The 144,179-nt window shown below is 38.8% G+C and overlaps 1 pseudogene; it reads right to left on the bottom strand.

Moving 5' to 3' along the window:
• Positions 1-25,973: 25,973 nt before the first annotated feature.
• Positions 25,974-123,249, bottom strand: LOC114905912 (annotated as a pseudogene).
• Positions 123,250-144,179: the final 20,930 nt, after the last annotated feature.

Raw genomic sequence — 144,179 nt, 5'->3', positions numbered from 1 at the left:
CTAACCACTGGACCACCAGGGAATTTCCCCCCGTCCTTTTTCTTATTAAGCTTCTTCACTTACCTTCCAGGGAGTTTTTCTCTGGGTTTTTCTCCTATCGGACTGGTTGCACCTTCAAGGCTTCCTTGGCCAGTTGCTTTCCTTGCACTTTTCACACTGTTGGGCTCCAGGGCTCAGTCCTTAGAGTGGGTCTCTTTTCTATCTACACTCTCCTCTTGGTTTTCAATACCATCTACATACTGATAACTCCCAAATTCATATCACCAGTCCATACTTCTTTCCTTAACTCCATACTAGTACATTTTACTTCCTATTCAACATCTCCATCAGTTGTCTAATTGACATCCCAAAATGAGCGTGTTCACAACATAATTTTTGAGGTTCTATCAAAACTTACTCCAGCCTCATTCTTCCCCACACCGTAGGCAGAAGTGCCATCCTTCTCGTGGCTCGGGTCCAAAAGTTTGGCGTTATCCTTGATTTCTCCATATGTCCCTCTTCCTCTCTCCCTCTCTCATAGTTCATATCTAATCCTTCAGCACCTCGCACTGCCTTGTGGAACCACTATAATCTCTTGTCTGGTTCCCTGCAAAAGCTTCCTAACTGTTCTCCCTGTTTCTCTCCTTTCCCCCTGTAGCCTGTTCTCAAAACAGCAGGCAGAAAGACCCTGTTATTACACAAATTAGATCATGTTATCCCTCTGGCTGAAAAAGAATCCTCAATCGCTTTCCAACTCAGGGCTCAGAGCCAAAGTCAAATTCCTACCCAGCCATACTTGGTATAGTCCAGTTAACTCTATGACCTCATTTCCCAAAATTTTCAATTTCCCAATTAATCACTCTGCTTTTTTGCTTCAAAATTGCTATTCACATTCCTGCCCTGGGCCTTTGCACTTACTGTTCCTTCCTCCTGGAGATCTCTTCTCTGATTCTGTCATCTCCATCAAGTCTTCCCAAAGTCCTCTTTTTCAGTGAGGCCTACCATGCACATATACTCCTCTACCACTAACGACCCTTCACTGGCACTACTCCCATCCTGATTTTTTTCCAATGTCCTTATTTATTTTTACTGCTTATTCACTATATCCTACAATTATAATGAAAGATCTATGAGGGCAAGGATTTTGGGGGGAGTTGCTTTCATTCATGCTGTTTGCCAAGCATTTAAAATAGTACTTGACATACAGTAGCTACTAAATAAATATCCATTGACTAAATATATCAATCAATCAAACTCAGCATATCCAAAGCAAAACTTAGGAAGTTCCTCTCCCTGACCCATATCTCAGCAAATGGTACCACCATTAATCTCATTGCTCAAACTTAAGACCTAGGAACCTGCCTTGATTCATCTTTTTCCTCCACCAGCAAATACAAGCGGTTTATCTTCAAAATACATCCAGAACTGGCCACTTCTCACCGCCTCCATCACTGCTATCAGAGCCCAGTCCACCATCATCTCTTACCCAGGTGACTGGTCTCCTTGCTTTCACTCTAGCTCCACAGTCTATTGACACTTCTGTCAGACTGATACTTCTATCTCTTAAATCAAAACATGTCATCTCCACATTCTTAACTATTCTAAGTGGATGCCCACTACACTTGGAGTAAAATCCAAACTCACCATGAGACATTCAACCCAACAGATCAAAGCATAACAGGGACTTAGGACTAAATATCTAGAGATCCTTCTTTTGTTTTAATGCTAAATGAAGTCAGCTCTACCCAAAGGCAAATTATAGCCTGCCCTGTGAATCGTAAGGTCATCACTAAAAATCTCTCAGACACAAAAATGCAAAGCATTTGATCACTGCATTTGGGTAAGTAATGTTAGTGACAAGAAAAAAAATTTGAAAAGAATAGCAATCAAAAGAAATGTAATTGGATTAGATTTACCCATTGAAAGATAGGGACTATCACAACAGATTAAAATAACACAACATAGGAAAACAGTATGGAGGTTTCTCAAAAAACTAGAAATAGAATTACTATTTGACCCAGCAATTCCACTCCTGGGTATATATCCCCCCCAAAAAAACCCCCAAAAACACTAATTCAAAAAGATACACACATCCCAATGTTCATAGCAGCATTATTGACAATTGCCAAGATATGGAAGCAACCTAAGTGTCCATCAACAGACGAATGGATAAAGAAGATGTGGCATATATATATGTGTGTGTACACACACACACACACACACACACACACACACACACACACAGTGGAATACTACTCAGCCAGAAAAAAGAAAGAAAATTTGCCATTTGCAAAAACATGCATGGACCTGGAGGGCATTATGCTAAGTAAAATAAGTCAGACAGACAAAGACCAATACTGTATGTTACCACTTACATGTGGAATCTAAAAAATACAACACACTAGTGAATATAACAAAAAGGAAATAGATTCACAGATATAGAGAACAAACTAGTGGTTACCAAAGGGGAGAGGGAAGTGTGTGTGGGGGCAATATAGGGGTAGGAGAGTAAGAGGTACCAACTATTATGCATAAAATAAGCTACAAGGATATATTGTACAGCACAGGGAATATAGCCAATATTGTATAATAACTATAAATGAAGTATAACCTTGAAAAATTGTGAATCACTATATTGTACACCTGTAACTTACATAAAATTGTACATCAACTATACTTCAATAAAAGATAATTTTAAAAAATAACACAATGGGAGAGGAACCAAGATGGCAGAGTAGAAGGACGTGCTCTCACTCCTTCTTGCAAGAACACCAGAATCACAGCTAACTGCTGGACAATCATTGACAGGAAGACACTGGAACTCACCAAAAAAGATACCCCACATCCAAAGACAAAGGAGAAGCCACAATGAGATGGTAGGAAGGGTGCAATCACAGCAAAATCAAATCCCATAACTGGTGGGTGGGTGACTCACAGACTGGAGAACACTTATACCACAGAAGTCCACCCATTGGAGTGAATGTTCTGAGCCCCACATCAGGCTTCCCAACCTGGGGGTCCAGCAACAGGAGGAGGAATTCCTAGAGAATCAGACTTTGAAGACTAGTGGGAATTGACTGTAGGACTTTGGCAGGACTGGGGGAAACAGAGACTCCACTCTTGGAGGGCACACACAAAGTAGTGTGTGCATCTGGACCCAGGGGAAGGAGCAGTGACGCCAGGGGAGACTGAACCAGACCGACCTGCTAGTGTTGGAGGGTCTCCTGCAGAGGCAGGGGGTGGCTGTGGCTCACCGTAGGGACAAGGAAACTGGCAGCAGAAGTTCTGGGAAGTACTCCTTGGTGTGAGCTCTCCCAGAGTCTGCCATTAGCCCCAGCAAAGAGACCAGGTAGGCTCCAGTGTTGGGTTGCTTCAGGCCAAACAACCAACAACCAGCCCAACCCATCAGCAGTCAAGTGGATTAAAGTTTTACTGAGCTCTGCCCACCAGAGCAACAGTCAGCTCTACCCACCACCAGTCCCTCCCATCAAGCCTCTTACGTAGCCTCATCCACCAGAGGGCAGACAGCAGAAGCAAGAAGAACTACAATCCTGCAGCCTGTGGAACAAAAACCACATTCACAGAAAGATAGACAAGATGAAGAGGCAGAGGGCTACGTACCAGATGAAGGAACAAGATAAAACCCCAGAAAAACAACTAAATGAAGTGGAGATAGGCAACCTTCCAGAAAAAGAATTCAGAATAATGATAGTGAAGACGATCCAGGACCTTGGAAAAAGAATGGAGGTAAAGATCGAGAAGATGCAAGAAATGTTTAACAAAGACCTAGAAGAATTAAAGAACAAACAGAGATGAACAATACAATAACTGAAATGAAAAATACACTAGAAGGAATCAATAGCAGAATAACTGAGGCAGAAGAACGGATAAGTGATCTGGAAGACAGAATGGCAGAATTCACTGCTGAGGAACAGAATAAAGAAAAAAGAATGAAAAGAAATGAAGACAGCCTAAGAGACCTCTGGGACAACATTAAATGCAACAACATTCACATTATAGGGGCCCCAGAAGGAGAAGAGAGAGGGAAAGGACCAGAGAAAATATTTGAAGAGATTTTAGTCGAAAACTTCCCTAACATGGGAAAGGAAATAGCCACCGAAGTCCAGGAAGTGCAGTGAGTCCCATACAGGATAAACCCAAGGAGAAACACGCCGAGACACATAGTGATCAAATTGGCAAAAATTAAAGACAAAGAAAAATTATTGAAAGCAGTAAGGGGAAAATGAAAAATAACATACAAGGGAACTCCCATAAGGTTAACAGCTGATTTCTCAGCAGAAACTCTACAAGCCAGAAGGGAGTGGCATGATAAACTTAAAGTGATGAAAGGGGAGAACCTGCAACCAAGATTACTCTACCCAGCAAGGATCTCATTCAGATTCAATGGAGAAATCAAATGCTTTACAGACAAGCAAAAGCTAAGAGAATTCGGCATCACCAAACCAGCTCCACAACAAATGCTAAAGGAACTTCTCTAAGTGGGAAACACAAGAGAAGAAAAAGACCTACAAAAACAAACACAAAACAATTAAGAAAATGGTCACAGGAATATACATATTGATAATTACCTTAAACATGAATGGATTAAAAGCTCCAACCAAAAGGCACAGGCCTGCTGAATGGATACAAAAACAAGACCCATATATATACTGTCTACAAGAGACCCACTTCAGACCTAGGGACACATACAGACTGAAAGTGAGGGGATGGAAAAAGATATTCCATGCAAATGGAAATCAAAAGAAAGCTGGAATAGCTATACTCATATCAGATAAAATAGACTGTAAAATAAAGACAGTTACAAGAGACGAGGAAGGACACTACATAATGACCAAGGGATCAATCCAAGAAGAAGATATAACAATTATAAATATATATGCACCCAACATAGGAGCACCTCAATACATAAGGCAACTGCTAACAGCTCTAAAAGAGGAAATCGACAGTAACACAAGAATAGTGGGGGACTTTAACACCTCACTTACACCAGTGGACAGATCATCCAAAGGGAAAATAAATAAGGAAACAGAAGCTTTAAATGACACAATAGACCACATAGATTTAATTGATATTTATAGGACATTCCATCCAAAAACCGCAGATTACACTTTCTTCTCAAGTGCGCACGGAACATTCTCCAGGATAGATCACATCATGGGTCACAAATCAAGCCTTGGCAAATTTAAGAAAATTGAAATCATATCAAGCATCTTTTCTGACCACAACGCTATGAGATTAGAAATGAATTACAGGGAAAAAAATGTAAAAAACACAAACACATGGAGGCTAAACAATACGTTACTGAGTAACCAAGAGATCACTGAAGAAATCAAAGAGGAAATCAAAAAATAACTAGAGACAAATGACAATGAAAACACGATCATCCAAAACCTATGGGATGCAGCAAAAGCAGGTCTAAGAGGGAAGTTTATAGCTATACAAGCCTACCTCAAGAAACAAGAAAAATCTCAAGTAAACAATCTAACCTTACACCTAAAGGAACTAGAGAAAGAAGAACAAACAAAACCCAAAGTTAGCAGAAGGAAAGAAATCATAAAAATCAGAGCAGAAATATATGAAATAGAAACAAAGAAAACAATAGCAAGCAATAAAACTAAAAGCTGATTCTTTGAGAAGATAAACAAAATTGATAAACCATTAGCCAGACTCATCAAGAGGTTGTTTGATTTTTGTATTTGGTTTGTATTAGAAATCTATGACTATTCCCACTGCCACCCTTAAATAAAATAAAATAAATCTCATAAGTAAAAAAAAAAAAGTAAAAAAGAAAAAAATCAGGTGAAGACTGGGAGTGAGTGAAAGTATAGATGGGACAAGAATGGTAGAATGTCAATAATTGTTGAAGCTAGGAGATGGGTATACCAGGGCTCATTATATTATTCTGTTTGCTTTGTATGTATTTGAAAATCCCAAACTTAGAAGCTGAAAAACTAAAATCAAACTGTTTCATGTAATAAGCTTCCAATTCCTTTGTGTAAAAGTTTATTGCTTCTTTTGTTTTACAGTGCTAATTATAACAGCATTTGTGTCATGTGAAGGCGGCATTGTAAATTGGACACTAAGTCATCTTAACAACCCTGATTATAACTGGGAACACAAAAATCTGGTTGTGGGAGGTGGGCAGTGAGAAAAATATTCCAGGAGCACATTTTAACCTGTCATTATGTAAAAATTGGTGAGAGCCATCCAGTTCTTAAGGAAAGTAGGACAGCAAGTATGACACAAAGATGGCTCAAAGACGTTTCCTCTCAAGCCAGTTGATTTTTCTCTTCTTCTACCAGATGGAAGCCCAGCAGAGACCATGGTGATCTGGATACTTAGACAGCACCTCCTACTTTTTGTAATAGCTCTTGTTTCTTCCCTCAAAGGCTTTAAAGGTAGGAATTTGGGGGTGGGAATATGAGGTGGAAATTAAGTAAAAGAGTAAAGGAATTTGGAAAGTGGACACAGAGGTTATTTTCCACAATCCTATCACTCAAGGATCCAATTTATCATGTGGAAGTACGTATGTCTTCTCACAGACGCCAGTGAACTTCCTGCCAGAACAGAAGCAAGAACCCTCTAGTAAGAATGTGTGGAATAACATGGAGATATCGAAAAGCATAAGCTATATTCTGGGACTATTAATAGTCCAGATGGCCCAGATGCATGAAGCATGAGTAGGGAAATAACCTTATTAAGTCTAAACAGCATAGGGAGACTTGTACTTACTATTAGGCACCCATTATCTCATTAGGAGAAAAATCATCCCAAAAGTTTAAGAATGAGGTTTTGGTTAATATATTTTGATGTAAAAAGACATACTTTTCTTCTCTCTTGCAAAATGAATTACATGAACCCAGCTCACTCATATAATATTGGGATTTATCTTTTTCATAGAATAATAACAATAATACCAAATATAAAAGTAGAAGCAACTTGCATTTGCATGGCACTTTAGATGTGTCAAATAGTAATGATAACATTTACGGACTGCATATTATATGCTAGGGACTGTGCTAGGTATGTCAGAAGACTGAACTCATTTGATCCTCATAGCAACGATAGCCCCATTTCATGGATGAAGAATTGAGACACAGAGAGGTTAAGTAAACAGGGTCATGCAGCCAGTGAGTGGCAGAGCTAGGATTTGAACCCAGGCAGTCTAGCTCCGAGCCTGTGCTGCATTATAATGTCTTTCAAAGCTGACATGGTCTATCAGTTCTGTGGCTGCTGAAAAAATTATCACAAACTTAGTGACTTAAAACAACACAGATTCGGCTTCCCTGGTGGCGCAGTGGTTGGGAGTCCGCCTGCCGATGCAGGGGATGCGGGTTCGTGCCCCGGTCCGGGAGGGTCCCGCATGCCGCGGGGTGGCTGGGCCCGTGGGCCATGGCCGCTGAGCCTGCGCGTCCGGCGCCTGTGCTCCGCAACGGGAGGGGCCGCAGCAGTGGGAGGCCCGCGTACCGCAAAACAACAACAACAACAACAACACAGATTTATTACCTTACGGTTCCGAAGGTCAGAAGTCCTAAAATCAAGGCGTCAGCAGGGCTACATTCCTTTCTGGAGGCTCTAGGGAAGAACACGTTTCCTTGCCTTTTCCAGCTTCTAGAGGCTGCCCACGTTCCTTGGCTTGTGGCACCCTTCATCCATCTTCAAAACCAGCATCTCTCTGACCCTTCTTCTGTTGTTACATCTCTTTCTTTGATCACAGCCAGGCAAGGTTTTCCACTTTTGAGGACGCTTGTGAGGAGATTGGATCCACCTGGATAATCCAGGATACTCTCCTGACCTCAAGGCTCTTAAGCTTCATCACGTCTGCAAGCCTCCTTTGCCAGGTATGGTTGTCACAAGCTCCCAAGATTGGGACATGGACATCTTCTGGGGACCATTATTATGCCTACAACACATGGTTTCTTCAAAGGCTTTTCACTTACATTGACCGATTTGATATCAACTATATGTGAAAGTGAAGTATGTATATTAACCCCATTTTCCATACAGAAAGACAATGTTTTGCCCCAAGGTCATAGAGCTAGCATTAGGGCCCTCTACAAATGGATCTCAAACTACCTCTCTAGTCTCATTTCATACAACTTCCCTCTACCTAATCTCTAGTCACAGTGAACTTTTTTTTCCCCTCAAAAATGTCACACCCTTTGCAATTCAGTATTTGGATGTGTTGTCATACCCTCTGGGAGGGAGTCCCCACCATCTTGACTTGGCAAACTTTTACTCATCTTGTAATGTCCCACTTAATGTTCTCTGCCAGGTGTTCCCACATCACCCGAGCAGCTAGTGGCAGGGTTCTCACCGCCTCTGTCGTACTCTTGCTATACACTAGCCACACATCATAACATATGTGAACACATGGTGTTAGGATGCAAATGATTCTAACTGCCTGGTTTTGATGGAGATGCTACTATGATTGACATCAGGAGACTAAAGTGAGGATAACACACACACCCTTCCATAGAGAACCTGAGAACCTGCTGCATAACTCCTAGACTCCTCAGCCAGACCAGAGTTATAAAATGGGGCCAGAGAAGAGAAAGCTTCTGTGAGGAGAGTAGTGAACAGTTTCTTTAGAGGGAGTGGTAGCCGGGCTGTGAGTCCCCAACCTGGGGACAAAACTTCAAGTGCACCTTTGGACAGTGTTTCCTTTAGTTGAGAGAGAGAGAGAGAGATGGCCCGTGCCTGACTGATGCCTGAGAAAGTTAAAGCCAACATTCATCCTGGGGGCTGACTCCTGCCTGGGACTCCAGGGCGCAAGAAAGTGCCTGACTCCTCTTTGATGGTAAAGCCAGAGATTGCACTGAGATTGGCTAGCACTTTCAGAGGTTGTCAAAGCAAGGGATTTTCCCCATGGAGCACATGAAGTTCACCTGGTGAAACCTTATCATGACGTTGTCTTGAATCCTATCCAATATGGTTACCTGAGAGGTGAGAACACCACAGTGGAAAGAGGCTAGATGCCCAGGAGCTGAGAAGTAACAGTGGTAGTTTGTTAGAATAATGGCCCCCAATGCATCACATCTGTCACCTTTCTCCTTTACAATGTGACTCTACTACTCTTTCCATGATGAGGTGGAGTACATTTCCCCACCCCTTGAATCTAAGTAGGCTTTTAATTTTTTGGACCAATAATTGCAGCAGAAATGATATCATGAGACTTCTGAGGCTAGGCCTTGAGAGAACTTGCATCTCCTACTTTATCTTTCTTGGAACGCCTGTGTCATCAAGTAAAGAAGCCTACTGGAGGATGACAGATGGGTCATGTAAGCCCAGCCAAGAGTCAGCATCAAAGTGCCAGTCATAGAAATAAGGCCATCAAAACTAGCCCCCCAGCTGACCTGTCAACTGACTGCAAACATGGGTGAGTGAGCCCAGCTGACATCACTTAAAATCGAATTGCCCAGCTGAGCCCAACCCAAACAGCCAGCCACAAACTGAGAAAATAAATGGTTTTTGCTGTAAGCCACTAAGTTTTGGGGTGGTCTGTGTTAACAGATGACTGATGCAAGCAACCATTTGAACTAGAGGTGCATCTGCTGGTGTAAGAAGAACTGTAAAAGAGGGGCTCAGCAGGAAACCTCCAAACAGCCCACAAAAGCACCCCCCAAGCTAATACCAATTTTAACCTTCTATACCAGACTCATCCAATAACACCAGCTTTTGCCATCTGCCATGCCTGGACAGCCAAGAGTATCATTACAGATTTATCTTCTTCCTGCCTCTATCTCCCTTCCCACTTCTACAGCAGTGTCTTAGTCTGTTCCGACTGCTATAACAAAAATTCCAGAGACTGGGTGACTTATAAGCAACAGAAATTTATTTCTCACAGTTCTGGAGGCTAGAAGTCCAAGATCAGGGTGCTAGCAAGGTCAGATTCTGTGAGGGCCCTCTTCTGGGTTGCAGATGGCCATTTTCTCAAGTGTCCTCACATGGTGGAGAGGACAAGCGAGCTCTCTGGGGTTTCTTTTATAAAGCACTGATCCCATTCATGAGGGCTCCACCTCATGACCTAATCACCTCCCAAAGGTCCCCATCTCCTAACACCATCACATTGGGGGGGGTTAGGATTTCAACATATGAATTTTGGGAGCAAACAGTCAACCAGCATCAGCAAAATTTTAGTTTATTAAGAGTCTCAATTCAGCATTTAGAATAGACAAACCTGGGTTAAAAAACAAAAGCCAAAAAAACCCAAAACCAAAACCAAAAAAAACCCAATTCCCAACCCTCAACTTGGACCTGCTTTAGCTGGAAGCCTGCAGTGGGAAAGAGGAACACGGTTCTCTGCTCTTTCACAGTTCACCTATTCTCCTACCTGTTTCTAAAAATAAGAAGAAATGTTCACTGCTTGCTGGAGTTTTTATATAAGGTTATGGGAAGTTTAAAGGGCCAGTAGAAGATAAAAATAAAGTCACTTAAAAAAAGAACAACAACAATGTACAGGCTACTTAAAGAGACATGTTATAAGTAAAACAACACAAAGTCTGAAGATAAAGCAAAAATATGAAAAGAAAATACCAAAAAAGCTGCAAAAATGTAAATACCAAATGCAAATAATTTATAGAAACAAAGACACAACATAATGATAAAAGGAACAATTCACTAAGAATTAATAGATTCATGCATTTTTATGTCCCTGACAGAATAGCCTAGTTTCCTAAAGATGGCCTGGTCTCTGTTTTCTGATAGCATCATGTATTCTCTGTGACTCTCCAGACCTAGAGATCACACAGCTCCTGCCAATCTCAACTATTTCGCCTTCCCATTTGGTTTCCTGTCATTAATATCACCTGTTAACTAATTCTCTGTATTAAATTTGCTCTTTGTGAAAGACTTCAAGTGATTTCTTTTTTCCTAGTTATACCATGACTGATACAAGTATATTATTTTTCGAGCAAAAATAGAACACATACAAATTATGTCATGTCATGTCTCACAAAATGTTCTGGTTCTGTTCCATGTCCTCCCCCTCACCATTCATTCTCTGCTTTTTTCTCCTTTGTTCCATGTCCTAAGTGGTTAACCCCTATAAATTGCATTATCTGGACTCCTTACACTCTGCCTTCCAGTTAGGTACGGCTAATGGGAGGGTCTACAGGAGACTGGAGAGCACAAAGAGAGGTCAAGGTAGTTTCCTCCTGCTCCCTCCCTGGCTGGATGGGTGCCATGGTTCTGGCATTAGCAGGGCCCTTCTATAGCTTCAGCTTCTGCATCTGCATCTTCATACAGAGCATCCCTGTTTCCATTGCTCTACGTCTCACTGGGTTCCCATAATACTGTTTCCTCCCTTTGTTCCTTAAAGCTTGGAGATCATAATAGTCCTTTCTCACTGTTGACAGTCCCCAGCTGTTGTGACCTCCCCCAACATATTTGTAAATAAATTTTCATCACAATTCCAACTGAGTGTGCCTTCTCTTTCCTAGACCTTGAGTGCTGCTGAAGCTGATACACAAACTGAAACTGATACCTAAAGGAAGCTTTCACAATTTTCAAAAAATTAATATCAGACAGATGAAAATATCTCATAAAACAATTAGATTAGAAATCAACAATAAAAGTTAAGTGTATATATATGCATAAACATACTCCTAAATAACTACTGAGATAAAGGAGAAAGCATAATGCAACTTATGACTAAATGGTAATAAAATTATTATGTATCAAATATTTTATAGTAATATTTGATGGTATTTTATACAGATACCTTTTAGTTAGTTTTACCTATTTGTCTAATTATTTCTTCACCATTCTTTCCTGCATCTCAGACCTTTCTTCAGGAGTCTATCTTTCTTCTTCCTGAATAATTTATTTAGAAGTTTCTTCAATGAAGGCCATTTGTAAGTATGTACTCTCAGTTTTGTTTATCTTAAATGTCTTAATTTTTCCCACACTCAAGACAGTTTGGCTAGGTATACACAATTCTATGTTGATGATTATTTTCTTTTAACTCTCTGAGAAATATTCCATATCATTTTCTTGGTAGTTGATTTTGAGTTCGTTGTCTTTGGTTCTGTAGGTTCACAACAATGCGAATATTTCTTTTTATATCTCCTGCTGTATATACCTGGTATCTCCTATATTCAAGGATTCTAGACTTTCATCAGTTCTGAAAAATATTCAGGCCTTATAATCCTCAAAATATTACTCCTCTCTTCTCTTTATCCTATACTTCTTGGTCTTTGATTTGATAACATTAAAATATTTCTCTCATATAACAAAATGACAGCAGGTTAAATCTGCATGATAGGTAGATGGGCATTTCAGTATATTTGAACTATTTGATAATAAAAAAGAGTAACTGCCCATGGCTAAGGATTGTCAAGTGCTTAAATGTTTCTGAACTGATGAACATAACACAAGAGCAGAAAATGTAAACAAACTTATTAAAAAGATAAAACCTAAATAGTACACCTTTCTTCCAAATCATTACAAGCATTTGAACTACTTCTGAAGACAAATTCAGCTCTATTAAAAAGCTATACACTAGGAAACAAATGTTTGCTTTAGATGCTAAGGAAAGATTCCCATGTTTCCCTGGAAAATTCTGGAATATATTTTGACTTTTAGTATTGGAGTCATGGAACACCTAGCAGTAAAGCATTACATCCTAGCTGACAATTTTATCCCCTTGTGGCTTGACTCTCATACAGGAGGTTTTCATTTAGGTGTTATTGTTTGGCCACCAGGGGTTGAAACTGTGCCTCATTCAACTCAACTCTATATCTCCAGTGTCCAACACGGAAGCTGACAGCAAAGAGGCACCTGAAAAATGTTTAATGCAGTGCTTCTTAAGCTTTAGTGAGCATTAAGAATTCCCTTGGAGAGACGGTTAAAACAGTTTCTTGGATCCCATCACAAGAAATTTGGATTCAGTGGTTCAGGTTGGGGAGTGTGAATTTGTATTTCTAATATGCTCCCAAGTGAAGCCTATGCTGCTGGTCTGAGGACCACGCTATGAGTAATACTGGTTTAATGAACGAAAAATGTATGTGAAGATATGTTGATTGGGGAAAACATTGAAATTTACTCATGGCATTATCTGATTCTTTTTTTGAGTGATTTATATAACGAGTATTCTGCTTTTCCTTCTTATGGAGAGGCCCTTAAGGTGATGAAGCCCCCACAATCCTGCTCATAACTGTCTTTTCAAGCCACACCAACCTACTCTACTTTCACCTAACTCACATGCACCTCCACACCCAAGTGCCATCATGTATGCTTTTTACCCTCTGTCTTGAAAGTCCTACTTTCAATCCAACCTTCATCCTTCAAGGCTTAGCTCAAACATTTCAAGTCTTTCATAATCCTCCCTCCTCCATCCCAAATTTGAATCACAATTTTTCACCTCTGCTATACCCCCAGAGAACTCATATCTTTGCTACCATCCAAATTATAGTAGGAGTGCTCACTGATGTCCCTGTCCATCCAGTTTTGTGCTTATCCCCCAGTACTGAACCCATCCTCCAATACTGTATACAACATACATCACAGAACCTAGCACATGGTAGATGGTTAATAAATGCTCGTTGAACTAGAACAAAGAGAAATGGCAATTTCTAGTACATGTTAATTTAGCATTAAAATTCTGATATAGCAGACAGTATTTTCATGGTGATGTCCACGAGACAGTGTGATCCTATGTTCAGGTTCATGCCTGCTACTCCAGCATCATTATTAAGACATACCGCTTTCACTCTCAAAAGGATCTAGGAGGGTAAATTATATGGTTACTTTATCATTAGCCCAGGTATACTTCCTAAGGCTCATTTATAGCAGGATCTGGAAAAATGTTGCCTCTGGTTTTCATTTTACCCCACTGGTCTCATCGTATAGCCAGTCAGATGTCATTTGATACACATCAGATTCACATGGACAAATTACGAAGTTCATTTTCCTATTTTAAAAACCATTTCTCACTTACCTTCTGAATATGAAAAAGATGGAGCTTATGAGGAAGAGGTTTCGCAAGACCAATCCAAGCAACTATGTGCCACATAGCCTTGAACAACTTAGCAGACTTGCAAAATTAAAAGTGCTATTCATGAGAGGGAAAAAAATGGTACCTGACATCCAGAAAGGGATTAAGCCAACCATTCATTTTTAATACAGATTTCTAAAAGCAGACATGAGAATTACTATTTATTTTATCAGCTAAAAAGAGCACCATATGGGAAAAAATATTAACAAGATATGTGACAAGGGATGGTGTTTGACAACTTTGAAATAATCTATAGCTATGTAATTTTAAATGATAAGCATATTAGCTTGGCTACTAATTGAGATTTTTTTTGTACAACAAAATAATGAATAAAGCGGCATAATATAATGTGGCATAATAAAAATAATACATCCTTAGAGTCAAGCAGATTTAGGTTTAAATTTCAGTTTTGCCACTTAGTAGCTGTGTGGCCTCTGAGCCCCACTTTCCTCATCTATAAATATAGAATAAGACTACCTAACAAACAGGGTGGCTGAAAAGAATAAATGAGTTTATATTTACTTAGAATATAGCACGTAGGAAGTATTCAGTGAATACCTATTATTTTATTGATTTTCAAAAACACAGAGTATTGTACAGATGCACAGAATTAAAACAAAGCTTTAAAATTCATACCAATTTTTTTTAATATAGTAACTTGTGGTGTTTTCAATAGTCTCCTAGGTGTTCTTGGTGGGAGACAATGATAATGGAATAATTAAGCTTATTATAATTTCTAGTTTTATTTCACAACAGCCACAACCACCCAGTAAAAATGCAACTTGAAATGTTGATGAATTGTGTTGACCTGAAACAAACAGACTGCCAGACATTTCTCTAACAAAGATAAGTTTATTCGGGGTCAGCAGAGAATGACAATTTGGGGTCTGCAATCATGATAAGCCACATGTAAGACCCCACATAGCAAGGGAAGGAGAATACGTTTTTTATTATTATTGAAGTGCAGCTGATTTTCAATGTTGTGTTAATTTCTGCTGTACAGCAAAGTGATTCAGTTGTAAATATATATACATTCTTTTTCATATTCTTTTCTGTCATGGTTTATCACAGGATATTGAATATAGTTCCCTGTACTATACAGTAGAACCTTGTTGTTTATCCATTCTATATATAAGTTTGTATCTGCTAACCCCCAAACTCCCAATCCATCCCTCCCCCCTCTCCCCTTTGGCAACCACAAGTCTACTCTCTACGTCAGTGAGTCTGTTTCTGTTTCATAGATATGTTCATTTGTGCCATATTTTAGATTCCACATGTAAGTGATATCATATGGTATTTGTCTTTCTCTTTCTGACTTACTTCACCTAGTATGATAATCTCTAGGTCCATCCATGTTTCTGCAAATGGCATTGTTTCATTCTTTTCTTTGCTGAGTGACAATACTTTGGTAGAGAGGACAAGGAAGTTAGCAAGGATATAGTAAACAAGGAATCTATGGCTTTTCCTTGGCTGGGTCATTGCCAGGAAAGAAGAGGAGTCTTTCTTCTTCTTGTTGGGCTTTGCTGTCATTGCAGGGCAAGAGACCTCCCTCTTCTGGTCTCCCAATTCTATTTAACTGAGGTTTCTGTTTATTAAATTTTTACATTTCCCCCTCTTGATCAAGATCTTTCTTTGAAACCATCACTGATCTAGTTAGGTTTTCTAGTTGCAGTGGCTTTTTATCCCTCAATGTCAGAGGTCTTTCCTTTCCTGGGTGCAGAATCTCACGTCGTAGGGAAAGTGCACATATTGGAAACCTATCAAGGTCACATTTGAGTAACAAGTAGGGGTAGGATGGAGAATTTTTAGGCACTTTTTATCTAAAGTCCATATGTTGTCAAGATCATAGACATTGGAAATCACGTGAAGCGTTATGTCATCATCAAAGGTTTGGCAACAAACTTCCACAGGTCTGGTCCAAATATCTTGGGAAAGCTGTCTCAACAAATGACATCAGCTTCAATTCTAGGAAATCTTTACTTTCAAGTCACCAGGTGATGTGCAGGTCCAGTCAGAGTTTACCACTTTCTTTAGGTGTGTCACATGAATCCAAGATCTATTTCTTGGAGTTTGACAGCTCAAAGGTTGATTAGCAGTACTTGTTGGGGGCCTTTCCAGCTGAGGTGAAGAGAGTTCTTCTGGAGGTGTCTTTTCCAATAGATGAAATCACCAGGTTGTAAGGTGTGATGCTTAAGGTCTTTGTCTCCCAAGGGCACACTGTGAAGACTGCTCTACCAAAACATGATTATTTTTAATGGAAGCAATTAGGCCTTTGCAATATTGTAGTATATCTCCTTTTATCAGTTGTGGGTCAGAAGAAGCAGAACCCAAGTGCATCGGGCATCCTGTCACTACCTCAAAGGGTGAGAGTCTGTAAGTTCCGAAAGGGGTGGATCTGAGATTTAGAAAGACCAATGGCAATGCTTTTTGCCAAGGTATTTGGAGAGCCTCTACAAATTTTGCCAGTTGAGTCTTAATACTGCTGATAGTACATTCGACTAAACAGAGGATTGAGGATGGTAAGCATGGTGAAAGTGTTGTAAAACCAGTCAAACAGCACAGACTCGTCGAAGAACCTAACCAGTAAAATGGGTTGCTCAATAACTATGAAGTTCAAGAGGAGTTCCCCAGGTAGGGATAATCTTTTCCAAAAGAACTTTAACCAGCATTGGTAGTATACTGGTAAGCATAGCTGCCTTCCAAAAGAACTTTAGCCACAGAAGAGGCAGTAGCCTGTCTGTAAGGGAGGGCTTCAGTCCAGTGTGAAAACATAAAGACCATGACTAAAAAATATTTTTATCAGTTAGACAGAGGAAGTTGTATGGAATGCATTTGCCAGACCTCAAATGGTCCATTAGCCAGTTTAAAATGTCCAGGAGCAGTACGAACAGGCTTCCCTGGATTGTACTTTGGACAAGTGGGACAAGTGAGATTGGCACTTTTTGCAGTCTTATTAACGTTTCCCCACCAATATTGATCCAGGAAGGCTATCATTTTGTCAGGAGCCCAATGTTTTGATGCATATACAGTGGTGAGGAGTGGGAATTTTGGAGTCTCTGGTAGGACAGAGTTGTTATTTGGTACAAACCAGAGCTTTCTCTTTTTATAAAACCAACAATTGTTGGATTTCCAATCTTGCGTTTCCTTTTCTAAGGCCAATTGTTGGGCGTCTCTAGACAGTTTTTCTATATTATCATTTGGAAAAATATTCCTTTGGACCATAACAGAGGTTTGGCTACTGTTGGTCCCTTTAAGGGCAGCATTCCTTGCAGTAATATCAGTTAGGTGATTTCCCCTAGCTTCCAGAGAATCAAGTTTAGAATGCCCCAGAATCTTAATAATAGCTAAAGTGGCCGATAAAAGTATTGTATTCAATAATTCCTGTACATAGGAGCCAATTTTAATTTCATTTCCACTGGAAGTATGGAAGCCACGTGGCTTTCACAATATTCCAAAATCATGAGCTACTCCAAAAGCATATCTACTATCAGTACAAATATTGGCACTTTTGTCTTTAGCTAAACCACAAGCCCATGTAAGAGCATATAATTCAGCCTGTTGGGCCAAAGTACCCATAGGTAAAGATGCTGCCTCAACATCAAAAGGAGTTGTAATAGCATACCCAGGACAATATTTGCCATTGTTACCTTTTAAGCGTGAACCTCGAGAAGTCAACGTTACCCAATGGAATATCCTGTAGATCATTATGAGGAGACAGGAGGTGGTCCATCAGTCTTAAGCAGTCACGAGGGACTTTGTCAGCAATGGAGCAGAGAAAAGTAGCTGGGTTAAGGTTATTACAACATAAAGAGTTATGTGAGAGGCAGCTGGCCAAAGGACTTCATAGGAGGTGAGGCAGATGGTTGAGAAATGTTGAGTGTGATGAGAATTCAGGAGAGCTTCTACTGCATGAGGTACCAAAGTGGTTGAAGGAGATCCCACAAAAACTTTCCCAGTGGTTCTAATGGAAGGGCAGTGACCATGATGGCTCTAAGGCAAGGCGCATTTCCCCACACTACAGGGTCAAGTTGCTGGCTATAATACCTTATGTGTTGATATTGGTCCCTGTGTTTTTGGGTGAGTACCCCAAGAACATGCCCTTCCTTTTCATATACAAAAGGAGAAAAGGGAATCTGATAACTGGGATGTCCAAGGGCAGGTAGGTTCATCAAACTTTCCCTAAGTTCTTGAAAGCTAGGTTGTCCAGATCTTCCCATAAAACTGGGTCCAAGTTGTTATTGTTTAGTAAAACATACAGAGGTTTGGCCGTAAGAGACAAATTTGGAATTCTATTTCAGCAATAACCAATTAGCCTGAGAAAACCTCACAGTTAGCACTTAGTTTTGGGTTTTGGGAAACTTAGGACACCATGAAGTATATCTGGATCTATGTTCTGATATCAGATGCCCTAAATATCGAACCTGAATTTGGGCAAACTGCAAATTTTCTTTGGTGACCTTTTGTCCCTTTAAGGCTAAAAGCTTTAGCAAGTGGATGCTGTCTTCCTGTGAGGAGGCTTGAGGAGAGCAAAGAAGCAAATCATCCACATAGTGCAACAAAGTCATACCTCTAGGGAACTTTATGTCATCCAGATCAGCCTTCAGGGTTTGAGAGAAATAAGAAGGACTCTTAGAAAACCCTGAGGTATTGCTGTCCAGGTGAATCGTTTTTCTTCCCAAGTGAAGGCAAAAAAGTATTGGCTAGCTTCATCAATTGGAATGCACTACATATGTCAATTACAGTAAAGAATTTGCTTCCAGTAGAAATGGTTGTTAGTAAAGTATGAGGATTAGGAACAAGCGATGTTGAGGGATAACAATGTTGTCTATTGCTTGGGGGCCCTGGACAAACCTCCACCCTTGGCCCTTAGCTTTTTCACCAGTAAAGGGGGAGTGTTACAGGGGCTACTACAAGGGATAATGAGGCCTTGAGTCTTGTAATCTACTATGGGCTTTATGTCTTGAAGGGCTTCTTTACTTTCAGGGTATTGATTAATTCTGGGAAGAGGTTTCGAGGGAGCTACTGGGTTGGCCAAAAAGTTCATTTGGGTTTTCCTGTAACCGCTGGAAAAACCCAAAGGAACTTTTTTGCCAACCCAATATTTGAATCCTGATTGGAGGTGCACTGTGAATTTTGCCAGTATCAGTTGAAGATCTTGGCCATAAGGAAAGTGGTGGCTGATTCAATAGGAACAAATGACCAGTGTTTCCGGAATTAGCTCTAGTACCGTCAGAGATGGAACAAATAAGAGATGTCAAAGGGTTACTTAATTTACCTGCTTGGTTACTTTGATGACTACTGTCAAATTCTAGGATTATTTCCCCCTTTTGGGAGAAAAAAATTCTGGCATGATATTTCTCTGAGAAGTCTCAGCCTACGAGATGGATAGGGTCAGAGGATTAAGAAGAAAAGAGTGTGTATCCCTCAAAAGGTCTAAAAAAAAGGAAACAGGTTCAGAGACATGAACCTCTTGAGACACATTGGAGAAGCCCACTATTTCAACTGTTTTAGTACTGTGAGGTGGCTGCTGCTTCACAGTAGTAAGGTTGAGTACCAAAGGTATGGTTCTGGTGTGAATTAGGACTGGGAGAGATTCAGCCCCAATTTGGGGAAATGTTTCACCAAGCCAACTAAGAGGGAGGATTGGGAAAGAGCCCTTGTATTTCCTCAGAACCTTGTCATTGAGAATTGAGAGGACATCAGAGAGGCAATTAGAAGGCTGAAGATGCCTAAAATGCTTAAATTTGTAACAATCTATTTCCCAATGTCTTAGCTCTTTGCAATAATAGCAGAAACTAGGAGGGGTTTGGTTTCATTTAGGAGCCTTCAATTGCTGGAGTTGAATGTTAAGAATTTTGATGGTCTTCCATGGAAGAGACTCATCTAAAGTGTAAGACAACCTAAATGTAAGACTGGATACTATAAAACTCTTAGAGGAAAACATAGGAAGAACACTCTTTGACATAAATCACAGCAAGATCTTTTTTGACCCACCTCCTAGAGTAATAAAAATAAAAACAAAAAAAAACCAAATGGGACCTAATTAAACTTAAAAGCTTTTGCACAGCAAAGTATACTATAGACAAGATGAAAAGACAACCCTCAGAATGGGAGAAAATATTTGCAAACGAAGCAACGGACAAAGGATTAATCTCCAAAATATACAAACAGCTCATGCAGCTCAGTATCAAAAAAACAAACAACCCAATCCAAAAATGGGCAGAAGACCTAAATAGACATTTCTCCAAAGAAGACATACAGATGGCCAACAAACACATGAAAAGATGTTCAACATCACTAATTATTAGAGAAATGCAAATCAAAACTACAATGAGGTATCACCTCACACTGGTCAGAATAGCCATCATCACAAAATCTACAAACAATAAATGCTGGAGAGGGTGTGGAGAAAAGGGAACCCTCCTGCACTGTTGGTGGGAATGTAAACTGATACAGCCACTATGGAGAACAGTATGGAGGTTCCATAAAAAACTAAAAATACTATGTGACTGGGCATATACCACTACTAGGCAATTTACCAAGAGAAAACCATACTGGGCATATACCAAGCAATCCCACTACTGGGCATATACCAAGAGAAAACCATAATTCAAAAAGACACATGCACCCCAATGTTCATTGCAGCACTATTTACAATAGCCAGGACATGGAAACAACCTAAATGCCCATCAACAGAGGAATGGATAAAGAAGATGTGGTACATATATACAATGGAATATTACTCAGCCACAAAAGGGAATGAAATTGGGTCATTTGTAGAGATGTGGGTAGACCTAGAGACTGTCATACAGAGTGAAGTAAGTCAGAAAGAGAAAAACATATCATATATTAACGCATATATGTGGAATCTGAAAAAACTGGTATAGATGATCTTATTTACAAAGCAGATATAGAGACACAGATGTAGAGAACAAACATATGGATACCAAGGGGGGAAGGGAAGGGTGGGATGAATTGGGAGATTGGGATTGACATATATACACTACTATATATAAAATAGATATCTAATGAGAACCTACTGTATAGCACAGGGAACTCTACTCAGTGCTCTGCAGTGACCTAAATGGGAAGGAAATCCAAAAGAGAGGGGATATATGTATACGTATAGCTGATTCACTTTGCTGTACAGTAAAAACTAACACAACATTGTAAAGCAACTATGCTCAATAAAAAATCTTTAAAAAAAAGTGTAAGAGAGCTGGTTTGCCAGATCAATTAAATCTGGAGTGGACATAGTTTCCCATTCCATCCTGGGCCTTTTTACTAGAAGGGAGAGGTCCTGGCTCATCCCATTAATAAACACTGTTAAAAGCTACCTGGGTGAAATCAACATCTGAAGGAAGACCAGAACTTTCCTTTCCTTAAAAACAACCTGAAGTCAACCGCAATAGTCATGAACAGGTTCACCAGATTTTTTTTTTTTTTTTTTGAGCAGAGAAAGGTTTATTGCAAGGGCCAAGAAAGCATGGAGAATGGGTGGCTCATGCTCAAAAGACCCAAACTCTGGTTCATCAGATTTTCTCTTCGTGTGCAAAGATAAATTTTCTTCAAATCAACAGGCTTTGGAAAAGTCCTAAGAATTGCTCAATGAAGTCACCCAGCAACGGCCTAAGCCAGTTGATATAGTAAGTTAGCGGGCTGGTCTTTCAGCTGTAATTCTAAAAACCCTTTAGGATTTTACCAGTTAGTGGTTTTCATCTAATGCTGGGCCTGGCCTTCACCAACAAGTGTATGAATTAGCTGATATAAGTCAGAGAAACCAGGTTGATAAGTTTGAATGACTATATTAAATCCCTCAGTAAATCTGTGAGGCTCTTTAGTTACTTGGGGAAAATCTTCAACTATGGTTCACAGTTCAGCTTTAGTCCAGGGAATGTAAGAAATTAAGGGTTTAGCCTCTGGATCCTCAGAAGGCTTAATTTTAAAGGGTCAGGTTCTGACAATTTCAGAGGAAAAGGCAGTGGGTAAATTTCAGACAGAAGAGGAAGTTCAGTGAGAGAATTAGTATGGGGAGATTGAGAGTATAGAGGAGGTACAGGCAGTGGAGAAGGGAAAGAGGAAGATGGCGCTGGGGGTGGAGTCTGACCACGTGGAGCTGAGGGAGAGACAAGATGGCACTGGAGGCAGAGCCCAAGACAAAGAAGGAAGCAGAGCCTGAGACTTCAGGAGCTATTTGATCTTTGTTTGCCTCAGTTAATCTTAAATTCTTATATTGAAGAGAGGCAACTACAGGGTCCTGACAGTGTTTGGAAGCCTCAAAATACCAATCTACGAATCAAAAGAGGCATTCCACTAGTTTTGGAAACTTTTGAGCTATTATAACCCAATTTTGTTTTAAGGAAATTAAGTTAATGGCCATTGATACTCTAAATTTCCTTTGGTAAGGTCAGTCCATTCAGTTAGAAATGGGAGTGAGGAAGAACCATGGGTTTTAAACATAAAATCGGCCAGAGTCCCTGTGTGGGAGGAGCACCCTCAAAATATTTAGGTAACTGGGATCCCGCTTCTCAGATATTTTTCTCTAGAGTAAAGGAACAATTTTCAAACAGCTCAAAGCAAACAGCTTGCAAACTGATATCAGCCAATTCTATGGAAACAGCTTGGTCCCAGAGGAACTAGGCCAAAGACTTGTTCAGCCAGTTTTCAGAGAATGGCCCCTATTCCAAAGGAATGGGCCTATGGCTTCTCAGTCAGCTTTGGTTGAAATGGTCTGATCTCAAAATCAGATAAAAGAGCCAAATGAGTACTCACATACAGAACAAGACCTTAACCAGAAAGAACAAGACCTTAAAATAGGTCCTGAATAAAGCCTGGAGAGTTTTCAATGCAGAGACTGTGAGCTTGGATTCAGGAGCAAGACATAACTTCAAACTCCAGGATTGGTGAGAAAAGCCGTGAGCACAGTGGGCTCAATTTGTGGGTAACACACCTCTTTGCTCACCAGCCCTGAAGCCACGGGGAGTCTTCTCTGTTCTCCATACGGGCCAGCAAAATGTTGACCTGAAATAAGTAGACTGCCAGATATTTCTCCAGCAAAGATGGGTTTATTAGGGGTCAGCAGAGAATTGCAATTCAGGTCTGCAACCGTGGCGAGCAACATGGAAGTCCCTGCAGGGCAAGGGAAGAACGCGTTTACAGAGGAAAAGGATGCTGGGAGGGCTACAGTAAACAGAGAGTCTATAGCTTTTCACTGGCTCAGTACTTGCCAGGAAAGAAAAGGATTCTCTCTTCTTCTTGTTGAGCTCTGCTATGGTCACAGGGCATGAGAGCGCCCCCTTCTGGTCTCCCAACTCTATTTAATTGAGGCTTCTCTTTATTAATTCTTTACAATTGACCTAAAGGTTAACCTTTAGGATACTAAGGACCTAGGTATGCTTCCTCTTTGAATCTCCATTGAATCACTGAATCAATTAGTTTTTTGGGAAAGTTGTACCACAGCCTATATTTATTATGTGAAATATCCAGATTTGGCAATATTTCCAAATTCCAATGAATTGTCACAAATGTACTGATTTTTTGGCTAAAGTGAATAGATTTCCTGAAATTGTGTTAATTCCATCAGCATCAAAGTATGCTTGAACTAAGGTACTGTATTGATTATAGGCTTATATTCATAACATACCTATCATGAAATTTACCCAAAGAATAAAAGAGGATTAGAATATACATGTTGATGATTTGAGCATGAATATTAGTGACACTTTTGGGTACCAAAATGTTCTGTATTAATTCAAACACTGGAATACCTGTTACATACAAGACATGATGTTCAGAACTACGAAGCAGTCTCTTTTCTTGACTGCAAACACAGTTATCTTACTCACTTCTGAATCCTCAACATCTAACTCAGTGCCTGGTACTTCATCCTCACAAGTAAGAATGGATTAACTACATAAGTATGTAAGAGAAGTGAAAACAAAATGCTGTGAGTTCAGAGCGGGGACTATTCCCTTGAATACTCAAGAGTGTCTGTGTAGGCCCCCAGAGAATGTTGTAATGGTTAGTGTGATGTGCCCAGTTACCTAATCTAACACTAATCTAAGTGTTGCTATGGAGGTATTTTGTAGCTGTGGTTAACATCTACAATGAGTAGACTTAAATAAAGGAGTCTATGCTCAATAATATAGGTGGGCCTCACCTAATAAGTTGAAAGGTTTTAAGAGTAAAACTGAGGCTTCCATTTGGGAGAAGAAATTCTGCCTCAAGATTCCAGGCTGAGTTTCAGATTTCAGGTTTGCCAGCCCCCACAATTGCATAAGCTAATTCCTTGAAATATACTAAAGTGAATCAGCCATATGCATAATTAACTATGTCCCCATATCCCCTCCCTCTTGAGCCTCCCTCCCACCCTCCCTATCCCATCCCTCTAGGTGGTCACAAAGCACCGAGCTCCCTGTGTTATGCAGCTGCTTCCCACTAGTTATTTTACATTTGGTAGTGTATATATGTCTGTGCCACTCTCTCACTTCATCCCAGCTTACCCTTCCCCCTCCCGTGTCCTCATCCTCAAGTCCATTCTCTATGTCTGCATCTTTATTCCTGTCCTGCCCCTAGGTTCTTCAGAACCTTTTTTTTTTTTTTTTAGATTCCATATATATGTGTTAGCATACGGTATTTGTTTTTCTCTTTCTGACTTACTTTACTCTGTATGACAGACTCTAGGTCCATCCACCTCACTACAAATAACTCAATTTCGTTTCTTTTTATGGCTGAGTAATATTCCATTGTATATATGTGCCACATATGATGTCTTCTTTCATGGTATGTCCCCTCTTCTCAAAGGCACTTCACTTTTCAGAAGGCCTCCTTGGTACCTCCTGATGGAATTTGTTCTCAACTTATAGGAAGTGACAAGGGCTCAATACTCTTTATTAACTAGGAGCTCAGTGAACACAATGTTTATAATGTAAAACCAACAATGATATTGACACAGTTGTCCTCCTTCTCTGGCTTTCCTGAAGCCAGTGTTAAGGCAACTTTCCATCTCAGAAGTCGGTCCATCAAGTGTATGGGGAAGAGACTAAGTGGGGAGGTCAGGCAGCCCCAAAACGCAAGCAGGCCATTGTGAGTCACAATGACAATAATCCACGTCACGCTGAATCCCATGTAATTCTACAGAGTTGGCCTGAATGCTGAAAACAACAATTCTTCTCCCTTAGGTCTCGACCTACCCTTAAGAACGACAGTAAAACTATGGTACCATAACTGTGATACACAAAGAAATATTTCTTTTCTAAAACTCACAAATACTATAAGATTCAGTGATAAGTTGTGATTCCAACCAGTTTCATGGAAATTGTGTTGAGTTTATGAAGGGTGAGAAACAGATCTCACCAGCGGGTTATGAAGCCCTTTTGAAGAAATACACAGAAAATGTGACTACAAGTAGTAAACTCTATTGTAGTACACAGATGAGTAGGGCACAGTGTTTATACAAGTTTACAGTCACAATATTTGCTCATAAGTGGTCATTGTTATTAAAGTGGTGAGACTGTGATATGGTAATACAACCTCTTCCTTACTACCAAAGTTAACTGTTTAAATATTTTATAAGTGCTAACTCCCAAACTAGTCACCAGACACAAACTGCAGGTGTGAAAATATGTGATGAAGTTCATAACCCACAAGATGTAGAAGCATTAACATTAAAATGTTGAATAAACTTACAAATATTGATCATTAAGTTTTGAATCTGTCCTTTTTCAAACATACACACTGATGCTGCAAACTAAGCATGAAATATTGAAACTGTATAAATGACTGTGGAGACCAGGAAAGTTTCTCCAAAGAATGACCGTTAGCCCACTTCCCTGATACTAACCCGAGGCTCGGCTGAGCTGGAGAAGCCCCAGCGGCCAGATCCCACTGCGGAGTGAAGCCCGCTTACGCTCACACTCAGCTCTGGTTACATTTGAGGCAGTTTAACAGTTCCTGGCACCTTCCAGGAACCTTCCTTTTATCTTCTTGACTGAAATGGAGTCATATGCCCGCATATGCCACTGAAGGTGCAGAATTCTGCGGTGCTTCTGGCCGCTACCCGATCTTTATTGACTTCCCCTTCTACTCCATCATTTTCTGCTTCTTTTACAATCTGGTCAGTATCATCTTTACTGAAACAGCCTTCGTCATTAGTAATGTGCATTTTGTTCTTCCTGCCAGCATTTTTGTCTGCAGCAGGTACCCTGAGGATGGTATTGGTGACCCTGTCAAAGGTCACCTGGATGTCAGGAACACCACAGTAAGCTAGAGGATCCCAGAAAGTACGAACTTGCCGAGCAGTTTCTTTTCGTTAAAGCCCTTTCTCCCTCATACACTTTTGCTAAGACAGTGGTCTTGTTGTCAAAGTAAGCTGGGAACATCTGGGTCTGCTTTGGAGGTACTGAGGTGTTTCTCTTGATAAGGGATGTCACATCCTCCCTGCTGTCTCAGTGCCTGTTGGGAAATGGGTAACATCAACGAGCTTCTCTGCACATACCCTGATTTGTTGCCTGTGAGAAGAGCTGCCTGTGCAGCTGCGCCACACACCGTGGCCTCATCATGGTGGGTGGTCTTGTTGAGCTCCTCTCCATTCAAGACATCTTTCAGCAATTTCTGGAACTTTGGGATACAAGTGGAATCACCCACTAGCACAATTCCATTAACCTGGCTCTTGTCAAGTTGGACATCCTTCAGAGATTTCTGTACGTGCTTCAAGGTACCACGGAGGAGATAAGCACTGAGCTGCTCAAAGTGGGCTCAGGAAATGGAAGGGTAGAAATCCACACCCTTATAGAACCAGTCAATTTCAAACCCGGGGTGAGCAAAGAAGTTCAAAATACATGTTGCCTTCTTACACGCAGCCTCGGTGTGGCACATTGCCTGCTTGTTGGAGGCTGTATGCTTCTTGCGCTTGCATTTGAAGTCATCAACCAGGTGATCCACCATACAGTTATCAAAAATTTCCCCAGCCAGACGTGTGTCACCAGCTGTGGATTTTCCTTCAAAGATGCCATCCTGGATGTTTAGGATAGATACATCAAAGGTGCCATTACCTAAGTCAAAGATCAGCACGTTTCTCTTTTTTAAAGCTTCAGGTGTTTGGGGATTTTTTTTTTTTTTTAAATCCAAGCCTTGGAGTATGGTGCTGCAATAAATAAGTTCATTAATGATTCCCAGGATATTAAGATCAGTGATGATCCCTGCATCCTTGGTGGCCTGACACTGTGAATCATTTAAGTAGGTCGGAACAGTAATTACTGCATTTCTACTTTTTTTCCCCTAAATAGGCTTCAGCAAATTCTTTCATCTTGCTTAGAACCATGAAAGAGATCTCCTCTAGGGGAAAAAATATTATTTCCTTTATATTGTACAATTACTTTGGGCTTTCCCTTTCCACAAATCACTTGGAAAGGCCAGTGCTTCCTTCTGACTGAACTGCGGCATCATCAAACTTGCATCCAATCAGCTTCTTGGCATCAAAGATGGTACAGGTGAGGTTCATTGCCTCTTGATTCTTAGCAACCTCATCTATGAGGTGTTCACTTTGTGAGAGCGACTTGGACTGGTACATTTGCCATGGTGATTGGCAATGATCTCTACTTTTCCATGCTGGAAGACCCCTACTCGTGAATAAGCGGTACCCAGTTCAATACCAAAGGGAGACGTCTTGAGTAAAGAAAGAGAAGGGGGTAAGTGAGGCTGAAATAGTTTAAAAGAAATCAGTGTCAACTATAGCCTCTTGCAATGAACCTCTACATGAGACCTATATCCTCTATTTTCTCCAGCACCTCCTGTTTGCTGTATTGTGGTCCTTATGTGGGTCAAACTCAAATATAAATGCATTCAGTTTTATAATTCATTCAGATGGTAATGTGTTCCACTTGTCTTCTATTGTTCGCAGCCTTCCCCTGCATTTGTCAATAGATGCCCGATTACAAGATGACCACCAGAATTCTGAGGATGATATCAAGCCATCAATGGCAACCAACAAGGCTTCAAAAGCCCTTGGAGCCATTTTGGTGTCTCTTGTGCCCAAATTTAATTTGTTTCTAGGTCCAGTCAATTTTTCCTCTTTGCATGTGTCCTGTCCCACTGCCACCACTCTGGTTCACATTTTTATTACTTCATATTTAGATTATCACAGTAGCATTACCACTAGTATTTCTCCTTTCTCTGATTTCATGACTTATGCATCACCATCATTCATCCATCCATCTCTCCATTCAATAAACATCAATTATGTAACTGCCATTTGCTAAACACTGTGTTAGATACCGAAAGTAAAGGGAGAAATTAAATACGGCTGCTATCCTCTAGGAACACCATCACGCTGACCTTTTAAAATTATGCCTTTAATCACACTAACCCTTGCTTAAAAACTTGTTCCCTATCACCTACCAAATACAATAAATAAAATAAAACACATCCAACTAACCTTTCCAGCTAGTATGGCTTATGGAATCAGACAGACACAGATTCAAGTCCTGACTGTGCCATCTGCAGCTTTGTTAGTTTATTAATGATTAGGCATGCTTTTTAACCACTCTCCTCCTCACTTTCCTTACCTTTAAAGTATACCTCCCATCTTGGCATAGAGTAGGTGCTCATTAAAAGTTCTTCTGGCGTTTCTTGTCTTTAAATAACCGGCAACCCTAAAACACAGATTCATAAAGAATCAGAATATAATGGATTCTAGATATAATCAAGTAAAGGTCTCTAATTAGACATCTGGGGAAACTGAGGTGCAAGCTGGGAAGCGACTGGCCCTTGGTGACACAGGGATTTGGTGGCAGATGGAGATCTGGTAGCTGGTCCTCATGACTCCCCATCAAAGCACTAAATGGAAGCAGCCAGGAAACTTGAGGGCAGGAAGGCAAGGGCCACTCCCAACCAGAAGAATATTTCACTTGATGATCCAGATCGCAAATATGTAGCAACATTCTCAGTTTACAGGGAAAAGCTATTTTTATTTTTCTCCAAACGGCAATGTAGAAGTTGGTGATAAATCTGAAAAATGGCAAGCACAGCAAATACTTAACTCTAGGACATTAAGGTAAGTCATAGAGCAGTGTCCTCAGTGGAGGGAAAGATGGATCTGAGATTGTAGGCAGGATGAGAGCAGAGGGACATGGAACTAGAGAAGGTTAATCCTGGGCTGGTCTTCAGAAACCACTGGGTCTAAGCCATCGGGATGACGGGTAAGAAAACTGAGACCCAGAGAGGTCAAGGGATGGCCCTAGATTGCACAGATACTTATAGACGGAACTGGGATACCTGACTTTTTAAAATCTTGCGATTGCTTCATTTGATTACACTGGCTACTCAGGCAGAAATATCTGCATCACTTAGCATTTGCTGACTACCTCCTATGTGCAGATCACTGATCAGTTGATGAGAAAAGTTGCTAAGTTATACCGGGGCTGAACACAGGTAGAGAGTAGAGGGAAGGAAAGCCGTTGAGTTGTCCATGTAGGCAGCCCCTCTAGCTGCACCGGCAGAATACATGAATGTCTGCAGTCACAGCCAGCCTAGGCAGGATGACTCCCAAAGAGGTTATTACAGCATCATTTAAAATTAAAATTTAATAAGTTATATTCAACACGAGTTGAAAACTTTCATAAATTTAATGAATCATCTAATTAAATATTGTATATGCAACAGTATGGAGCAGACTGAAAGAAAACCTTAAGAGTTATTTTTATGCTTAAATGCAATTAGTGAGTAATGTTTTAAAAACAAAACCCTTTTGAATTGGATAAAGCTTTTTTTCTAAAGCAGAAAATGTTTATTTCATAAACCATCCCTTGTTTTCAGGAATTACATGTTTATTTTTTACTTTCAAGGCTAAGTAGTCAGCTAAACTACAGTTTATACCAGCCACCATGTTGTCAGTCCAGACTCAGCGGAGCCCGATATCCTGCAGAATGATTACATGGCAATGTTGTCAAGAATTGTGTTGGGTTATGACGCCAAAGTAATCCCATGTTACTGGGCCGGGGGTGGGTGGGGGGAGGGACTACATTTTCTTAATCAGAACATGACAACTAGTTTCATTTATAATCTTTCCTTAATTTGCTTTCCTTATGCTATATTGGGTGGTAAATATATTAGTCTATATTTATTAGTTTATATTTATATTATAAAAATATAAGTGTGGTAAATATTTAGTCTCTTTGGGCAGCTGTTAGTGAAATATCTCCTAAGTTAATATGTCAGCTAGCTTTCAGCCCAATATTCAACCTAAAGTGGAAAAGCTCAATTTGAAATCTGACAAGTAAGTTGCTACACAAGTTTGGAAGTCTCTAAGCCACAGCAGCCTGGGTTGGGAATACTGCTCTCCAGTCCTCTTTCTTGAGAGCCTTCTACTTCCTCTGGAACTTGGGAGATCCCTAGAGGATTAAACCCCACCTTCCCAAGCGGCATGCTAACTGTGGAACAAATCATCTCCTTCATAGCCCCCACTGCCTGAGAGCGTTTAGTTCAAATGAAAGATTTTCAGACTTCCAAAGGGCAGAAATGGTGAGTGAAAGCCATGAACTATAAGGAATGTTTTATTTCTTCAGCTGGCTGACATGCACACAGGTAGTCACTGTATTATTCCTTTCGCCAGTTGGGTATTTCTTAACTAACAGATCCATCTCTTTGAGGTTCATGGATATAGCCGGTTCTCTAAAAAATCATAATTACCATAAGTATTGCATTGGGTAATGTAAGAAATCCATGCAACAAAAACAGATTATTTGTATGCCTTCATCCGGGACCTGTCATTACTCCCTATACTGCCAAGAGTGAATTCTCTCGTGAGACCCACAGGAATTTGCTAATAAATAAGGTTGGATCACCCCCCTCCCGGGGCTAGTCTGGGGCTACAACCCTATAGCATTCATTTCCTGACATTACTTAGTATATACCAGCTGGTCAAGGGTTAACTTTGCTTTTCTTCCAATTTCACTATTCCTCAGTCCTTTATGCAATCCCCCAGCAGCTGTGTTATCCCTAATATAAAAATGATGATTTAGCCTTAGGGATAAAAATCAGGTTAAAGATAATAAATTGCTTCGGAAGATGAGAATAACGGCCTGAAATATATTACAGAAAATTACTGCACCCATTCGGAGTCCGAGGAAGAAAATCAGTTGACTCTTCTCTCCCCTTCCCAGAGCAAAATGTGGCTCTGGAAAAGCTAAGGAATGAAACAGAGGGAGATAATTCATCCAGCTTGATCTAACCAGAAATAGGAAAGGAACCATAGGAGAAAGTCTGATTTGTGAGAACTGTCAGTAAAGAATGTCGCGAGGTTCCAAGAAACCTGCAGGTGTTGCTCCTAAGTCAAATATATGTCAGCTTTTTATGTCTATAATACTGTCATGAATTAAAATGTATTTATGCATATAGATGGTGCATTTGGTTACAACTCAAAAGTGGAATAATACCCCATTGCTTCACATTAATGACTACTCAGGACTGAGAATTCTGAAGCATTATTCTCTAGCATTTGCACAAGGGTTAGGATATGGGAATATCTAAAGCGGTTATGTTGCACTACCCAGCCTCACACATGTATATCTATCCGACTTGCAGAGAGACTTTGCAGGTTCCAAAGACTAAGGCACACATGTCAATTAATAAAAGTAAAATGCGATGAAATATTTCAAAGTACTTTGGAAATGTAAATTGCTATGGAAATGCAATATATTATTGTTGCTCTTAATTATAATTTCAGAAGCATCAAGCATACATTTATATACATATATGCACTTATATACATATATGCACATACATACATATATATGAATATACATATACGTGTGATTAGTCTTAGACACAAACTAAACTGTTAATATATAAAAGAGTGGTCATTGAAAAACTATACTAGAAGTGCAGTATAGCCTGTAAGAGCAGAGAAGAAAATGGGATCAGGCAGGGCACATCAAAGGCTTTAACTGTAGTGTTTTATTTCTTCAGCTGGGTGGTATGTACACAGGTCAGCACTGTATTATTCCTTTCCCTTAAGTTTGGTATTCGTAAGTAATAGATAATATTATTTCAAAGACAAAGAATGCTCTATTCTAAACCTGCATGGGTATTTGCAAGAGAGAAAAAAATTAAAAGGAAAATATCTGTAACTGCTGTTCAGCTACAGAAGAGGATACAAACACACACTTTCACACAAGCACACCTACACGTGTGTGCGCGCACGCACACACACACACACACACAGAGCCACACACACACACCCTGCCACGTGGTGTAATGGGATCAGAAAAATTGAAATTCTGGCTTTGGCTCCACCACATCTGAGAGGCCTGAGCTTATACAAGTCACTTAACTTTGCTGAGGTCCAGCTGACTCGCCCGAAGATGGGATTTTTAATCTGTAGACAGGGCCACTGTGAAAATTATTAATATCATAATGAATATAATCATTAATATACAGACAAGAGCACTCTGCCAAGTGAAACACCATTATATCAGAGCACGTGCTGAAGTGGGGATGCAGGCCCTTTGTGCCCATCCAGTCACTGCACCGAATACTCACCTGGAGCCCCAAATCAAAGGAGAAGCTGCCTATGTACACACAGAAGTGAAAGGAAAGTCATATTTGATGTGGTCTTGAGGCAGGAGATAGATGGGGCCCAGACTGAGCAGCTGGAGTCTGTCCCCTGTGGACAGATATTCCAAGGCGAAGATAATAGTGGGGGCAGAGAGGGAAGCCTGACGTGGGGCTCAGAACCTTTACTCCAGTGCGTGGACTTCTGTGGTATAAGTGTTCTCCAGTCTGTGAGTCACCCACCCAGCGGTTATGGGATTTGATTTTACTGTGATTGCACCCCTCCTACCGTCTCATTGTGGCTTCTCCTTTGTCTTTGGATGTGGGGTATGTTTTTTGGTGAGTTCCAGTGTCTTCCTGTAGGTGACCGTTCAGCAGTTAGTTGTGATTCTGGTGTTCTCGCAAGAGGGAGTGAGAGCACGTCCTTCTACTCCGCTATCTTGAACCAATTTCCTCTACTGGATTTAAATGAACACTGAAGAACACTCGTACTGGAAAGATTGGAAGGAAATATAACAAAATGTTAACCATGGTTAACTCTGAATTATAATATATATTATACGGAAGAAAAACTAATTTTCCTTCTACCATTCTAGGTTCTTGGCTGAGACAACCCCTGTAATAAAGACAGATTAACAAGAGAAAAAGAAACAGAAGTTTAATAACATGTATCTCTCCTTACACATGGGAGAAACCCAGGAAAAGTTCAAGCCTTCTCCATTGATAAGACTTTCTAGAATTTCAGAGTCACCCTCTTCTTCCTAGTAGAGAGGGACACACCCTTACAAATGGAGATTTCCCTTATAAATGGAAGATTCCCTTACCAAAGGGTAACCGCTACTACTGATTTTCAGGCCTTTTCCTAAATCTGCTGGTTCTTAAAAAATAATCTGCTCAAAATAATCCTTATGCCAAAGAGGCATATTTTGGATTGGGGGTGACATATTCTGCTCCCCTTCAAGGTAATTTTTTGATTTTGCTTCCTTCATGTTTCTGTCTTCCAAATTTTCTACTGTGAAAATATATTACTATCAAAATCATAAAAATTAAGTATCATTTAAAATACCAATGAAAAATGCTACCAATTACAAAAGCCTTTAAAATTACAAATTACATATCATTAATATGAAAAAACATCTTAAAATTTGTCACATAAAACTTACAAAATAAGAAAGAAACACTTTTGGTATGCCAACATTGGCTTTTATCCTGAACCAACCGCTGTTTGTGTGTGTGTGTGTGTGTGTGTGTGTGTGTGTGTGTGTGTGTTTAACTAAAAGAAGAGCCTAAAAAATATTAACTAAAAAGTTAATTTTAAAAACTTTGAAAACTGAGAAAATTGAGGATGTTAACATCATAGATTTCCAAGGTAAGTCCAACAAGCAGTATCAGAAAGGGCATCTTAAAATCTGTCTTCTTAAAACTTAAAAAAATAAAGAAACACTGACTTTTGATATATCAACTTTAGCTTTTATCCTGAACTAATCACTTCCTGAACCAATCAGTGTTGTCAAAATCCTAAAGTTAGATGAAGAATTGCTGAAATAGACCAGTATGGATTTTGTAGGTTGTGATACACTTAAAAATTGTTAAAACTCTGGAAGCTGGGAGAAATGTGGGCACATTAATAACTTCATAGTTTGCAAGGTTAGCCCAATTTGCAATTTCATGACCAAGTTTTCTCACAACTAGACATGAACTCACTAAAGGAACACATTAGAGAACTCTCTAATTACTTACTGATCACTAATAAACAAACTTTTAGGTCAACAAGCAAATGTCTTCTTCCAAAGGCATTACAAAGTACTCTTCTCTATTACCTATATTCTCTCTCATGCTCTTAATGTTGATATCTTTAAGAATCTCCAAAAGATCTTAACATTTATGAGGAAGCTAAGGTTTTCAGGATAATAAGAAATTCTTATCATTTCACATAAATGTCAAGTTGGATAAGGACCCAACTTGTTGGTTTACCCCGTTTATCATAATAAATTTAATATCACTTCCACCAGTGAGGCACAGTACTGCATCCACAATACGATAGGTAACTTGAATTCCTCTGCTCCTTAAATTAGTAAGCAAGTTACAGTGCATATCAATCACGCATAATGAGTCTGAAGCATGGCTTGATTATATTTCATTTGCATAAGAATTTTCTGTAATTTTTAAAAACTGATCATTTTTAATTCAGAATAGATTTAAATGCCACACAACTGCTGCTCTCCTCCTGAAATGCTAAGCCATCTTCTTACATAATACAAAAATGCTAATCAATTTTTTAAATGCAGATCCTAGCTTGTTAATGAGTTTTCACCTTTCTACATGCTGTCAAATCTCATTACACTGTCACCTTTCTAGGGTTCACAATTGGAGTACACATTTATATGGTTCATTTCTAATTGCTACATTATTTCATTGCATTTACAAGGGAAACATCTTTTAAATAATCCTTGGATTGTCCAATTTTAAGGATAATTTGCTCTCTTTGCATTCTGTAGTTTGTAAAACTCCTACCATTAATTTATGGAAATACTGATTCAAACATTCTCTGATAAGCCAAAAAAGTCTGAAGACTAAAAATGAAACAAACAGGAACCAACAGATAAATGTAGATCCAGAAGTTAATTACAATGAGATAAAATGTACAAATAAAAATAGCTTATTAAATATAATAATTTAGAAACATGGAATTCATTTGGGAATTATTATTTTAAAATAACTATTCATAAGATATTCAGAGGCTAAGCATTTTCTTGAATTTCATATATATTTCTTACAGTAGTCAAAGATCTTGAAAGATTTTGCTGGGGAGGAGGAAGAAATTTCCCTCTACTCTTCTAGGTTCTTCTGGCTGGTCTAAGAATTAAATTGACATGAGACAGATTAATAAGAAAATCAAAGTTTAACAACATGTATACTTGGGAGAGACCCAGGAGAGCTGAGTAGCTCGCCAAAATGGCCCAAGCCACCGCCTTAAATACCACCTCCAGCTAAAGACAAAAGAAGAAGTTGGGGGTGAGGGAGCCAGTTATGAGAGGTGACCAGGAAAAGCACAGTAAACAAGGGTAAGGTTGTTGTGCAGATTTAAGTCCATGCCTTCTCCACTGATAAATTTCCAGAGATTTAGTCATTTTCTTCTTGGTATAGAGAGGAAAACACCCTTACGAACAGAGATTTCCCTTGTAAATAAACGTAAATGTTTCTTTCAAAAGGGTGACTCCTACTTGGTTTTCAAAGTTTTTCCCTTGTCTGCTGTTTCTTAGAACTTAACCAGGTTAAAATAATTAATATCCCAAAGAGACATATTTTGGGGTGCCAAATTCTGCTCCCCTACAATCTCCATGTGAATTGCATTGAAATCTTTTAATAGAACACTTTCAAGAGTGCATCTTAGAAACCAAGACAAGGGGTGAGACAAGTGACTCGTTTTTAAAACACACTATATACTGGCAATAACTTTTTAAAAATGTTTAATAGGAAAGGAAAAAAGAATAGGTTATATGGGAGAAGCAAGTACTTGGTAGGAAAAAAATGAATTTAACTTGCTAAGTCAACTCTTAGATGCAAGTCCCTAAGCAATGCCAAGCATCAACCCACTGGCTAGAGGTAACGGTTCCTGATAGATTTCATTACTACACATTGAATGTTCTATTCTTTGCAAGGAATATATATATATATATATATATATATATTCTCCACCAAGGTAAATTTCTTTCCCTCTAAAGAAACTGTGAAATTTCCATGGAGAAAAATCTGCATGGTAAAAGGATTTACAGAATCATCCTGAGGCATTTTTCCCATCCGTAAATTCCAAGTTTAGTTGGCACCAAGAATACACATTTGTTTAGGGAAAAAAAAAATTCTCTTGTTCACTTCAAGTGCACAACTAATTCCTAAAACCTATTGATTCACTTTTATTCATTCATCATATACAGCTTCTAAAAACAGAATATGTAATATTCTTTGAAAAGGAGCTTATATAAAATTTTAATAAGCTGTTCCACATTTCAAAAATCACAAGATTACTGTCATTTCCTAGACAAGACATTTATCCTTAGTTCAAGATCCAAAATCACTTGTTTAATTTAGCACATGCAGCAAAGACAAACCAGCTCTGTTGCCTTCCCTAAAGAGCAATGTTGCTTGCCATTAAAATAGAATTTAAATAAATGACCATTGAGGCATTCGTTTGATAGTGGGGTTATAGGTGATTTTCAACAATAAGCCTGCTGAAAATCTGGAAAACAAACTAAACAGGAAATTTTTAAAAGCAATGACAAATAAAGACTTCACCCAACAGTAAACTAGTGCAAAGCATGGGGAAGGCAACAGACCAGACAACGAAAATGGAGTTTCTGGAGCCCTTAGGCGCTCAAGGGAAGGGCCCTCCCCTAGTGACAGTAGACCTGTGGCATCCAAAGTAACTCTATGTCGGAAGAGTGCTTCCCATTTCAGGACAGCAAGTGATGAGGCCATACGGACCATTACAAAGTAAAAGCCTCTTCTCCTCCAGATTAGCCAAAATAGCACAAAATCCAACCTCGAGGTAAAGGTAAAGAAAAGACAAGGGGCTCTGAAAGCCCAAATCGCGAGATCTAGAGGTTAGCCGAATAAATTATAAATTCAATTTCAGAGTAGAGGAAACAAATGGTTAAACACTCCCCTGTATCGCAAAGGTAAAATCACTAAACTCCAGGGCAGTGGTCAATTTCACCCCCTCTGCCTTGCCTCTCCCATTCCATTCTGAATGTTCTAGAGCCTGTGCAGCGTCCTGCCCCACTGCCTCTCTGACCTGACTCCGGGAAGTTTGACATCTGGCCCCGCTCTCGGCTCCAGGCTCTGGGGGTCCTGGCTCCGGGGTCCCAGCTCTCGGCCTTGGACCCCTACTCATGTCACCACGTGGCAGGTGCGCACCAGCCGCTCGTAGATTCCTGTGTTCTGCCAGTGTCAGTATCTGTGCCTGCGCTGTTTCCCAAATCTGCCTCAGTCCCGCCTTCCATTCTCCCACGTGGCTCATATGCTCACAACTCAGCCAACTCTAAAAAATGTTATGATTTGTGTATTTTCTCATTCTCGTTTTTCATGTTTCATTTCGTCGAACTTCTCATTCTTTTATGTTTGTCCCATTTTTCTTCCATTGTAGTTTCTCATTCTTGCACCTGTTCTTTTATTATCTGGCACTATTTTCTCACTGCCAGGCTTCTTACTTTACTTCATCTTCTACTCATTTCCTCATTTTTACCCCCATAAATGTCCTTGTCCTTTATTTCACTTTCCTCTCATGTTTAATCTCATATTTTCAGCATATTCTCTACATTTGTATTATTCTCTCACATTTTTTTATTCTCAAATTTCATTTCAGTGTCTCATCTTTTCCATATTAAACTTCTTCTCCTATTCCTTCATTTTCACATATTATCTTTTGCCCTTTCTCATGTTTATAAATTTCTATTTTCTCAAAGTCTTGATTTTTCACTCCCTCTTACTTTCCAGTATCACAGATTATACTTTATTCCTTTATTTATTTTCTATTTTCTCCTTCCTTGCTTTATGTTCCTTTACTAACTTTCATTCTCTCCCTATTTTTACTCACATTCTCTCCCATATTCTTTTCCATCACTTTTCCCTCACATACATTTTCACAGTTTTCTCTGCCACACTTCTCCCTCTCATTTTTAAAAATCATTATTAAGTCTAACAGAGTTAAGTAAGAAAAGGTTTCCTCTAGTGCTCAGATACCTGCTGGTAGGTGAACTTACCAGTTAGTGATCCATGCAGGTGAATGGTGAAACCAAGGCTGTGCAAGTCCAGATGAAATGAGGGTGAAGACTAGCCCATCTAGGGACAATAACTATGTTTTATACTAGAGTGTGGCCTAGCAAGAGCCTCTCATTAGTTGTCCACAATCACACCACTCAGTTACAGAAATTTCTGGAAACACCGAGGGGCCAAGGAAGTCTCACTTCAAAGTTCTTAACCAATCCTTCTTTAGGCACATTGTTTCCTCACAGGACAGACTAATCTCACTGAGGCTTGTCATTATCCGATTATAGGACAGTTATTAGCCCCAACTCTTTCCCTGTACATCCAGTTGAAAAATCCAGACAGATGGGAAAATAGAAATATACTGCTTGGGGATGGGAAATAATTGCAAGCATCTTTTAAGCCACGGGAGTAACTAAGGTAGAAAGAAAAGTTTAAAACAGAGCCCTTAGATACATATAATTCAAATTACAAGAACCAGGTGAGGGGAAAAGAATGAGCAAACAGATCCTGAAAAAATAAGCTAAAGGATCTCATGAGAAGAATGTTTCAGAAGTATCACCGTTTTAGATATAATAAAGAGAACATAGGGTTTAGACTCAATTCTATGTTTGACCACAAGGAAGACAAAATATTCAAAGCAGGGTTTGAGTGAGGTCAAAGAATAGAGGCCACAAAAAGCGAAATTCAAATAGAGGAATAGACCCGACACAGCTTCATCTTTATGCTTAATTGTATGAATCAGCTAAATGTAACTGGGAAGATGAGTCTGCCTGCCCAGTGTCAAACAGGAACAAGCCTGGACTTAGCGAAGGAGAAACTTTATTCAAAAAGACTGTTACAATAAGGAGAAGACTCCAACCTCAGGATCTGCAAGTGCCTCAAAATCAAACAGAGAAAGGCTTTTCTTACATGTGAAGGGGGAAGCAGGGCTAGCAGGAACTCTGTGGGAGAGAGGGGCACGTGGTGGGAGTGAGCAGCTTGGTAAAATCAGAGCTCTTCAACAGGAAGTGTTTCTCTGTGTGGTCAACCGGTTCTCCATTCTTGGAATGAACTGTTAAGGGGGATATTATGCACCTTGGAGCTTGCTTAAGCTTCAGGTGACCCAAATGTCAGGGGCCTGTGAGGAGGACAGAAGCTTGACTAAAGTTTTGTCAAGCCAAGTCAGAGGGTAAATAATGGACAGTGGGGGGGGACTTGGTCACCAGTAAGTTAACAGTCCTACCTGGAAGTCTCTACTGGCAAACCAGTTGTGAGCAGAGTACTTAGGCGAACCACTCCATTTTCAACATTTATTTCTATTTCAGTCAACAAATATTTTTGGAACCTATTCTCTAGCAAAGCTGTGTCTTATTTGTTTTTCTGTTCCAGTCACCTATGGAAATTGAGATTAAGGTACCCAATAAAATACACAAATGGAAACAGCATTAATGATTAGAAAGGCCAAATCTGTTACACTGCAGATGACAAAAAGGAGGCCTAGAACTGAACTGTAGGTAATCGTAATCCTCAAACACACACACACAAGCACACACACACACATACACTCACGCTCACATACACATTTGATTATACCTCTGAAAAACTATCTTGGTCACTGAGAATGGATCTCCATTTGATGAAGAAAAGCATTTTGGCCTGGCTGTATAGTTATATTTAATTTAACTTTGCTTACACATTTTATTTGAATTATTTCCGAAAATGTAAAGTCAATCTTTCTATCTTGGGACATATATACCCACAAGAAAAAATATATTACTCTTTTTTCCCAGTACAGAAAATTACATTAGAGAAAGTCCAGGAAAATAGCAGAACAGTAAATCATGCTGAGATCAGAGTTGTTTTGGGTTTTAATTAGTCATAATATAACACAATCAAAGAATAATTTGCTGTTACTATCATTTTAACAAGATAGTTTTTCATAATGAATAGTGCTCAATAATAACCTAAGGTGAATATGCTCAGATGAATTTGTTTTGCTATTAATATTTATCCAAGGATACTGCAGAATTCACATTTTCCACATCTGCAACCTGAAGTGAACAGAAAGGAGTAGCAGGCAAGATAAGATGATGAATTAGGTAGAAAACAATCAAATCTAAAAGGAGACATTAGCTGTGATTAAACGTATTATTTGCCATGCCTATTTCAGTGAAAAACAAGAATTCCGGAAACTGTAACATCTATTTATAACATGAAATATGGGAAAAGGTATGATAAAAGTAATATGTCATTGAAACCTGCCACTAGTATGGTCTCTCGCCTGTTTATCTTTTATTTGCTTTACATTTTCATACCCTTAGAAACCATTTATTTCTAGAGCTTCTAGTGATATTATACTACATTATACATATGGTGATCTAGATGTCAGGATTGAATGAATATAAAATAGCTATTCCAAAGGTGTATGATTATGGCAAAAAGCAAACTCATCTCCTTATAGCAAAGAGCAATTGCCTAGAGATAAGATAACATTGCTAACTACGGACAATAAATAATAAGATAGAAATCACAATGGAATAATAAAATGCACCATTTTAACCATCAAACATGTATTACCCTTAATGGGTGCCATATGTTGTGGATTTACAACTATACTTTTCATAACTACATTTTAAAAATAAGGAATGTGTTTCAGACTTGTAAGGGAGATGTCATGTTGTATTTTCACTCTAATGCCCCCTCCTACCACCACTACTATAACTTAACAAGGTTAAACCAGAAAAGTATACACTTTCCCTTTGATTAAAGACCTTTTGGCAAATAGATAAATACATACATATATTTGTACACACACACACGCACACATATATATACATACACACACATAGATTTAGTTTAAAAAGGCAAACAGCAATTTTATGTACACAAATCAATTTAATATTTTTAAGTGATTTAACCATTTAAAAAATTCAGAATAAGGTTAAAAATCATTTTTTTTTAAAATATAGCTACCACCGTGTGTATATTAAAGGTGAAGGAAGAAGTGAGCACCAGACAGTAAGAATATATGCCTTTTAGAGCCAGAAGATTTGAGTTTGAGTCCTGGCTTCTAAATGACTCTCCGCAAAGAAGTGAATCTCTCTGAGCCTCACTTCATCCAACTGGAAAATGGAACTTATACCTGCCAGTATAATAAGAATCCAATGAGATAACATGTGAAAAAATGCTTCTGAAACTAAAGATCAATATAAATGGGAAAACATTTAGCTTCCCTAGCTACCTTCTCCACATGCCCCTCAGTGGACTGATTGGATGGTCAGGCCTACAAGGAAGAATGTGGGGTTTTAGGTGTGAAACTGTGATTCTATATATTTTTTTTACAGCTCCAAATGTTCTCAGTTTCCTTAGGTCTCAATGATGTAGATGAAAGTGCCTAGTTTTTGGATCCAGACCCCTGGGTTGGAATCCCAGCTACACCTCTTTTCATGTGAATGTGATCATGTGTCACTTCAGCTTTCTGAGCTGCAAGTTACTTATTAATATGGTGATACAAATGGTACCTACTTCCCAGACTTGTTTGACGATTGCATGAGATAAGGCTGCTTAATTCCTAGCACCATATTTGGCATATAGTGGGCACTCAACAAAAAGTAGTGATGTTATCAATATTGATATTTATTGCCCTCATTTGACAATTATGCTTCCTGCTCTAAATGGCAAGATTCAAGCCCCAGGCATTTTTGCCTGAGATGTTTTTACAATGAATACTACTCAATACAAGCTAAGGTGCATGTGCTCAGGAGAATCTGTTTTGATATTAACATTTATCAGAGGATACTGCAGGATTCACACTTTGTACATCTGGTGGGGATTTCTCTGCTTCAGATCCTTTTTTCTTCGACTGCCACTTATAATAAGGAATTTTTTCATATCTCAGTGACCAGTATTACAGATAGGTGTCACACCAGTGAACTTATATATAAACAAAACAGTACATTTAAGGGTGAGGTTTCCAAGCAACCCCTAAATGAAACCGATATTTGAATAACAACATAGTAGCATCCTCAACTAATGTTAACTTGATGACCCAGCATTCTAACCCTAGTGATGAAAGTCCTCACCAGGGATTAGTGATTACCTATGACCTTGAATCAGCCAACTTGCAGTAGTGGAAATTTGCATTTTCAGACTCCCTGTTCTCTAACTAACTGCTTGCTTCCCTAAAATGGACTAGAGAAGAAAGAAGAACTTGTCACATTCATTTTTGGGGGAGCAGTGATTTGGAAGCCACTTGATTTGAGGACTGTATTTATTCACTCCTCTGTCTCCACTTAACTGCTAGCGAAGGCTTTATCCCACAAATCATCTCAGATAATTTCTAGGGCTTTTAGTATCTATTTCACAAACTTAATAATTATGGGGGAACAACATAAATTTTGAATAGATGTTGATGAGTAAAAATGCCATGAAAACAAAATTAAAAGAAGAAAGTGAGATAGCAGATGCTGAGATGGGACTAGTTGAAATTGGGTGCTCAGGGAAGGCCACGCTAATACAGCAACACATGATCAGAAACCTGAAAGAGGTGAGGATGTGGTCCATGCAGTTATCTGCAGGAAGGGCATTCCAGGAAGAGGAGCCAGCAAGGGCCAACGTCCTGGGGTAGGGGTGTGCTTGAGGAGCAGCAAGGAGAGCGGTATAGTGATGACAGTGTAGACAAGGGGACGAGGGAAGTGACTAATAGGTCTCGTAGACAGCTTTTTACATGAACAATGTACGTGCAAGACTTTCATGGAAAAAAATGGTAAAGCACACTTAAACACACACAGAAAAGAACAAAGTAAATGAAAGAGGTACTATGTTTTCTACCTCAAGAAACTATCAGAAAGATATAACACATTTTCCCAAAATGATATATAGTTTCAATGTAATGTCAGTCAAACTTCTACAGGCTTTTCTAGGAACTTGGCAAATTAATCTTAAAATTTTTTAGAGAAACAGTGATACAAGGATAATTAAGTTGCCAACATACTCCTCTAGGAAAATAGGTAGATTTGATCTACAAAACACCAAGACTTTTCATAAAACTTTAGTAATTAAACAGTGTGGTATAATAATTGTTCTTGCCTACTGTAATCTTTCTGACTTTGTCTCCCCTGTGTTCATTCCACACCTGGCTACACTGGCCTCCTTGCATGATTGTCCCCTTTGGACTTTTGTACTTGCTGTTCCATCTGCCTGGTATGTGCTACCTTCAGATATCTGTGTGACTCACCCCGTGATGTCCATCAGGCCTCTGCTAAGATCAGTGAGGCCTTCCCTGTCTATCTTATTTAAACGGCAATCCTCAACCCATCTAGTATGTGCCCTATCCTCCATCTCTGCTTTATTTTTCTTCATAGAACTTCTCAACATTTGATATTTTACATATTTTAATTATTTATAACTTTATTGCTGCTTCCTCCCACTAGACTATAAGCTCTAGAAGGGCAGGTGTTTTTCTCTTTTGTTCATTGATGGATTCTAATAAGCTAGAAAAGTGCTTGGCACATAGCAGATGCTCAATGTTGGTTGAAGGGATGATAAGTGAATGAATGATATCGGTACAATGATAATATTTAACTGAAACATAAAAGACAAGTCCAGACATAGACCCAAAGATATATAAAAATTTGGTAGGTGACAAAGGTGACATTGCAGTTCAATGGGAAAAGAACAAAAATAAATATAATAAAAATCCATGTAAGATATATGAAATGCCTAAATATGAAATGCAAAACTGTAAATATCTTTGAATTAAATCCAATTAATTTTATAACATGGGTAGGGAAATTTTTCTAAAACCAGACCCCCCCCCAAAAAACCCCCACAATATTCATAAAGAAAGTTTGCTAAATTAAATTACATTAAAATTAAGAATCTATGTTTTCCAAATAAAACCATAAAATAACTGAAAGGATAAATCACAAATTGGAAATAATATATTTGCTACACATATAACAGGCAAAAAGTTAGTTTCCAGAATATTTTTTTATATCTTAAAAATAAAAATAGCAACCAAGTTAAAAATGAGCAAAAATATGAAGACACTTTATATAAGACAACATTCAAATTGCTTGTGACATATTCATCTATACTAAACATAATTAAGAATTATGGACATGCAAATATAAATTCACAACAAGACACCATTTTGTATTCACTAGATTGAGAAAAAGTTAAGAAATCTGACAGTTCCAAGTTCTAGGGAGGATTGTGAATGTACTCTCCTACACTGCTGGTGCAAGAAATTGGTATAAGCACGTTGAAAAGCAACCTGGCGTTATCTTTAAAATTATATTGGCTAATACCTAACAATCCAGTAATTTTGCTCATAGGATATAGCCTAGAGAAAGGCTTGCATATGTAAAACGGAAGATAAAGTTGTCCCTTGGTATTCAAACATATTACTCAAAGCCATTATACAAAATGGCATGGTATTTGCATATAACGAGTGCACATCCTCCCATACACTTTAAATCATCTCTAGATTACTTATAATACCTAATACAATGTAAATACCATGTAAATAATTATAATTACAATGTAAATGCTATGTAAATAGTGGCTGGCAAGGCAAATTCAAGTTTTGCTTCTGGGGACTTTCCGGAATTTTTTCCCGAATACTTTCTATTTGCAGTTGGTTGAATTTGAAGATGTGGAACACACAGATATGCAGCAAAGACTGTATGTTCATAGGAGCATCATACATTATTCCTTACCTTCCTCCCACAATAACAATAAAAACTACAAGTAACCAAATACCCATTGACGGGAGAATACAGAAATAAATTGTGGTAAATTTTCAGAATGAAATACCACAAAACAGGGACTTCCCTGGTGGCACAGTGGTTAAGAATCCGTCGGCCAATGCAGGGGACATGGGTTTGATCCCTGGTCTGGGAAGATCCCACATGCCACGGAGCAACTAAGCCCATGTGCCACAACTACTGAGCCTGTGCTCTAGAGCCCGCAAGCCACAACTACTGAGCCTGCGTGCTACAACTACTGAAGGCTTCACACCTAGAGCCCGTGCTCTGCAACAAGAGAAGCCACCGCAATGAGAAACTTGCGCACCGCAACGAAGAGTAGCCCCCACTCACCACAACTAGAGAAAGCCCACGCGCAGCAATGAAGACCCAATGCAACCAAAAAAAAAAAAAAATACCACACAACAGTGAAAATGAATGAGCTGCAGCTTCACACACTGACACGGATGAATCTTAGAAACATGAGGTCAAATGAAAAAACAAAGTCAGAAGAATATATACAGACTGATACCATTTCATTAAGTTTTAAAACAGGAAAAAATTAACAATACATTGTTTAGGGATGCATACAAAAACTGGTTAAAATTGAGCGTGCAAGAGAATACAAAAAAAATTTTAAATGATGGTTACCTCTGGTAGGTATGGGGCAGAGGTAACTATGGGGCAGAATTGGTGTGGAAGACAAAGATATATTAAACACTATTGGTAATTTCTTGTTCTTAAATTGTGTGGTGGATTCACGTGTGGTACATTTTTTGTTGTTTCATGGTTTGCATAAGTATAACAAATTATTCTGTGTGTTTCGAATAGTTCCTAGTGATGCATTTTTGTTTGACAAAAATGGCTTAAAACAAAGATTTCTGTTCAGCAAAAGATACACAAAGTTAACAAATAGGTGACAGATTGGAAGATGAAATGTTCAATGTTAAAATCTGATAAGGGATTAATATCTAGACTCCACAAGTTAGATTACCAGCAACAGAAAATCAGAGATATTGATAGGAAAAATGGACAAAAATATGAACAGTCAAGTCACGGAAATGGAAAACCAAATATATAACACTAGTAATCAAAGAAATGCAAATTAAACTGTGAACTAACACTTGTCCTCCATACTATTGTCAAAAATGTGAAAATCTGATAGCAAATGTTGGTGAGAACCATGTATTCTCATGTACATCAAAGTGTAATCTAGTACAGCCATTTTGGAGAGCAGTCTGGCAGGACTTAGTGAAATTAATTAAGTATATAGATACTGTATGATCCAGCAAACCCTACTCCTGCAATATTATTCTGAAGAAACTCATTTCAGGACTGTAATAGGGTATGGACAAAAATATTCACCACAGAGTTGTTTGTGGTAGCTGAAGTTGGATGCAACCAAGGTGTTCATCACCAAAAGAGTGGATAAAGAAAATGTGGATACATATTATGGAATAGTCTGCAGCAGTAGAAGCAATAAACTAGATTTCCTTATAGTTATCTGGGTAGATCTTAGCACTGGGTGAAAACATCAGAAACCATGATACCTATAGCACAATACAATTTACATAAATTTTTAAAAATACAAAAATACTACATTCTTGACAAAGACACAGGGTCTTGAAAAGTAAAACAATGAAATCTTGCCTCTTCTTTCTCTTTCTCAATAAAGTTACTGTTATGAGTTTTGGTTTCAGAATCACGTTTGTTTCTGCTTTAAGCCCAAGGATATTCTACCTATGAAATCCACCTCTTTGCAGGAAATGGACTGATCTCTGACATTGGCTTAGTCAAAGGACAATGTGTAAATCACTCTACGGTTGGCAGTTGGCCAAGGGAGACGGCAGAAAAGAGGTTGATGTAAGTTTGTGTTCGAAGGTCATGTTCTCAGAAGAGTGAAGAAATACTTAGTTTCTGACCTTTTCCATAAATAGATTTTTGTACCAATTCGGTTAAAAGAAAAAAAGAGTACAACAACTTCTTTGAAGTTGCAAAGAAACAGTTCATAAAATACCATTGATGTGGCTGCTGCTGGATTTAGTAAAAGCTTAAAAAAATAAGATGCTGCTTACGAAAGTGATCTGTGAGCTTTACTAATTGGCCAATATATTAATAATAACAATCATATTGTAAATTCAAAGCTCTATTGCACTTTATCTAACAGTTTTACAAGTACTTTCACCTGCATGGATTGTGAGGCCCCCTAAAAAAATCACTCTAAGTTAGGCAGCTATTATCAGTCCCAACTTACAGAATTAAAAACTGTATCCCAGAGAAGTTGTCATTTCATTAGTAAATTACAGAAGAGGTACTGAAAACGTCTATCTTCTGACTGGATCATGGAATAATTCAAGAAAGTACTGAATCAGAGAACACGTTTTTGTGTCTTTGCATAATGTATTTTCAAGACAAAAGAAGTAGCAGAAACTGAACATAAGTGTAACACGAAGCGCAGAATTCCCCTAATGTTAAATTCTAAATTTACTGCTATATATTCGGGAATTAAAGTGACTGAATTAAGTACTTGAAAACTCAGTAAAGTTACCAACTAGTAAAGGTAATTAGCAAAAATGATCTGCTATTTTAATATTACCATCACATATCCTGAGTAGGTTCTGAAATATTAAATTAAGAATGATGATATTCTTCAAGAAGATATTGAAAACAGAAAAAAAGTTCTACTTTGTGTGGTAAAATTTCCACTTAGTTCATGTTTTATTAATGAAAAGTAGCTAACTATGGCACTCAAATACTTCTAAAAATATCATTCTAGAAAGACTTGACAAAGCAATGCCGCACATACTCAGTAAGTGACTATTTACCATAGATGAAAAGATAGCACTTACATTTCCTTTAGTAATTTTAGGATAATTAGCTATTGAAAAGGGTTATATATTTTTTCAGAACCATTCCAACATGTAATTCAGATGCTCTCGTTTTAAAATTCTTCCTCACAAATAAACCCAGATGGCTTTTTAAAATATTTATTTAAAGTTCTAAATTTACATGTAAATTCATTTTTAACAATTTTTGTCAAGTTTGGTTACATGCAAGTTTTGGCAGGTACCTATTTCCTCAAAGGCTGCCACAACAAAAGATGTTTCTTTTAAGCTGGAACACAATTCCAAGTTGCGTTATCATCAGTACATTATTCAACAAGAATCAGTATGCAATAGATAGTTGTTTTTATTTTTATTTTTTCATTTTAGTTGGCAGAAAGTGGCCTGCCTTATCACTTCACAATATTGCCCTGATAGTCCACTACACGTAGGCTGCTTAATTTCTGTGTAAGACTGACTTGCTTCTTGAAATATATCCTAGATTCATTTGAATTTTATCAACCTGCAATCCCAAGTGTTTTGTCATACCATTTATTTGGTTATAGTATGAATTAGAAGGAAGACCACATGGTGTTCACAGCTAGGGAATTGCATTCAATGATATTTCCAACTCTAGCTGATAATGGTGTCTTTAAATATGGATAAATCAAGATATTAGAAAAGAAGTGATTGCATCATGTTCACTTGATTTCCTTGTGCAGAGGGTGAGCACTCTAAATAGGCCTTAAAATATCACCCTGAACTGCCTTCTCAATCTGCCTTCATGATAAAGCTCTGAAGAATAAGGGGCTAGATAGCCTAATTGTCATTTATTGACCCTAAACCTTGGAAGGTTTGCATTTCATTCAAGTCATGAATGTGACTATGTCGGGCTGCATGTTTATTGCATAATTTTTTTTTTTTTTTTTGGCTGTACGCGGGCCTCTCACTGCTGTGGCCTCTCCCGTTGCGGAGCACAGGCTCCGGACGCGCAGGCTCAGCGGCCATGGCTCACGGGCCTAGCTGCTCCACAGAATGTGGGATCTTCCCAGACCGGGGCACGAACCCGCGTCCCCTGCATTGGCAGGTGGACTCTCAACCACTGCGCCACCAAGGAAGCCCTACTGCATAATTTTAAATACACTTCTCCCAAGATATTCCTTTTTGGTGGAGATGCTTGAATTTTACATAAAATATTCATGATTATAGTTCCTATCCAAAACAAGCTAAAGTCTGGTGGCAACAAGGGAGTAGAGCAAAATCCAATTACCTAAGGCGAATAGACTACCTCCAGGACTGCATAATTCAAAGGGGTGTCATTCCCATAGTTTATGATGTGAATGATGCTCCCTGTGTTTGTGCAAGTAAATGAAAATATATCTGCAGAAATATAAATAGACTGATTGATAATAAAATAGTAGCTTATAGCTGTAACTCAATTTTCTCCAGACCTCAACAGATTGTCAAGACCAGCTGAGTTGCATTAATAACACCAACCCATATTTCTTGTTTTCTCACCCTACCCACATACTTCAGAAGACCCTCAGCCTCTGGTCCAGATCCCCATACTTACAAGTATTTCTGGGAATTCCTAAAAAGGTGCTCACATTTTCTCACGAACAAGTCCCGGCAGCTATGGACCCCACCAGCATTTGCTCTTAGCTGTTGCCATATTCACTGCATTGCTGCCTCATAAAGGCCCTGCCGCTCTACCCTGCTGGACTTGCTCATGAGAAAATGCGAGATCTCACTAAGACTAAGAGCACTTGTGCCAGGCACTAGTCTCTCACAAACACTCTCTCCATCTTCTGCTGGGCTCTGCCACAGGTGCACTAAGCCCTTAAATGATCAAAATTGTCTGTGGTGAATGGGAGAGAACGTTTGACTTCTCTTTGTATTACACTCTGTTAGAGAGGACATGCATCCGAAGAGTGAAACAGCCCTTTGCATTTATATCTACTGTCCTCTCTCTACCTAGGACTCTGATATCAACCCCAAAGGAACTGGACCAGGGAAATGGTGACTAACAGCTTCCAAACTGTCCTTAAAACAATTCCTCTCCTCTGGACAGACAGCAGAAGCAAGAAGAACTACAATTCTGCAGCCTGTGGAAGGACAATCACATTCACAGAAAGATAGACAAAATGAAAAGGCAGAGGACTGTTTACCAGATGAAGGAACAAGATAAAAGCCCAGAAAAACAACTAACTGAAGCAGAGATAGGCAACCTCCCAGAAAAAGAATTCAGAATAATGATAGTGAAGATGATCCAGTACCTCGGAAAAAGAATGGAGGCAAAGGTCGAGAAGATGCAAGAAATGTTTAAGAAAGACATAGAAGAATTAAAGAACAAACACCTAGAAGACTTAAAGAACAAACAAACAGAGACGAACAATACAATAACTGAAATGAAAAATACACTAGAAAGAATCAATAGCAGAATAACTGAGGCAGAAGAACAGATAAGTGACCTGGAAGACAGAATGGTGGAATTCACTGCTGCAGAACACAATAAAGAAAAAAGAATGAAAAGAAATGAAGACAGACTAAGAGACCTCTGGGACAACATTAACCACAACATTCGTGTTATAGGGGTCCCAGAAGGAGAAAAGAGAGAGAAAGGACCCGAGAAAATATTTGAAGAGATTATAGTCGAAAACTTCCCTAACATGGGAAAGGAAATAGCCACCCAAGTCCAGGAGTGCAGAGAGTCCCAGGCAGGATAAACCCAAGGAGAAACATGCCGAGACACACAGTAATCAAACTGACAAAAATTAAAGACAGAAAAATTATTGAAAGCAACAAGGGAAAAACAACAAATAACATACAAGGGAACTCCCATAAGGTTAACAGCTGATTTCTCAGCAGAAACTCTGCAAGTCAGAAGGAAATGGCATGATATATTTAAAGTGATGAAAGGGAAGAACCTACAACCAAGATTAATCTACCCGGCAAGGATCTCATTCAGATTCAACAGAGAAATCAAAAGATTTACACACAAACAAAAGCTGAGAGAATTCAGCATCACCAAACCAGCTCTCCAACAAATGCTAAAGGAACTTCTCTAGGCAAGAAACACAAGAGAAGAAAAGGACCTACAGAAACAAACACAAAACAATTAAGAAAATGGTAATAGGAACATACATATCGATAATTACCTTAAACGTGAATGGATTAAATGCTCCAACCAAAAGACACAGGCTCGCTGAATGGATACAAAAACAAAACCCATATATAGGCTGTCTACAAGAGACCCACTTCAGACCTAGGGACACATACAGACTGAAAGTGAGGGGATGGAGAAAGATATTCCATGCAAACGGAAATCAAAAGAAAGCTGGAGTAGCAATACTCACATCAGATCAAATAGACTTTAAAATAAAGAAAGTTACAAGAGACAAAGAAGGACACTACATAATGATCAAGGGATCAATCCAAGAAGAAGATATAACAATTAGAAATATATATGCACCCAGCATAGGAGCACCTCAATACATAAGGCAACTGCTAACAGCTCTAAAGGAGGAAACTGACAGTACCTCAATAATAGTGGGGGACTTTAACACCTCACTTACACCAATGGAAAGATCATCCAAACAGAAAATTAATAAGGAAACACAAGCTTTAAATGACACAATAGACCAGATAGATTTAATTGATATTTATAGGACATTCCATCCAAGAACAGCAGATTACACTTTCCTCTCGAGTGCACATGGAATATTCTCCAGGGTAGATCACATCTTGGTTCACAAATCAAGCTTCAGTAAATTTAAGAAAATTGAAATTATATCAAGCATCTTTTCTGACCACAACGCTATGAGATTAGAAATGAATTACAGGGAACAAAATGTAAAAAACACAGACACATGGAGGCTAAACAATACATTACTACGTAGCCAAGAGATCACTGAAGAAACCAAAGAGGAAATCAAAAAATTTCTATAGACAAATGATAATGAAAACATGATGACCCAAAACCTACGGGATGCAGCAAAAGCAGTTCTAAGAGGGAAGTTTATAGCAATAGAAGCCTACCTCAAGAAACAAGAAAAATCTCAAATAAACAATCTAAGCTTACACCTAAAGGAACACAAGAAAGAAGAACAAACAAACCCCAAAGTTGGTAGAAGGAAAGAAATCAAAAAAAGTAGAACAGAAATAAATGAAATAGAAACAAAGAAAAGAGTAGCAAAGATCTATAAAACTAAAAGCTGGTTCTTTGAGAAGATAAACAAAATTGATAAAGCATTAGCCAGACTGATCAACAAAAAGAGGGAGAGGACTCTAATCAATAAACTAGAAATGAAAAAGGAGAAGTTACAACAGACACCACAGAAATACAAAGCATCCTAAGAGACTACTACAAGCAACTCTATGCCAATAAAATGGACAACCTGGAAGAAATGGACAAATTCTTAGAAACGTATAACATTCCAAGACTGAAACGGGAAGGAATCGAAAATATGAACAGACCAAGCACAAGTAATGAAATTGAAACTGTGATTAAAAATCTTCCAGCAAACAAAAGTCCAGGACAAGGTGGCTTCACAGGTGAATTCTATCAAATATTTAGGGAAGAGTTAACACCCATCCTTCTCAAACTCTTCCAAAAAACTGCAGAGGAAGGAACACTCCCAAACTCATTCTATGAAGCCACCATCACCCTGATACCAAAACCAGACAAATATACTACAAAAAAAGAAAATTACAGACCAATATCATTGATGAATATAGATGCAAAAATCCTGAACAAAATACTATCAAACAGAATCCAACAGCACATTAAAAGGATCATACACCATGATTAAGTGGGATTATCCCAGGGATGCAACGATCCTTCAATATATGCAAATCAATCAATGTGATACACCATATTAACAAATTGAAGGATAAAAACCATATGATCATCTCAATAGATGCAGAAAAAGCTTTTGACAAAATTCAACACCTATTTAAATTAAAAACTCTCCAGAAAGAGGGCATAGAGGGAACCTACCTCAACATAATAAAGCTCATATACAACAAACCCACAGCAAATATCATTCTCAATGGTGAAAAACTGAAAGCACTTCCTCTAAGATCAGGAACAAGACAAGGATGTCCACTCTCACCACTCCTATTCAACATAGTTTTGGAAGTCTTAGCCACAGCAATCAGCGAAGAAAAAGAAATAAAAGGAATACAAATTGGAAAAGAAGAAGTAAAACTGTCACTGTTTTCAGATGACATGATTCCATACATAGAGAATCCTAAAGACGCCACCAGAAAACTACTAGAGCTAATCAATGAATTTGGTAAAGTTGCAGGGTACAAAATTAATGCACAGAAATCTCTTTCTTATACACTAATGATGAAAAATCTGAAAGAGAAATTAAGGAAACACTCCCATTTACCATTGCAAAAAAACAATAAAATACTTAGGAATAAACCTACCTAGGCATCAAAAGACCTGTATGCAGAAAACTATAAGACAGTTATGAAAGAAATTAAAGATGATACAAAGAGATGGAGTGATATACCATGTTCTTGGATTGGAAGAATCAATATTGTGAAAATGACTATACTACCCAAAGCAATCTACAGATTCAATGCAATCCCTATCAAATTTCCAATGGCATTTTTTACAAAACTAGAACAAAAAGTCTTAAAATTTGTATGGAGACACAAAAGACCCCCAATAGCCAAAGCAGACTTGAGGGAAAAAACGGAGCTGGGGGAATCAGACTCCCTGGCTTCAGACTACACTACAAAGCCACAGTAATCAAGACTCTATGGTACTGGCGTAAAAACAGAAATACAGATCAGTGGAACAGGATAGAAAGCCCAGAGAAAAACCCATGCACCTATGGTCAACTAATCTATGACAAAGGAGTCAAGGATATACAATGGAGAAAAGACAGTCTCTTCCATAAGTGGTGCTGGGAAAACTGGACAGGTACATGTAAAAGAATGAAATTAGAACACTCCCTACACCATACACTAAAATAAACTCAAAATGGATTAGAGACTTAAATGTAAGACTGGACACTATAAAACTCTTAGAGGAAAACACAGGAAGAACACCCTTTGACATAAATCACAGCAAGCTCTTTTTTGATCCACCTCCTAGAATAATGGAAATAAAAACAAAAATAAACAAATGGGACCTAATGTAACTTAAAAGCTTTTGCAAAGCAAAGGAAACTACAAACAAGACGAAAAGTAAACCCTCAGAATGGGAGAAAATATTTGCAAATGAATCAACAGACAAAGGATTAATCTCCAAAATATATAAACAGCTCATGCAGCTCAATATTTAAAAAACAAACAACTGAATCCCAAAATGGGCAGAAGACCTAAATAGACATTTCTCCAAAGAGGACATACACATGGCCAAGAAGCACATGAAAAGGTGCCCAACATCACTAATTATTAGAGAAAGGCAAATCAAAACTACAATGAGGTGTCACTTCACACCAGTTAGAATGGGCATCATCAGAAAATCTACAAACAACAAATGCTGGAGAGGGTGTGGAGAAAAGGGAACCCTCTTGCACTCTTGGTGGAAATGTAAATTGATGCAGCCACTATGGAGAATAGTATGGAGGTTCCTTAAAAAACTAAAAATAGAATTACCATATGACCCAGCAATCCCACTACTGGGCATATACCCAGACAAAACCATAATTCAAAATGACACATGCACCCCAATGTTCATTGCAGCACTATTTACAATAGCCAGGTCATGGAAGCAACCTAAATGCCCATGGACAGACGAATGGATAAGGAAGATGTGATACATATATACAATGGAATATTACTCAGCCAGAAAAAGGAACGAAACTGGGTCATTTGTAGAGATGTGGATGGATCTAGAGACTGTCATACAGAGTGAAGTAAGTCATAAGGAGAAAAACAAATATCGTATATTAATGCCTATAAGTGGAACCTAGAAAAATGGTACAGATGAACCAGTTTGCAGGGCAGAAATTGAGGCACAGATGTAGAGAACAAATGTATGGACACCAAGGGGGGAAAGCGGTGGGGGGTGGTGGTGGTGGTGTGAAGAATTGGGCGATTGGGATTGACATGTATACACTGCTGTGTATAAAATGGATGACTATTAAGAAGCTGCCGTATAAAAAAATAAATTAAATAAAATAAACCAAAACAATTCCTTTCCTCTAACAACTAAGGCTAAGCCACTGGGTCAGGCTTGTTTATACCTGTGTCTTTCTTCCATTTCCATGTGCTTTTGCTCAGGAATTTCTTCAGTTTAACCATGCAAAGAGTCATTACGACAGTGCATCATACAAGTGTAGCTAACTACTCAAACCATGGGTGGGCACTGCTTTAGGCTACATGGGCCGGGAGTCCAAGCACAAGTATATGCCATACCTTAGAGGTTACAGTATGTTTTCACACACATTCTGTCATTCAATCTTCACAGCAACCCCGTGAATTAGACTACATTTCCCTGTGAAGGACATCAAAATTCAGAGAGGAAATGTTATTTGCTCAAGGTCACTTAAAACAGCTTGATAACATTATTTTCTTGATTCTGCCTAGTCAGAGTGCTTATTTCATTTCATTTAGAAAACTTCCTGCTTAATTAGGGCACCAAAGTAAGAGACACTAAAAGAACGCAATGTGTAGACCCTATCAACTGACTCACTGTATCATCTACATGCCCAAGTCATAAGAGCAGTAATGATCACATAGCCTGATGCAATAGACCATACTTAACGCAGGTAAAGAGACTAACCTCACAGAGAGTGGTTTCAGTAGATTGGTGGGGAAAGAAACCAGTTTGCAAAGATTTGAGGAGAAAAGAGGGACAAAAGCTGAGAAAACAGGACTAGATTGTTTTGATAAACTTGAGCTATTTATTTCAAGTAGCTTAGACTATTTGAAGAATAAAGGACATACACGAGGATGCATGTAGGGCGAGAAATCTTTCCTGCTTGGGAAAGGAAATGTCTGACCATACGTGATGGCAGAGAAGAAGTAGTTAATGGAGAAAAATTGAAAGTACAATAGAGAAAGAAGACATTCTTAGTGGAATGAGGGCGCAAAGAAGGTAGAAGGGAATGGATCAAATATATATTGTCCTGGGGTTAGCCTAGGAATAAAGATATCATAGAACAGAAGGAAAGGAGAAATGAAAAGGCAAAAGGAAATTTCAACTTTAATAGTTGATGAAGTTTTCAATAGTCTGCTAAACCTGTTTTCACTTTAATTAATTAATGAATATTCATAAGGAAAAATGTGAAGTGGGCTTTTCTCCCCCCATCTTGGGCGTCATTTATGGAAAAATAGAAACCGCCACAAGAGTGGGTTTAAAGTTCAAGTCCAAATTTTGATGCATGTTTTTTTTATTTATTTTTATTTTTTAAAATTTTGCGGTACGCGGGCCTCTCACTGTTGTGGCCTCTCCCGCTGCAGAGCACAGGCTCCGGACGCGCAGGCTCAGCGGCCATGGCTCACGGGCCAAGCCGCTCCACGGCATGTGGGATCTTCCCGGACCGGGGCACGAATCCGTGTCCCCTGCATCGGCAGGCGGACTCTCAGCCACTGCGCCACCAGGGGAGCCCCTTGATGCATGTTTTAACCGCAACAACATGATGCTATCTTGAGGTCCAAATGAGATAAGGGACATGTATATGCTTTGTAAATTACAGTGGCAAATATTAGTTATTTTTATTAACCACACTTTTTTTCCTGAAGCTTTTTAAAACTGCATAAATGCCTTTAAGCAGGAAGAAGTCTTATAAAGATAAGGAAAGAAGGAATAAAAGACAGAAACTGAGATAGGATGAGACAGAGAGAGAGAGAGGGGCTGAGAGAGACTGAGAGAAACAGCCGAGAGAACCAACATCAATGCCAAGCATACAGGATTCTAACTGCCACAAATTATCAGAGGAATGGACACTTCTCCGAACTGACATGCAAAATACTAGACAGGATTTCTCCCAAAATGCAGTAATGCCGCAATTTGATTAAACACTCAATACACAAGATATATGCAAGTTTCTTCCATTAGTTAAGAATATGATGCCAAAATCACCAAAGTGTGATTCTTGAACGAGATATTTCATATCTGTTTCTGGTAGAATGTTCGGTTGTTCATCATTAAATCTATCCCAGGGACTAGCACAGAATAGGCACTCACAGAATATTTGTTTAGAGAAAGAATTTGTTGCCTACAGCAAGCAGCCTTACCACCACTCGCAGCAAAGCAGCGTTTGGAGAAGATCACAGGAACAGCAAAAGAAAGAAGAGCCATAAATATTTATAAGCAGAGTCTATTTTGCATTACGTTCATCACCCGGTGTATCTGTCAGTGTCGCTGGACTAAGACAAAGATCCAGACTACGGCTGTTTCCTGTTACTTACTTGCTCCGCACCCCACCCCACCCCGGACTCCAGTCCCTAGCACTGTACTGAGGCCGTAGTAGGTGTACCATAAGAGCACATCATGTTGAATTAAGGGGAACTTCCCTTTTATTGGGCTCAAATATTCTATTTGCTGTTTTGATTACTGTTTAAAACACATAATAAATTTAACAAAGCAGGCCAGTCTACTGCTGGCACATTTCTGGGTCTTATAGAATCATCTCTGCTAACAACAGCAGCAACAGAAATGTCACCCCCCATTCCTTGATGGCCAAACACTGTATAAGCATTATCCCCGATCCTCGTAATTCAACAAAATAGGTATCATTAGCCCTATATTACAGATGAAAAAATGAGATGCAGAAAGGTTAAGTGCCTTTCCCCTGACCACACCTGTATAAATGGCAGAGCTGTGCTCTAACCTAGGTGTGTGTATACGGTTCTGAAGTCCATTCTCTTTCCACTCTGCCATGCTTTCTACCCAAAATAGTTGAAGCTTAAAAGAACTGATGGCAGCTTCATATTTACATTTTTATTAAAATTAGTCGACAAGCTGTGTCTGCACTGAGGCATTGATTTGAGTGCCCCCCCAAATGGCATGGTAGCAGAGGCAACTAGGGCAACACGATTGAAAGAGATCATACTGGCAAGACTCAGGTCCCAAATTCCTCAGAGACTCCCCACATCCCTGTTAGTGGAATCTCAAATGAAAAGAGTAGCATTAATCGTATTTTTCAATTCATGAAACATTGTAATTATTAGTCTTTGTAAATCCTTTCTCGATTTTACATATATTCATTCGTTCTTACCCCCAGTTTGCCCTCCTGTTCTCCTCCCACCATAGATAACCATTGTAATGGGGTTAACATATATCCCTTTATTCCTGTAAACTGTGTATCTTTCTGTGTACGTCATGTATTTTTAAATTTATGTAAGTGGTATTGGGTTAATAGATCTCATCCTCTTTCTTACATTTTTCACTCGACATTTTGCTCTATGTAGACTTAGTCCATTCTGTCTCTCTGGCACACCCACCACAATGAACAAGATTGCAGCCAAATCCCTCCCTCAGCAAAAAAATAAAATGAAAATTGCAACAAATAACTTTGTATACATCCATGCATGGACCTGTGTGTATCTCTATTGTACTTTGACTAAATGCCAACAGTTTGCCTTCCAGAATGACTGCACCGGTCTAGACACCCACCAGAAGGACATGGGGGTTCCCATCTCCCCACATTCCCACAAACACTTGGTATGATCACGCTCTATACCTTTCATCAGTCTAATAGAAGAAAAATATGTCATTGTTTTTAGTTTTCATTTCTCTGATTCATAGTCTTGGTAGCCTTTGTGTTTCCACTTCTGTAGAAAGGCAGTTCATATCCTTTGCCAATCTTTCAATCAAGGTTACTGTTTTATATTCTTGTTGGTTTGGAATAGTTCTTTGAATAATCTATATATTCATCTTTGTTTTCGATATTGCAAGTATTGACTCATTCTGTCACATTTTTGTTAATATTGTCCATGGTGTCTTTTGTTAAACAGAAATCCTTCATTTTAATATAACTATATTCATCAGGTTTTTGCCTTGTACTCGGTGCTTTTGGAGTTTTGTTTAAAAACTCCGTCTTAGTCAGTTTGGGCTGCTATAACAAAATACCATAGGCCTCGTGGTTTATAAACAACAGAAATGTATTTCTTACAGTTCTGGAGGCTGGAAGTCTGAGATCAGGTTCTGCTTAGGGCCCTCTTCCACAGTCAGACTGCTGACTTCCTTTTGTAGCCTCACACAGCAGAAACAGAGCTAGAGCTCTCTGGGTTTTCTTTTATAAGGGCAATAATTCCATTCATGAGGGTTTCATTCTCATGACCTAATCACCTCCCAAAGAACCCACATCTAAACATCTTCACTTTGGGGATTAGATTTCAACACAGGGAATTTTGAAGGGACACAGACATTCAGCCCATAGCAAATTCCTCCTCCAACCCTAGATAATAAGAATAATCTATAAATTCTTCTATTAACTTTGTAGTATTACCTTTCACGTTTAGATCATTAATTCATCCAGAGTCCCACATTATATATGGCAGTGGACAAGAAATCAGCTCTATTTTTCTCCATATAAAAAGCTTATTTTCCTAATATTTACTAAACCATCCTCCTTTACCCATGATTAATGGTTTCCCCTTTATAACATACTGAGCTCACATTTAGATTCCATTTCATTCCATTTAGAAGCATGATAACAGTTTTATTGTTAAGTATTTACAATACTTACAATATATTAAGAATTAAACGTTTTACAACTGTGTAAACTCATAAAGATAAATTTAAAATATCAACTTATAATACATGAGAGGGTATATCATAATTCAAAATTCAGTTAGCAGACATTTGGTCCTGTCCAAAACGTCCATGAGGTTTTGGATAGGACCAGATATCAAGGACCTTTCGGTGTGTACCAAATGTCTCCATGGACATTTTGTACAGGACCAAATATGACCAAATATCAAAGACCTTTTGGCTTGGACCAAATGTCTTACGGACCAAATGTCTTGTGGACCAAATGTAACATGGTCATTTTAGATAGGACCAAAAGTCTTGCAAGGAAAAATTGTGTCAGTGGGTTTGAGAAAAAAAAGTTCATATTGATCATGGTTGAAACACCTGTTTCCCCTCCCTTCCATGGATTCTCTGAGGTACATTTTGTAGGAGTGAGCCAGAAGCCTTTGCTAGTATCTCATCTTGTCAAGTTTCCTGGTTTTTATAACTGCATTTTCATCCTCCTGACTACTAAGTTCCTAGAGAACCGAGCAGTAGGTGGTTAATAATATGCCCAAGGAGGCCTCACCAACAAACTAACCAAATGCTGGGGTGTTAAAAGAAAAAAAATAGAAAGAGCCTCACTTCACATGCTCTGCACCCTCAGTGCCTGGAAGAAAGATGTTGGCTGTGTGCATCTATTGTGTTCTAATTCACACGTCAAGTATATTCACAGGGGAACCACCCAAAGGCACTTTACTGCCTTTGTTTACATCTCTCTATCATGGTTTCAACGATGCAAAGCCTTTTAAAAGTGTCCATGAAGGAGAATTTCATGTGATGATATTAATGATTTCATGTATCTTTAGGCTACATCTATACAAGCCACCATTAATCACTTCCTTCATCTACTGTGGCTTCAACTGTCAGGATACTCCTGTTGCTCACTGCTCTTCCTACACTTTCAGGCCATAAAATTGCACGCTGTCTGATATGAGAAGCATTTATGTATAGCTCCTCGCTAGCATAAACCAAGACTCAGGGGTTTTCCATAAACCAAGACTCAGGGGTTGAACTTCCCTATTAGGGAGTGTTGCTTACTCCATAAGGATGTAACTCCTTAAGAGTCATGTACACTATTATATACCAGTCCTTCAAATTCTGAGTAAGTAGTATTAAATGAATTATTTTTCATTCAGCCTAACTAATGGAAAATCCTCCATAAACAATAGGCACCCTTCCAAAGGCATGGGGGTTTTGCACAATGAAGTCTTAAGCAAGACAAATTCAGGCTAGAAGATAGCAGATTCTGGAATGATAGTCTGATCTGATTCCAGCCCCTTCACCCATATCTCAGTGCTCCCCAGTAGAACAAATAGAAATGGAATAAGATTACAGTTCCAAAAATCTGGTGTTTTTGACTCAAATGTCTTTATATGTTTCCCAAAGCCTAACTAAAAAACTTCCATTCTGCTTTATCTTACTCCTTTCTCCCCTTTGCAATACCTATATTTTGTTCTAAAACTCAAATAATCCTAATTATTAGGAGAAATAATTATATGTGAAAGAAGAAATGAAAAAAATTTACTGAAGAAGACATGAAAAGTGATTTAAAAGAGCAAGGGGAAAAAAGCCTAGAGAAATCTTGTCCATTTAAATCATTGTACATAGTACTTGGCCCAATACCACATGATGACACTTCTTATTTTTAACAGAAGAGAAGACTGCATCGGGTAGATGAGTATAAACAAATACACACACACACACACACACACACACACACACATATTTACATCCACATACTTTTTTTTATCAAATAAAGCCACATGCCACACCCAAGTATATCTAAGGAGAAGAAGAATGGGTTGTGGGACTTCCCTGGTGGTCTAGTGGGTAAGACTCTGCGCTCCCAATGCAGGGGGCCTGGGTTCGACCCCTGGTCAGGCAACTAGATCCCACATGCATGCTGCAACTAAGGGTCCACATGCTACAACTAAAAAGTCTGCATGCCACAACTAAGAAACCCTCGTGCTGCAACTAAGAAGTCCTCATGCTGAAACTAAAAGATCCCGTATGCCGCAGCTAAGACCCAGTGCAGCCAAAATAAATAAATATTAAAAGAAAGAATGTGTTGTAATAACAGTATTACCTTTGTGATCTCAGTTTCCCCATCTGTGAAATTAAAGCATTTTGTAATTTCCAAGGATACTTACAATTTCTGGTTCTCAGTCTTTTTGCTGACATTCATGCTGTATATAAAAATATGAATTTCTGGTTATGCTTAAAGTTCCAAAAAAGCAAACTACAATCTGTATCTGATTCAAATAAAAAAGTACCCGAAGATTAAACATTAGCTGCTATGACATTTCCCAGCATTATCAGAGTTAGGGTATAAGCTGTGTAAGAAAAGTCACGGGCTGCTGCCGATTAATAAGCTGGAGTGGAAAGCTCTGTGGGAGCTTGTACTGTGTGAAATATTATTAGATTCTAAAGGCACTGGGGAAATTCACCTGAGAATTTAGACCGATGCCCTTGACTTCATGTGCTTCATATTAATTCTCATTCCTAAGTAGCTAGATACTGTGCTGTAGAGCAGAGGTTGTTGAAAAGGTCCACCATCATATGCCACAGTCTTTAGAGATTAAAAGTTTACCTAATACCACTGAATGCACGTGAATCCCTAAAACAAAAAGTAGGGATGGATAATAAATTCCTTATAAGGAATCAATCTTCTAAGCAAAATACATGTCTCACAGACGACTATACCAAAAGTAGAAATTATTTTACTTACTTAGAGTCAGTCCCCTTCCTCCGCAGGAATTACAAAGTTCTCACAAACATAACCGTCCCTTAGCTCCCATTATCTGCTGAAACACACTCTGGCTTTCACAGATGAAGCAGTCTACCGATCTGAACCGTTTGGGTATCTCAGTTAATACGGCAACCAGAGACCCATGATGAGACGTAGCTCATCAAGAGATACTCATGAGTAAAAGTATACATTGAATACACTGATCTTGACAAACCGTGCAGAGGTGTTATCAGGCCTGATGTGTGACTTAGTCACCTGGTTTTGAAGGTCCAGGGGTGAGGCAGACCAAAGAGTGTAAGCCTTAGTATGTCTATGCTATAAACCAAGAAAGGCCCGGGTTAGTGTAAGGTGAGGGAGGCACTCCCCTTAAATGCAAAATTAAGGGAGGATGCCTCAAAACTCAGTAAGCAAGATAAACAATATTTTAATGTAATATTTTAAAAAATCAAAATTAATCATAAACATGATTGTTTAAAAATGCTAAGCTTTTAAATATAGGTACAACTCCTGCGCCATTTTAAATTCTGCATCTTAGGTAAATGCCTCCCTTGCCTCACCCAGCTTCCAGCCCCCAAATCACGCCTGAAGTGAGTGTCTAATGCAAACTGAAGTCTGAGACTCAAGTCCTTCCCCTCATCTGACACTAATCTATATAGATATGGCACTTGCATAAAATATTCATCAAAAATGCCTCTTGGGCTTCCCTGGTGGCGCAGTGGTTGAGAGTCCGCCTGCCGATGCAGGGGACATGGGTTCGTGCCCCGGTCCAGGAAGATCCCACATGCCGCGGAGCGGCTGGGCCCGTGAGCCATGGCCACTGAGCCTGCGTGTCCGGAGCCTGTGCTCCGCAACGGGAAAGGGCACAACAGTGAGAGGCCCGCGTACCGCAAAACGTACCGCAAAAAAAAAAAAAAGCCTCTTGATAAAATGAGTCTACATACTCTATGGGAATTAATTTAATCCTAATTTCATTGAAATTGTTACAGAGTCAGTATGCGACATTCAGGAGCATCGATGAGGAAAGAAGGATGATCAATTGCAGCATTGCTTGATCCTGGGTGTGATAGCTTCGACATGACCAATCAGAAGAAAGAGATGTGGAATAACCATCAAACCATCAAACGGCCAGGGCTTAATGTGCCTGCATATTGGCATCACTCATGGATTTGCTGACACGTTCACAAAAGACATCAATTATGGTATCTTTGCATGTCTGGAAAGAGCCCATGCTTTCAGATTCCATACTGTTGTTCTTTATTGTCAGAATTTGACTTGAAGTAAAAAAAAAAAAAGGAGTAACACGCATGAACCGAACTCTACAATTTAATTAACACTTACATTTTAGGAGTAATGGAATGAACAAAATGCTATAGCGGCACCAGGGTGGGTGAAAATTTTTCTATGGTGGGAAAAAGACGTTGGAGACATAATAAATGAAATAGGCTTTAAAAGGTGTACAGGGCTTCTCCAGATGAAAGAGAAGGATTCCAGGCAGAGGCAACCACATAAAAAATAGAGTTTACGATGACAAGATCCCCTTTCCTCTCTGTCAATAAGCTTAGATGAGGGATCACGACACACAACACAAGGTAGAAAATTCAAGGAATATAAGACAGGCATAGACAAAATAGCATGAAGAGGGTGGAGGAAGGAGAGAAGACATCCAGCTTGAATTTTACCCGGTGGATCAAGAAAAGCATCACGGGCGAGCAAACACCCGAGCTGGGCCCTGAGAGATGATAGAAGGTGAATGTGCACACATGACAAGGACATTCCTGACAACCGCGGTCAGAAGCACACAGGATGTTAAAACAGCAAAGAGTTGTTTAGTTTGGATGAAACATGTATGAAAAGGAATAATAGAGATAATGTGAGAACCTTAGCTGGGAATCAGACAGGTGAGGACAGGAAAATCCAGATTTGTATTTTTAGGCGGTGGTTAAATGGTGATGTGAGTCAATGGTGGTTTTGTAACAAGGGCATGATCACAGTTGTGCTTTGATAGATAAATCAGATCACAGAGTGTAAATGGAATTAAGGGAAGAAAGACCAAAGGCAAGGGGATAAGGAAAGAGACTTTAAAAAGCCCTACTAGGGAACTTCACCTTAATTCAGGACATGATCCTTTAAGACAAATAGAATCTGTCTTCAGGAAATTCTGAATTGCAAGAAATGCTGGCACAAAAACCTTAACCAGAAGAAATCCCGGCCCTTAAATCTACCCTCAACTCCCTGCCTTAAGTCAGAGCCATTGCTCTAGCCCTTAGTTTATACAATTGCTTGACGTGTACTTTTATTATTTCCCTTATCAATTATACTGATGCTTTAGTAAGCTTTGTAAGATGCCTAGCACTATCTACACGTGGAATTCAAAATGGTTTCCTACTCCGTGGGTATCCCTCCAGCTATTGGTCCATCTGACTCAAATGTCAGCATTACTTTCGAAGGTTCTCCGTTGGCTTGCAGGTTGAAATCCAAGCTTCTTGGCTAGAAACACAAAAGGCTCTGTGACCCGGCCGTTGGTGGGCTCTCCAGCTTCAATTTTCACCAGTCTCTGTCCCACAGTTTATGTTCCAGCAACAGGAAAATAGGTGTAGTTCTCTCCTCACAAGCTGCTTCTCACCTGGCCCATCAGTCTTATCATTGTCTTTGCCTGATGGCTCACACTGTGCAACACCCAATTCTCCCTTCCCCTGACAGAAGTGACAGTCTGCTTGGAGTATTTCCTCGGGGAAGTCTTCCCCTACAGGTGACTTCAGATTCATGTGCCGATATGTGCCTTGGATGCAATGTCATCGACGGTCCAATAGAAGAAGACTGGTCATAATGCCAATGAAGAAAACAGACTGTGAGCTTGCTTCCTCCTGAGGTTAGTAGAAAAGAGAAATTGGCTATATCCTCTGAATTTCCTTCTGCCTGCCTGCTCCTTTGAGACACTGAGTCAATCCTGCCAATGATCTGTAGTGCTGTCATGAGCAAAGGTTGCTTCATCTCACCTGCTACCCTAGGGGACAGTCTTAGCCTTCTTATTAAGGCTTCAGCAAAGAATCACAGCAAGTTTTTTTTAGGAAGCTGGGTTGATTAAACCATTCCAGCCTCTGCACCTCACACTCCATCACTGTGACATGAAGAGGAAAAAACATTTTTCACCCAGTGCTAACCTTTTTTTTCTCTCATTTATCTTCCCTCCCCTGGATCCCAATTCAGTGTCTATAGTTCTAGTATTTAAATGTGGACCAGGAGTCTATTTGAATTTAACATAAACATTTTAATCGTAGAAAATTTGGCAAACACAACACTATGCAATGAATGTCTATGTCTTCTGAGTGTCTGAGTGTTGCATAAGTGTGCAAATACTTACATGGAGTTACAGTCACATAAATCCATTCTCAGAGCAATACACTCTGTACTTTAAATTTGTAATTTGAATTTTTATGAACACTTATCTCAGTCTTATAAATACTTGAAACTTACTAGTCCATATATACTAGTTCTCAATTTTCACTTCTACAGTGTTGTCAAAACACAGACTTAAGGAAATTTAGAATGGCAAGAGACCCTTAGAAATCTAGTCCAAACTTCGCATTTTATATATATGGAAATTGATGCACAGATCAAAGACGCGACTAGCCCAGAGTCACACAGTTAGTTGTTTAGCAACGACAAAACACATTATCTCCTGCTATGTAGCCTCCTCATTGTGTCCAAACCACTACTGCCACCAATTAAGCACTGTGCTACCCAAATGGGACTGAAACCACAAATCATGTCCCTCAAAGGGCTGGTTCTCATATCCCATAAAATTGGTTTGCAAATCCGTTACTTTTACGTACTAATTTTCCAAGACATAGCTCCAATATCACCTCTCCTCTAGGATGACTTTCTCAGACCTCACAGGGCCAGTTAGTCACCTTTAGCAACATATTATAATTTTCTCTGTTTATACCTTACCCTACCCTCCTAGCCTATGAAATCTTTATAGCCAGGGGCCATGTTTCATGCATGTCACTAAGACCATGTATTCAATTCCTCTGGATGTTGTAACAAATTATCACAAACTAGTAGCTTAAAACAACAGAATTTTATTCTCTCACAGTTCTGGAGGTCGGAAGTCTGAACTCAGTCTCACTGGACCAAAATCAAAGTGTTGGCCAGGCCCTACTCCTTCCAGAGGTTCTTCCGTTCCTTGCTGCTGCCAGCATCACTTGGCTTGTGTTCATGTCACTCCAGTCTCTGCCCCTGTGGTCACATTGTCGTCTCCTCTTCTGTTTGTGTCTAATCTCCGCTCAATTCCCACTTACAAGGATATGTATGATTGCAACTAGGACTCCATCTCAATATACTTGACTTAATCTCATCTACACAGTAGGGTTTTTTGTTTTGGTCACATAAAGTGATACAGTTTCCAGAGATTAGGACATGGAAAATATCTTTGGGGAGGGGTCATTATTCAGCTTACTGAAACCCCCACTTCAAGACCAGTTTGGCTACTTAGCATATTTTTTTAATGTAAATTTATTGATTTATTTTTGGCTGTGTTGGATCTTCGTTGCTGTGCGCGGGCTTTCTCTAGTTGTGGCGAGCAGGGGCTACTCTTCGTTGTGGTGCACGGGCTTCTCATTGCGGTGGCTTCCCTTGTTGCAGAAAATGGTCTCTAGGTGCACGGGCTTCAGTAGTTGTGGCTCGCGGGCTCTAGAGCGCAGGCTCAGTAGTTGTGGCTCACGGGCTTAGTTGCTCCGCGGCATGTGGGATCTTCCTGGACCAGGGCTCAAACCCATGTCCCCTGCACTGGCAGGCGGATTCTTAACCACTGCGCCACCAGGGAAGCCCCTACTTAGCATATTTTTAAACCACATTTTACAGAATCAAGCTTCTCCATTTGGCCTTACCAGTCTAAGGAAACCATTTGTACTCAAGATGAAATGCAGTCAGAGATTCAGATCTCAACTACCTAGGTAATGAACTGATTTCACAGCTCAAACATAATTAAGTTTGGTTATGATAACTGTTTGGAATAAAGAATGCTTATTTTCTACTGATTATAAAACCACTGCTTGCATATTGTAGAACATAAAGGGGAAAAAGAAAAATATTTATAAACTAAAAAAAAAATCACCTGTAATTCCTTTACCTATAGATAATCACTGTTAACATCATGTTTATTTCCAATACATTATATATATTTATACACATATATGCATGCTTAAACAAATACATTTGACATTTGGTATATGTGTCCCTAATATGGTAAATTATACTATTTTATATATAGTAACAGACATATCTATATTTTCTTAGATGGTTTTATACCATATTATGTGGGATATTTCTGTAGCCTATTTTTTTCTGTAGCCTATTTTCACTAGGCATTATATCATTAGCACTTTCCCATGTCATTAAAAACTCTTTGTAAACATCATTTTAATAGCTGCACAATGGTCCATCATGTGGGTATACCATAATTTACTTTACCATCCCCTTGATGTTATGCAACTGGGCTGTTTGTAAATGACTTTTTATAGCACTGAATTATAATACAATGAGAGACATCTATCAGGGTCAATTCAGTATTGGTGGAAGTTGATGAATCTATTTTCACAGACTGGGAGATGTGTGCTTCCATATCGCCACACTTAACAGAGAGTATTGATGTTTAGACTGTGTGCCAAGATGGCTTTGCCCCCCTATCTAATAGCTCAGTACCTATGGCCCAGTGTAGCACATGTTTATCAAGAGGCAGAGAGCATGGGATGGGCAAGTAGGGAAGGGTTTAGAGAGGGACAACCCAAAATACTTACCTGGAGGATAAAGCCCAATCCAGGTCCTGATGTGAGCCAGAAAAGGCATGGGACATCCAGGAAGCAAGTGAAGTTAGATGAGGAGGTTGCCACTGAGTGGCTTAGTTGCCTCCAGCAGGCCTGGGAAGATGCAGGAATATTGAGAGCTGGAGGGAGAGTAGAATGACTGGGGTTCTGATTTTTATACCTGGAGAGCCAGAGTATAGTAGTTCCCCCCTTACCCGTGATTTCGCTTTCTTTCTATGGTTTCAGTTTCAACTGTGGCCTGAAAATATTAAATGGAAAACTCCAGAAATAACCATTCATAAGTTTTAAATTGCACGCCATTCTGAGTAGCTTCATGAAATCTCATGCCAACTGGCTCCATCCACCTGGGACATGAATTTTCCCTTTGTCCAGCGGTTCCTGCCCGTTAATCACTTAGTAGCTGGCTCAGGTATCAGACTGACTGGAGCAGAATCAGCAGTGCTTGTGTCCAAGTAACCCTTATTTTACTTACTTGTCCCAAAGCACAAAGGTAGTGATGCGTGCAATTCAGATATTCTCTTACCGTGCCTAATTTATAAATTAAACTTTGTCATAGGTATGTATTTATAGGAAAAATTATAGTCTATGAGTACGGGGTTTGGTACTCTCCATGGTTTCAGGCATCCACTGAGGGCGGGGTCTTGGAAGGTGTCCCCCACCGACAAGGGGAGACCACTGTAGTTCTGCCAGGCAGGGAGATATGGTTTGTGCTTTCTTTTATGCACAAGACCTCCTATCCCGTCCCGTTTCCCAAGTCTTAAAGGGACTGACCTGACTTCTCATAATTCAAATATTTAAGAGCTTACTATGTGCGAGGCTCCATGCAAATGCTTCTTTATACATCGTGTCTTAGCATCCTCCATCAGCCCTATGGCAGCATTATTATCCTCATGTTACAGATAAAGATAACTGATGCTCAGCAAGGTTAAGCACATACTCAAGATTGCTCACTCAAGATGTGCATATCCGGGACTTCCCTGGTGGTCCAGTGGTTAGGACTCGGCATTTTCACTGCCGAGGGCCTGGGTTGGATCCCTGGTGTGTGAGGGAACTAAGATCCCACAAGCTGCACCGCACGGCCCAAAAAAAAAGATGTGCAGATCCCCAAAACCGTGCTCTTGTCTTAGGTCCTCTACCTTCATTCCTAGCCTAGGTCTCCGGGTTCATTTCAAGACTTTCTGGTTCTGTGATTCCAGCTGGTACCTAAACAAAGCACTTCATAAATGTGTGTCTTTAGGTACACAGAAAGAGCTAGGGCTGGAAAAACAACACAAAGCCTATGCCTCCCCCCAGTGAATTAATTTTCTCACAGGCACTCAGCAGGTCATTTTCTTTCAATCTCCTCAGTATTTACTTAGGATCTTTAAAATACACAGAACAGTCACTGTGAGTGTTATTGCTAACAGAACTCTGTAATTATTTGAAAGGAAAATGAAATTTAAGAGATATAAAATTAGAGATGAAGGTGTCTTTAAATAATATAACTCAACACTGACGTATTGGGAAAGAACTCAATTTCAGAGCATTAGCAAACACACTTGCTCATATTAAGCCAGGAAAGATATTTTGTTTTCAAGTTTAAATGATTTCTATTGTTGAGGCCCAGGACAGGCTGCCCCAAAATATGCCTCAATGGCATATTGATTATTTTAAATTAATGTTACTTAAGAAAAGACCTACGCAAGAGGGACATTCTGACCCTCCTCTCTGTCTCCCTGAAAGCAGGAGATAAACCTTCCATGTGAAAGGTGCACTCCCTGTATCTGGAAGCAGAAGGACACCCTTAGCACCAGAGACATCTTTCTACAAGCCTCTGTAGAAACAAACTTTGTTACTTCTTTAATTGACTACCCTAAGCCCAAACTCTGTTTAGAGTCTTCACTAATTTAGCACCCCAAATCTACATTTCTTTGTCCTGTCAATTCCTCTCAAATTTATTGTTTCTTTGTCTAAAAAATATAAAAACTGCCTGCTTTGGCCACTTCGGTAGGACCAATTTCTATTAGACCTCTGTGTACCCAAATTAAAAATTGTTTCTTTTTCTCCTATTAATCTGTCTTGTGTCAATTTTCTTGTTAGTCCAGCCACAAGAACTCAAGAGGGGGGGGAGGGGGAAAGTTCCTCTCCCCACGCTATCTTTTTCACAACCATTGGCCACCCACACATAACATTATATTTAATACCTACTACAATGACATTGATTATTCATTTTACTAAAATTATATAAATTGGGATTGACATATATACACTACTATGTATAAAATACATAACTAATGAGAACCTAAAAAAATAAACAAAACAAAACAAAACTGAGTAGGAGGAATCTGAATTAATTTCCTTTGGTCCTGAACCAGTTTTGCCTAGACATCCCAAAACTTAGCTAAGTTTTTATATTTTCTTCATACTTAAACTTGCTTTCCCATAATTCTTACTTTGTAGGCATGTGATTTCAATTCTGTTCTATACGATGCCCCATCACAGTTTAACAAAGACCTTCTATTTTTGCCTGGTCGAAATTGTAGAGTCATTAAAAACTAGGGTCAAGTTGACACCGATTTTTCTGCCTTTCTGATGCATTCATGTTCTCTGATTACAGTGTTGGGATTGTAAAATATCACATTTTAAAAAGTGCTTCAATGTTCATTCAATGCATTTAGTCTTTTACTACCAGGAATACCTTCTAACAGTGCCACAAAAGTGTTCACAAACATTCTCTTGAACACTTCCATTGACAGGAAACTCATTAAATCTTGATATGGTCTATTCCATCTTTGGGCACTTAGAATGTTTGGAAAAGCCCTTCTTTTCCTTATTTTGATAAAAATTCATCTCCTCAAAGTTTCCTTTATTTAGTTGTAGTCTTATCAATGAGGCCACAGAGAAAAGCCTAATTCTTCTTCCACAAGTTTTAAAACACTATGATTGTAATATTACAACACTCTGATACTGATACCAAGTAATTAATAATGATAACTAATCATTAGATAGTGCTTATTGTATGCCAGGAACTGTTCTAAGTTTTTTACATGTATTAACACATTATAATACTCACAACAACCTTACCTAATAGATTCTATTATTATCCTCATTTTACAGAGAGGAAATTGACACAAAGAGAGAATAGGTAACTTGCCAAAGGTCATGTGATTAGTGAGTGGCAGAGCCAAGATTCAAACACAGGCTCTATGTCTGAGGCCACTAGACTATACATATATGGAAACTGATTTATATTATGTTAGGTTAGATCAGATTAGATTATGTTATGATATGTATGATACGTTATATTATCATACAGTCTAAATGGATTAAAGAGTTATACATAAAGCATCAAGTCATTAAGGAACATAAGAAAACATAGATAAATATATATTTCTGATCTCCCTCCACCAGCACAGTTCTCAGATTCTAGGCTAGATCCCAAGGGAGAAGATTAGAATATCCATTTCTGGATAAATGACTTACAGGTCCTGACATGTGGGCATCTACCACACTGAAGTCTACCAGTGAACAGCACAATGTATTTGCTCAGAATTTCCAAATATATTTTTATCGCCTGACTCTCAAATATGCAGACGGCCAAAGGACAACAGACATTTGAGAAAATTCTCCAAAGGCAAGATAGATACCTTAATAAGTTAACATAAGAAAAAACAAAGAAGAAAGAGAAATAATTTAAGGAGCAAAACTCATCATTAACAATCTCAGATAAATAAGATAAAATATTAAATCTATAAAATTAGGCAAGATAATATTAAAAAAGAAATATTGCCCCCAAAAGAAAATGGTCTTAGAAAACAAAAATATGATTCCAAATTTTTTAAAACCTTGGTAGAAACTGGGCAATAAGGATCAGTATATTGGGACTTCCCTGGTGGTCCAGTGGTAAAGAACCCACCTTCCAATGCAGGGCATGAGGGTTCGATCCCTGGTCGGGGAACTAAGATCCCACATGCTGCGGGGCAACTAAGCCCGCATGCCACAACTACTGAGTCCGCATGCCTCAACGACAGAGCCCGCGTCCCACAAACTACAGAGCCCACGTGCCCTGGAGCCTGCGTGCCACAGCCAGAGAGAGAAAACCCACACACCACAACTAGAGAAGCCTGTGTGCAGCAATGAAAGATCCTGCGTGCTGCAACTAAGACCTGATGCAGCCAAAAATATAAAGAAAATAAAGAAATAAAAATAAATTAAAAAAAAAAGGATCAGTATATCATGCAGAAAATGGAGCTTAAAACAAAGATCGGGAACATAGTAGACAAAAAAAAAAAAAAAGATAAGTAAATTAGAGAAACAATTTAAGATATCCAAATTATAATGAGTTAGAGAGAGAGAGAAGGAGGGAAGGACAGAGGGAGAAAAGAAAGGGAGGGAGGAAGAAAAAAAGAGGCAGGCCAGACATATTTTAAAAATACAATAACAATTCCTAGAACTGAAAGACAAGAGATTATAATTTGTAGAGTTCTGCCATTTCTCCAGCACATTGAATGATAAAGGCACCATACCAAGGCAGAGCATGAAATTTCAGAATTCCAGGGATAAAGAGAAAAGTCTGAACGTTTACAGAGGGGTTGGAACAGTAAGTTACATACAAAGAATCTGGAATTATAGTGCCATCAAACTTCTCGACAGCATTATTGGAAGCTAATTGATAATGGAGCAATGCCTTTGAAATGACAGAAAATGATATTAACTTAGAATTCTACATCAAGAAAAAATATCAATCAACAGTGTGAGGAAAGTAAATATATTTTTAGATAAGCAGTGCCTTTAAATTTAACTTCCTTTCACTTTAAAAAGTAAAGCTATGGAAAATTTGCTACACCAAAATAAGGGAGGAGACCAAAAAAGAAAAAGATGGGATCCAGCAAACAGGAAATCCAACTCCGGAAAGTTCCAGCATGATGGCACCTTATATGTCACTCAATTCTATCTCCTTAAGTATAAATCAGGTCACTTTTCTCCCCTGATTAACACACTATAATGTCTTCCTATCACTTTTACAATGAGATAAAAACTTTTTTTGGCCTATTTCTCCACCATCCTCTGTCTCTCAGTGCTGCAGCCACCTTGACCTCACTAGGGTTTGCAATCCATTTCCCTGGAATGCTTTTCACTCTGATCTTCACAGAGCTGCATCCTTCTTTTCATCCAGCTCCAATACCAAATACCATGTCCTCAGACTCCCCGTCTGTTTATTTATAATTGTATCAACACCACTCTTTATTGCCCTTACATTGTACATTTTTCTTCACACTGCTTACTATTACTTGCCATTATTTTATTTATTCATTTATTTTATTTAATAATTGTTTTTCTCCCCTTCTAAAATGTAAGCTCCAGGAGAGCAGGGGTTCTGTTTGTTTTATTCCTTGATCTACCTCCATTGCCCAATGAGTTCCTGGCACACGGCAGGTGTTCCATTAAATATTTGTGGCATGAATCAAATTTACCAAGATGTTAATAATATTCTTTTGGAGCACAAAGTTATGGATGATCTCTTTATACCTTTTAGCATTTTAGAAAAAATGTAGCGGAAATTGTCCTCAGAAATAGGATCGATTGGGTTGTGGCAGTTTCTGTCCACGTAAATCTTACAGAAATTAAACTTCCCTCTAAAATGAAACTTCCATGAGGATTTGTGATGATAATCTAATCCCTTCCACTTCCTATTGGATTTCCAGTAAAAATGTTCTAAGGGATGTAAAAGCAGGGTAGGGGAATCTAGATCCATCACTACAATTGTCTCTGAGAGGATGAACAGCCTCTTTTATGCCCAGCCACCACCACTGCAACCACAGTCACCACTATTTCCAATTCTGTCTAGGTTGGCATGGGAGGTAGAGGTGGGAATTTGAGATATAACTGCATGTCAGACAACTACAAAGCAAAAGAACATGCCCAACTTGAGAAAAAAATTGGAATATCTCTCACCTCTACCTCCATGCTCCCTGGAGACAAGATTTTTCTATGGGCTCCAGAAAGGTATATCAACAGGTCTAGTGATGCTGTGGTGTTTGTTCCAAAGGGAATACTATTGTGACTTTAGTATTCAAAGATATTATGATTATACTTTTTAACTTAAACTGAACCATAAATTAATGATGGAAGATGACTTTCTGAGAATTTTATAAAAACCTATTTTGGGTGAAAACATTATTCATAATCATTATCCTAATGAATGAACAGAAAACACATATGAGTAATTGTACACCACATGGTCTTTGTTCACAAATACCTCAACAGTTTGGGTGAGTTAGTGTTATTCATTTGGAAAAAGTAGTCAAGCTAAAAGCAAAGTTTTGAGAATAGTATTATGAGTAAATTTGCATTGCATAGAGAACAGTGGAGAAACAATGATAAATTAAACATAAGGTGAGCTCAGATTTTGATACCAACCTACTCTGCAGTGAGAAATATTTTTGTGTGTGAAATTACAGTATGGTTTCTGAAAATATACCAACCACCAGACATTCCCACCAGTACCATTTTCCCAGAAGTACTTTCCCTAGGAAACTGTAATGTTTGGCATTTCTAAGTATGGACTAGAGCTTTGCTACTTCTTTTGGCCAAATGCACAAGTCTATAAAATCGAAGAGCAAAGGATTAATATCCTAAATATATATATAGAGAGTATCAAAACCATTAAAGACCCAAGTAGGTAAGTGATAGAGGGGCGCAAAACCCCTCTAGGTTCTTTGGCTGGTCTAATAATTAAATTGACATAAGACAAATTAACAGGAGAAAAACAAATTTAACTTCATATGTATGGGATTCCCAAAGACATGAGACCTGAAGACACGCAGTTGAGGCTTAGATGCTATTCTGAGCTAAGGAGAAGGGGGTAGGTATCTGGAGCTTCGAAGGGGAGGAAGATGTTTCTCTCTACAATTACCCCCATTTCTATCAAAGATAGCCACAATAAGACTAATTTTGCTTGCAAATTAAGTCTAGTTTTAATAAAGTTGTCCTGATTATTTACATAAGTACAGCAATAATAGTGTTTAACCTTATAGACTCTTTCACATCTGCTTTGCTAGAGCTTTTCATAAGGAATCTCATATTGAACTCTTAAAATCATCTCAGGCTAGGAAGCCAAACCAAGCACTCACCATCACACTTAAGGCCTGAAATACCTATAAGTTTGGGTTAACTCCTCTCTTCACAAGGTCCCCCGAATATCCTGAGGTTCCTGGGCTTGCAGGAAGTGACCTTACTTACTAACCTGGTAAGGCTGCTGGGAACCCTGTAGCAAGTTCCCAGGCCTGATTTTTCCAAAAGGCTTTATTGGCTCCATAAAGTCAATCTTAGTTCCTTAAAGCTGTCAGGTCATATGTGAGTCTACGCATATCCCTCTCAAATACGATATTCCAGTCAAATCCTTGGTAATATAACCAATGTTTCCAATTGTATCCTGTCATAAGGAGAACAGATTCTTATTGAACTTATGCAAATAACTGTATTGCCATGAAAATAAGAAGACTCATTATGAGTTTCCAAATTCTGGAGGGATCAGGTAGGGAGAAAAGGATAAACATTTTACCTTTGTTCACAAAGATACATTTCACTAAATTGCTGTAAGTTATAGATAGCTTAAGAGGAAATATTTCCTTTATCTGGAAAACCAAAACAAAACATTAAAAAACCAACGATGTTTTAAATAAAAAGTCATAAAAATTATAATCAGTTCATTCAGTTCCATATAATTAACTCGTATTGATCTTGATCTTTTGTTAGCAGTTTTATGAAGTCATCATTTTTTTTCATTAGAGTTCTGTAATTTCTTACCAAATTCAGTGGTATGATCAGAAAGTCATCAGAATACTGTATTTCAGAGTACTTGTCAGAGTCCTTTCCATGAATTTGTCTGAAAATGAAACTCTTTTGCAGGAATACCTTTGCAAAAGCACCAGTGTAAAATAATAACTGTCTGTAAATGACATAAGATTTTTAAATGGCAATGGTTAAAGATCAGATGAGAGCTCATTATAATGCAATTGACAAGGAAATTTGGTTATTTCTATGATACAAAACCTTTTAAGATAATAACTAGAATTACAAGTGATAACATACCAGGACATATCAGATTTTTAGGAATTTCATACAATTTTGAGAACAGTTGTATTAACAACATTCACTCATACAATATAACTTAAGAAGATTTATCATCACTTGTTTGACAATGATTCCCATGTAATTTAATACACCAAATAAGCCTAATTAGCATAATGTCTCTATTTTTTAATAAAGAGAGAGAACAAATCTTTTGAGATGTTCTAGGGGCCCTCTGCAAAATCCCAAAGTCACTTCGAGGTAAAAAAGACTTCATTTAGAATTTGAGTTTTGGGAAGTTTGTCAAAAATATCAAAAAGTTCTTAAAACACTTGATTAGACAGGATCATAGTTACTGTGAAACAATATGTAGTTATCCAGTTAACCAAAGTGAAAATTAAAGATTTTGCAGGCAAATACAGAACGTTACAGTCATATATATATATATATATATATATATATATATATATATATATATATATAACAACTTTAGCTCTTAATAGGGAAGGCTCAGTTTTCTTAGGTAATCAAAGATCTGAAAAGGGCAACATGAAACACAGAAAATTATTTTGATAAAACACAGAATCTCTGTTTTCTAGGTAGATTACTTAAAAGGTAAAAACAATCTTTTATAATCTCTTATCAAAAGCAGACCAATAGTAAAAAAAAATACCCTTGTCCTTTTAGTAGATGAAGGAAAATTACATAAGCACACTATTGATATTAAAGCTTATTTAAAAAACCCTTATAATAGCAATTCAGTTTTAGCCAACTTGACTACACAGGTAAAATTCTCTCTTTTTCTCTCTCTTCCCAACTTTCTATACAATTTTGTCCTTTATTATCCTCTTTCCCCCTGTGAAATTACCAGTTTTACATCAGGACAAATTAACTTCATTTTCCCTTAACAAAAATACATCGCCATACCTCACACCTTCTTAGTCAAAAATACATCCTACCGGGCTTCCCTGGTGGTGCAGTGGTTGAGAGTCCGCCTGCCGATGCAGGGGACACGGGTTCGTGCCCCGGTCCGGGAAGATCCCACATGGCGCGGAGAGGCTGGGCCCGTGAGCCATGGCCGCTGAGCCTGCGCGTCCGGAGCCTGTGCTCCGCAACGGGACAGGCCACAACAGTGAGAGGCCCGCGTACCGCAAAAAAAACAAAAAAAAATCCTACCTTCCTCATATACAAACTTGTTTCCATTATTATTTCTAGTCGTTTTAATTATACACATTAATTAAATTTTGAATTAGAATTTTTTAACCTTAGAAACCTTAATTTCTGGTGAAAAGTAAGAAGTAAGCAATTGTGAACTGCCTGTTATACCGGCATTCTTTATATTGGCAAGTTCTGTGACTAAGTTTCATAATTTCTAGAAGCATACACTTCCTCATAGTACAAATTTTCAATGTGGCATAATACATGTTTACTATGAGACCCAAATATATTTAGTTTCTCTGTGATAATGTAATAAGAAACCAAAAGTAGATCAACCTATGTTCAGTAATTAATGTTTCTTCATTTTATCTTATTAGGAAGTGATCTAAATTCAATGAATTTCCATCATTTAGCTTAACTGAGAAAAACTCTAAGGGTGTAAGTTACCAAAGAGATTTGAGAAACTAAGAAAACGTATCAGAAAACATAATTATTGTCAAAAAGTTCACCTAAAAACTCTCATCCCACTTACATCTATTAAAATCACTTCCTCCCTACATTTATGTTTAGACTACCCATGAAAACTTTATTAGACACTAGTCAAAGTCAGCAATCATCCCAAGCTACTGTTCTTGCAGACAAATTTTATAATACAGATAACATAAACTTATTTCACTGGTAAACCCAGGTAGAATAGAAGTTGTCTATCTGCATATTTAATGCTGATAACTCTGAAGGCATACCTATGTTAATTAAACCAAACTTAAACTAGCTTTTATTTACCAAAGATTATACTGCATGAAGTTGAAAAATATTTGGGTTAGTTTCTATATTTCTGAGTTTTAGGAATACTTAATTCATAAGTGCTTATTGTTAAGCCAATTAAGTAGCAATCTCTTACCAATTAATTTTGAGAATACCTTCCACAGGTAGTAAAATATCACATATATGTAACATACATCCGTAGACATGTAAACACACAGAGAGACACAGAGACCCTATAGCTTCCATTCCAAAATTTTAGCCATGAATCAGGTACAATAATACAAAACTCACTAGTTTATAAACCACAATTAGATCCAAATTATGTTTCTGGCAGTTGGAATAGGTTAAGTTTACCAGCTCAAATTTCTAAAGCGTTTTACAATTTGTAGAGAAGACTTTTAGGATTTGTATTTGCCTTTGACAAGTAATCTTATGGAGTCTGTGGACTAGGTTTGGGCAAGGGAGCCTTTATAGCAGTTTGTATTTTAAAAAGCTTCTCTTTCGTTTTTTTTTCAGTCTCAGGTTAAGTGTGGGCAGTGTTTTAGATATCGCCTGGGGTGTTTGTATTTCGAAGACATGGTAAGATTTACACCTTCAAGGGATAAAGAAAGAATACACGTTTTCTCCTAGGCGTTTTTGGGGTATATTGGTCCACTATCAGAAGTCTAGGGTAATTACTGTTTAAATTTTTCTTTCTTTTTCTTACACGCACAACAATTGCACTTCCAATGTCCTGATTTTTTACATCTGCAAATGTCTGGAGGCAAATAGGAAAGGATCTGAGGGGTCTTTGAGTTCCTCTCAGAGTTATGCTTTTGTTCCTCTAAAGATTCAAATTGCAAACCAAGAATCGTTGATTTTAACTCCATTTTTCCTCCTTCACTTCTGCAAGCTACCTTCAAAGAATTGGGCAGCTGCTTCCATTATAATACTTAGAGGTTGACTAGCCCACCCAACTATACTATTTTGAATTTGCCTTTTTATTTCAGGGAGAAAATTTCCTACTAAGGCAGAAATGGAAAGATTTCTATGTTCTGGAACTTTGGGGGTTAATGCAGTATGCGTTGAAAAGTCTATATAAGCATTCAACAAAGGCCTTTGGATGCTGTCTTTCTTTCTGCGTGTACAATTTAACCTTAGACCAATCCACCTTAGATGAGGGGAAGTATTTACTATTGCTCCCATAAGCCCATGAATATTGGTTTCCAGCTGATTCCTTTCCTGATCATTTGTAGGAGGGCCTGGGAGAATTTCTGGTCATCGGTTTCCTCTGTGAGAGATGTTTTCCCCCAGGAAGCCATCTGGCTTGTCTGTTAACTATAGTGTAATTATGGTTGGGAAAAATATCCTTCAGCAGCAATTAAGGTCCTTATGAGTGGGGTTGTGAATGGCCACTAATATTTCTAATTCCTCTCTAAATTTGGTAGGATCGTCTAAAAGTGGAGGTAAAAGGGCTGTGCAATTTAAAAGATCTATTGCTGTCCAGAGGATGTGAATTCTTTGTCGTAGGGAATCCAGGATACATCCACGAAGAACATTGCACAGGAAGGCCTGAAGCTGGCAGAGAAAGTGAGTCTTACTGTCCATCCCCATGTTTTTGCTAAATTTACTTAATGGCTTTCACCCTTTACATGAGTAAACTGTATACCCTGGGCCTAGAGATTAGGCTGGAGTGCTCTCTGTAAATCCTGTAGGGAAAGGGAAGCTAAAACAGGCAGTTGGGTTTTTAAGGGATTTTCTGGGGACGGTGGAGGAGTTTGGGAGCTAAGGGAATTTGCTGAGGAGATGGGGCTGGATTTTAAGAAGGACGATATGCATTGGACGTGGACTTTAGTTTTTGTTCTAATTTCTGTTCTTTCATCTTATTAAGGGAGTCCCTAAGACTAGCCATTATATTCCTGTGTCCACTTTTTTTTTTTTTGCGATACGCGGTCCTCTCACTGTTGTGGCCTCTCCCGTTGCGGAGCACAGGCTCCGGACGCGCAGGCTCAGCGGCCATGGCTCACGGGCCCAGCCGCTCCGCGGCACGTGGGATCTTCCCGGACCGGGGCACGAACCCGCGTCCCCTGCATCGGCAGGCGGACTCTCAACCACTGCGCCACCAGGGAAGCCCCATGTGTCCACTTTTTAATGCAGCCTTTCCATAGGTACAAATAAGATATTTAGGATGAGAGCTCTCTAAAAACTGTTTTCTTTCAAATATAGCCAATTCAAGGCATCCATAGTCTGGCCATTGACATCTAGGATCTTATATTAATCTCAATAGTGACTCAAATCAATAAGCCTCTATATGGCTTAACATGGACCCAAGAGGCATCTCAAAGGAAAGTACAAAAGATACAGCCCTCACAAGATCCAGAAAGTTCATTCCCAGGTTAGCCTAAGAAAGCAAAGACTTTTGTTACGTGCTAAGAATGGTGTAGTGCAGTGTCTGCAGCTGCCCATGAGAATGTGAGACACCCCCAATCACAGACCCACTAATCTGTGACATTCAGTGGGTGCTACTGGAATGGGACTTTTCCAGCACTACAAGGCAATGAAGGTTGAGACAACAAAGGTCCCCTGTGGACCAGGACCCCTTATGACAAGTTCTCCTGACAGCTGACACAGCCGAACAAAGAGAATGCTGTGTGACTTCGCATCTCAGAATCCCAGTGGATTCGATTGGCCATCAAAATGGAAGTTGGTACTTGCATCTTCTGGCTGGTGGAAACCAGAGACAATATTCTTACTCGTCGTAAGGCCAAGCTCTCAGGACACAGAACAAGGTGAAAGGAAAATCTCATCTGGTTTTACACAGGGGATCTACTCCAAAGTTTGTCTAAACAGATGTCGATCTGGTGGGAAGCATGAACTTACCAATTTCTGAGGCCAGCTTCAACAACAGGCTTACAGGACCTATGCCTGTGTTCTACCCTACGGTATGACAAATGTCACAAAAGACAGAGACAAAGGAAAACAAAGCCTTTCTCTGGGAGGAAAGGGAACAATAGAAAACAAGAGGACTCATAACAAATCTTTACCAGAGTTGCTATACCTAAGAAACTAGTTCACACAAATATTTTCTCCTGCTAATCTAAATTTAGAGAGAGAAAAGGACTCTTACCAGTCTCACTTCCTCCAGACCATGCAGGCAGAGATCTAAGAGACTGTCATGGTAAGAATTCTTACCTTCTGTTGGTTCCTGTCAGCAGTCCCAGGATCTCTCAGCTGCAGCAGCCCCAAAGTGAGCAGCGTCCAGCCAGTGTAGAGCCCCACATTGGGTGCCAAAACTGTAGGACAGGAAAAGTTTTCCATTCTTCCATTATAGGATCTTTGGCTGTTCTAATAATCAAATTGACATAAAACAGCTTAACTAGAGAAAAACAAATTTTGTACTTATGGGATCCCCAAAGACAGGAGACCCAAAGAGTCAGGCAACTGAGGCTGGTAAACAGATGTTTCCATTCCATGCAGATAAGTCTTTCTGGTATTAACTGTTATCATTGATACTTGCTATCTTCCTGGTATGGGCCCTCTATCTAAATTCTTTTAGGCAATTAAGGGAGAGGTAAAGAGCTTTTACAGTGGAATATTACTCAGCCATAAAAAGGAATGAAATTAGGTCATTTGTAGAGATGTGGATGGGCCTAGAGACTGTCATACAGAGTGAAGTAAGTCAGAAAGAGAAGAACAAATATCATATATTAATGCATATATGTGGAATCTGAAAAAATTGGTATAGACAATCTTATTTACAAGGCAGAAATAAAGACACAGACATAGAGAACAAACGTACGGACACCATGGGGGAAGCAGGTGGTGGGATGAATTGGGAGATTGGGATTGACATATATACACTATTGATACTATGTATAAAATAGATAACTAATGAGAACCTACTGTATAGCACAGGGAACTCTACTCAGTGCTCTGTGGTGACCTAAATGGGAAGGAAATCCAAAAAAAGAGGGGATATATGTATATCTATAGCTGATTCACTTTGCTGTACAGTAGAAACTAACACAACATTGTAAAGCAACTATACTCCAATAAAAATTTAAAAAAAAAACAGAAAACAAATTTTAAAAAATTAAAAAAAAAAAAAAAGAGCTGTTCCTGAGTCTGCTGGGTCTTAATTGTCTTCAACTCAAAACAATCCACATGCCAAAATGGCACACTTTGGGTCACACATTTTACTCTGCCTCATGGGCAAAGGAAATTAAACAACTTCTAAAATGCAAAAAGCAAATACCAAACAAACATATATTATGACCCAAAGAATCAGAAAATACACTAAAACAAAGATGAGATACAAGCTATGATCTGTTATTGTTATTATTTTTTGGCTGGCTGTATGGCTTGCAGGATCTTAGTTCCCCGCCCAGGGATTGAACACAGGCCCTTGGCCGTGAAAGCATGGAGTCCTAACCACTGGACCGCCAGGGAAGCCCTTATGATCTGTCAATTTATATGCTAATCCACAGTACTAGTAAGAACTTTGAGAAGGGTAAGGGGCAGAGAAGCCAGTACTCTTTTACATTACTTTTGGAAAGCAATTTGGAAATAAGTATGAATAATCACAAAGTTCTTTATTGCTTTTGACCTAGTAATTGCATTTCTGGAAATTTATCATTCATATATATATATATATATATATATATATATATACACACACACACACACACACACACACACACACACACACACACATGAAGATAATTTAGAACCTCTCTAAATTGTAAAGACCTAAATGTTCAACAGTAGAGGATGGCCAATGAAATATCATAGAGCCATTGAAAATAATGGTTTTGAAAAGTATAGCAACATGAGGGAGTTCTTGTGATACAACGCAACTAAGAATTTCTGTGTGGCTGGTAAGGTAAAGAGAAAAGGAAGGTTAGGGTGTGTGTGCGTGTGTGTGTGTGTGTGTGTGTGTTGGGGGACAGGAGAAAAGCTGGTGAAGAATCTTAGAACCAATGAAAGAGTCTTGAATGCAATGAGATACAAAAGGAAGACAGTGCAGTGGCATATTTGAAGCTCATGTGCAAATTTGATGTGTCTTGCAGAAATATCAATTTTATACGAAGAGTATAAGGAAAATGCTTATATTCAATTGACATATAAAGTAGAGTGCAGAATCTACACACATCGCAAAGATAAATCTTGAAACTTCAAAGAAAATTCACACTTAGATAAGCAGGCCTTTCCAACCACTGAACTCATGGGAGTATGTGTCCATACTCTTTCATTGGGAGAAATGTCTCAGTTACACCATTTAAGAAGGGCAACAGTCAGGAGAGTAGGAAGTCAGTGACAAATTTTAAGAAATCAAATAACATGTTCCAAACTTACGCTTTAAAAGTATACTGTAGGCAGCACAGATTAGCTAGAAGCTATAGCATATGTAGGCATGCCAGTGAGGAGACTGTTGCCACTGTCCATTTAGAGAACGGGGACTTCAGCCAAGAAGGTGTGATAGTAGTCATGAACAAGAGAGGATGAATTTGGGAGAAATGTCACAGATACAATCGTGATTTTTTTTTAGATTTTAAAAAATAAACTTATTTATTTATATTTTTTTATTTTTGGCTGTGTTGGGTCTTTGTTGCTGTGTGCGGGCTTTCTCTAGTCGTGGTGAGCGGGGGCTACTCTTCGTTGCGGTGTGCAGGCTTCTCACTGCGGTGGCTTCTCTTGTTGCAGAGCACGGGCTCTAGGTGCATGGGCTTCAGTAGTTGTGGCGCATGGGCTTCAGTAGTTGTGGTGCACAGGCTTTGTTGCTCCATGGCATGTGGGATCTTCCCGGACCAGGGCTCGAACCCATGTCCCCTGCATTGGCAGGCAGATTCTTAACCACTGCGCCACCAGGAAAGTCCACAATCGTGATTTTTAATAAGCAATTGGATGTGGGGGAGACAGTTGGGAGGAAATAGTCAAACAGCTTCCATGGTGTCCTTTTCCTGCTCAAAAGCTCTCAACCGCTTTTTTTTTTTAGCTTGTAGTAAAAACTTTAAAACACTGAGCCTGGCACTTAAGACCTACAAAGATATAGCCCCAACGCACCTGTCTTCTTGTATCGGACTTACAGTGTTACTAGCCATGAGTCCTTGCCATTCTGCAAATATTCCCACATTGTTCATGCTGTTTCATATGCTTGGAGTTTCTCTCACGTGTCTACTTTGCCAGGCTTCAAAATCTACTTCACAGCCTACTCCTCTATGAAGACACCCTAATCAGCCCCGAGCAGTGAGCTCTCATTTCTGTGAATGCTCGGAGCACTTTGTCTGCATCTCTTTTGCGTCACACATCTTACCCTCTTCTCAGCAGGGAAACCAGCTACTCTATCATCCCGTGAGTCAGGTCACGCCACTCCATTGCTCAAAACTCTGTCGTGGTTCCCATCTCACTCGGCTAAATGCTGAAGTCCCTAGAAATCTCTATCTCGGTGTTTCTCACTCAATCCCAGCTACACATTCGACTCCTGTCAGAAACTACTTTTTAAAGATCCATATCCAGGCTTGACTCCAGACCAAGTGAATCCAATCCTTAGGGACGCTATTTTCTAAACCCCCCTAAGTGATTCCACAGTGCAGTCAGGGTCGATTGAGAACCACAGAGCTAGTCTGAGTGAAGCTGCAGGACGCCTGGATGAACTGCTCCCTGTTCACTGCGTGGACTAGAGGTCCATTCTGGACCACGGGCTGCCCCTTTCTGAACCATTAACACGTTTCTCCAGTACTTGCCTCAAGCTCGAGTTTCTCCACACAAGTAAATCAAAACAAAGAGCCTACTTAGAACACAGTCCCCCTCAGAAGCTGTCAGTTTCTGTGACTTAGAAACATATTTTCTCCTCTGAGGAAAATTATGAACATAGCTTTGTCTACAGAAAAATGAAACCTTTTAAAAACTAAATATTTGATTCAAGTTTGTCGAAATTGCAGTTGACAGAAAGCCACATTTGTGAGTGTTAGTAAGTATGTTGTAGAACAGACTCCGAATCCTCTGGGTGTGGTGCTCTGCCAGCCCGGGGAGGGCTACGCAGTGCATATGTAGCCGCCCCCCTTACCCTCCTAATGCCATGTGTCTGGTCTGTGTGGCACAGAGGGGTGCTTCAGCCTCACCCCTGTATTCTAGAATTCTCTCAGTGGTGTCTTGTCCATGATTAGTTGTTCTTCTTGTGAGGGGAGCAGAGTCAGAAAGAACCTACTTCACCATTTGGTGATGTCACTCCTAGAATCAGAATCCAACAAGCATTTGACAAAATGGGGCAGTGGAATGAATCTAATGAAATGCAGTAGAATTGGGCAAACATAAGCCAAATATGTCAGAGGTCTGACATAGAAGCAGCACATGGAAGAGATATTTAAGGGGTTGACTCTCAGTCAAGAGTACAGCAGTTTCCAAACTTGAGCATGAATCAGAAGCACCAGGAGGGCTTGTGAAAACAGTCTGCTGGGCTTCCCCCTTACGGTCTCTGATTCAATACGTCTGGGGTCCAGTCTGAGAATGCGTATTCTAACAAGTTCCCGGGCGAAGCTGATATTGACGTGGCTGGTCCAGGGGTGACCATTTGAGAATCACTAGTGTAATATCAATTTCAAACCAGGTTACTGCAAGTTTACGTGATGGAAGCAAAATCTGTGCAATGCAGAGGTAACAGTAAAAGTATTCTCCATGAGCTCTAGCAGGCATCTGTGCAATGAGTGCCATAACCAGCAACATGACCAGAGAAGAGAATCAGTGATGGTGAAGGGACTTGTGACTGTGTCATATGAGGAACTTGGGAAGGAATAGGACCATGTAATTTGGAGAAGGTGAGATTCAGGTGGGACACAATGACACTGTTCCCTTCAACCCTCCAAAGGGCTATTACGTGGCCAGGAGAGATTTGTTCTGGGTAGAGCTAGAATCCATGAGCTGTCCATCTTAGGAAACAGACATCGTTCAGAAGTAAGGCAGATATTTCTAACAGATGGAGCTGTCCTGTGTTACACTGGGCTGCTTCCCAAAGTGTTGAGCTCCTATGAGTCGAGATATTCAAGCACAGACCAAAAGGTATTCAAGCACCATATATGGAATTGGGAATAAATGGCCTCTGAGGCACTTCCAAAACGAGAAATCTGATGAGTATGTGACTACAGTTACCTTTAGTTATATAGTCTGCCAACATAAAACTACTACGTTTGGAAAAATAAGGGCAAATTGAAGGATGGTATCCCAAACATGGTATCTCCAAATTGTGGTTGAAAATATGAGACTAGGGTTATTTAAGAAAAGGCTATAGCCAAAGCAATTTGATACTGAAGGGAGGAAATGGATTTAATAAGGGGTATCGAAGCAAAACCCAGACAGACTGCAAGGCAAGAAGGAAAGGTAAAGAAAGGTATGACTGAGTATGGCAAAGTACATGTAGAAGTTGGACTAAAAGCGGGCAACAAAGCAAGACAGACAAAAATTCACTCTTTCCATGGAAATTTACTACCCACAGTAAATATTTTATCTCCATTCTGACATCTAATATTACCTGCAGTTATGTACGAGCCCAAATTTGATGTGAATGATCTGGGAATTGATTAGAGTTAAGAGAACTCATGAGGACTGTAGGTCAGGTAAATGTCTGTGTCGTCAGTGCTGAGGTAGTAAATCAGTCTGAGGTGGAAAAAAGCAAAAAAAAAAAAAAAAATAAGGAGCATGAGATAGAAGGTTGTCACTGTAAAAATACTACTTGAGTAATCTAGGCACCCAGCTCTGAGAGGGTTACAAGCATCTGGGGACACATGGTCCCTGAGGATATCTTGGGCAAAAGGGTGGTTTGATACCATAGCCTTTTCTGATTCAAAGGTAAGCTCTTTGCGCTCTTCCCATTCCTGGGCTTTTAGTCCTGTCTTCCTGTTCTCCCCTATCTATGCTGAGAAAAAATTGTAATGTCAGACACTTATACTCTATTTTGAATGAGGGAATGTGAATGTGTTATGATACATAGAGATGTATTTCCTTTATACACCTTATACCATTATTAACAGACTTTAAGGCACCAAGGACAAATATGCGAAGATTTGGGGCAGAAAGAAGTCTTTCCTCAGAGTCACTAAAATAACAGCCTACTCTCCACTTCCCTCATCAGCCTAAGGGCAAGGACCACATGAAAAGCACTGGGGAAATCTTACTGGAGTCAGCTCTAACATAAATCACTTGAATTTGGAAAATAACATGAATATTGGGTGCTATGTGTTCTGGAATAAAATTTAAAAACACACGTAGGTGCCATTTCTCAGTGGCAGGAGATGTTATTTCAATTATTAAATTAAGTGTTTGGATTCAGTTGGCTAGCTAGCTCAGTTGTTGAGGTCACTGTGGTAGATCAGCATAATGGCTTCAATTCCTATGTATGGCAATAAGAACTAGACTGTTAGAGCTGGAAGAACCATTAGAAACCAGCTAGCCCCAATCTTTATTCCCTAGATGTTTAAAATAGAGGCCTCATGGTGGGAAAGGAATAGCCAAATTCATAAGATGAATGAGTAGAAGAGCTGGAATATGAAGGCCACATTGTGCTAACTTGGTAACATTTGCATTCTCAAATGGCACCCATATCCATGACCAGAGGGTGACCAACCCTCCTGAGCTGCCCAAAACTTTCTCAGTTCTAACACTGAAAGTGAAAGTCCCGTGCCCTGGGACTCAGTCCAGGGAAACTGGAATGATTGGCCACCCTACCTGGCCAGCTATTCCAAAAACACATGACAACAGACCAAAGAGGATCGGCCCCGACTGTACAGATGTACCTCACAAAGTGTATTACCAGTGCCAACTTCTACTGGGTCGGGAGCTCGTAACATCCTCCTCCTAGTCTTCTTCCTCTTAGATGTTCTCCTCTCCTCCTCTTCTTCTTCTTGCTTAAAATCTATGTGTTTAACAATTTAATTTTTTTTAAGAATAAAAGTTTACAGTATCTGCCAGGCATTGTACTAAATGTTGAGAATTCAGCAGTGAACAACAGAAAATCCCTGACCTCGTGGAGCTTGCATTCTGGTTGGAGAGAGAAACAGAAAAACCCAAATACCTTAGTGAAATAGATAATATGTCAGCTGGTGATAAGTGATATGGAGAAAAATGAAGCACGAAAGCAAGGGAGAGAGTGGTGTTTGTGGGATGCTGCTTTTTTAGACGTTGTTAGGGAAGGTCTCTGATGAGATGTGGCTTTATAATTTACAAAGTCATTTCCTACATTATTTCAATTATATGGGCATTTTCAAAGAACAGTATTATCAGATTAAACTTCAGTTTACACCCTTATTTAGTTTGCAACAGTCTTTCACTGCAGCGGCCAAATGTTTTAATTCCTCCCCTGAGTTCCTGTAACCGCTCTTCCAGTAGTGGCATTTGTTCTGTGGGAGCGTTCCATAAGGATGTGTGAGAGCTTTCGAACATCCCAAAGGGCCATGACAGTTGCAATGCAAACATTACCAAGGTCTTTTAAAAATATAATTTGCATTGTTTATGCTTCCAGGTGTTATGGAAAAATAAAAATAAAGCTCTACTGAACGACAGTACCTAACAAAGTGTCTGGGGACACAGAATACATTCAACAAATATCTGTGGAATAAATGGATTTATAGAAATTCAAAATCAAAGCCTTTGATCTTTATTCAAATGTCAATTTCTCAGTGAAGCCTGCTGTGATTTCCATATTTAGAACTGCAACCCCTCTCCTACACTATCCTCCTTCTCAGCCACAGTTTTTCTCCATAGAACTTATCACTATCTTAACTCCCTCATGCGCTACTTGTTTATTTTATTGTCTTTCTCCTCTCATTACAATGTAAGTTTCATGAGGGCAAAATTATTATGTTTTATTCACTGGCATATCATCAAGCCCCAAGAATGATGCCTAGAAATCAGGTGCTCAAAAATATTTAACATATGAAAGAATCCATGACTTTCTCTCAAATTCATCCTTTTCTCTCTAAATCAACTACCAGCACTTCCGCCATCTCTCCTGCGGACTATTATGTCCTCCTAATTGACCCCTCTACCACCTCTCCAAAAGAATTTCTACATGACAGTCAAAATAATCCTTCTGAAATGAAGGATTTATTATGCTATTTTGAGACTTAAAATCCTTAGGATAATGTCCATACTCCTCCTAATCTGTAAAACCCAACTTGAGATAGTTTCCACCTATCTTTTTCAGCCACATTTCCCATCCTTTACTTACACACATTTTAAACTCTATTTCTCATGACCTAAGCCAGCCCCCCACCTTGGGGCATAATGTGTACAAGACTTTCCCAGAGTTAAGTGGCAACTCCATTCTTCCATTTTCTCAGGCCATCCATAAACCTTGGAAGCATCCTTTTGCACACCCCATATCTAATCCAGCAACAAATAATGTTGCCTCTGCCTTCAGCATACACCCAAATCCAACCACATCTCAGTGCCTCCACCGTGACCTCTCTAGACAATGTCACTACCACCATCTCCTGTCTGCTTCCACTCCTCTTGCCCTTCTACAGCCTGTTATCCACAGCGGGGCCAAGGTCACCTTTCACAATACAACCTAGAAATGGTCTTCCCTTGCTCTTAATTCTCTAATAGCAACCATCTCACTTTGAATAAAGCCCAAAGTCCTTACCATGGCCTGATTCCTGTCTAATCTCTGATGTCACTGCCTGCCACCCTCTCCCTTCCTAACTGAGCTCCACTCACGCTGACATCCATATTGTCTTAGATCTTAATGCTATTCCTGCCTCAGGACCTTGAACTTGCTGGCTGTTCACTCTACACTGTTTGCTCTCTTACCTCATTCATGTTTCTGCTCAAATGTCACCACCTCAGAAACCACATTTTAAAAGCCTCCTCCCCCATTCTCTACCCTCTAACCTTGCTTTATTTTTTTTCCTATCATCTGATGGTGTAAGTTTATTCACTTTTTTTTTACTGTCCAGTTCCCATACTAAAATGCAAGCTCTATCAAGGAAGAAACTTTATTTTGTTCACTGCTCTATCCCCAAGTACCTGGAATAGTGCGTGGAACGCAGCAGGCAGCAGGCAATCAATAAATATTTGTTCAGTGAATGAATACTTTCTTTGCATATGTTATTTTCTCAGACTAAAATGCCTTTTTTCACCTTTGGTGAAATAGGCAAAGCATTTTTTAAGGCCTAACTCAATTGTTTCTTCTTCGCTGAGGTACCTCAGTACTCTCTTCTCCATCCCACCTCACCTCAGGAAAAATGAACTGACCTTTTCTCTGACTTGCCTTGACATTTCATCCATATATTTACAGCATTCAGTCTGTTGTATTATACTATTTTCTTTTGTTCTTCTGAGCCACTTACTTCCATCCCAGTCTGGTAGCCCCTTCAGGATGCAGAATATGTAGATATTTTGTAGTCCCCTATTTCCTCTGCAGGACTGACTACATAATTTTCAACACCCCATGTAAAACGAAAATGTGAAAATAAGAAATTCAAGATGGCAACAGCAGAACTTAAGCCAAGCGTGGGATCCCTCTATGCATGGGGCCATGTGTGACTACACAGGTGACATACCCATAAAGCTGGCCCTGCTCCTCTGGCAATCAGAGGCACTTCTTTCAGTCTCTTATTCACAAGTCAGTGCTTCTCTGAAGGCTTCCCTGCCCCCATTCCAAACACTCCAGGCAGAGGTAGCTGTGTCTCCCACAATATTTTCACAGCTCTCAGTGCTTACCTTTATGAACATTTATACTACACTGTAATTGTTTGTTTCGTTGTCATTCTTAATCTATTGTGAGTTCTACCAGACATCAACTTTGACTGATTCACCACTGAGCCTGACACGTGGGTACTCAGCGAATGCTTATTCATCAAATGAGGGTCTACTGAAAATCCCAGCCTTCCATTGTAATTCATATGAAAAGAAGTTTTGCAAATTTATATGCAAACAACTCAAAACAACTCCCCTAATACTGCTGAGCCCGGGGTGCTTCATGTAAAGGGACACATTTTCAAAAGACATTTTTTTTGCTCTATTCATCCCAGCATTCTGAAGATAACACGAAGCCTTTGAACTTCGTGGATTCCAGATGAACTGGGTCTGTGCCATATGTATGTACTTTGATGAATTTTAAAATGGAACCCACTAAAATATTGACGTGCAACATTTGGGATGGGAATTGAAAACTAATTTAGAAAGAAAACAAGTCAAGTCTGTTCTCTGCTGATATTTAACGCTGTTTGGACTCCCTTGGCAGCCTCTAACGCATTAACTTCTTTCTTTTTCCATTTTTCCTTTAGAATATGTTCTCATCCTTGTTTTCTGTGAATTACGAGAGAGAATTTTTTAGTCTCCCATAGTTTTATTGTCTGGTAAAATAACTGCTCTGAAGATAACTGCATTATTTTCTTAAAGGTAAACAGTTGTTAAAATTCAGAATCTAATATTGGATAATTAAAATTTCAAGAAAGCATGATAGCAATTTCCTTTGTATAAACTTGTCTTTAAAATGATGCTCCCCAATCTTATTTTTACTGTGCATGGCATTTGGTTCCAGGCAGAGCCACTATTATGAGTTGTTAGTTTATGCAGAAATGTAGTGAAATGCCTGGTCACCAGAGAACATTATTGATTCATAACACAGCTTCACTGAGTGCCTCCAAGTGCATTCTCACAGTTAAACACTGCACAGGAGCCTTGCTAAAAGCTGCGATGTAATGAGAACCTTCCGCTCTCTCCACTAACTGAACCTCCTTGCACAGGTCTAAAAATTGTGTTACTCTGGTTTTGTTATTTTGAAGCTCTAGGGTTTAACTAGCTATTATAACAGCTAGATTAATAATTCAGAAATTATATAAACAGTTCACACCACACTTCATGCAAACACTGAATAACAGATTCTTTTTAATTTCTGGCCGTGCTGCGCAGCTTGCAGGATCTTAGTTCTCTGACCAGGGGTTGAACCTGGGCTCTCGGCAATGAAAGCACCGAGTCCTAACCACTGGACCTCCAGGGAATTCCCTAAATAACAAATTCTTGAGGTTGAACTGGCCTATTCTATTCCAATTTTCCATGAAGAGAAGGGCTGGGTCTTCCAAAGCATCCAGACAGATAGAAAAGAACTGACCTAATCTGATAAAAGGTTATCTATTAAAAATCTATACTAAACATTATTATTAATGATGTAACATCTGAAACATTTTCCTTAAAATCTCGAAAGAGACAAAGAGGTTCATTATCAGCACTTTTATTCTAACTTGTACTGCAGGATCCAGCCTGTACAGTTAGACATGGGAAGACAGTGATCACAGGTATAAGAATTAAAGAGAAAGAAATAAAACTGTCATTATTTGCAAATGATATGGTTTACTATCTACAGAGAAAAGCAAAAATTACCTCAAATTATGAGAAATAATGAGAATTTAGTATGGCGACACTATGTGAAATCAATACGTAATATTAACAAGAAGTATATGCATTTGCATAGTGTTTATTCTGAGTCAGGTGATACCATAAGTACTCTATTTATATTAACTAACTTTAATAATCACAACAACCCAACAAGATAGTCCTATTTTAAACTTTAGGAAACTGAACACAGAGGATTGTAGTAATTCAAACAAATTTACACAATAGTAGTGGTAGAGCCAGGATTCAAACCTAGGTAAGCTAATTCCAGTAACAAAGCTCATAGTCACTATGTTATATTCAATTACACTGCTATATACTTGAAGCAGAATTAGAAAATATATTTTTAAAGGATGTGTTCCATAATATCAACAAAATAGAACTTCCTCAGAATAAATCTATCAAAAGATAACCAAGACTTGTAGAGAGAGAATTGTAAAATGGCATTGAAATACATTAATAAGAAGAATTAAATAATTACAGACATTTACCATGTTCATGGAAAAGATTCAATATCATAAAGGTTTTCTTCCCAAATTGACCTATAGATTTTATTAAATACCAATTAAAATCCCAACAAGGCGTTTCAAGAAAATTGGCAGTCTGATTCTAAAATCCGTATGAAAAAACAAAAGTCAAACAATATTTAAGAACCTACTGAAGAAGCAAAATAAGGTGGGTGTGTACACACTTTACTATTAAGCTATTGCTATTAAGGCAATGTGGTATGGGCAGAGAGGGAGACAGAGAGAAACAGAGAGAGAGAGACAGAGACAGAGACACAGAGCGATTGGCTCATGGAACATAAAAGTAAAAGCCCAGAAGAAGACCCACGCCCTACTCACCTCAAAGCTTTTACGTGTGTACTCTTCCCTCTGCCTGGAAGGCTCTCTCCACTTTGATAACTTCACAGCTTATTCTCATATCATCTTCAGGTCTTTACTCACACGTCACTTTCTCAGCGAGGTCTTTCTTGACTGCCCTATACAAAATTCACCTTTCCCTAGTGTCACTTTCCCTTCTCTGCTTCACTTTGCCCATAGCACTTATCACAGTCTGCCATACTATGTGTTTAACTAATTTGTTTTATTTGATTTCATCCTCAGAAATAATGTGAGCTCCATGAGGGCAAGGATCTGTATCTCGCTTATTCACTTCTGTCTCGTCAGTACCTAGAACAGTGCTTGGCACAGAGTAACAAATATTTACTGAGGCACTGTATTGAGTGAATTTCCTGACTAGTTTATAAAGTTTCCAGTCTGTCTCAAACCACATTACCCCAATCCTGCTCTTGAATATGATACTGAACTTTCTTCAAAGCAACTGTGCTTAGATAACTTATTAGGATATTGCTTTGTATTCTGTTATAGTTGATGAAGTACTTTTGAAAGAGTGGGGTGTAGTGGTGTAAACGTTCCCCTTCTTCCCTTTCAAAGTTCTTTGGCTGGTCTAATAATCAAATTGACAGATTAACAGGAGCAAAATAAATTTAATTACATGTATACAGGACACCCACAAAAACATGAAGACTCAAGGCAGTCAGGCAATCAAGACTAATATTCCATTTGCAACCAAGGGGAAGGAGATGGGGTATGGGGTTTCAAAGGGGAGGAATACAATTCACAAGTAGCTGAGAAGACCAAAAGTTTAGTAAACAAATGTTGGCAATGAGGTGCAGGTAAATCTTTCTGATATAGAAAGTTATCTCTGGTAATAGGTCTCTTTCTGGTGCAGGCCCTCCAATCTAAATTCTTTTAGGCAGTTAGGGGAGAGGTAAAGCTTCCCCTGAGTCTGCTGCATCTTAATTGCCTTCAGCTCAAAACAATCCACATGCCAAAGTAGCACACTTTGGGGTATAATATTCTGCTCCATATCAGGGGAAAATGTATACTTTCCTCCCCCAACACAAGAAGGCAATCAAACTTTTTGTGTTTTGGGTGTTTGCTTTAAAGGGGAGAATTTGATACCCCAAAGTATGCCTCTTTGGTATAAGGATTACTTTGGGCAGGATATTTTGAGAAACTGCAGGCACAGGAGAAGCTCTGAAAACCAAGTAGAAGTTACCCTTTTGTAAGAGACATTTATATCTGTCAGGGAAATCTCCATTTGTAAGGTCTGTCTATACCAGAAAGAGGAGGAAGATTCTAATCTCTAGAAATTTATCAATGGAGAAGGCAACCTGCTAAATCTGTACAACAACCTTCCCTTGTTCACTGTGCTCTTCCTGGTCACCTCGCATAACTGGCTCCCCTGACCCCCAGCATCTTTCTTTTGTCTTTAGCTGAAGATGATATTTAAGGTGGTGGCTTGGGTCATTAAAGAGCTTTTCAGGTTTCCTGGGTCATGCATACAGGAGGTGTCCATATTATTAAACTTCTGTTTGTTTTTCTTCTGTTAAGCTGTCCTTTTTATTACAAGGGGGTCTCAGCAAAGAACCTAGATGGTAGAGGGTAAATTAGTTTTCCTTCTCCACAGCTTCTTTTGCTAAGGACAATCTTTTCCCTGTGTCCACTAGATTCAAAACCCAAAGTTACAGAATACCTGGAAGACACCCACGTACACAGACTTTCCTTTTGGAGTTTGTGTCCACTGAGAGGGACTGGCATTGGGGAGATCAAAGCCCTTTGACCTGGGAGAGAGAGCGTGAGCCTTTTGGAGAGAACAAGGAGACCAGCACACCATTCTTTCAATTTCCTCTTGCATAGCATACTCCACAGTACATTATAAAGGATATTAAATAAGGTACAGTTCATACACATGGAGCTCTAAAACCAACCACATGTGAAATTATCTCTTTCTGGAAACTTTAGAGTTGGTTTTTCAATAGATTTTGAACTCTGTAGGTCTATCGTTGCCTATAAAACTTTCTTCAGTATTAATTAGTGAAGCACAATTTGATATTATGAGCATAATAAAAAAAACAAGGGTAAAAAAATCACCCTGAATTCACCCTGAAACAGTAGCTGAACAACTTAAATAAAAAACAGATGAAGAATCTATGCAAGTTAGAAAAAAGTGAGAATTCCTAAAACATGAGCAATATTAGAATCTTGCCATCCTGATAAGGGGGAGGGGGTGCTCAAAGCCAGATTTAATTTAATTCTATTTGAAACTGAATTTTGTGCCATTTCTTGCAATAAGAGTTGCGGAGCACATTTATACTTTCTTCACAAACCTGACCACTCTACTCCTCTTCTCAAAACACTCTAATGAGTCTCCAGTGCCCTCAAGATAAAGCCTCAGCTTGTTAGTATACCAAAGTTTCCTCTTCATGACCAGGCACCTGTTAAGTCTTAGCCCTTACAATGACCCTCATATTCAGTTTCTAGTCATACCTGCAGTTTTCCACACAAGCCATCTTCTCTCTCACCTCTTGCCTTTGTTCCTGTTGCTTCAGTTGCTGGGATAGAGCACCCATTCCCCTGTTCTTTGCAAGGAGAACTTACTCATCCTTCAAGTCTCTGCTCTCGGGAGCCTTTTCTCACCATCCAACCCCCATGGGAGGCCATACTTATGCCCTTATCTGCATTTGCACAGCCCTCATGCCCATCACAATACTCATCACACTTGTGTGACTATCCATTTATATGTCATCCTCATAAAGCTGTGAGCTCCAGAAGAGCAAAGGTTGTCTGTCTTACCTTTTTATCCATAATGCCTGGCATATAGTAGATGCTTAATAAATATCTGTTGAATGATGAATGAAGTAGGAATTGCTTCTAAGAGGAGCTATTAAACAACGGAGTGGAATGCCTCAGAGGGCAGTAGCTTCTCATAACTGGGATGCCCTAGCAGATCATAGTCTACCACCAGTCTGGGAGGCTGTTGCCAGAACACATATTTCAATTAAGGGTTAAGCAACGTGACTTCTGAGGTCTCTTCCAACTCTGACTTGAAGCAAACAAATCTCTGCAATGCCAAAAAAAAAAAAAAAAATTCTGTCACTTCAATTAAGTTCATTATGTTTGAATTCAAATTTATGTTCAATTTATATGTAATATAACCCCCTGCCATTGGCTGGACACCCTCACATACATTATCTCATTTTGTCCTCACTATTATGTGAAGCACATTTTGCCATCTCCATCTTACAGATCAGGAAACTGAAGCTCAGCAAGGTAGCATTCACAGAGCCAAGATTCAGATTTTGATGGGTTTGACTCAGAGTTCAGGGACCTCTCCATTACATCCTACTTAAATGATCTTGCACGGTGCTAAGATTCCCGAGGAAGTTGCGTGAACATAACATAGACAGTCAGAGACACTTGGAAAGAAAGGTGGCCTAAGGGAAAGTTTGATAAGTGAGCCTAAATGTTGGATACCCTTTCCGTGTCCTGCTTCCTGGGGACCCCTTGATGCTTTTCTCCTACCCTCAGGATTGTACTTTAATAACTGAAATTAAGTTATCCACTACTGAAACACAAATGAACTCATTACTATTAATATTAATTTGTGCCAATGTTCAAAGAATATTAAGACTGCTTTGGAGTTTGAGAAACTGCTTTAGGAATCACTGAAAAATAAAACATGGAAAGGTACGAATGGAAAATAGCAGTCCTGTTTGATGAATCTGGCTCTATTTTGGGTTTTCCCTGTGGGGTTTTGGGGAAACTTCTTTAGGCAAAATGTATCACACATTATGCATGCTCTTCTTCAGAAATTAATGATCAGAACTATGAATACAGCAATGTTGAGAATTTCAACTCTCCAAGCAATATTTCATCTTTACTCACAAATATATGCAGAAAACAAGTTGATATTAAATTTTTATCTTATGACATTGGAATACTACTTAATATTTTTTTAGAGGAGGAAGAGTCTTAATTTTTATTTAACTTTTTCTTCAACATCAGCCATGAAAATAAATTATAAGGGAAATATACTTGTTGATCATTCTTCCTTTTTCACCTCTCTTTCCCTTTTGACAGAAAATGAAATGTACAGTAAAAATGGAGAAAATGCAAACATGTCTGCCCATCCAGAGCATGTGGATTTTAATAGAATATAGATCATCTTTATCAAAAATGAAAAGATCAATGTCCTACTTGAAACATTTATCCCAAACTTAAACCTTTACAATATTAATTTTCATATCCCTCAAAGAATAACTATAACATGGCTATTAATTTCTATGAAAAGAGAAAAAAATATGTGAAGGACAAATCATAAAATGATGCATTGAGTGACAAAAATGTTACTTTAATGTTAAAACTTTGTTTTTGTCTTTCCACAATACTAGCAGAATTGTACTGGATGAAGGGGGTTAAAGGAGAACTTTACACTTAAAACATGAACTCAACGTACCTCTTCAATTTTAAAAGAAATATCTAAACAAACACTATAATAAATAATTGCATTAGGATAGTACTCTAGGCATAAATCTCTGATTCCATACTCTTGCAAGGAGAATTTTAACAAGGAAGATTTTGTTCATTATGTCAAGTCAAAAATATTAATATTACCTTTGTGTTCCTGATTGTTTTCATGAGTTCCTGAAAATGTCACTCAATTAGAATTTATTACTCTAAAATTTAAGAGTCTTAGACTTTTTGAGTCTTTCATCACATAGGCAGGTTGAAAAGCAACATTGATCACTTCACCTAGACATGTTTGTAACAGACAAATACCTAGAAAAATCAGTCATTCTTCATCATTAAGAAAATGAAAAGACAAGCTACAGACAGGGAAAAAATATTTACAATACATATATCTAATAAAGATAGCTATCCAGAATATATAAACTACATCTCCAACTGAATATAAAAAGGTAAACAACTCAATTAAAAACCACAAAAATCTGTGCACTGTTAACAAAAAATATATATCAATGGCCAGTAAGAATATGAAATGATACTCAACGTCATTAGTCAACAGGGAATGCCAATTAAAACCACAAAAGACACCACTATATTCACACTAGAATGGTTAAAGTGAACAAGAATGATGACAGGAAGCATTGATGAGAATACGGAACAACTTGGAATTCTCATGATTACTGGTGGAACTGAAAAATGGTACATCCACTTTGGAAAACAATTTGACAGTTTCTCACAAAGTTAAACATATACTTACCATATGATCCAAAATTCCACTCCTAGGCATGTACCCAAGAGAAATAAAAACACATCTATACAAAAACCTGCATATGAATGTTCATAGCAGCGTTATTCACCATAGCCCAAATCTGGAAACATCCCAAACGTCCTTCAGCTGGTGAATGAATAAACAAATTGTGGTCCATCCATACAGTGGAATACTACTCAGCAATAAAAAGGAATGAACTTTCAATTCACACACAACATAGATTAATCTCACAGCCATTATGCTGAAAGAAAGAAACCACACACAAATAGCCCATACTGTCTGATTTCATTTATGTGACATTCTGGAAAAGTTAAATCTAATCTATGGTGACAAAAAGCAGGTAGGTCTTGAACACTGTGGGAGAAGAAAAACTGATTTCAAAGGGGCAGGATAAAACATTTTGGGTCATAGAAATATTTTATAACTTGACTCTGGTGATGGTTATATGACTATATATGTTTGTCAAAACTCATTAAACTGCACCCTTGAAATGGGTACATTTTATTATATAAATTATAATGCAATAAACTTGTTTTAAAAATTACAATAAGAAAATGCTCACTTAAAAATGAGAAAGAATGTGAGATTGTAACAATAGTTAGTCCAAGGTATATTCTACCAGCAGCAAACGACGGGTCAACATATCTTCATTTGTAGACAGAAATGGACTATATATATTATAGGGGCTGAATGTGCCAGAGCAGCAGACAAATCTGTCTGTTTATACTGCTGCCTCAGTCTGTACCTCTAAGTCACGCTCCCCAATTGCCTCAACAAGTCGTACTTGTACACTCTGATCAGCATGAGGTCAGTGTCCAGCAATCCTGGTCCCTACTGCAGATCCCTGGCCTGGCACACAGTACACATTCATCAAATGGTCCAGAATTCCTCACTTGCCAATTAACTCGAAATGAATTTCTGAAGAATCATGAGACAGGCCGTGTATCCTTTGAGATATTAGAAAATAAAGTGTTAGGTAAATGACCAATTCCAGCTCAGGAGGAGTTGCAGACATGTGTTTAACAACCCAATTAATAAACTGCAGTGGGAGAAAACAGAACAACTGAAATAGTTATATATTTCAATGTTTTTCAACTTTGTTTGGTTTGTTGCCCACTTGTACTAATTCCTATTTGACTCTACATGCTGGCACTTTTTATGTAGAATAGAATCTATAAAAAGTACTTGCTGAATGTTCCAAGAGTCTTCTCATGGCATTTTCTTTCATAGTGCAGCAATGGCACAAAGTTGAGGCTGCTTCCTACACAATGAACAAAAATTATTTTCATGAAATTAGCTAGAGTGGTAGTAAACTTTGACCTTTGCTACAGTGTGGGGTAGAAGCCTAGAGCTATGGAAACATTTTTGTTTCCTTACAGAGTAATGAGGGAGGTCAGAGTTGAAAATGTCCCCAGGCTACACTGAAAAAAGGAGTTTGATTCTAACTGCTAGAAACAGCCACCTATGCTTCCTGATCAGCACTTCTGTTCCCACCGGGGGTCTGGTCCTTTTGTTCAGTAAGTGGGTGAGTTCCTAAATGGCACTGATTCATATGAGATCCCCATCTCCTTCCGATTTGCTCAGTTGTTAGGAATTCCACTGCCAGAGGCAAGCATCAAATCTAGAGGCAAACCTAGGCAAGGCTTTCTGTACACAGGGGTTAAGATTTCCTCACGAAGGAGAAACACAAGAAACAAACACATTCACAACAGCCACCACCAGCAATACCCCAGTGACCCCTGAAGGTCTGAAACAGTCAACCCACATTCTAGGCTTAAAAATCCAGAATCTCACAGTTTTCTATGCTGTCTAGGCAACATTTGTTGCTTTATCTGGGGTATTTCAACGTTTTCTGTATGAGAAAAATGTGGCAAAGAACAATGTAAGTATATAAAACGTATTAGGTGGATTTTCACAATGGGAAAGGAGTCTGCTTTAAAAAATTGGATCCATTCTTGACCTTCCTTGAAATAGTGAATTTCCCCAGCATGCTTAAAAACTATCAATTAACCTTCAAAACTTAAATTTCCATGAGCTTCTCAGGAACACATTATGAAACACATTGTATTAGATTCCAATTGCTGCTGCAATAAATTATCACAAACAGAGGGGCTTAAAACACACGAATGTATTCTCTTACAGTTCTGGAGGTCAGAAGTCTGAAATGTGTCTCACTGGGCTAAAATCAGCTTGTCAGCCAGGCTGCATTCCTTCTGGAGACTCTAGGCAGAAATCCATTTCCTTGCCTTATTCAGTTTCTCGAAGCCACCTACCTTCCTTTTCTCATAACCCCTTCTTCCGTCTTCAAAGCCAACGATGTAGCAGCTTCAAATCTCTCTCCTCTGACTATGCTTGTATCCTTGCACCTCCTTCTAAGACTTCTTGCCTTCGTTTTATAAGGACTTTTGTGTACATTCAGCCTATACCCAAAATACCAGAATAGTCTCCGCATCTCAGGATCCTTAAGTTAGTCACATCTGCAAAGTCCCTTGTGCCATGTAAGGTACCACAGGTACAGGTTCCTTAGATTAGAATGTGGACATCTTTCTAAGGTCATTATTCTGACCACCATACACAGTGGTATGTTATTTTCTATGTAGTTTTGGGGAGGAAAATTTTTCTTCTTTCCTTCTAGGTTCTTCTGGCTGGTCTAATAATTAAGTTGACATGAGAAAGATTAGTAGGAGAAAATCAAATTTAATTTTGAATTCTAATGGGACCCCATAAGAATATGAGACCCATAGGCAGTCAGACAACTGAGGTTTATATGCTACCCTGAACAAAGGAGGAGGGGTAGGGGTTTGAGACTTCAAAGGGGAGGAAGACAATTCGCAAGGAGAAGATGGGAAGAAGTAATGTTTGGTAAACAAATGTTTGCCATGCCAAGGGAGAAGTCTTTCTTATGTAAAACAAAGTTATCTTTGGTGATGCTGTCTTCCAGGTACAGGCTCCCTATCTAAATTCTTCTAGGCAGTTAAGGAGAGGGTATAAAGAAAAAAAATTCCTGAGTTTTCTGTTTCTTAACAATAATCAGCTTAAAATAATCCTCATGTCAAAGAGACACATTTTGGGGTGGCATATTTTGCTCTCCTACAGCAGTTAGAAAAAAAGTAAACGAATAAACTAATTCGTAAGTTCTCTGTCCTTGTGCATGGAGTTGCAGTGTAGGAACAATTGATAATATTTGTATATGAACTAGGTTTAGAATAATGCCAATGTAAGAAGATAGAAGGTTGAAAACATTAAGTTCCATTGGACTAAACTTGAATGATCTTGAGGCAGGAGATAGATGGGGCCCAGGCTGAGCAGCTGGAGTCTGTCCCCTGTGGACAGATACTCCAAGGCAAAGATAATAGCGGGAGCAGAGATGAGCAGAGCCCTGCCCAGTTCAAAGATAAAGAGACCACATATTCCTCATTCTCGGGATCAAGGAGACCTTCCTGACTACACACGTACAGAAAGGCTCCTCGGAGTTCAAAAGGGAGGGGGCGCCACCCCATAGTAGGTGATGTCAACTTACCCATAGGCCTCTGCGCTGGAATCCATCTTGGCTAAGGGATGCACGCACACACACGGGAGGACACTGAGATAAACCAAATACGGACTCAGAAACAGGCAAAGCAATGGGACTTCCCTGGCCGTCCAGTGGTTAAGATTCCACACTTCCACTGCAGGGGGCATGGGTTCGATCCCTGATTGGGGAACTGAGATCCTGCATGCAATGCAGTGTGGCCAAATAAATAAATAAAACAAATTCATTAAAAAAAAAAAAGAACCAGGCATAGCAAGATGATTGGCCAAAGGAAACCCGAAAGAAATGCCCCATTTAATCATTCAAACTACCATGAAGACTGACTCTCTCTCTGAGCCCACCCATGTGTGTATTCACACATACTCTTTTTTTCCTCCTAATAAGCAGTTTACTTGTTTCACTACTTTCCATCTCTTTGCTGAAATTCATTCCTACAAAGCACACAAGCCAGGGCCTTGTCACTAGCCACTTGTCACTGGCCCTCGTGGTCTAGTGGTTAGGGTTCCAGTGCTCTCACTGCCACGGTCTGGCTTCAGTCTCTTTGCGGGGAACTGAGATCCTCCTTCAAGCCGCTGCTGGACGAGGCCACCCGAGATTAAGTTGAATTCAGTTAGGATTTTGTGACAGAAGCAATATGTATTCTAATTAATCACATACATATTTTGTCAAACTCATGTAAGGTATTTAGCTCCCATTCCATCTATGTGATATAGAACAATGAATAACATGTAGATAATCCTCTTTTACATGTTTTAGTTGCCTAAATAAATTCCCCTCCTGAAAGAATGGGTTGGATTATTTATTCTTTAATAGCAGAGAATCTAAACATATCTTTTAGCTATTTGGAGGTCACGAAGGCTTTAAGAAGCTGCTCTGTCATTATTGAGTCATGAAACTTAACAGCCCATGAATGCTGCCCGAGTTCAACACCAAAGGCTAAATAGGATAAAATACTGCATTAATTACAGTCTATTATCATCAGCTGTTGGTTAGGGGAAATGTGGTTATATTGAAACTTCAAAATACATTAAAAAATTAAACACTTTCATAACAATAACAGTGAAAACATTTTTAAGGTAAAAATTTCCTATTCCACACCTCAAACAGCTTACCTGTGTTCACTATGCCTTGCTATTTTCCAGTTCTCGTGTAGGTACATACATACATTTATACATACATACATACGTTGTTTTCACATACCTGTAATCATAATATAGATACAAATTTATGTTTGGCTTTTTACACCCTAATATGTTTATTTTTTTCAGGTAATTATGTAATGGTCATAATTTTTATTTTAATGGCTACAGTGTATTCCACAGCGTGGATGTAACACGATTTTCTTGATTCTATGATTAGACATTTATGTTGAATCCATTTTTTGACCCTGATAAACACTGCTGCACATAACATTTTGGGGTATGTTTTTCTTGGGGATTGGAGAGATTACTTTCTCGGGACAGTTTTTAGAAGTGTTATAGTAGTCATATGGAATTTTAAAACAAATAATGACAGGTTTTGCTCCATGTTTGTACATAGTAAAATTATCACTAGTGACAGGGAAAGTGCTTTTAAAAGATGCCAATAATATCTTTATACCAACATTCATACCTTGCCTGAAATCATTTTCCTGAGGACAGAAATAAGAGCGAAGAATATGCCGAATGAGTACAACGGTTAAATTATACACAGATTATTGTTGATTATGTAGAAAAGGTTATATAGAAAAATTGTGGAGGAATAAAAGGAACAGTGAATTTAAAAAGACTATTGTTATATGCCAATGGAGCAAATTACAAAATTCTGTACATAACTCATGTATATGGTTTATATTCAATTCCATGCTAAATATTTAATAATCATTGCTCCTCTCCTGAGAATTAAATTCTTAAAGAATAGGGATTTGAAGTTCTATTTATGTTGCATAGGCTACAAAATTTTAGAGGTAATAGAGACATGTTAGAACTTTCAAAGTACATATATTTTAATGTCAGTAATAGAGTGTAAGGCAAGAAGTAGATTTGGTTTTATCAGATGGTGGAATGATGGAATGATGGCAATTTCTATTACATTCTTCATGCTGCTTGTCACTTTACTCTTAATTCAAATGTACAGGGAGGAAAGACATTTTGTTAAAACTGTCAGTAAAATACTTAACCAAAGAAGCGAGCCATCTGTTAAAGGTTCCAAGAGGTGGGGGAAACACTGCAATAAATCGAGGCCTTCTCCGGCTTTAATTTCATTATGTAGCTGCACAGTGTTTATCTAAAGAATTCACAATCATATGTAATTTGACTTTTAAGTAGGAAATATGACCAATACAGACTGAAGCATTAAAAGTTGTAAGTGCCTGTTCAGTAATGTGAGAGAAGTCAGGATTCACACTAATGGGAAAGCTGGTTGGCTATCTTTGCAGAGGAGAATATCTTTCAGTGGAATAGTTGTCCCTGACCACAATGAGTTGACCCACTAGAGAATTCCTGATGCTTAATATAAGAGAATACTGATACACTCAAAATTTTAAATGGGCTGAAGATTCCATTACATAGTACTGCGAATAAAATTGGCAAACCTGAATCTCTGCGAGGTGCTATTGACACGATAATAATGATCAATTTTCTGAAAGGAGAGTCTTTAGGATAAGAGGAGCGACCTCTAATTTGTAAACAATAGACAACTTATACAAAGTAGCATGATTAGCTTGAGAGACTAATTTTGTAAAGTAACTTTATTTCTATATGATGTCCTTTTATTCATACTTTAAACATATAACTTTTAATTAATTAATTCTCTCATTCTTTCATTCAGAGTATTAGTGCCAGATAGTGTGGCTCTCTAAGTGAGCAGGAAAAACACAAAATCCATGCTCTATGGGGGTTACATTCTAATAGATATCTCTTTATGGCACATATTTTTCCCCACTGCAAAACATCAAAAGGACCCATCATTATTGGTAAAAGAGGGGAAAACAACATAGCAGTATAACTATCAAATGGAGTTGCAGAGACATTCTAGAAAAGAGTATAACATGCAGCAATATATTTCAGTGAATACTGGATGGGAAAGAGATAATGCAAGCTCACGGAGGTGTTAGAATTTACACCAAGTTTGGTTTTTCAGATGTCTGAGAGAGGTTTGATATGCACCTCACCTTTCTGTTTTGGGTGGACTCAACCTGAAGAAAAAGACTGTGTCTTTCCTTTGCCCCCAGGTCCTTTTCAATCTGTGGTCCCTCATAACAATAGCACTGGTTGTCACACAGAGAAAGGCAGTCGCCAATAGGCAGTTTCACTCACTTCTGTTTTATTTCCATATCCCTTAGATCCCCAAGCTACGTGTGGCTATGTTGCTTGGAGGAAGAATGGAGAATGAATGGAGGGCTACACTACTGACTGTATCTTGTATCAGGTTTCCTTTGAGAAAGAGAAATTTGGATAATCTTGGGATCACAGAAATGTTTAATGGAACTCCAACTAGCTGAGGAGTCAATACCAGTGGGAAAACTCCCTTCACAGACAAAAATCTGTAGTCAGACCAAAAGAGCTCCGTGAAGTGACTAAATCCACCTTGGCAGAGGCAGGAGGCCTCATTTTGGGTGCTTTTAAAGCAATGAATACTTTACATATGGGCTACAAAGGAAGCTAATCACTTTCCATATATTTTAAACACACTCTCTTATACCCAAGACAATCCAAATAGTTTAAATATCCTCACTATCCATGTGTCAAAGAGGAAACGCAACACTAGCCATAACTGCATCATCTTTAAAGAAACCCTTTGTAATAATTAAGCTCATTACATCTGAATATTTAATTTCTGCCAGTACACAACTAAATAATTTTTCAAAATATTGTAGTGAAATCTACCAAGACTATTAAAAGTCTACCCAACTATCATCTAGAAAACATTACAAAGTTTCTAGTCAGGAGCATCAGAGCCTTTAGAGGATTTTCCAGTATCACCTTAGACACCTTCTCAGTATGGTAGAAAACGGTCACAGCTTACCAATAACCAAGACAAATTCCGTTCACCTTCTGCTATTCGAAGTTGAAAATTCACCTGTCAACACTGTCCTTTCCTAACCTACATAGATAATCATTAAAATCATTAGGTATTGGCAAAATTCTCATAATTTATAAGATGAGGCTTTGATTTTTAGCCCTTAAACTTTTAAGTTATTTATTTTTTTGTTTGTTTTTGTTTTTCAAAAACAGAGGAAAATCCCAAATTATATCTGTTTGGCAAAGGAAGCGATGTCCGTTATTCGTGGCCTAAATATCCAATGCAATGTGGTCTGGAAACATTTCTCTATATCTCTTTAGTCAATAAATAATGGCTACTATATTGCCTATGATATCTTTAAATGATATATGGTCCATATCATGCTTACTGGTCCCTGGAGACTTAAAAGCAATTAGTACATAGCTTCTTTTCAGATATAATGATCATCTGAAAACAGGTTTCACAGACCTCCTAAAAGATTCAAAAATTTTGATTTAATATATCTTATGAGTATGGCAGAGATAGATAAACACTTTGGTTTACATATCTGTATGTTATTTAAAGCAGTATATGTTTGTTTCCTCTGCTGGAACTTCTTGATTCCTTTGTTACAATGAACCAGAGTTGGTTTTTTCCTCCTATAAAGTTCCAAAATGCAATGTGAACAATGTTAGCTATTTATAAATCAACCAACTTCAACCTCTTCATTTTTCACTATTAGCTATTTCCTCAAGAGTCCACTCCTGCCCTTGGAAATTCAGAACACTTGCAAGTCCTTGATGCGGCAGAGGTTTTTATTCGGTCAGCCATCTGGGAGAGTACCTGAACTACCTTCTGCACCAAAATAAAATCCACACAATGTCAGCCCAAATGCCTCTTCTAAAAGCATCACCCTGGTCGTTAAACGAACACCAACACTGACATTTTAACACACAATTTTAGAGGAAACTAAGAAAATTACACAGTATCTGCTCTGCTATAAATATAAATAATACAATTTAAAGATAAGTATATAGATTAAGATCATTCACGATGTGTTAACAATAATATGTTCTTACTAAACCCAACAGGGAAAATACAGTTTGCATTCAGGTCACCATTATTAGGACCTGGAGGTCTACATTTTTCTTAGTCTGTAGTCAGTATCTCTATTTGCCAGCAGGAGACTTCTACTTGAATTTTCCTCCTCTCAACTCAGATCAAGTTTGTCCAAATGTCTATTCTTCATCTTCCCTGGACATCTGTTGTCTTTCAGCACCTTCCTATATCAATCACTGTCATCTTCAATCTCTCATAAGTCCTAGTACCAAACCTTAGAGCCCTTTCTGAATCTTTTTTTGCCCTTATCCACTGCAACCCTTTCGTCCCTTGATAATCCTTCCAATGCATGCCTTTTATATCTGTTCACTGCTCCACCTGGTCTGAATCCTTGTCACCTCACATGTAGACAATTACAACAGATGCTTCCTAGCTTTAGAAACTCTCAAGTTCCTTTTGCTCCAATTCATCTTAGACTTTGCTGTCAGAATAACTTGCCTAGGGCTTCCCTGGTGGCTCAGTGGTTAAGAATCCACCTGCCAATGCAGGGGACACGGGTTTGAGCCTTGGTCCGGGAAGATCCCACATGCCTCCTAGCAACTAAGCCCGTGCGTCACAACTACTGAGCCTGTGCTCTAGAGCCCGCGAGCCACAACTACTGAGCCCATGTGCCACAACTACTGAAGCCCATGTGCCTAGTGCCCGTGCTCGGCAACAAGAGAAGCCACCATGATGAGAAGCCTGTGCACCGCTACGAAGAGTAGCCCCCACTCGCCACGACTAGAGAAAGCCCGTGCACAGCAACAAAGACCCAACGCAGCCAAAAATAAATAATACATAAAAATAAATATTTAAAAAAGAATAACTTGCCTAAAACATAAATCTCACTAAAATGTCTTTCTATTCAAAGCATCCAGTGGTTCTTCAATGACCTTTTGGATGTAGCTCAAACTCTGTGATATCTAGAATTAATTCAGCCTTTTTAGGCTGGTATTCTAGGTTCTGGCCTGACCTTGCCTGTGTACTCTCATCCCACTATTCCATGACAGTGACCCAGTTCTCCAGTCAAGGTACCTCTTCACTGTTCACTAATATTATAATCATTCCCAACTACAAGCTTTTCTTCTTGCTTTATCTGGCTGTGTCTACTACTAGGCAGGGTTCCTTAACATGCCATCCAAAGGTCACCTATATCAGAATCATCTGAGATGCTTATAAATCATGCAGATCCCTGAATCCACAACTCAGACCTACTGCATTTGGAGACTTAGAATTTACAAGCTTCCCAGGTGATTCTGGTATAGGCTAAATTGTGAGCTCCTTCATGTTATGGGTAAGTGGAATTCCACTCTTAGTCTCTCTGTCTGAGACATAGTGCCTGGCACACATTAGATGGTGAATATTTTTTAATGGGTAAAATTTATTATGGTATAGAATATCTTAATGAAAAACTTGATAGGGTGCTGAAGAAACATGGCACACAGAGTTTCTGGTCAGAAAGAATAAACAATCACCACTGAACCAAATTGTCTTCCTCTGACAGCTGCTCACTCAACAATGGAAATTCTCTGGTTAATTTCAAAGCCTGGATGAAACACCACAGAGAGAGAAAATCAAAACAAAGAAAAGAAAGAATATATCCTTATGGAGAAACACTGAAGGTTAAGATCCTTTTTGAAAAAGGCACTATCTTTTTAAAAAGTAATATATGCACATGATAAAAATAAATTCATTCATAGTAAGGTTATATGGTTAAAGTAATTCTCCCTCCCATGCCCTTTTCATTTTGTATGAAGGTTTAGATTCTTAAAAATTTGGTTCTTATACATTTATTATGTAGTTTGACCCTTTACTCTGTGGGAGGTGAAAAATAATTCTCCTTCTAGCCTCCTGGGGTTTTGGCTGAGACGTCCTGTAATAAAAGACAGATTAACAGGAGGAAAACAACAGAATTTTAATAACATGTATACCTCTGTATACATGGGAGAGACCCAGGAAATCTGAGTAACTCCCCAAAATGGCCCAAGCCACCACCTTAAATACCATTTCCAGCTAAAGACAAAAGATGTTGGAGGGGGGAGAGCCAAGTTTTTAGGCAAAGCACAATAAACAAGGGTAAGGTTATGACGCAGGGTTAAGTCCACACCTTCTTCATTAATAAGGGTTTCATTGATTTTGTTACTTGTCTACCTAGCTAAAATACTTCAGGGAAGAAGAAATCTCATAAAATGAAATTTATATAAGCAAGTTCTAAATAGTTTCATGAAAGATTTGGAGGTGAGATTTATTGTCTTGAGTCTTAAAAATCATTGGAACGACGACTTGGAATATAATTATTTTTCTCTCCATATACTTTCCATGTATGTTCATGACTATAAATTGTTAAATTATCTCATTTCTTAAGGCCCAACTTGTTCAGGTAAGTATTTTGCTATTGGAAATATTCACTTTGCCTTTGGTTTACCAAATACTAACCTGAGTTTTGAAATAAATAAAAGTGGAGTGGTCATTCAGAATATTTGATTTCATTGTTTTTCATTCAGAAAGCAAGAATCAGTACTAAAACCCATATGCTCCCCAACAGTAATTTTTAATTTGTTTTTATAAATTTATTTATTTATTTATTTTTGACTGCGTTGCGTCTTCATTGCTGTGCTCGGGCTTTCTCTAGTTGCGGCGAGCGGGGACTACTCTTCCTTGCGGTGAGCGGGCTTCTCATTGCGGTGGCTTCTCTTGTTGCAGAGCACGGGCTCTAGGTGTGTGGGCTTCAGTACTTGTGGCACGCGGGCTCAGTAGTTGTGGCTTGTGGGCTCTAGAGCGCAGGCTCAGTAGTTGTGGCACATGGGCTTAGCTGCTCCACGGCATGTGGGATCTTCCTGGACCAGGGACCGAGCCCATGTCCCCTGCATTGGCAGGAGGATTCTTAACCACTGCACAGCCAGGGAAGTCCCCAGTAATTTTTATTTATAGAATTTAACAAATTTTAAGGTGCTATTAGAAAGGTAAAGGCCACTATTTTGTCTTTACATAATACATAGTTCTGAGAATACTTAAAACTTTTATTTTCAAAATATTTTTTCAACTGTATCAAGCACCCGTCAACAAACGATTCCTCAATTCTCTCTCACTAGTGAAAAATCAAATGAAAATGCTGTCCAAATGATTGAGGAACACTGATTGTCTTACAAGCTGATAAACTAAACAACATAAACAAACACAGCTCAAAAAGTTCAATTTCTTTGATGCAGCAGCTAAAACTCTATATAGAGCATGCTCTACTCATCTCCAGCCCTAGGCACACCTTTCCAATGTTTTGATCACACAATACCTTGCCTAACTTGTTGGTTCTTTCCATAGATCAAAGAAGTAGAAATGAATTAAGCAATTAACAGATCACTAGATCGCTTCCCTAGCTTCCCTTCAGTAATCTCTCGAACAAATTGTGTGAACGAGATAGCACCTAAAGAAAAATCACGAGTCCACAAGCCTGCACACAGTAGGGGTGGCGATGACTCTGACTCCCTATCTCAATGATTAACTGAGATTACTTCCCTTTTCCCATTTAAAAACCTTGGTGGCTGTGCAGAATCTTCAGACGTGATTTTCGGGGGACACTGAGTCTACCATTTCGCCAGATTGCTGGCATTCTGATTAAAAGCAACTTTCCTTTCTACCAAGAAATGCTTCTTGGTATTGATTTTTGAGCAGCGAGCAGTTGGACCTGATTCAGTAACTATGTGAGTAAAACTACATATTTCAAGTGAATATGATCTCAGGGGGCCTTGGCCTGCAGCAGCTTGAAGCAGGGTTTCCGTTCCCAGCCAGAGACTGAGGTCAGGCAGCAGCAATGAGAGCGCTGAATTCTAGCCACTAGACCACAAGGCCCTGGCCCGTCAGCTGTGTAGAAATGAATTTCCACATAGAGATGGAAAGTAGTGAAGCAAGTAAAGTGTTCATTAGGAGGAAAAAGAGTACAGGATGTGTGGATAGACACACAGGAGGGCTCAGAGTCGCACCCTTGAGTTGTTTGAATCACTTTTATGGGGCATGTGTTCTGGGTTCCCTTTGACCAATCATCTTGTTTTGCCTGGTTCTGACTCCGTATTTGGTATAACTCAGGGTCCTCCCCTGTGTGCGTGCGCATCTCTTAGCCAAGATGGACTAGTATGGGGTGGCGCCCCCTCCCTTTTTGACCTCCAAGGAGCCTTTCTGCATATGTGTAGTCAGGGAGGTCTCCTTGACTTCCAGAATGAGGAATATGTGGTCTTTTATCTCTTATCTGGGCAGGGCCCAGCCTCCTCCATCATCCTGCTTTTATGGAGTTTCTGCTATTATGGAGTTTCTGTCCACAGGAGAGAAACTGTTCAGCCTGGGGCCCATCTATCTCCTGCCTCAGTTAAAAGTAACATCTTAATTTACAAAATTTAAGTGAAATATACACTGTAAATTTATTGATGTAGTAATGACACAACTATGACTTTTATATACATTTCAATATATTACGTATATTTCAGTTGTGATGTAATTGGATTTATTTATTTATTTTTGGCTGCACCACATGGCTTGTGGGATCTTAGTTCCCCGACCAGGGATTGAACCCGTGCCCCTTGTAGTAGAAGCACGGAGTCTTAAACACTGGACCTCCAGAGAATTCCCATCAATATATTACATATATTTCAAATTTTCTTAAATTTTTCTCCTCATGCATAAGCCTTCATTAAAAACACACTTTTCCATGTTGCATTACTCAAGATACCCATAAAGTATATGTTTCTAAGGTGAGAGCAAGCTTTATGTAGAACCTGCGGAAGAATAAAGTCCTATATCAACCTGCTGTAGTCTATATCAGGGCTTCTCAGCATTGGCATTATTAATGTGTGAGGACAGATGATTCCTTAGGGGAGCAAAATTTGCCACCCCAGAATGTCTCTTTGGCATGTAGATTATTTGAGCTGAAAACAATCAAGGCCTGAAAGACTCAGGAAGAACCTTCGACCTTCCCCCTAACTGCCTAAAGAATGTAGATAAAGGACCTGATCCTGGAAGGGAGCCAGCACCATAGATAACTATAGTATAAACTAGGTGTGTAGACGGGGAGGAGCCTAGCGAAGTCCGCTTGTTAAAATTCCTCTCTGCGTCCCATTGTCTCTGCTTGGCCCAGCAAACATTTATTTCCCAAACACATGCTTTTCCATCTCCATGTGAATTGCTTTCCTCCTCTTTGAAGTCCGAAATCACTACCTCCAACATCCTCTCTTGTCTGTAGCTGAAGATGGTATTTAAGGTGAGGGCTTTGGCCATTTTGTAGAGTTACTCAGTTCTCCTGGGTCTCTCCCATGTACACATGTTATTAAACTTTGATTCTCTCCTGTTAATTTGTCTCATGTCAATTTAATTCCTAGACCAGCCAGAAGAACCTAGAAGGGTAGAGGAAAATTTCTTTCTCCCCAAGAATTCCTTGTTGTGGGGCTTGCCCTGTTGGATGTTTAGCAGAACCTGTGGTGTCTACCCAGCATTTACCCACTAGATGCCAGTAGCAACTTTCCCCAGGTTGTGACAACCAAAAATGTCCCTGGACATTGCCAAATATCCCCTAGGGGGCAAAACTGTCCCCGGCTTGAGAACTCCGTATTGATGCTTGAGTTGAGACCTGAGTATTATTCTACATCTCTAACTAGTGGAGAAGGAAAATTAACAGTTTCATATTTTATACAGACCACCAAAAATTAAGGTGGAAACTGAGAAAGAATGATCAATGTAACTCAAATGGTAGATTTTTTTTCCCGATTTGATCTAAGAAAAGCAAACAAAAATAGGATCTTTTCAGAACTAAGCAGATTTTTAAAAATCACTTCTCTGTGAAGACTTTAAAATACAGTTAATCACAGCCCATAAGGTCATTCGCAGATAGGTGTGTACATATGTCATAGTGATTGGGCCAGTGTATGGGCTGTGCAGTGTGTATCAAGAGTGCAAGGGGACGAGGAGAAAAGCTGTAACTCGGAAATCAGACTTCAAATAGAATACTAGTCAGGACAGTGGGGGGGTAGAAAGTCAGGAAAGCAAACAGAAATCAAGTGCAATAAATCGTTTGCAAACACAGAAAAGAGTCATCACACGGGACGTTGCCAGAAACTGAGAGAATAAATCAGGGCAGGGGGCAAATTATATGCATGACCGCAGCAGCAAGAGAGTTACCCACACCGACACTGCCTCAGATCGCTCTCCTCACCTAAACTGGCTTATTTCCCCTCCCTGTAGGGAGACTCATCCCCAGTAAACCTGGCCTAGAAACCTGTATGTGGTGATCACTGACAGCAGCAATCTGCGTCAGTAGTGTAGGATCAGACTTGCTTGCTTGGCAAAAGCATTTCTGTGAATCTGTGTCCAGCAACAAAGCGCAAGTGAACAGACTGTGTCTACCCTGACATGACTGGTTTCCACCTCATTGTTGAACTGATGGCTGCTGGTTTTCCATAGGGACTGTGAACATACACTTAGACTGGGAATGTGATTGACTGTGTTTATATCTGCTTTCTCATTTTCCAAGTGAATTACCCCAGAACACCTCTTCAAGGTGCTAAAAGGCCCTGTGGAGTAAATTTAAACAATGTCAGAAGTCACACTTTTTCCATTTGTGTATTTCTCATCTGTTTTGTTGTCTTTATAGCATCTATAGCCATTTGAAATTCTTTTTGCCTAGTTTATTGTGTCTCCTGCACAGAAATATGAGTTCTAGGAATGCTGGGACCTTACTGTCTTACTAGCTTCTCTCATCTGTGTCCCCAGCACCTAGAACAACACTTGGCTTATAATAGGCATTCAATAAATATTTGTTGAATGAATAAATGAATGAATGAATGGGCAATAAGCAATTGCAGGAAACGTTTCTCCAATTTGGTCCTCCAAGTAATGAGCCCTTTTAAATATTTCAATCTCAAATTATGCTACCTACGCAGTAATACCATGGATGCTGTCAGTCACCCTCCTCTGTGCTTTGGAGGTGTCAGTGACAGTGTCAACAGAGGCTCTGAGGATATCTCTGTGAACCACAGATGAGCAAATCACTCTGATCTCTTCCATCTTGACATGAGCCACTAAAGACCGCATGCCAGCCTGAGAGCTAGAAGTAGCGTTAGTGGCTTTGGGGTAAAAGAGAGACCATGACGCAAAGCAAGTAATGAGGAGTTATGTTTTTACCTGCCCTCCATACAATTAAATCTTGACCTCCAGCTGTATCTAAATAGGAAATAGAAACGTTTGAATTTAGATAACCCAGTGAAGTGCTACCTATGCCAGATACAATGCATGGGATTAACACCTCTTACAGAAGAAATCATTGCACTAATTAGATCCCAGGAGCCATCACCTGCAACAACGAGCAGAGAATAGTAAATGTGGTACCATATGCATGACTAGCTCAGTGGATGAATAAATATTAGCTGTTCAGAATCCATTCCCAGTCCAGCCTCTGCACAGTGAATACTCTAGATCTGAGAAGCTGTGGTATGCCACCCAACTCAAATTTGGTAAAAGCAAAGTAAACGGGTTGTATAAGGGAAAAATGGAATCAAAAACATTGGTATTTTGAAGGAGGAATTCACAGCTGGACAAAGCAAGCTGTGAAAATTCTGCTTCCTTGCTAAAAGAGCTGGCACAGCCTTTGGAATGGGCCCTCATGCTAAGGAGCTCAAAGGATGCAAAAGATTTAACAGAGTTCTTTGAAAATTATGCTATTTGAGGGGCACACTACTCTAGTTTGCTCAGTTTTGCTTTTATGCATAGGCTTTACTTTTAATGAATCTATACAATAGTTATTTTCCTTAACGGAGAAGAATTTTAGGAAAGTTCTTTGGATTCTTAGAATCTCCATACAACTTTACACTATTTCTGAATATAAACAATAAGCTGTATTTAGTTTTAAAATATAAGAGATGACGGGGGTATAAGAATTCAAGACCTCTTTGGAATTTAAGATGCGTTCAGTAATTCCAGAGTGGAAGAGTAACACTAAAAAAAAAAAAAGATCATTCTCATTCTTGGAAAGAACAATGATTTTAACACAGCTGCTAATACAGAGAGAACAAGGTAAGGAGGAAGACAATTTCAAAAAGAAAAATCTGCATCCAAATGTAATGTCATTTATTTACAGCTCACTAGCTACTCTGTTTCTTATAAGAACATGATTCTAAGTGGTCTAGATATCCTTTCTTGACCAACAAAAATGGATATGGCTACACATGAGTAGGCTTTGAAACTGGCTTCACTATTTGCTACTGCACAAGTTCAAGCTTTCTGAGACTCCAACATGGATTCTTAATATCGTAGGGATTTGGTACCTGTCTATGCATCCGCACATTGTTAAAATCTCCAAAAGTGTGGCACAATGCCTTAGTCATAAATAGTAAAGCAAAATAAGTAAAATAACCCTTTTCCAAGGAAGAGGAACAACTGAGGTACTCCAATGCAGTGCTCAAGTGTTTCAGAATAAGTTATGTTTAAACCATTGTTTCCTTCATTTGTAAGTAGTCACTTCTCATTTATACATCATAAGAATGAGCAGTGGCAAAAAGGGAACAGATTGGATTATAAAGCCATGACTCAACAAAGGAGCTCACAAACTACAGACTCAGAAACTATCTAGTCTCCATTTCTTTTTCACTCATGTTTAACTGTATTACATTCAGTGATGTTTACATCACTGAATGTAATGTAAACATTACATTCAGTTAATACATTAACTGAATCATCAGTTAATTCAAGGGCAGAGAAATGTCAGGTTATTACCACAAGTGTCAAATGCTCATGAATGTGGAAATCATTATGTTTTACTATCAGAGTGAGATTTAAAAAAAAAAATTCAGAGGTAGGTGTACAAACCCACTGGTCTGCAATAAGCCTGATGTGGAAAAAGGACTTCGGAGGAACGCATGACCAGCGCCTTACTCCCAGCTGTTCTTTGGACATTTTTTCCTTGATTTCTCTTCTCACCTTTCTCAAGTTCCTTTATTAATAATGTAGTAAAGACTGCTAGTTACTGACCCAATAGGCTTGTTTTTTCCTTCTTTAGTAATAGAACCCCAAACTTGTCTCTTGTGTCAATATGCTTGACTAAATGACTGCATTTCTGAATCTCCTTGGCAGAGAAAACAAGTGAGAGAACTAAATTTTGGCCAATGTAATATAAGTGAAAATGTTGTGTGGGACATTCAGGAAGGCTCCTTAAAGGTAACTGACTCCATTGCCTAACCTCCCTCCTTCTCACGAATGCATAGAACACAGATGCAATGGCTAGAGCTTCAGTAGCCATATTAGACCACATTAGGAGGGTGGAACAGGAAAAGAGAAGGAATTTCAATTCCTGGTGACTTTCTAATCGCACCACCAGCCCTGGATGTCCAGTCCTAGAATTACTTTAGATGAGAGGAAAATAAACTTCTCTATTGCTTGTCAGTACCAATTTAATTTTTGTGTTAGACAATTGAATCAAATTCTAATTGATGTAAAACACTAATAAGAATTGCCCAAAGTTAAAACAATGAAGGAGCTAGGGAAAAGCAGATGCAAGGGTATTTAAAAAAATGAGGTGGAGCACCATTTGTCACAGCAAAATATGTCTCTTTGGCGTAAGGATTATTTTAGGCTGTTTGCTTTAAATAAAAAAACAAACAAAAAACAGACATGAGTGAAACTCTGAAAGCCAAGTAGACGTTAGTTACCTTTTTATAAGAGCAATTTATGTTTATAAGGGAAATCTCCATTTGTAGGAGTGTCTTCCTCTCTGTACCAGGAAGAGGAGGAACTACTAAATCTGGAACTCTTATCCATGGAGAAGGCATGGACTTAAATCTGCATAACCACCATACACTTGTTTACTGTGCTTTGTCTGAAAACCTGGCTCCACCCACCCCAACATCTTCATTTGTCTTCATTTATTTATTTTAAAAATTTATTTTATTTATTTATTTTTGGATTCTTAACCACTGCACCACTAGGGAAGCCCTTCATTTGTCTTTAGCTCAAGATGGCTTTTAAGGTGGTGACTTGGGCCATTTCAGGGAGTTATTCAGTTTTCCCAAGTCTCTCCCATGTGTACAGGAGGGATACATATTATTAAACTTCTGTTTGTATGGTTTCTCTGTCAGAGCCTCCAGAAAAGAACCAACACTGCTGACACCTTGATTTCAGGCTTTTGGCCTCCTGAACTATGAGAGAAAAAATTTCTGTTATTTTAAGCACCACATTTCTGATAATTTATTACAGCAGCCCTGGGAAACCAATACAGGGATCTAACATACATTTTCTCATTTAATCTTCACAACAGCACTGTCAGAGGTAAATCATTATACGTGTATTTTTAGATAAAGATTGTGAATCAGAAAGAAAAGCTAACTTACTTCATTCCCCTGACATGTATGCGGTGCCTGTTCTATGCTAGACTCTGCGTAAATACTGGGAAGCATAGAGGTAAAGAACTGTGCAAGGAGGGCTTCCCTGGTGGCGCAGTGGTTGAGAGTTCGCCTGCCGATGCAGGGGACACGGGTTCGTGCCCCAGTCCGGGAAGATCCCACATGCCGCGGAGCGGCTGGGCCCGTGAGCCATGGCCGCTGAGCCTGCGCGTCCGGAGCCTGTGCTCCGCAACGGGAGAGGCCACAACAGTGAGAGGCCTGCATACCGCAAAAAAAAAAAAAAATAAAAAAAATAAATAAATAAATAAAAAAAGAAAGTGAAAGAATTGTCCAAGGAGGGACTTCCCTGGTGGTCCAATGGTTAGGACTCTGCGCTCTCACTGCTGGGGCCAGGGTTCAGTCCCTGGTCGGGGAACTGAGATCCCACAAGCCCTGCGGCACGCCCCTCCCCACCCTCAAAAAATAAAAGCCAACGCAAAAAATAAAAAATTGTGCTAGGAAGAAAAAATTACAAAAGGTCAACCCAGAATTTGGATCCACATTGCCTGCCTCCAAAGGCATTATGTCCTCATCACACTGCTCAGCAATGATCCTACAATTCTCCTCAACCATGTGGTGCTGATTCAGTACTAATGCTGTCTACAAAGTCTTCATATGCGGAAATTATACTTCACTGATGGTCCCATCTGTGTCTCAGTGCTTTTTTCCCAATAAGACCAAGCAGGGCAACAGACCACATGATTTACTTTCTACAAATAAAATGCTAAGGGTGAAATTTCTCTCTTCAGAAAAGGAGCTGAAATAATGGCCTCTCTCCTTTGAAAGGGGAAATGTTGTCTTCTGTAATCCATTGCAAAGAGGGTTTTGTACCATCTGCTCATCACATCTGGGTCAAGGGCAGTATGTCTGAAGATGATTGATTTCACTGAAAACAAAAAAGGGTAAAAAAAAAAGAAAAAAAAAAACCCCAAACAAAATAGGGTTTGTTGGTTCCCAATTCTGAAATCATATGGGGCCAAGCTTGACTTAAGAGCCTTCAGGTGCAGGTCTCAGCAGAACCTCATTTTGACTTATTCCCCCAATAGAATAAGGATTGTCCTGCTCTAGGCACAAAGACGCAAAGGGCAGAGTGAACTGTACTGGGTTTGAGGTCAAACAGAACTGGAGTCAAGCCTTGACTACGTTACAGTGACAAAGCTGTAGAATCATAACACGAGAGGATTAGAAAGTCATTCATTTTCACTTCTCTAGTTTACAGATGACGAAATTGAAACCAATAATGGGGAAGGGATTTGGCCACGGTTATGCAGAAAGGCTAGACGGCAGAGTCAGAAATAGCACAATTCACTCCTTTAGGACTAATGCCATTTCCACAAGTCATGTTCATTTTTGAACCTCAAAATCCTTGTCTGTAAATTAAGACTAAAGAGACCAGCTTGGCATACCTAATAGGGTTACTGTGATCATCAAATGAGAGAATCTATATGAAACAACTTGGGTCAAACACTTCCTATCTCTGGGCCTCAAGTTCAACTAACTTTCAAATGAGGAGCTTCCACTAGATGATACCTCAGTTATAACGTTTGTTGTTCCTATGTGTTTTATCAGTGCAAAGTGGTATATGTATGTATTCTACCTCCATATTTCCATAGTTCCTGAACTGAACAATTTGTCTCTTCTTGATTCAGTTTATTTTAGCAACAGTGAACAAAGTTTTTGAGGTCAGATAGAAACAAAACTGGCATCTCTATACCAAGGATACTATGCATTCCATAAAAGAATATAATTAGAAGGGACCTTCAAGATGGCAGAGGAGTAAGACGTGGAGATCACCTTCCTCCACACAAATACATCAGAAATACATCTACATGAGGAACAACTCCTACAGAACACCTACTGGATGCTGGCAGAAGACCTCAGACTTCCCAAAAGGCAAGAAACTCTCCGTGTACCTGGGTAGGGCAAAAGAAAAAAGAAAAAACAGAGACAGAAGAATAGGGATGGGACCTGCACCTCGGGGAGGGAGCTATGAAGGAGGAAAAGTTTCCACACACTAGGAAGCCCCTTTGCTGGCAGAGATTGGGGGTGGGGGGTGCGGGGGTGGGGGGGGGGGGTGGGGGGGGTGGGCGTGGTGGTGGTGACGGGGTGTTGGGGAAGCTCCGGAGCCATAGAGGAGAGTGCAGCATTCTAAAGTTTGCAGTTCCTTTAGCCTGAGCATGAGAGATGCTTGTAGTGTTAGTGTTTTACATGATATGCCTGAATATATATATATATATATATATATATATATATATATATTTAGCATTTATGTTAACAATGAAATTGATGAGTCAATGGCTATTTCTATTTCTATTTCATTGCCAGATGGCTAAATATATATTTGAGCCCAGTCATATTAGAATATGGTCAAACCTCATAAAGGAACAAAGAACAAAACCTGGTTAGCAGAAGCTTTCCGGTATTTTGTGACCCTTGTTAATCCATCCTTTCCCTACTTCCCTGTTTATATTTTGGAGTTACTGATATTCCCCTTCTTAAATATGCCAGTATTTCCAAATCTATATTAAAATGGTGCCCAGCCACTCAACTGAATGAAAGTGTATTGGATGTAAATCTCTTCACTTGTTATTCTCTCATTTTCACCTGTCACGTACACCTATGACTTTTTGGCACTGCATCTGATTTTAGCAGGAAAAAAACACCCACATATTAATATTGCTGCACATGTTTTCTCATTTGCGCTATGTTCTTGCAATCTTTACTTTCTAAGCCCTTCTCAGTTGTTTTCCCTTCAGTTACCCTGTATGGTCCCAGGGCACATATTTCAATATCTGGCCAATAAAAATACAAACTTGAACTAAGGCGGGAAAAAAAAATGCTAGGGGTATAACTCCTCTTAGAAACTTTAAGGTACATTAGGATATTTGTAGAATAGAACGTTTTCCCCAAATTCCTTTTCTAAGATTTAAGAGTAAGTGAGGCAGATGCTCTAATTCATATTCCTGGGCCCACTTACAGACCTCTTAAGCTGGTATCTCAGTTGGATGGGGCCCAGAATTTGCAACTTAAACAAGTGTCCTAGCAGATTCTGATGCTGGTGGTCTGTGAACAATAGTTGAAGAAACACTGTCTTTCAGGAGTGAGAAAAATATTTCAAATATCTCAAAATGCAGACGAGTTTTAACCCTAGTTTTCCTATTTATTACTTGTATGACCTTGATTCAATTTGTAGAATGAGGATAATCATATTCGACTAGCCTAATTCACAGGATTATTATATTTATTTATTTATTTATTTATTTTGCGGTACGCGGGCCTCTCACTGCTGTGGCCCTTCCCGTTGGGGAGCACAGGCTCCGGACGCGCAGGCTCAGCGGCCATGGCTCACGGGCCCAGCCGCTCAGCGGCATGTGGGATCCTCCCGGATCGGGGCACGAACCCGTGTCCCCTGCATCGGCAGGCGGACTCTCAACCACTGCGCCACCAGGGAAGCCCCACAGGGTTATTATAAAATCAAACAAGAAAATATATATCAGTGGTTCCTAAGTCAGGCTTTGCATCAGAATCACCTAGTGCTTATTAAAAATAAAACGGTGTGGGCCTCACTCCCAATCCACTGGATCATAATTCTGGAGAATGGGTCTTGGTATTCCTTTTACCTCTCTCCTCTGTTGGAGCTTGTTTTCTGGATATTGCATTTCCTATTTTCTTGTTTTACGCCCTTGTTTTAATGGAATACATCAGTCAGCAGGTTCCTGAGAAAGAATGCAGGAGAAGAATTTAAAATATTTGAACCTGAGGTTATTCAAACCAAGGATAATCATTTCTTGGTTTGGCTAAATATATAATATTATGTAGGAAATTATCTCCCTTCAGAAGTTTTAAAGCATAATTCTAATGCCTCTTTCTGTTTTTGTATGCAATTTAGCTTTTTTCCCCAATATTTTTCTCTTTCAAGGAATTTTCGTCTTTATCCATTAGTTAACTATTTCTCATGTTCTATATTCCTTACTGTTGATCTGAGCTTCTACCAGGCATCATTTCCACTCTCTGAAGAAATCATTTAGCATTTCTTTTGAGTGCAGGTCTGCTGGTAACAGAGTCTTTCAGCTTTTGTTTATGCAAAAATGACTTTATTTCACTCTTTTGTGAAGGATACCATCATCTAATATAGAATTCTGGGTTGACTACTTTTCTTTTGGCTCTTTGAAGATGACATTCAATTGTCTTATGGTCTCAATTGTTGCTGAAGGGAAGTCAGCTCATTTGTATCTTTGTTCCTCTGTATTTAATGTCTTCCCCGCCCCCCCCCCCCCCCGACTAAAGATTTCTCTGTCTTTGGTATTTAGTAGTTTGGCTAGATAAAATTAGGGGTGCATGCATAAGTGTGCACCTGTGTGTTGATTTATCCTGTCCAGGATTCACTGAGCTTTTATATATAATCTTTAAATTGGCTACTTTGATCAAATTTGGGAAAATTTCAGGCATTAATTCTTCAAATGTTGTGCAATTCATTCTCACTCTTCTCCTTCTGGAACTCCAAATAGATGTTTATTGAATTTTCTTATTGTGGCACAAGACTGAAGCTCTATTCATTTTCTTTCAATCTCATACTTCCTTGGTTCTTCAGGTTAGATTGTTACTACTGATCTTTATTTAAATTCACTGAGTCTTTCTTCTTCTTGTTTTTAAAAAATTTTTACTGGAGTATAGTTGATGAGTCTTTCTTCTGCCATCTCCAAACTGCTGTCAGACACATCCAGTGGATTTTACAATACAGTATTGTACTATTCAGTTTTAGTTTATCCATTTGATCCTTTTCATAGATTTCTATTTTCTTCTTCAGAGATCCCCTATTTAAGGCATTTTCCTTCAAATATTCTGACATATTTTTCCTCTGAAACTTTGAAAATACTTAATATATCTACTTTAAAGACTTTGCTAAGTCTACCATCTGGGTCATTTGGAGTTTGGTTTCTATTGATTGCTTTTTTTCATGAACATGGACTGCATTTTCCCATTTCTCTTCATATCTAGTATTATTTTAAATGAGCCTTGAAGTGTAAAATTAGATTACTTTTTACAAATATATGCATCCATGCAACCACCATCACAATCAAGATGTAGGACATTTTTATGTCCCACACCATAAAATGTACCTTTATGCTTCTTCCCAGTTAGTCTTCATTCATTCCCCTGTCCTCAGGCAACTACTAATCTATTAATACATTCTGTTTCTACAGAGGAGATTTCATTTTCCTAGAGTTTTACATAAATAAAGCTATACAGTATGTTCTCTTTATATCTGGCTTGTTTTATTCAACGTAATGTTTTTGTGATTCACGCACATTGTGTGTATCCATAGTTCTGTTTTTGTTTTGTTTTGTTTTGTTTTGTTTTGTTTTGTTACTGAGTAGGGTTCTATTATATGGATATACCACATTTTATTTATCCATTCACCTACTGATGGAAATTTAAGTTATTTCCAGTTTTTGGTTATCATGACAAAAGTGTGCTATAAACATTTGTGCACAAGTCTTGATGTACACAAGAATTTTTATTCTTCTTGTGTAAATACCTAGAGGTGGGCTGGCTAAGTCATTTTGTAAGTGTATATTTAATTTTATAAGAATGCTTACCAAAGATGTTGAATGATTTGACATTCTTACCTGCAATGTATGAGAGATCTAGATATTCCATATCCTCGATGGCACTTCGTATTGACTTCTTTTTAATATTAGCCAATTTAGATTGTTATGGAAGTGATGATGTGGTCTTTCTGGCCTGGCTGGACTGGAGCTCTAATGTCCCCTAGCACTATTGAACCTTTAGTATCTCTGTTCTGGTTTTAACCCCATTGAAGCTGCTCTTTGGTAAATTATGGATAGCCTCATTCTGCATATGTTAAACCCAAACCTCAGCAACTAACTCACGGGGGACCCCCTAACAGACTTCTAGAGCCACTTCTCTGCTCAGGTTTCTCCTCTCTGTTGTCTACTACCCCTGGGTCCTGACCACTTCAGCTGCTATGCCTGGTGGATCTCGCCTCATCAGCTCAGGGTGACTGTCTTGGCCTCCAGCATGCTGCACTGTGGTCTGCAATGTATCCATAGGCACAGAGCTATAGTAATCATGCGCTCACCTCAGGAATTTTGCCTCCCTCAGAGATTGCAGTTTGTGTTGCCTGTTGTCAAAAGCCTGAAAGCAGTAGCCTCATATAATTTGTCCACTTTTATTACTGTTACGGTGAGAGAGCTACTCTCAGACGTTTTACCATCATAGCCAGAAGTAGCTCGGGAAGCTTTTCATTTTTCTCTTCATCCCTGGTGTTAAAAGTTTCATGATATCATGAGCTTCTTTTCATTCCTCATTGTGCTGGGCCCTTTCAATCTGGAAAATCACGCTCTTTAGTTTTATGAATTTATTTACTTCAAAAATTCCCTCTATCTTTTCTTTATTATTTCTCTTTGGAACTCTCGTTATTCAGATGTTAGACGTACTAAAATGATCTTCTAGGTTTTTTTCTTAAAAAAATCCTTTCCTATCTTATATTTCTTCTCTTTTTGTTTTAATTTCTGGGAAATTTCCTCAATTTTATATCCCACATTATGTATTGATTTTTTAAAATTTTATGCTCTCATATATTTAATTTCTAATATTTATTTATTATTCTCTGAATATTCCCTTTTTACAGAAAACTTTTATTTTAGTTGGTATGGACAGTATATCTTTTCTTATCTCTGAATATATAAAGGGTATTTTTGCATTAAGTGAACGTTTTCTAGTGTAACATTTTAATTCCTTAAATGATTCTTTTTCACATGTTTACTATTTTCCTAGTGATTGATCCGGTTTACTACATTCATTTTAACTTATAATCTACTTCAAATTTATGCTAACTTAATGCTAGTGAAAAGTGTTAAAACTGTATAACTCTAATCTCTATAGATTATAAAGGTCTATTCTATTCCCCACTTTTTGTGCTATTATGATAGCTATTAATAGATCTATACATGTTACAAACCTAAGAATATATTATTTTAATTATTACTTTAAAAAATTTTATGTAATATAAAAAAGCTTAGAGAAGAAAAGAAAAAAAGTATACTTATATTTATAGGTCATATTATTAACCTTATTTACCATTTCTGGTTTTCTCATTTTTGCTACGGATCTGAGGTCTCATCTGGTCTCAATTCCTTACTCCAATACAACTTTGCACCTCCTGCCTCCTTTGTGCTGTTGTTGGCAAATATATTACACTTATATATGTTATAGGACCAATAATACACTTATATACATATTATTTTATACAGTCAAAACATCACTTAACAGAAGAAGAGGAAATATGCATTTATGATGTCTTTTACAATTATACAATGACCTTCACCAGTGCTCTCTGATATTTTGTGTGATTCAAATTTCTGTCTGGTGTCACCTGCTTTCAACCTTGAAGAAATTCCTTTAATATTTTTTGTAAGCTAGATCTGCTGGCAAAATCTTCCCTCAGTTTTTGTTTGTAAATGTTATTTCTCCCCCTCATTTTTGAAAGGTCTTTTTTCCCCGATATAAGATACTTGGTTGAAAGTATCTCTTGGCCTCTGCTGTAACATGGGTCCTATGGAGCAGCAGCAAGCCACACAGGGTTTTTTGGTCTCAGAGGGCCCCGGGCATCGGGAGCACGCCAGTTCTCATCAGTACTTGAGACAGGTGACACAGGCGCGTCAGAAACCAGTCCCTCAGGAAGGCTCCCAGAAAAGCTGCAATGTCGGATGCGTGCTCCACTCCTTCCCCCCTGAAGGAGAGGCTGCCAAGCTGTATCAGCCTCTGTCAGCGGCAGCACAGGTCCTTTGGAGCAGCAGCACACTGCCTTGCTCTTTTTTGTTCTCAGTGGCCGCCAGGCATCTAGAGGATGCCATACCCCATCAGCATGCTGAGACAGGAGACACAGAAGCCAGTCCCTCAGGCAGCTCCCCTGAGAAGTCAGAATATTGGACTATGGTCTAATCTTTTTTCCTCCCCGGAGAGAATCTGGAAGCTGGGAGTTCCCTCCCAATGGTGTGGCAAAGTCCAGAGGGAGGGACTATGAAGAGAGGGTGCCAGTAATTTTCCGACTGGCTCTAATGTGGCTGATTTTACACTTACCTTGGGTGCAAGGGCCTCTTAAATGGTTTCTGGATTTCTCACAAAGGGAATTGGTCCATATATTGTTGTTAAATCGGTGTCTCCATGGGAAGACGGAGAGTCTCGGGCTTCCTATTCTGCCATCTTGCTGTTGGTGCACCAGGATCTCTCTGGCTTCTGTGTGGAAAATAGTTGAGGCAGGGAAGCAGCAGTTAGGTCAGTCAGGAGGCTATTTTCAGGTGTGATGTGATAGTGATTTGGACCAACATGGTAGCACTGGAGGGTGAGGTACGGTGGGATTCTAGGATTGTGAAGAAGATATGACAATAATGACCCAATGATTTTGTTCTGAGCAACTGAATGGTTGGAATTGTTTTTATTTAAAATGGGGGGAGATTTCCAATGGAACAGGCTGGGTAGGTGGGGAGGGGAAAGATCAAGAGCTTGTTTTGGAGATGTTAATTTAGAGTTGCCTAAATGCAGTCAATTGGAGATGTCAAGCAGGTAGTTAAACATGAGTCAGGAGTTCAGGAGAGAGGGACTACTTGGGTTTTTACTTAAACAAAAACAAAAACAAAAAACAAACGAACGAAAAACTCCACCAGAATGAAAGCATCATGATGGTAAGTACTTTTGCCTGTTTGTTCAATTCTGTTTTGTTCTCTTTCTAGAATAATCCCTGGTTCATATAATAACTATAAATATTTATTAAATAGTATTTCATAGTTTCTATAAGGCTAAATAGATGAAAGAAACATGTTCAGTCAACCATTGGATGACCCATTGGCTGAATCAGAAGTTCATAGTGACAAGTCTCTATCTTCAATTGTGTATTTGGCTTCCAGGGAGTAAAATAGATATTTCAGCCACGTATGTTGAAAAGGGGTGATTATATTGTCTTAGGTTCAATTTATTATGAGGTTATAAAGTCCACTGGGTAATTTTATTATCATTGAAACTTGGCTATAAAAAACCTCCAGAAATGTCACTCTGATTATGTTTATTTATTTATTTATTTTTACTCTATTGCCTTCTTTATTGTTTAGATATTTGACAGTGAATGTGGATTGCTATATTTAATTAAAATGAGCAATAATACATAAGAACAAAGAAAGACCTCCAGAGTGTAACTGCCATAAAGAGTACTGACTGCACTGAGAGGCTGTGTCCATACTCCAATCAGTCTGTTCAGAGTGTTTGCATTCTCCTGGGAACGGCATTCAGTGGCAGCTAACAGCATAAGAAATTTGTTCTTATTCTTGTCTTCATCCTTTTTTTTTTTTAATTGGAGTATAATTGCTCCACAATGCTGTGTTAGTTTCTGCTGTACAACGAAGGGAATCAGCTATATGTATACCTATAACCCCTTCCTCTTGGACCTCCCCCACTGCATCCCCACTCCCGCCCATCTAGGTTGTCACAGAGCACCGACTGCACTTCCTGTGTGCATGTTCCCACTAGCTATCTATTTTACACATGGTAGTGTATATATGTCAATCCTAATCTTCCAGTTCTTCCCACCCTCCCCTTCCCCCTCTGTGTTCACATGTCCATTCTCTACGTCTACATCTCTATTCCTGCCCTGCAAATAGGTTCATCTGTACCATTTTTCTAGATTCTACGTATATGCATTAATATATGATATTTGTTTTTCTCTTTCTGGCTTACTTCCCTCTGCATGACAGACACTAGGTCCATCCACATCTCTACAAATGACCCAATTTCATTCCTTTTCATGGCTGAGTAATATTCCATTGTATATATGTGCCACATCTTCTTTATCCATTCATCCGATGACGGGCACTTAGGTTGTTTCCATCTCTGGGCTATTGTAACTAGAGCTGCAATGAACATTTTGGTACATGACTCTTTTTGAATTATGGTTTTCTCAGGGTATATGCCCAGTAGTGGGATTGCTGGGTCATATGGTAGTTCTATTTGTAGTTTTTTAAGGAACCTCCATAATGTTCTCCACAGTGGCTGTATCAGTTTACATTCCCACCAACAGTGTAGGAGTGTTCCCTTTTCTCCACACCCTCTCCAGCATTTACTGTTTGTAGATTTTTTGATGATGGCCATGCTGACTGGTGTGAGGTGACACCTCACTGTAGTTTTGATTTGCATTTCTCTAATGATTAATGATGTTGAGATTCTTTCATGTGTTTGTTGGCAGTCTGTGTATCTTCTTTGGAGAAATGTCTATTTAGGTCTTCTCATTTTTAGACTGGGTTGTTAGTTTTTTGATATTGAGCTGCAGGAGATTTTGAATCTATATTCCTATGACAGATGATTGGTTTATAATATTTTTCTCTTTTTAGAATTTATCAAGTTTTCCTGTTGAGGTTATGACTGCATCATCAAAAGGACAGCATCCTTAGTATAGTTATAAGGCATCAAAGGTTACCAGTTTTAAAAGGCTCCTGAAACATACAACTGTTAGTAAGATATTTTTGAATGAGACTCTGCTCATTTAGAAACTATTCATTATATTATTTATAATTATTTTAAATAATTAGAGAGAAAGAGAGAGATAGATTGGCATATATATATGCTTGTGAATGCATAATTAGTATATCAATTAATTTATTTCATGTATTAGCTAATTGGTTAGTATTAACCTAATTAGTTAAATTAGTTAGTTAACAATTGAAGTTACTGAACCAATCCAGGGCTGGTCCCTCATATTGAAAACACTAAGATCAAAAGCTCCACTACAATCCTTCAACCTTTTTCATATCAAATCTGTAATAGAGGGGGTGCTAATCAGCATAATGAATTTTAGACATGGGTTTTCTTCAGTGAAGTGAATAACATTCCAGATATATGAAATGCCTGGAAATATTTTATAGGCCTCACTGCCTTTGCATAAATAGGGTAAAATAAAAAAGCAGGCCCAGTAGTTTATGTTCTTTGCAGTGGCTCCATCAGCCGAAGACTCCATCCCATTTTCATGAGATTCTGTTGCCTGATGCCACTAGAAGTATAGTTGAATTCTATACTACTTTGTGCCACATCTGGTCTGAAGCTGGTTTGAATGAACCTCTAATGTAAGATGCTTGTGGAGTATCCGAAGGGACACAGAGCTGGGGTTTCATCCAGCTTACAGAACAGGTTGAATGACTGTTGGGGGAATTGGCTCCTAAAAATGTATATGGTAAAATGCAGATGAAATTTTGCTTGCATTGTAACATACTACTCTGTAGTAAGGTTGTGGGGGAGGAGACCTATGACCCTTGCTTGGCAAAAGAACCTACTTGTAGTGAAAATCCAATTTGGTTTAGGTCTATTTGCAACTCTCTGTTTTTCGCACTGAGTTCTCATGGCACTTATTCATCTCCTGTGACAAGTTTGAAAAATTTAATTGTCTACTCTGCACCAGCCTGTGAACTCCTTAGGGGCAGGGAGAGTGTTTTATTTGTTCATTTTTATGCTGCCCTAGCCTTAGCCCCTGCCTCGCACATAATAAACACTCGGTGAATCCTGATTGGGCAAAGTGAACTTGTGAGACTATTAGCCACGCTAAACTGAATTTGACTCTACACCTTGAATCTAAGAAAAGTAAATTCATAACTGTGATTAAAGCTGTCTGTAAAATCTGTTCAAGAAAAATAAGCACCTTTGTCTTTAAAAGGTCTTACCTTTTCATTTTTAACATCTTTGTCACATTAATGAAAAATAAAAACTCACTTTTAAATAGTACCAATTTGCATCTAAATAATTAAAGAAGAACCCTAAGGAAAAAGTAACCTAAGATTCAATTGGCATTATGTGTATTGTAAAGTCTTATGAGATAATTTATTCCAAAGTGGTACATAATTCATAATTTTCAATGGTTTTAAAACTAATCTTCTCCTATACTTTCTATTAGCTTCACTGGATCCCATGTTATTTCTTTCTGAATGTTTAGAACATGAACAAGGCATCTGTTGAACCTTGCCCAGTATCTCATATATTTTATCACACCATCCTATATATTGGGTTGGCCAAAAAGTTCGTTCTATTTTATGTAAAACTAAAAGATACACTTTTCATTTTCACCAAAAACTTTATTGAACAATGTATTCACTAACCAAATGAACTCCGAACGAACTTTTTGGCCAACCCAATATATATTTTTAATTTGGATACATATTTATTTTCTAGAAATCAAAACAAAAAGATAAGTTTTCCACTACAAAGTCAAAACAGTCCCTGTAAACAGTGGATCTAAACAGATACAGGTATAACAGACAGCTGTAGCACTCTTTTTTTTGGCAGTAGAAACCTCAAATTAAGAATACTAGATGAGCATATATTTATGGGAGGCTTTGTAATTTGCTTTTGCAAATGCACTTCAGACTAAAATTGTTACTTATATTGCTCCTTAGGAAAGCAAACAAACAATACTATACAACACCTTAGATAATTTTCTCTTTGAAATGTAAAATCAGTATCTCCAAATTTTATATCCTATACAGCTTATTTCAAGCAATATTTTCCTTCCTTCTAAAGGAAACATCTATAGGTAATGTTTTTCTGCATTTTTATTTTATAATGTGTACATGACAAACAAAATTTGACTGGTTTAACAAAGCCATAAAATGAATCTTATCCATAGGTTTTATCAAGTATGTTCTTGCCAACCCAGTGATGTAGAAGCACCTACACATGAAAAACTGGGTCCAGAGCCAGACGGAAGTTTCTATACTATCCCAAAATGCCATGAGTTGGCTGTGAGAAAGGTCAGCTGGGTAATCCTATGTAATCTTTGCAGGCTGCTTACTGAGAAGAGAAGAATAGTTCTGAAAGCTAAAATGATGTTTAAGTGGGAACTTTCAGTGGTATTTTCATACAGCCTAGGCAAAGCATAGTTCAAAAGACATAATAGAGTGATCAGAGAGAGTCCATAGCTATCCACAAAAGAATGAACTAGATTAAAGAAATGGAAATAGGATAAATTAGGCTAGAAATATTAAAAAAATTTTTTTCAAGCATTCATTCATTCATTCAAAAATTAGTGTTCACTTCCTCACAGCCATTAGGATGACTACTCTCAAAAAAAGAAAAGAAAAGAAGACGTGGTTGGTGAGGATGTGGAGACATTAGAACTCTTGTACACTGCTGATGGGGTGTAAGACGGTGTACCCATTGTGGAAAACAGTATTGTGGTTCCTCAAAAAATGGAAAGTATGATTACCAAATAATCCAGCAATCTACGTCTGGGTATATACCCAAAATAATTGAAAGGAGGGTCTTAAAAATCTATTTGTACACCCATGTTCATAGCAGCTATTATTCACAGTAGGTAAAAGGTAGAAGCCACCCAAGTGTCTATCCATGGATGAATGTATAAACAAAATGTGGTATATACATAAAATGGACTATTACTCAGCTTTAAAAAGGAAGGTATCTAAAACAGTCAAGAAAGCAGAAAGTAGAAGAGTGTTTTCCAGGGGCTGGAGGGCTGGTGGTGGTGGAGGGAGAAATGGGCTGTTGCTATTAAGTTTCAGTTATGCATGATGAATAAGTTCTAGAGGTGCACTGGGCAACATCATGCCTAAAGTTAACCATACTGTACTGTACACTTAAAGACTTATTAAGATGGTAGATCTCATGTTAATTTGTTTTTTAAAGGAAGGAAATTCTGACATGCTGCATGTGTCATGAACCTTTGTCTTGAACCTTGAGGACAGTATGAAATAAGCCAGTCATAAGAAGAAACACTGGATGATTCCACTTATATAAGGTACCTAGAGTGGTCAAATCCATAGAGACATAAAGTAGAATGGTGGCTGTCAAGGGCTGAGTGAAGAGCAAATGGGGAGCTGTTTAATGAATAAGGAGTTTTAGTTTTGCAAGATGAAAAGACTTCTGGAAATCTGTTGCAGGATAATGTGAATATATTAGTTAGCACTACTGAACTGTACACTTAAAAATAGTTAAGATAGCAAATTTTATGTTATGTGCATTTTACCACAATAAAAAATTTAAAATAATTTAGAAAATTATTGTTGAGTGTCCAATGTGAAAACGCATTAGATGTTGGGAATATTAAGACACAAAGATAATGATTCCTTCCCTCAAGATGTTTACAGAGTAGACAGGGAAAGAAACATTAATATTTGTGTATGCATGTGGAAAGTTCACAGGGGAAGGAACACCTAAATCTACATGGGCCAGTTACTGAGCTTCTGCATAAATAAGACTGGAGAATAACGAAGAAATACCATCATCCTTGAGAATTTTTTCAACACTTGTTGTGTGAACATAAGTAAACTTCTTAGCCTCTCTGAGTCTCAATTTCCTCATCAGTAAACATAGGAATGACCAATGTCAGAGTGTAATTGTAAGGATTAAATGAAATAATATATGTAAAGTTCCTAGCACAGTTTCTGGCACACAGCAAGTATCACACAGTAAGTTGTATCTATTACTATTAGTACTGTTGTTGAAACTCTGCAGGACCCCGTGGGGCCCTCCCAAGTACAAAGGCCTCTCTGTGTCCCCATTTCCTGTTTGTAGGAAAAACGTTTTAGCTTCCTAGACCTTCTCTGAGTTCCAAAGAACAGATTCAAGCAGTAATTAGAGGAGTGAAGGAATGCAGAGAGAAACACTAGTGTGGGGATGGGGCTGGGCTCTGGTTCCTCCTGGGGGACATATGTAACAATCTGATTATGGTCTCTGAGTTCTTCTACAGGAACTAGGGCCCGCACCCAGTGGAGGATGGTAACTTCAGGCTGAGCAAAAGCACATGGACCCCAGACTGGTTGGAACCAGAAGGCTGATGATTCGGATTCCTGGAACATCACCCTGTTACCTCACCACCAACCAATCAGAGGAGGGTTACACACACTGCAGCCCACCTCCCAAATTTTGTCTATACAAACTTCTTCTCTGAAACCCATTGGGGAGTTTGAGTCTTCTGAGCACGAGCCACCTGTTCTCTTTGCTTGGTCTTTGCAATAAATCTTTATCTGCTCTAAACTCCAACTTTTAGGTTTGTTTGGCCTCATTGCGCGTCGGGCACACAAACTTATGTTTGACAACACTGTTTCACTATTTTTACTATTGTTGCTTTAGTCCAGCATCAACTTTTCCTCTTGTATTGTTAAATATTGCTGCTTTCAACTTGGCTTCTTCTTTGGTATCTACTCCTTTCTTACCCCACTCCTTCTAGCCAGTGCCTCATCATTTCTCACCTGGGCAATCACAATGGAATTCTCCCTATTCTTATTGTTACCTTCCAAACCATCCTTTAAATTGTAGCTAGAGTTGTTTGGGTATGTGGTTTCCAAAAGAGCAGTTCAGATCATGTGACCCTGTTCTTTAAGAACCTTTAAAGCTTCCTTTGCTCACAAAACAACATCCAAATCCTTTGACATGCTGTTCTGAGTTCTCCTAAGTTGACCTCCCCGCCCCCATCTTTTCAATTTTTTCTGTCACTATAGCATGTGATGCTCTCCTTTACCCAGCCATAGTGGACTGCTCTCCATTTCGCAAATATGTAGTGCATTTTAACCATTTGTGCTTTTATACATGGCATTTCCTTTGGTTGAAATGCCATGCTTCACCTTTCAAATTTTTACTTCTTATCCTAGTTCAAATATCACCTCCTGCATTCATTGTTGAATAGCAATTTGTCAGTGTTATTGTTTATTGTCCTTAGTATTGACTTCTCCTTGCCCAAAAGAATATAATCTAAATTCCTGAACTTCATATTCTGAATCACCCATGATCTGATTCCTTCCAAGTCTGCCTCTAACTGTTCCCTTACAAATATCACCGGCTCAAACAAGCTGCCAAGTCTCTCCATCCTCCTATTTAAAGCCATTTATGTATTCAAGGCCTACCATGAACCCTCAATAAGACTTCTCCTAAAATCCTGAACCCCGAGACCACCCCCCAATGTGAAATTCTGTAATATCCTCTGTTGATATCCCTCACTACACCTTGGACTCTGTGCTCTGTGTATTAACATTTGACTTGTACTAAACTTCTAACTAAGTTGCTTCTCAGGAACAGAAAGAATCTTAAGTTTCTTTGTATTCTCAGCACCTTCCACTATCCCCTAGATAACAGGTGCTTGTTCAGAGGCTTGGTTTTAGAGAAGGAAGGGCTGAAAGGGATCTTAGGATTCATCTAAACTTGTCTCCTGATTTTACAGAGGAAGAAGGAAATTGGAGCACAGAACAGGGTAAGGTGTTATCTATTTGGGGCTGCTTCTGATGCTATTTTAAATTTTATGAGATAGATTTTGGAATATTTGTTGAAAGTTTTTTTTTTTGGCCACACAGCTTGCGGGATCTTAGTTCCCCGACCAGGGACTGAACCCACAACCTCGGCAGTGAAAGCATGGAGTCCTAACCACTGGACCGTCAGGGAATTCCCTGTTGAAAGTATTTTTTCAAAATATTCCTTGCTTTGTTTAGAAGCCAATTTAGTTTTGGATCAAAAAGTTTATTATATACAACGTGATAACATTTATGCAGAAGTACAAAAGAATCTGCACTAAGTTTTAAATAAAAAAAGCAATTTTAAAATAAATAAGCATGGACTTTAAAAAAGGGGAGACAAAGGGCTACAGGTTGCACAACATCATGAATGTGAATAATGCCCCTGAATTATACACTTTAAAATAGTTAAAATGTCAAATTTTATGTTATATATTTTTACCATAATTTAGGAAAAACGAATGTTGTAATATAACAAACCCACTGAATGGTACACTTTAAATGGGTGAATTGTATGATATGTGAATTATAACTCAATAAAGCTGGGTTTTTTTTAAGGAAAAAGAGAGATTTTCAGACTTAGTATTACTGCTATTATTGAAAATAAATGAGAAATTCTGGTGTTATTCTATAGTTTTCAACCAACTAGCTATATTTGCTACATTTTCCTCTGTAGAAAAAAAGTCTGTTTTGTGTTTATGCCATCAAAAGAGGATATACTCTTACATTTAACCTCTTGAATATTTTGATTTGAAGATACAGTGCTACCTACTGACCTATGACAATATGGCTGGTCCACAATTATCATGTTCTTTAGGTAAGTATCTTAGCTTCCCACAGTAAGAGGGAGGTAAGGGCTATGCTTCCTCTACCCCATGATCTTGCTAAAAGTAAGACGTTACTGTGTTAAAATAAAACAAGGTAGATCAATTTTTGTCAAACCTATATTAATGAAAAAAACTGATACAAAACCAGTTATACAGTGAATCTTTGTAGCTCAGGGGAATCTCACCCTCTGTCCTCAGACAGTCCCAGGAGACCTCTGAGGCAGAAGCAGTGATATTCTGGTGGTTGTACTAGCCTGTCTTCTTCTGGGGTCAGAGGTCAGAGACCTTCTAAAACGCAACACACCAATCACACAGATACAACACACAGAAGTACTTTAGAGTGACTCATTTTAGCAATCAAATCTTGTTCACAATTTAGGTGATTTAGTGGTATGTGGCAGACTAGTTAAAAATAACTACATAGCTTGCCCTTGATCTTAAAGCTAAGAAGTAACACTGCTAATAATAGACTATCATTTAGTGAGTACCTACTATGGGTCAGGTACAATCTTGATCTGGATTTCCACTAAAGTAGGCATGAGATGAGACTTTGGTAGCTTATTCCAGGAAGCAGAAGTATAGCAGTGAGTGGGGACAATGAGACAGGGAAAACAAAAAGAGAAAAAAGGGTGCATTAGGAGGAACTGTGTAGCAAAGCAGTTCTCAAAACAGTAGGTCTCAGGGACCCTTGTACATTTAAAACTTTGAGAGCCCAAAAGGTTTTGTTTGTGTGGGTTATATCTATCCAGGTGGCACTGGAATTGAGTCTTGTAGGGTGAGTAGGGCTTGAAATGAAGAATTCTTAAAAGAGACATGCCTAGATGGGGCATAAAATGTCTAAAGTCATGTCAGAGTACGATCTACTTAGGAGACATCAAGAGGAACAAAAACCATGTTTGCAATTGTGCAAAAGATGAGAGACGCACTAAATGTGCACAAATGAGAAAATGGTTAAGCAACAACAGTGCCCTCATGTTTTGTAATAATATGCAATGATTAAAAGCAATATTCTAGATCAGAAATTTTCAAACGTTTTGGCCTTAGGACCCCTTTGCATTTTTAATGATTATTAAAGGCCCCAAAGACTCTAAAGAGTTTTTGTTTAAGAGTTTTTTCAATTGCTATTCTCTACATTAGAAATTAAACTGAAACAATTATAAAATAGTTATCTATTAATTCACTTAAATATAACAATAATAACCCATTACCTGTTAACATATATAATTCACTTTACACAAAAAAGCCCTATAGTTTTCAAAATGAAATATAATATAGCACAAAAAGTATCATTGTTTTACATTTTTACAAACCTCTTTAATATCTAATGTAATAGAGGACAACGGGATTGTCAAATCTGTGTTTCCATTTAATCTGTAATGATATGCTGTTTTGGTTGAAGCATATGAAGAATATTCAGCCTTACTTAAATAGCTAGTTGGAAAAGGAAGAACTTCTTAAAGATAATTGCAATGCAAAATCTGAAACCATATCAAGGACCACTTTGCGTGCTGAATGAACTTTCACATGGATGACTTTGTAATGTCTGCATGGCCATCTGAAAAGTACTACTTCACATTTCTTAGTATCACCACGTATCTCATCAGAAAAGTCTTTCAGTATTGGGAAGCTATGAAACTCATGGTGGTCGATACAAAATTTCCAAAAGTCTAATTTTCATCTGAATTGTCAAATATTATCATTGGAAAAACTACTGTCATCTGTTTCCTTTGAAGTATAGGCTCATTTCATTTATTTTTGAAGAAATGTCTGCAAAATAACGAAGTCTGAATAATCACAGTTTTTTTCTCTCAGTCGTTCTTTCATGTAAAAAACAGTGTTCCATGAAATACGGCAGCTAGTTGAAGACAACAATCTGACTTCAGTATGTGCTTTCAGAAGTGCTTTATGTGTACTTCCCATTTTGTCACGCAGCATATTAAAAACACATTTGTTCAAGGGTGTGTAGGGGAGCAAGATTTGCCCCCCCAAAATATGTCTCTTAGGCATGAGGATTAATTTAGGCTGATTATTTTTATGAAACAGAAGACTCAGGAAGTCTTTCTTTTTACCGCCCCCTGAGCTGCCTAAAGAATTTAGATAAAGGGTCTCTTCCAGAATAGAGCTATCTCCAGAGATATCTGCAAAGAATATGGGCTACATGTGGTGGGGAGAACAGGGCCTAGAGATCAGAGTCCACCCTGTGTCCCACTGTCTCTGCCTGGCCTAGCCAACATTTGCTCACCAAACATTTGCTTTTCCATCTCCCTGTCAATTGCCTTCTTCCCCTTTGAGGTCCCAATACCTACCCTCAACATCCTCTACTGTCTTTAGGTGAAGATGATTTTTAAGGTGAAGATTTCGGCCATTTTGGCAAGTTACTCAGTTCTCCTGGGTCTCTCCCATGTATACGTGTTACTGAACTTTGTTTGATTTTCTCCTGTCAGTCTGTTCCATGTGAATTTAATTCTTAGACCAGCCAGGCGAACCTAGAAGGGTAGAAGAACAGGTAGAGGATTAATTAAATTAATATCGTTACTGTTTAATCAAGAACTTTCCTGAGTGAAACTGGACTTTTTAACTGATGGTGCATAGCAGTGAAATATACAACGACCACTTGTACAATTTGATGGCACTTCCTTGATTTGTGCTAAGGCACGAGCAGTTTACCCACTATTGACTTTACACCATTAGTACAAGTGTCGACACAGTACAGAAAGTAGTTTTTTACCTCACAGACCCTCTGAAAGTCTCATGGAGAACCCTATGTGTCTATGGATCACACTTGGGGCACCACTGATGTATATATTTCAAAACTGTCCCTCTAAAATATGGGAAGATAAGAGTCTTGTTCTTCTTACTTCAACCCCATTTTTTTACAAGCTGCACTTGAGGTTGTTCACGTTCCTACATTTACAATCTTCCCTGCCACATTAGTCTGGTGTACTGAGAACCAAGTCCTAAGACAAAATTAGATATGTAAAAGCATTATTTGGTGAGGGAGGAGGAGGTGAGGAGAGCCTTTAAACTATGATTCTGATCTGACACCTCTGGAAGGAGAGAGCGAAGGAGGCTTGAAAGAGGGTAGAACGAGGCTTAGATTTCTACCAAGTACAAGGGTGATTTGGCCAGCTCCATGGAGGGACCTCAAACCAAGGTCTCCCACTGTACGACTTCTGTGTCCCGCCACAATGGGTCTGCCTTAGTACCTCCACCATGCTCAGCCATGGGTGAAGCCCACGGGCAGTAGGACTTTGGCAGGTGTGTAGTGGTAGATCCAGAAGGGCAATGGCTGAAGCCATCAATCTATCATTCTCCCTGAAGCATAAGATCTGAGTGGCACATTTTCATAACACCAACCCCCCAACCGGTCCACCCTTTGCACCAAACAGATGCACTTCTCCAAGCAAGTTTTGGGAGCATTCTCCATGATTTCTGTGGTTCTTTCTTCCTTAGGGGAAACTGAGAAGCAAGAGTTCAGTGAACAAACTATAATCATTGTCAGAGTAGTTGATTTTGGGGCTGCAACTGGTATTCATCTTCTCCCCTCTTCTCCGCTATTCATTCTAGATTCCCCTCACCCTCAGCTATCATTGTGGTAGAAAAGTAAAGAGAGCCAGCAGCTGCAAAAAAATTCACAAGTGGATGAGGTGATATGGAGATACGGATCAGGACATGTTATTTGCTATATCCATCATGTTAGGTGATATACATGAAAAATAATTTTCCCTCTACCCTTCTAGGTTCTTGGCTGAGACACCCCCTGTAATAAAAGATAGGTTAACAGGAGAAAAACAAACAGAAGCTTAATAACATGTATCCCTCCTGTATACATGGGAGAGACACAGGAAAACTGAGTAACTCCCTGAAATGGCCCAAGTCACCACCTTAAATACTACCTCCATTTAAAGACAAAAGAAGAAGCTGGGGGGTAGGGGAGCCAGCTATGGGAGGTTATCAGGCAAAACACAGTGAACAAGGGTAAGGTTGTTATGCAGATTTAGGTCACTGCCTTCTCCATTGATAAGAGTTTCTAGAATTTCAGAGTCACCCTTCTCTTCCTGGTACAGAGAGGGACACACCCTTACAAATGGAGATTTCCCTTATAAATGTAAATCTCTCTTACAAAAGGGTAACTTCTACTCAGTTTTTAGAGCTTTTCCTATGTCTGCTGTTTCTTAAAAATAATAAGCCTAAAATAATCCTTATGCCAAAAAGACATATTTTGGAGTGGCAAATTCTGCTCCCCTTCAGTATACATATATATAAAAATTTCATGAGTATGGTAGGTTAATGTTATTTTCATTTTACAAATAAGGATATTAAAGCTCAGTGAAATTAAAATTTCTTGTTCGAGTTTATACAGCTGGTAATTGGGGTAGCTAATATTTGCATCCAATTTTTTTTTTTTTTAAATGCCTGAGCCACTTGAGTTTAGAAAAAGATCTTCTTTGGGCAACCTGATACTTGCTTATTCTACATATCACTCTGCAAGGTTTCTCCATGGAGATAAAATAAAAGAAGCAAGAGGTACTGGCACCAAGCAGTTAAAATCTCTGGAGGTGGTTCTTGCTCTTCCGGTATAATACTGTGAGGCATTTCTATACACTTTGATAATAGTAGAGCTGATACCTTCTGTTAGGTAATTCCATAGGCATGGTACCTTATTAAGCCGTAACCTTTCCTTTACAAAGAAATATGAAAACTTAACAGCTAAGGCCTCATTAATAACAGTTGTTAGCTGGCATTTGGTATATGCGAAATGATTCCTGCTGTTTCCTGAGAAGTAAATATAATCCTACAGCACTTAATTTTCTTCTGAGCCTATCATCAGGCCTCATCTACAGATCCTCAAGCATATTTAGCTCTTAACTACTTCCTTTGGTTTTCTTTTCAGTACCTTTATTTTATAAAAGAATCATTGCTTCCTTTAAAAATTTGCTCCTCAAAAGTAGCAGCACTCTCCTAACTACTGGGGAAAAATACAGCTGAATCATTTTTAACAAGAGGTTGAGAATATCACCTAGTCCAGTCCCCCTCCCCGTTTTTTTACAAATCAGGAAATCCAGACCAAGCAAGAAAAATATGAGAGATTTTCAAAGTAATAAAGCAATCTAATGGCAGAGTTGATAGTAAATGGGTTTACCCTCAAAGAACGTTCAGGTAGACAAGAAAAACATATAATTTGGGACACAAAAAGTAGTGTTATCTGGCAAGGCAAGAACTAAAGGAGAAAGTTGGCAGTCACAGACAATGACAGCATTTGTAGAATCGGTGTAAATTTCCCTCTAATTTGATTTGACTTTAACAAGTCAAAAAATTCTAAGTAATCTTATCTCTTGGGAGTACAGATATCTCTAGGAGACCCTGATCTCAATTCCTCTGGATATGTACCCAGAAGTGGGATTGCTGGATTCTATGGTAGTTCTATTTTTTGAGGAACTTCCACAGTGTTTCCCATAGTGGCTGCACCAATTCCTGCACTTCCATCTTTCATCTGGGGCTGGAGCTGTGGGTCGTGAGGTAGGGAACTACAGAGTTGGAAAACTGAGAGTGAAAAATGTTATTTGTACCAGATGTATAAAAAATGTTCATTATTTCAATTCTTCTTAGGGTCTGCTAACTCATCTCCTGTATGTTAGACCCAAGCTTGTGCAAGTCAGTAACGGTATTTGGAATTCAATATGGTCATATCCATCAAAATAGGCGAGGTTATGCTGCACTAACAAACAACCCTCATATTCCAGTGACTTAAAATAAGTTTATTTCTTACTCAGATAACACATCCATCACTGTTCCACAAGGGGGCTCTGTTATTGCAATTACTCATTCTGCCAAGTTGTCAAGAACAGCCATTATCTTGTAACATTGCTTGTCACTGTGCCAGAGGGAAGAAAGGACTCTGTAAAGGTCTTGCATTATTAACTGAATGATCCACTGAGGAACTGACACAGTCACCTTTCTTCACACTCATCAGACAGAACTAGTCATGCAGCCTACACAATCACAAATCTACCACGTGCTTAGAAGAAAAACTCAACATATAAGGCAAACAGAATTAATGGCTATCACAATAGCACAAAAAGTTTTCTTTTGTTCCCTTGGCTAATAACTCTCAAGAATATATTAAAGCATAATCATCCTAGGTTCTTAGTGTTATACATGTGACTCTTACGATCACCTAACTTCACTCAAGATGGGAATATCCTCTGAATTATCCTGGCAGTAAGTCTGTCTTCTGCCTGGGCTCTTTCAATGGTAGTGACATTGCTACCTAACTAGGCAGTATATCCTATATTGACACACCTATCATTGATATTCAAGAATATTCATGCTGGGGGGACCTTCAAGATGGTGGAAGAGTAAGACGCGGAGATCACCTTCCTCCCCACAAATACATCAGAAATACATCTACATGTGGAACAACTCCTACAGAACACCTACTGAATGCTGGCAGAAGAACTCAGACTTCTCAAAAGGCAAGAAACTCCCCATGTACCTGGGTAAGGGAAAAGAAAAAAGAAAAAACAGAGACAAAAGAATAGGGACGGGACCTGCCCCTCTGGGAGGGAGCTGTGAAGGAGGAAAAGTTTCCACACACTAGGAAGCGGCTCACTGGCAGGGATTGTGGGGAGCTTCAGAGCCTCAGAGAAAAGGGCAGCAATAGGAGTGTGGAGGGAAAGCAGAGAGATTCCCACACAGAGGATTGGTGCCAAACAGCACTCACCAGCCTGAGATGCTTCTCTGCTCACCCACTGGGGCAGGCAGGTCTGGGAGCTAAAGTTCAGGCTTTGGAGGTCAGGCGCCAGGGAGAGGACTGTGGTTGGCTGCGTGAAGACAGCCTGAGGGGGCTAGTGCACCGCAGCTAGCCAGGAGGGAGTCCAGGAAAAAAACTGGGCCTGCTGGAGAGGCAAGAGACCATTGTCTCAAGGTGCACGAGGAGGGGGGCGGCCGCACCATAGGAGCTTCTAGCTCTCTGCGCCCACAGACAGAAGGGCACCACCTACGCAAGCTCCAGAGGCAGAAATCTCATTCAGATTCGACAGAGAAATTAAAACCTTTACAGACAAGCAAAAGCTAAGAGAATTCAATACCACCAAGCCAGCTTTACAACAAATGCTAAAGGAACTTCTCTAGGCAAGAAACACAAGAGAAGGAAAAGACCTACAATAACGGGCCCAAAACTATTAAGAAAATGGTAATAGGAACATACATATCGATAACTACCTTAAATGAAAATGGATTAAATGCTCCAACCAAAAGACATAGACTGGCTGAATGGATACAAAAACAAGACCCATATATATGCCATCTACAAGAGACACACTTCAGACCTAGGGACACATACAGACTAAAGTGAGGGGATGAAAAAAGATATTCCATGCAAATGGGAATCAAAAGAAAGCTGGAGTAGCAATTTTCATATCAGAAAAAATAGACTTTAAAATAAAGACTATTACAAGAGACAAACAAGGACACTACATAATGATCAAGGGATCAATCCAAGAAGAAGATATAACAATTGTAAATATTTATGCACCCAACATAGGAGCACCTCAATACATAAGGCAAATGCTAAAAGCCATAAAAGGGGAAATCGACAGTAACACAATCATAGTAGGGGACTTTAACACCCCACTTTCACCAACGGACAGATCATCCAAAATGAAAATAAATAAGGAAACACAAGCTTTAGATGATACATTAAACAAGATGGACTTAATTGATTTTTTTTTTTTTTTTGTGGTGCACGGGCCTCTCACTGTTGTGGCCTCTCCCGTTGCGGAGCACAGGCTCCGGACGCGCAGGCTCAGCGGCCATGGCTCACGGGCCTAGCTGCTCCGCGGCACGTGGGATCTTCCTGGACCGGGGCATGAACCCGTGTCCCCTGCATTGGCAGGTGGACTCTCAACCACTGTGCCACCAGGCAAGCCCCTTAATTGATATTTATAGGACATTCCATCCAAAAGCAACAGAATACACTTTCTTTTCAAGTGCTCATGGAACATTCTCCAGGATAGATCATATCTTGGGTCACAAACCAAGCCTTAATAAATTTAAGAAAATTGAAATCGTATCAATCTTTTCTGACCATAACATTATGAGACTAGATATCAATTACAGGAAAAAATCCGTAAAAAATACAAACACATGGAGGCTAAACAATACACTACTAAGTAACCAAGAGATCACTAAGAAATCAAAGGAGAAATAAAATAATACCTAGAAACAAATGACAATGAAAACACGATGACCCAAAACCTATGGGATGCAGCAAAAGCAGTTCTAAGAGGGAAGTTTATAGCAATACAATCCTACATCAAGAAACAAGAAACATCTCAAATAAACAACCTAACCTTACACCTAAAGCAATTAGAGAAAGAAGAACAAAAGAACCCCAAAGTTAGCAGAAGGAAAGAAATCATAAAGATCACATCAGAAATAAATGAAAAAGAAATGAAGGAAACGATAGCAAAGATCAATAAAACTAAAAGCTGGTTTTCTGAGAAGATAAATAAAATTGATAAACCATTAGCCAGACACATCAAGAAAAAAAGGGAGAAGACTGAAATCAACAGAATTAGAAGTGAAAAAGAAGTAACAGCTGACACTGCAGAAATACAAAGGATCATGAGAGATTACTACAAGTAACTCTATGCCAATAAAGTGGACAACCTGGAAGAAATGGACAAATTCTTAGAAAAGCACAACCTTCTGAGACTGAACCAGGAAGAAATAGAAAATATAAACAGACCAGTCACAAGCACTGAAATTGAAACTGTGATTAAAAATCTTCCAATGAACAAAAGCCCAGGAACAGATGACTCCACAGGCAAATTCTATCAAACATTTAGAGAAGAGCTAACACCTATCCTTCTCAAACTCTTCTAGAATATAGCAGAGGGAGGAACACGCCCAAATTCATTCTATGAGGCCACCATCAACGTGAAACCAAAACCAAAGATGTCACAAAAAAGAAAACTAAAAAAAAACCAAAACAAAACTAAATGAACCATGGATAAGGCAGCTAAATTTCTGAAAGAAAGCCAGAATAAGTAGGCAGCCCCTGTAAGCTCTGAATCATTAATGAGGTAGCTGTTCCTCATCGAACAATCACAGAATCTTGAGGGGGAGGGAGGTATTTCGGTCTCAAGTTAGAAAAGGTGGGGCCATGCACACGTTGCCTTTGACAGGAACAGTGCCTGTCCTGTAAGCAATTTCAGTGGGTCTTGGGATGTCACTCCCTTCCCCACCACACTCCATATAGCTCACTCTGACTCTGACAATGTTTCTGTAAAACTTTTGTAGAGGAATTTAGCCATGAAATAGAGCTAACCACCCTCCATTGCAAGTTTTACAAAGTGAAGAGGGGTTCATGTTTCTCACGATTGGTACTTAGCACAATGGTAAGAGACAGTTAATACTGTTTATACATTGGTTTTTCCATTAAGCATTTCTAGAGAAGACGAAA

This window comes from Monodon monoceros, unplaced genomic scaffold, assembly GCF_005190385.1.
Source record: "Monodon monoceros isolate NGI ecotype Baffin Bay Population unplaced genomic scaffold, NGI_Narwhal_1 Super_Scaffold_22, whole genome shotgun sequence".
NCBI lineage: Eukaryota > Metazoa > Chordata > Mammalia > Artiodactyla > Monodontidae > Monodon > Monodon monoceros.
The sequence above is the reverse complement of the archived record's forward strand: the minus strand, read 5'-3'. Positions and strand labels throughout refer to the sequence as shown.